The sequence below is a fragment of the Corvus cornix genome, chromosome 4A, assembly GCF_000738735.6.
Source record: "Corvus cornix cornix isolate S_Up_H32 chromosome 4A, ASM73873v5, whole genome shotgun sequence".
Classification (NCBI taxonomy): domain Eukaryota; kingdom Metazoa; phylum Chordata; class Aves; order Passeriformes; family Corvidae; genus Corvus; species Corvus cornix.
This window is the reverse complement of record NC_047058.1, coordinates 17,422,386-17,535,307: the sequence shown is the minus strand read 5'-3', so window position 1 is coordinate 17,535,307 and position 112,922 is coordinate 17,422,386. Positions and strand designations below refer to the sequence as shown.

Sequence of the window (112,922 nt, the reverse complement as noted above, 5' to 3'; positions counted from 1 at the left end):
AAGAATAAGGTATTTAATTAATGACATTGTACAAAGAGCTATTAATTTAAATGGTGCTTTTGTTCTCCTACCCCAGACCTGTCTAACCTTTCTTTTTGGCAAGCCTGCAGCAATGCTGATCATGTTGACTTTTGTACCTTGGGGGAGTGTGTGGAAGGGGAGGGGAAATGCTTTTCTCTTCAGACAAATAACGTTGCCCATAGTTAACTTCCTGCTTGGATACATACCTTGAATTTCCTTTATGCTGAATTTCTATGTGAAGGTCTCTTCAAAGGGACAGAACAAGCAGAGGTTATTCCAAAAGATCTCAACTGTATCATCTTGTAATATATTGCAGCTTTATGCCAATGATTCCTTGCTTACCTGTACACAGTCCATGCATGTTTTGAACTAATTTTGCATTCTCCATTTGTGGTGAGTTATTTAGCATTTTAACCACCTTTTGTGCCATTCAACTTGTACAGAAAACATTTTTATTGACGTTTTAAAGGGAGGGGGAAGAAAATAAAAAGACCCCTTCTGCTCCCTAGTTGTAGGTAGAACTCAGTTACTTAGCAAACAGATGTAGATGAGTGGTTGTAGTGTTAGAAATGTTGGCTTGCTCGTGAACAAGCTCTTGAGAGTAAATGCATGGTCCTGTACCTCTCTCTTCTTAATTAGCTCTTCCTTTCCTCCTGGAAAGATTCTCTCCCTCTCTCTTACTCTGTCTTTGTCTCTCTCTCTCTCTCGTGGTTGTAAAGTACAGATTTGGGCATAAATAAAGCGATAAACAACCAGGTTTGAAAAGCAGTTCTCAACAGGTTCTCTCGGGGAACGTATTTCTCGCAGTGCCTTGGCTTGGCACGTTGATCAGACTCCATCTTCCAGGATGAAGCAGGTGCAGATCAGTCCCCCGCTGCCTCTGCTCGGGCTGGGGAGCGAATCCAGCCTTTGGAAGTTTGGCTCTGGTGGAGGGTGAGGTGCTGCTGGGCCACCGCAGCTGAGGCAAGAGGCACGAGCGGCGTCGGCCGTGGCCTCCACTCCTGGTGGTGCTGGTTGTCCCTGGGACTCGTCCCACGGCCCCTGATTTGCGGAGTTTGCACACACTTTTGATTTTCCTGGATACGCAGCGAGGGGGTGGGGATGGGATAAGGGAATTATGTTGTTGGGGGGTCTGTAGACAACTCCTTCTCCACACTCCCGAGCTCTGAGTTGAGTACAAGGGGCTTCTTGTTTATTAGCTGTGGTTCTGTTGGCAGAAGATGGGAAAAAGTCTTGGAAAAGATGGGGTCACCCACAAAGATGCATTTTGTAAGAAATGGACTTAAAGAAACCCCAAAAAGCCGTGCCACAAAATCACAAAGTGTACCTAGATCCACACCTCTATTCCCTATGGCTCTTCTCCCTTAACAACATTTCCTTTTGTTAGAAGATTTGACTTTCTAGGAAAAAAAATTCCATTTTTGTGAGGTGTTGTGAACTGTTTTTACTACTTGTAATAACCATCCCGGGTCTGAGTATTCTTGTAATGCAATGCCATGCAGCAGAGAACCTGTCCACTTTATAGCTTTGCTCTCAATATTTGTTACTCATTGTTTTCTCATCTAAATGTACATTTGCAAGATGTGTGTAATGTCATTTTCAAAAAATAAAATTTGGTTTCAATATTTAGGCCGATAAAAACCTTTCTGAGGCTTTCATTTGTTGAGTGTGTGTTGACTGTGACTTGTGAATTATAGTAGCACTCTTTCATTTTGATACCTCAGCTTTCCCAGATCTGCCCCACTTGTGTAAATGCTGAGAAAAAGAGACTGGGGAGGGAACCTGATGTCCCTGAATTAATGAAGACCCACATCTGCCTGACTGAAGCAGCCCAATGTGTGCAGGACCCATCCTTTTGCCTAAAGGGCTGGGCTGTGGGTCCCACTTTGGGAGAAAAGGGGCAAATTAGGGCAGGTCTTTCCCCGTGTGAGCACTGCAGTGAAAACTGCTGATCCAAAGCAGCAAACGTGGGCCCCATCTGAACTCTGTCCTGGCACCCAGGGCCTGGGCAAGGCCTGTGTGGTCCCACGTGAGTTTTGGAAAGTTTGGTGAGATTTGAGAGCTGTGTTTGTCCTGCCTTCCCACACAGGCCTGAAAAAGCTCCGAGTTGTCTTTTCACAGCCTGTCTGTCAGAACCACAGTGAAGACAAAAGCTTTCTTCCCTGTGAGCCCTGAGAAATGATAATAAGGCTTAGACCTCCTCAGTGAACTGTCCAGCACCAGCCACTTTGCTGTTTGTTTCTGCTTCACATCTGCAGAAGTAAAAGTGAGTGTGGTGAGTCAGCTCTGGCCATCCCCGCTCCAGACTAGGTGCTCTGAAAGACCTTGGACTCTCCAGGGTGTTTCATGCTCACATGGAGCCCTTCCTCCCTTTTTCCCTGTGGCCAGCACACATCAGCCCAGGGAGGGTGTCCTCGTTGCCCTCTGGGCCAGAGCAGAGGCTGTGCCAGCTGGCAAACAGCACCAGGGCTACCAACAAGTCGTCTCTCTTGGCCAAGTGCTGGCACCCTCTTGGCTGATCACACCATGCCAGGACAGGCCAGAGCAGCACAGACAGTGCAGTTCTGTTTGCAAGGAAAGACCACATGGGAAAAAAATGCAGTTCTCATCATGAAACCAGGAGAAAATGGCTCTCAGGGCAGCCTTTGTCTGAATGTGCATGGGCTGAAAGTGAAGGAAATGTCAGAAAAGCAGAACGAATGCTTTTGAAAACTCTCTGCTTGTGTCCCTGTGCCCTGCAAGAGCCAACAAAGCACCCTGGTGTCTCTTGCAGAGGCTGTGTGTTGGATGAGGTCAGTAAAATCAAGGAAGTGCTCCTGCCCAGGCAAAATGTCCAGAAAATGGCAGATTTGAAACCTGCTGTGTGAATCTATCACAGCTATTCCAGGGACTCCGGACAGAGTTAAAAGGAAACCCAAATGCTGGTAGTGTGGCACCCCCAACCAGCACTGCAAGCCATTGGAGATGGTGCTGCTGTCTTAGCAGGAGTTCCTCTGGCACACAGAGAATCACTCCAGGTTTACTGTTGTGTCAGTGACAGTAAAATTCAGCTTCCACAGCCCAGCCTTCCTGCTGCATCAGCCTGGATCTAGACAGAAATGTACATCAGGGATGCCAGAATATGTTGGCAAATCAGAGCAGCAGAAGTGTTTGCTCCTGAGAAGTCTCAGTCTGAGTGTGTTGGCCTGTGTGGTGTCAATTGCTTGGACTGAAGTAAAAGTTCTGGCCTGGTTCAAAACCCCTTGGCTGCTGTCTTCTCCTCTTCCTGGTGTGTGAAGACAACACAGAGGAGGATTTTAGATCACTGGAAATGATGCTTGGCATCTGTGTTCAGATTTTGGGCTTCTTGAGCCCAGGGCATCAAATCTGGAGTTTGACTCCTCTCTCTGCTGCTCCTTTTCACTGTCTGCCATCAAATCTTGTGATTTAAAAACCTTTTTTCAGGTTGTCACCCCAGGCTGGCTGTGTGCTGCTCTCCAGAAAACACACCAGTGCTGGTCCACCTTCTAAAGCAGAGGTGTCCCAATGGATGGGAGTGTCCATAACCGTGGGGAGATTCTCCAGGGAGCTGTGAAAACCCCTGAGTGGGATAAACACCCTGGTGACACTGCTTTAATTGTATCAGTGCATTGTCAGCCTCATCAGGCTGACCTGCATCTCTAGCTGCCTTACAAGCTTATTAATAAACTTTTAATATTCATATCTTCTGGACATAAGAGACCTGACTAAGAGCTCCCTGTCCTGGTTTGGGCTGGGAGACAGTTAATTTTCTTCCCAGTAGCACCAGCTCCAGGTGTTGTGGTTTGGGGTCAGTGTGAGGATAACGTTGATAACACACTGTTGTTTTCAGTCACGGCCAAGCAGTGTTTGTGCTCAGACTTTTCAGCTTCTCATGCCCTGCCAGTGAGGAGACTGAGGGGCACAAGGAGCTGGGAGGGGTCACAGTCAGGACAGCTGACTCCAGCTGACCCAAGGGATATTCCAGACCATCTGGAGTCATGCTTAGCAAATAAGCTGGGGGAAAGTCATCCATGGGCTGGGCAACTGCACTGAGCATCACTCACTTTAGACATTGTAATACTTTTTTATTATCACCACCATGATTATTTTCTTCCCTTCTGACCCATTAAACTGTTGTTATCTCAACCCATGAGTTTTCTCAGTCTCACCATTTCCACTCGCTCCCCGTGCCCAGGAAGGCACTGAGTGGCTGTGTGGGGCTGAGCTGGTGGCTGGGGTTAAACCAGGCCACCCAAGAACATCCCCCAGTGTGACAGGGTGCAGGGGCTGAGCTGGGCAGCACTGGCAGGGTCCTGGAGGCAGCATGGCTCCCTCACTCTCTGATGTGGCCTCGGTGCCTTTGGGGACAGGGCAGGGTCACTGGGAGTGCCACAGCCTGTGGAAGAGAACACCAGAGAAAGCAGAAAGACCTTCCAGAGGCACCAGGGGCTGCTCAGGTCTTCAGGGTTGGTGGAACAGGAGAACTCAGTTGCTCTTTTTGGGGACAGAGAGGGGGTCAAAGATGCCACTCTCTGACATGGCCTCAGTTTTGCTGGAAAATAAGACACCAATGCTAACATAAGGTTGAATTAGCACAGAAGCCTGGCAGGAATAACCCACAGCCAAATCTGTCAGCAGCCTGTAAATGGTGATTCTTCCAGAGCTGCCTAGAAAGGTGACCAGCACCTAGAGCAGGGTGCAGCAATAAAACCCTCATTTCAAATTAACACATGGCCAGCCTGGCCTCTGCAGAGCGATGCATTTGTGCAACCAGGAAAGAAAATCTTTGGAAAATTCTGTTCTCTTACAAATTGTCCATGCTTTAATTAAGGAGTCCTCATCGGGGAGGAAGATAACTGTGAGATACATGAGAGGAGGAACACACTTGATCTATAATGAGATCAGCTCTCAAATGAGGTCGCCCACCCATGCACCGCTTGTGCACATGCAGTGGGAGCAGGAGCCAAGCACGGGGAGATGAGGCCAAGCTTTTGTAGCTCTGCAAATGAATGGGTCACGCTTTGGGTGGGGAGGGGACACGAGGGGGAGTGATGCAGTTATGTGCTGGAGAACTTGAGGACAAGGGCAAATGTGTCCTCCCGTGCTCTCCTCACTGCCCTCTTAAAGGACAATTCCCTTATCCCTGTGCCTTGTGACAAAGGACCCTGCAACAGGCTCCAGGCACACACAGGCCAGTGCAGCATCCCCTCATGGGATTAAAACAGAAACTGAAAAACACCTTTCTGTCCCCTTGACACAGATTTAGGTACATAAAACTGAGCCCACCCTTAATATCCTTAAATCTTTAAATGACTCAGGATACTCTGCTTTTCTGGTCAGAAAAGTAGATCAGCTGTGACTTTAAATGCCAGGCACCAGCTCTAGGAAAAGAGTATTTAAAGCAGTAGGCTACAACTCAGGAGACTTTCAGCTCCTGCTGTGGCCACAGATTTCTGTGTCACCTAGGGAATCACCTGGGGCCACAGACAAAACACAGCAAGTGCCCAAAGTGGGCTTAGAATTTCTTTGGACTCCAGGTGCCAGCAGGATGGATACTCACTACTTCAGACTCCATGTAAAGAGTTTCACCTGGGAAACTAAAACAGGTGCTGAGAGGTACCAGCACAAGAAACCACCAGCACTGTGAGAACAGTCCTGGCATCTGAAACTGCAGGAAGACAGATCTTCACTAAATAAAAAAATGTCATTGCATGATCAAGTGTCCAAGGTGAAACCTCCCAGGCTCCAAAGCAGACACGGACTGCAGTGAGCAGAAAAACCTAAAGCTTGGTGCAGTGGGGTTCTGTCTTGGAGTGCAGAGCTGCTGGGATAGGCTTGGACAATGTTCCTGCAGCAGCAGCATCCCACAGACCATGAATGACAGGGCAAACATGAGCCAAGCCCTGTCCAACTCCTGCCAACATTAAACAAGGCTTTGATTTCAGGCTGTGGGAGAGGGGCAGCACTCCTGGAGGCCTCAGCATCGCCGATGGAGAAGGGGAAAGCGCTAAGCCCGAGCACATTTCTCATGACCCTGAGACAGGAACAGCTTTATCCAAATCCCACTGAGAAACAAGAGTGCTACAGGCAATGTTTTAAATATTTAATGTTTACACAACACTCGGAATACAAATGGCAATTCAAAGAGAAGGGAACTCCTGTCTCTGTGAGCTCCTTGGGGAGTTTTCTCTTCATGTGTGGTTTTCAGCTTGATTGATGCCTGCCCACACAGCGAATGGCAGCAGGGGATGTGTCCCATGTGCCCCAAAAACACCCATCCTGCTGCCACTGCACTCCCTCACTGCCAGAGAACGGGGAGAAGCTGGGGAAGAACCGGCCTCAGCCATGGGCACACGGGGAAGCAGGATGGGCCCAGGGCCACAGATGGCTGAGGGAGAAGAGCCAGCCCCTTCCCTGGCCCCTTCCCCAGCCCTGTGCCCCTCTGCCCTCCCAACACCACGGTCACAACAGTCCCTATCCCAGCCCCTCAGTGATTTCAGCTCCTTTAGTCCCTATCCCAGCACCACCAGCTTTATTTCACTGCCAGCTCTGCCGATTCAGCTCGTTCCACATCTTCCCCCGGCCATCAGCTGAGGCTGCTCCAGGTTCTCATGGCAGGACCTTCGTTATGGCTCCAGCCGAGCCCCACAATGAGCTCCATCACTACAGCTGCTCCCCCATTCCAACAACTGCTATCCCAACCCCACAGTGATTTCAGCTCCAGCCCCACAAGCTTCATTTCATTGCCAGCTTGGCTGTTTCCACTCCAGCTCCACATCTCCCCGCTGCTGACAGGTGAAGCTGCTCCAGGTTCTCAGCAGGATCTTCATTTTAGTTCCAGCCCCCCAGTCCCTACCCTGTCGCTGCCCCACAGGAGTTTCACCCCCAGCCCTACCATGTTTATGTCTTGCCACCTCTGCTGTCTCAGCTCCTGCTCCTCAGCTTCCCTCTGCCTCCAGCTAAAAGCTGCTTCTGGTTCTCACTCCAGCCCAGGGCTGTTGACAAGGACATGAATCAGTCACTGTCATCACTTCAGTATCTCCATGAGCTGTCACACCCATCCCAACAGGGGCTAACGAGACCTGACCCCCAACACACCCCTTCCCACAATCCCACCCCAGCCGGCAATAAGGGCAAGGAACAGCTACTGAGCCCCAGGTTCCCCATCCCAAAAGGTGCCCTTGGGCTGGTTCTGAGTCCCAGGAACACCACAGAGATTCCACCCCCGGCTTGTGCTTGACACCACTGGCTGGGCTGGAAGCCCCTGGGTAGCTCCTGCAGCCCCTGAGCTGCAGCTCCATCCCTGTTTCTGTGGGATTTATTTCAGCTCCACATGGGTTTGGGTCCAGCTCCAGCCCCTGGGCTTTACATCCCCTGTGGCCCCAGTCCTACAATCTTTATTTAATAAACACTATTTATTTAATAAGAGAATAAAAAAATAGAATAAAAATACTCTAATACAAAATATTGATAGAACATAAAAGCAACACAATAATGGAATGAAACAACTTTATTGCCTTTACTTTTAATATTACTTCAAGCTCCAGATCCCCACAGTGCCTGCCTACCCCTCCCTTGCCTTTCCTTCCCCTCCCTTGCCATGCCTTGCCCTGCCTTCCCTACACCCCTCCTGCTTTGCCTTTCCTTTCCCACCCCGTCCTTACCTTTCTTACCCCATCCTTGCCTTTCCCACCCCGTCCTTACCTTTCTTACCCCATCCTTGCCTTTCCCACCCCATCCTTGCCTTTCCCACCCTGTCCTTGCCTTTCCCACCTCTCCCTTGCCTTTTCCCCCTCCGTCCTTGCCTTTCCCACCCCGTCCTTGCCTTTCCCACCCCGTCCTTGCCTTTCCCACCCCGTCCCTTGCCTTTCCCACCCCGTCCTTGCCTTTCCCACCCCATCCCTTGCCTTTCCCACCCCGTCCTTGCCTTTCCCACCCCTGTCCTTGCCTTTCCCACCCCATCCCTTGCCTTTCCCACCCCGTCCTTGCCTTTCCCACCCCTGTCCTTGCCTTTCCCACCCCTGTCCTTGCCTTTCCCACCCCATCCTTGCCTTTCCCACCCATCCTTGCCTTTCCCACCCCATCCTTGCCTTTCCCACCCCTGTCCCTCGCCTTTCCCACCTCACTCTTGCCTTTCCCACCCCGTCCTTGCCTTTCCCACCCCCGTCCTTGCCTTTCCCACCCCATCCCTTGCCTTTCCCACCCCATCCTTGCCTTTCCCACCCCATCCTTGCCTTTCCCACCCTATCCTTGCCTTTCCCACCTCACTCTTGCCTTTCCCACCCCTGTCCTTGCCTTTCCCACCCCATCCTTGCCTTTCCCACCCCATCCTTGCCTTTCCCACCCTATCCTTGCCTTTCCCACCTCACTCTTGCCTTTCCCACCCCTGTCCTTGCCTTTCCCACCCATCCCTTGCCTTTCCCACCCTCGCATCCCAGGGCGATGCCGCCACCTCGCGGCCCCCGGGCTCACAGAAGGGAGGGAGGGTGGATTCTGTGTGTGTCCTTCAGGGAAATAAATCCTGGGGCCGCTCCCTCGCAGGGGTGTTCCCGGGCTCCTCCTCAGGCTCCTTCCCCCCCGTGCCCAGCCTGCCTGAAAAATCACTCCAAACGCTGCTGCTCCGGGGAACCGCAGGGATGGATGGATGGATGGATGGATGGATGGATGGATGGATGGATGGATGGAGGGCAGTGCTGCCTGGTCTGTCCCCACAACAGATCATTGTTGTCTCTGAGATGCCTTTGATTTCTCAAGGTGTAGAAATTTTTGTTATGTTTGTGGTTAAGGTAGGCGGGGGATGGATCCTGTCCTGTACTCTTCAGCTTCTGTGACAGCTGTAGACAGGGGCAAAGCACAGCCCTTTCTGTGCCCTCTCTTTTAGGGGCTTTTTTAGCTCAGTGCTGTGCAGAGGGTTCAGTGCTAGTCTGGGACTGATCCCTTACTCCAACCCTTTCTGTCATTTATGCTTTGGGAGAAATATCAAAATTCCACAACGCAAAGGATGAGTGATCCAGGTTCAAAATGCTGTTGTTGAGCAAAATCAGACACAACTGGATACACAGCTCTGAAAGTTTTCAGTGAATCTTGGTTAGTTTTCAGATTCAGCCTCTTGGGCTCTTCTTTGTTCCAACTGTTTAAATTAAAAAGAGTAGAGTAAACATGTAGGATTTAAGTCGAATCTCTGCTGGAAACCACCCCATGTTTATTAATAAATTGCCCCATGAAATGAAGTGAATAATAGATGAACATAGCTCTGGTGGGACACAAGAACCTGGCACTGGAGTGTGTGTGCAAGGTGATGGGCAGGAATTTATCAAGGTACGAATGGGCTTTGAGCACAAGGTGCTGAAGGTGTAGAAGACCTTACACAGGAGCAAATTCTGTTGTTTACTTGTGCTGTGTGGTTTGTCTTTCCAAAAAAAAAAGGCTGGCTCTGGGCTCTGGTTTGCCTGCTGGGGGTGCAGGAGGAGTCAGGTTTGGACAGCAACAAATCTGGAGCAGGGGACGCTGCTCAGGGGGTGTTTGCAGGCTGTGCAGGAGAGCAGTGAGGAAACTGGGGACACCAGGAGATGCAGCACAACCGTGGATGGAAACCAGACCAGAGGAGTGGACACAGCCACCGAGGAAGCTGCAGGGATCATTCAAGGCTTTCAGGTATGATGTTGTAAGCTTCACTGGTTCACAGTAAGTGAGACCTCCTTTACAGGATTTTTTTTTTTCCATTGCTTGTCATCCGTGGGGCTCATCTTGCTGCCTGTCCAAAGGAATTTCTGTTTCTGACAAGACTTCCAGCAAGAGCTCCTCCTCAGCCCAGACAAATCCCACACAATTCTTGGATTATGCCACTCACATCAAAAAGTTCTCATGGTTTTGCTCTTCACTGGATCGAAGCAAAGGCTGCTACTGTGAGAACACATCTTATAAGCTGTGAATATTTATTATCAGCTCACAGAGTGGAATTTTGTTGTGCTCCTGTGGGGGTTTTTCATGTTCTTCCCTGAGCTGTGCAAATGAATCGCAGTGTGTGTGTAATATACAGGCATCAGCTTTTTGTTATGCTTTAAACTCTGGTTTAAACTCAGTCAGGAATTGGAAACACATGGCTTTAGTATGTAGAGCTTTTTTACTCCTGAAATGGTAGAACTCTAGTGGCAGCTTCCAGGGACATTCAGTCCAGATTTCAGCGTGCCTTCAAAAGGAGTTGGGGTAAAAGAGCAAATAATCCTGCAGCAAACCTTGCAGTACAGAAATTTGTGATACTTCTTAATCATCTTCAGAGTATTTTGTGGATGTAACTCATCCCCTGAAATCCAATCTCCTCTGGGAGATTTGCTCAATAATAATAATGTTTAGGAGAAGGAATGAACTTGTTTGTAAACTTAGACCAGTTGTGCTAAAATGAGGATTAAATGGGGGAAGAAAACTGGGGAGAATGATGAAATTTTCTAATGCATTTTGAAATGGTTCTTGTTCAAAAATTGGACTACATTTACTAAAATACAAGTAAAAGCCACATAAGGGCAAAGTAAAGGTGTTATAGTCCTCAAATGAGAAAAATTCAAGTCAAATTCACCCAGATGTTTAGGATTTACCCAAAAGGAAATTGAGGCTGAGCAAAGTATGGAGAGAAGCTTGTTCTGCCAAAACCATTTCTTGTCGAGAATTTCTTTGTGTCCTACTTTTTATTTTGCCACAGCACAGAGAAATGTATTATTTCCTGGGTTTTAAACTTTTCTAAACCCATAAAGTGATACCAATTCCTTTACTAGGACAGGGAGAGGAGAAGAATGAGTGCTGTGCAGCCTAATAAGGAATGTAACATTTTTTTTTCATGGTGCACATCAATCTGTTTTCCCTACAAAAACACCAAACCAATCCTGCAGCTCTTGCCAAACAGCCTGGCCTTATCTGCTTCTTCAGGAGTTCATTCACAGTTCCAGCCACAGCCACAGCTGACAGTTTGTGTGTCAGGAGTGCACGAGGCTCTGCACTTTCGGTCAGAGCGGAGCTTTCCTGCTTTCCCTGGGACATCCCTGGAGGAGTTATCCCAACACACACCCCCTTGGAGATGTGGCTGTGGTACAGCCCACAGAATTCCAGGTTAAGAAGCCGAGGGATCAGTGTTTGCAGGAGCCACTTTGGAGCTGGATGTGCCCCGAGCAGCGTCTGACCTCAGCCAGGTGAGTGCCTGACTGGTGTTTACTGGGTTTTCACCTTTGTCACAGGGAGAAAACTCTCTGTGTGAACCATAGTGAGCACTTCAGCCAGCACAGAAGAAAATGCTTTGGATTACTTGTGTTTGTTTAATATTTAGTTCTCTCAGAAAGTCACAGCTCTGTGCTAACTCTGAGCCAAACTTTATTGCAGGATTTATTGCCACAGCATGGGTGCTCTCCTTTCTTCTGGGATAACCAGTTTCATTCTACTCTTCTCTCTACAGGCACCCTTTACAGGGGCCAGATTGATAAAGTGTCATTTGATCTCTGCTTGTGTAATTCCATTTGCCATCCTGTCTCTGATCTTCCAAAATATTGTCAGTTCTCACCGTGGATTCTCTCACTGTGAAATTCAAGGGGGTGTTTTACTTTTTTTCGTTGTTATGGTTCTTGTGAAGGAGACATTTTTGTACTGTATCTAAAATAATTGATCAGTGGATAGATAAAATAATGGAGTGGCCTGATAAGGAATTTCTGATTTGCAATCTCTTTTTTTTTAAGCTAACTTTTATGAAAAGGCAGAATGGAGAGGTACTGGAATTCTGAAGAAAGCTGTTTCCTGTGGTTTCAGCACAAAACCTTGGCTTGAATGAATCAAGTGGCAATGCTGTTTGCATTTTCTTCAGAGCTTTTAATAGATCACTTGACTGGATTAATCTTAATTGTAACAATTGGCATCTAGCGTACTAAATTACTTTTAAAAAAAAATCTAACTGGAATTGTACCTCTCTAATGTTAACTGAAAATGTGACTGATCTTGAGGCTGTACTGGGAGCCACTGATGGACAAGGTTTTTTGAAACATGGAGACACCTGTGCACTTTGGGAAATCCTGAAAGGAGCCACGGGCTTTTGTCTCTGCTTGCAATGGTCTTTAAGAATTTCAGCATTTCATTTCACCTGGAAACCAATCAGCTGGAGGCAAAAGTCTCCTCTGCTGCTAGCCCCATTGCTTTTTTAATCTTTGCCTTTGCCTGAGGGGAGAGAGAAAATGGTTAAAAGTGTTTCACAGGCTGGGATAAACTCCCATGGGAAAGGCAAGGAGGGGAGGGAGGGAGTCCAGCCAGAGTTATCCTCCCTGAATGTGTTCTGCCAGGACTTGGAGTAGTTTTGACTATGAAATCAGCATTGCACTGCTGAACAATCATATATTGATTTGTATTGATTTCAGTCAGTTCTCAAGCTGAGAAGATCCCGCACACCTCTGACCATCATCCCTACAAATTTGGGGTGCTGCTCATGCCAGATGCAGTTGTTCCCCCTTGGGCACAGTCACCTGCAAGGGCAGCTTTTCTCAGCAGCTGTTTGCTTCTGTGCTCCCATCCTGAAGGGTCAGAAGGGGTTTACTCTTTATCTCACCAGTTCCTGGTAGATAAGAGGTAGAGAGGTAGGAGAGAGAACAAGCTGTGAAAATCAGTGCCAGGTTCTTGGCACGGTTCCTGCTGCACTCCTGGGCTTAGGGAATGTCAGGCTTGGTCCTGAAGCAGCACCCACCCTCTGCAGTGCAATCTAAATCCCAACTCCCAGCTGAAATGCCACAGAACCTCCCCAGTCCAGTGAGACCTGGAAGAAAAGCCTGGTTAAGCACTGTGCTGTTGCAATACAAGTGTTGTAATGAATTTTGTGGTAGAAAAGCTTTGGTTATTATAGCCTGAGGATTCTGCCAGGCCTTGATGCCGTCCATGAAAGCAAACAGGTTGTGGCCAGTCCTGTTCCTGATGTCCAATTACTCTCCCCCACATTCCTGCTCAGAGGCGATAGGATATGGGCAGATACTCCCAGATGAAAATACGTGTTTTCCTCTCTCAATTTTAAGTGTGGCAAAACTGCACAGCAGAACAAGGTTGGCACCATCCTGTTTCTGTGAGAAGGCAGACGCTTGTATCTCCTTCCTGTAGCTAATTCTTGAGCTGAACTAATGGAGAAATCTTTATATGCCTATAAAAGTACTGAGTTACAGAGGCCATAAAATAGTCAAACTAATCTTATTTTGTTGGAAAATCCAAATACTGGATGAAAGAAGGGCTAATGCTGCACAGCCATGGTATCCCCAGAGCCCAGAGCACACAGTAAACTTGGTGTTTCACCCAGTCATGGAGAGCATTGCCATCCAAAACTACTGAGAAGCCCTGGCTCACGGTCATTAATACTGGACAGGGTGCTATTAAATTATCCTGTGCAGCAAATTTGATCAAAATTGAATATATTCATACTAATGCACATCCACACGACACAGATTTAACATTGACTTTATACTTCTATATTGGCTTATGCCGAGGAAGAGAGGATATCCAGTCCAGCATAAAGTTAGTGTATTGAGTTGTTTAGAGAATTTGAATGAGTAAGTTTCTCCAGAAGAGGTGCTTCTGCTGCAGCAGTAGCAGCGGAACAGCCAAGGTCATGACACCACAGTGTTTATGAAGTGGAAGCTTTTCAACTGCTTTAAGTTCCCCTGCACCCTTAATACAGATTTGCAAAGTCATTGCATCGTAAGGACCTGTGATCACTCTGCACAGCAAGAGAGAGCAATAACCTTTTCCAGCTGGAGCTCTGGAAGTTCCTTTAATTAGTTTTACAGAAAACCAGTTCAGAGTCATTTAAAGCTTTTGGCTGCAGGGCTGCTTTTTTGGAGGCACTCACGGGTTTGATTGTTCTGAAGCAAACTATGGAGACAGAGATGTTTGGGAAAATACGAAACTATGTCTGCAAACAGTGAAATACTTGAGTCCCTGTTTTGCTGTCATAGTCCAAACAGTGGCTTTGAGGTTTGGTGAGGAGTCCGTATTGAAGGAGCAGAGTTCAGAGCTGGGAGGTTTTTGTGTGTTGTCAAGACAGGCCCACAACTGCAGGTACAAAAGAGAAACCTGACAACCAGGTGTGGGTGGCTGTTGTTCCTGCTAAGGTGACAACTTGATACGTGCAAATGGACAATAAGCTTAAAACTGGGTTCCTACAATAGCAGAATGGTTTGGGTTGGAAGGGGCCTTAAAGCTCATCTCATTCCACCACCCTGGGCAGGGACACCTTCCACTATTCCAGGTTGCTCAAAGTCCAATCCAACCTGGCCTTGAACACTTCTCTGGGCAACCTGTGCCAGTTCTCAGGAAATCATTTCTTCCTGGAATCCAATCTAAACCTCCTCTATTTCAATTTAAAACAACTTCCCCTTGTCCTATCAGTGTCTGCCCATGTAAAAAGTTGCTCTCCCTCTTTTTTATAAGCTCCCTTTAGGAGCTGAAAGGCTGCTCTAAGGTTTCCCTGGAGCTTTCTCTTGTCCAGGCTGGACCACCTCAGCTCTCTCAGCCTGGGAGGCTACCCCAGAGCATGGAATACGCTGTGTGCATCATTTCTGGCATCCCTCCATGGTCTTCCCAGATGGGGGCTCCTGAGCCAGCAGGAATGTGGGCCTGAGGCTGGGGTGGGCCTGATCTCAGGATCCACTTCTGGAAGAAGCAGTTTCATTTTCAAAGCTGTGTCCATCTGTGGCCTTAAATCCCGCCTGGAAATGCACTTTGCGCATGGAAATTCCTCAGAGTCCTGCAGCTGGAACAGCAAAGTGGGGTGTGTGATGGAATTTATGTTACAACACACCAAGCTCCTCCTTGCAGAGGAGTTTCATCTGGCACTGGGGGCCCTCTGCAGCTGCTTGACCTCTGGGGCTGCAAGGGCTGGCTTTGGTTAAGAAAAACCCAGCCCTGCTGTGCCTGCACCCCTCAGGCCGGGGTGGGAGTGGGAGGGATGGCTTGGCTTGACAGCTGCAAGAACTGCTCTGCCTGAGTTTTTACCCTGCATGTCACTTGGTTACACAGAGTAACAAAACTGGGCTGAGAAGAGGTGGCTTCTGTTCAGGTTTGTGTATTTATTGCATGAATTCAAGGGTAAGGAGGGTGTAGTTATCCCTCACACTCCTGCCTGGACACTCAGTGCTGGTTTTGGTGGATCTCCGGTCTAGCAGCTGGAGGAGAGAAAGGTTAAGACAGGGAAATGTGAGTGTAAAGAAACACTGTTGGATAGTTTAGCACTTGAAGCTTATTTTAATGCCCTGGTAAAGACCTGGATATCAAGTGAATGTCCCTTTAATTTATGGCTCTCCTAAGGCCAGGAGGTGGTATTTGCCCAGTGTTGAATGTGATTTAGCCGTGCTCCCGGCAGAGGAATCATCTCTGAGTATAAACTGTAAGTAAAACTGACATCGTTCCGTGGTCAGGCTGAGGAGGGGACTCTGCACTAGCTCAGCTTCACTCTTCTGCTGAAACCCTTTTTCTAAAAGAATAGGAAACTCTCTGAGAAAACAGAGCAGCAGAGAAAGACTTAAAAAGCTCAGAGGTTGGAAGCTCAGTGACATGAGACCTGCTGTACTTCTGCTGAGACCACGGGGGATTGGGTGACCTGTAGAGCTCGTCAGGGCTTTTCCCCCCTTCCTTTCTCCCCTGGAGTGGTCCCTTCTCTCTGCACAGTGGCAGAGTGTCTGTGAGCTGGGGTGCAGTATTTTTAGGACTGTGTTTCTTTGTCCACAGTGCACAGCTCATTCTGTTTCACACGGCAGAGCAGGGAGCCCTGGCAGGGCAGCTGCCAAGCCCTGCACAGTGTTTCCTCAGCACTGCAAGGTTGGAGTGCCAGCTGAACCGGGGTAAAGTTGTGGGTTTGGAGCAGGGGATGCTCTGCTGCTGCATGTCCCGACTGGAGGAAGGAGTGTGGTTCTTAGTTTGGGCACTTCAGTCATCAACTGAGGGTCAAAAACCAGGAGCTGCTTCAAAAATAAACCTTGCAATGGGAGCCAGGTCTGCCTCAGGCCATGTCCTGGTAGGTGAACACCCCAGGAGAGAAGGGCTCAGCTGTGCTCCTCCATCCACAGCTCTCAAACCAGCAGGCTGTTGTGTAGAAACTGCGCTGACATTCTCGATGCAGGGCTTTCCAATGAAAAAGAGATACTTTTGATGTGTTTAAAATGGGCAGTTTTGGGTTCCTGTGAATGTGGGTTCCTCCTGATTCTCCAGATGGTGGTTAGACTTCAGTTCAGTGCCTCCTGGGTGGGAGTGAAACATCCAGCAGCCACGATGAGCAGCCCTGGGAGCCTGAAACCCCTAAAACACACTCCAGATGTCACAGGGAGCCTTGAGAGGGGCAGGATAAGAGAGCTGCAGGAGAAGCCTCCTCTTTGTTGGTGTTCCCCTCGTTGAGCACTGCTGTGCAGCCCAGGGTGAGGCAGGCACTGTTTTATCACCTGTGCGTTGCCACAGAACATTCCAGGCTGTTGTGGAATGGAGTGTTAATCCTGGAAGGACTCACGTTCCTGTCTGGCAGATAGAAAGGGAGAAAGGGCAGGGGAATGAGGTCATGAAAGACCTATCTCAATGAATTAGGCAGTGACAAAACCCTCATCACCCAGGGGCTATTTTAAAAACAAACAGACTCAGTTTAGAATGTTAGATAGCTCATGGGGAATTTTTAATGATCAAGAATGCCAGTTATCATGAAATAATCTATATCCCACCCAAATTAGTCAAACTATTTTGTTGTGGTCCCTGAGGTACCCCTGTAAAATTGGCAAGTTGTTCTGCACTTGAATTTGAAGAACTGGTTTGTGGGGGGAAGCAAATCTATTTGCCCTGTGTTGGGAGGCCACCTGCCAAGTGAGAGGCCTTGTGACTCTTTTTTGAGGGAGATAAGTAACCAGAAAGTAACAGAATCCCAGAATGGCTTTGGTGGGGAGGGACCTTAAAGCCCATCCAGTCCCACCCCCTGCCATGGGCAGGGACACCTTCCACTATCCCAGGTTGCTCCAGGTTCCATCCAACCTGGCCTTGGACACTTCCAGGGAGGGGGCATCCACAAACAGTTTTCACTCACAAGAACAAAGACCATGATAAATTTGATGTTTCCAAGTGTTCCTCATTACTCTTCAGTTTTTCTCTCGCTGTGCTCACTTGCACACCTGCAAAAGCTTGGTTTAGCTTCCTGCAGATTGGTGGAATCTCATCCAATTCATGCTGCAGGTGGCTTAAGGAGCACCAGCTGAGCTCACTGCAGCTGGACACAGCAAGTGGCTGCCAGGACAATGTGGTGCCATGCTCCAGAGCAGGATGTTGGTTAATTCAACTTGCATTTGTCTTTATTGCTGTAGGCAAGGAAGGGGAGATCCATCGTTAACTTTAACCTGTGTCCAGAAGGAAGAGGAGAGGAACTGACACACAAGAACTTTCCAAACAGAGTAAGTTCAGATGCTCTCACCACTCCCTCTCTTGAAGCAGATGTAGCATCCCTCATGTCCTCCAAATTTCAAACTGTCCTGAGTGATTTCTGTAATTGATTTCTCATTCGTAAAATGTTTTAGAGCAATTTATTTGAGCTCAGTGGGTGCGACCCACAGTCTGATAGCCAGGATTCTGGGAGTTAAGGTCTGAGAACACATTGTTTGGGTTTTTTGTTGTTGTTGTTGTGCTTTTTAAAATGCTTTTCATTCTCATCAATTATTTGCAAATATTTTCTCCTTCTGGGAATTCAGTTTCCTGAAATGTACCATAAAGTTCAAAGACAATAGTACAAGCCAAAGTACTGTCACTTAAATTAAGATGGAGAAATGTGGAAATCTGGTTTTGGTTTTTTTAGGCATAAGATTTGGAGTGGATAGTTCAAGCTTTAGTGGCCAGAAGAAGAATGTAGGACAGAAAGATGGCCCAGCCCTTCACATGTGGTGCAGACTGAGAGCCAAGCCTCACTCTGCTACCTTTCCAATCAATTAGACAAAGCAAAATGTTGGGTTTGTGCCTGGTCTGGGCTTTTTCCTGGTAAGAATTCTGTTCAGACAAAAATATGATCCTTATATATAAGATCTTTCTGGGTTTTATACTTTCCTAGTCTTTAACATGATCTAATTTATAATCTGGGTTGTTTTGCTTTATTTTAAATAAATCAGTAATCTCGTTTAGAACAAGTTATATGCTCCCTTGTTAAAGACCAGGGAGTGGTATCAGCCATGGACTTTCAAGAACCTTCATAGCTTGTCCAATATTGATCCTATCTAGACAGGAAGATGTCTTCATCAGTGCAGCTCTTCCGAGATCAGAAGTACCACGAGCTGAAGGGGCAGTGCATCCAGCAGGGCCGGCTCTTTGAGGATCCCGAGTTCCCAGCCTCGGATGAATCCCTTTACTATGACTCAGCAGCAAGAGGGAAAGTGGAGTGGAAGCGGCCAAAGGTAATGGATGAACTCCTGCTGTCTCTTCCAGCAGAGACACTTCCACCAAGAGGTGTCACAGCAAACCTCTGTTCTGTTGTGAATTGCCACCCTCTCCCTCAGCTGTTTCAGTTTGTTTTGCTGAAGCCTTAGCCCCAGGTTCTACCCAGAGAGAGTGGAGAGTTTTCTTTCATTGGCTGATGCCATCTCTGGTCTCTGCATGGCTATGCTGAATTCACAGTGGATTTTGCCTCTGACTTGTGTAAAACCTCAATTACCCACCAGTGATTTTCTGTGCCAAAAGAACAGCTATTATCTGTAAGCAACCAAGAATGCTGGTGTCTATTTGCCACTTTTACTGGCATCTTAACAGGAAAACAAGTATGTCATTTGCTTTGAATTGTGACTAACGTAGTAGGCATTTCAAATCATTGATACTACCTATAGATGGGGTCTGTTAGTTGATTTGCTCTGAGGTTTTATGCTTCACATGTATTTTAAAATCAGTTCACAGCCATAAGAAAACAATTCAGAAGAACACAAACCCATTCCCAGTCCGGCTTTCTATCAGTGTCATCTGTTCTCTTACTCTCACAAGTGTAATGGAGAGGACAGTGGAAGCCCCTAGCCAGATGCATGCAGTATTTTTTCCCTTAAGCATGATGACTTTCTCCTTTACTTCACTCATGTCTACTTTTGGGATTAGAGTTAATCTTCTGGAAGGACAAACTTGGGTGTCTTTCTTTAGAAAACATGATGCCAATGTGATGTCCTTCATATGCAGCTGGTGCTGTTCTCTGTCCTCTGTGACAGGGACAACAGATGAGGCTGACCATGGCTGGACTGTGTTTGCCAGGATGGCCTGAGACTGCTTCTCTCTTTTGCTGCTTCTTGTTCTTTCCTGATGGTGCTCATTCCTCACAGCAGCTTCTCTACTGGAATTTTAATGAGCAGTCCAAGGGTTGCTTTCCTGCTTCCCATTTCAGTTTTCCAAGTAAGACATGAGACCGAAGAATGGGGAGAATGAATTTAGGAAAGAAAAAGAAGACATTCCAGAGTCTGTGGGTTTATTTTCATTTCTGAGCGCTTTCCTGTTTATTGGAGTCTTTCATCCCCTCCTAGAAGGGGAAATGCTGTGCAACCAGTCACGGTGAGGTCAGGAAGAGTGTTTGTTCTTTGTAAGAGATGTGAAGCAAGAGCTAAACTCTAGCCAAGGATGCCATTTTGGGCCATTCTTGTGTGTATGAGTTTGTTCAAGGTGGTGGTCAGTGGTTTGAAGTCTAACTATAGGTCAGTGATGAGCATTGCATTCAGTTATTACCCACATTAAAGATGATGTTAATGTAGGAAACCTCTCATATTAATTAATGTTCTCTTCACATTAATTTCATTCTCATTCATCATGAAACCATGCACAGATTCACCTGACATGCCTGAGATGTTGAACCATATCCCACCAGTGCCTGGCCTCTGCTATTGAGAAGTTCAGAGGGTGAGTTCAGGTGTTGATGCAGGAGGGGCAGCGGCATCCTGCTGGAGATGATGCAGTTGCAATTAATTTCAACCTTCTAGGTTGAAAAAGGCTTCTAAGGTCATTGAGTCCAACTCTTACCCTGACACTGCTGAGACCACTACTAAACTATGTCCCTAGCACCAGATCTACACATCTTCTGAATATCTTCAGGTATTTAAAGCCACTTCCCTGGGCAGCCTGTTCTAGTGCTTGAAAACCCTTTTGGTAAAGAAATTTTTCCTTATATCTAATCTAAACCTTCCCTGATAGGTGTTTTTGCTGGTCTTTCTGAACATTGGGCTCTGCTAATACTCCAGTTCCTCTGAGATAAACCTGTACAATAACAACTGGGCTCAGCACCACCTTTTCAAAGGTGCAGCACCTTCCAGAGTCCTTCAGCTCATGCAGGAAGCCTCCTGGGGAGGTTTTCTGTGGGGAAAAACCTTCTGGTTTGTTGGAAAAAGAGTAGAAAGGTTCCCTCCTGTTAGTGGACATTCTTTCTGCCCACTGATATTAGCATCAGAGCCCATCCTGCTCTTTTCCTGTGATTTCCCTGGAGCTTGCCCCCTCTGCCAGGCTGAAGTGGGGCTGGGGGCAGCTGTGTCCTGCCAAGAGGCAGGAGAAGCCTCTGGCCTGGCTCTATCTGGGATGTCCTGGGCCACCTGTCCTGCTTAACTCCTTTCCGAGGCAAACACTGCCTCTCTGTGGTGGTCCTGCTCAGCATGGGCTGAAAACACCCAGGAACGACCGTCACTGCTGAATGGATACTTTGTCTTATTTTTAACTAAACCTCGGGTTTGTGTGAACGTTTTCACTGACCTCACAAAAAGGATGGAATCTCAAGGACATCTTTGTCAGTGTTAAACAAACAGCAGAGGTCCCCCAAGCAGGGCAGGCAGGCATGTGAGGAAAGAGTGGGTAAGCTTGCTTCAGAGATAAACAGCATTCTTTAGTTCTTCATCAAGGAAAATAGTCTGATCCGACAGAACGAGGCTCTTATCATGTGCTTTCCTGGTTTCCCCGCTTGACCCTGGGTTTTATGAGCCCTGATTCTGCTTTGATCTGCATCTTCTCCTTATGAAAGGGCTGTGATTGCACCCTTATGTTCTGGGAAGACAGAGCTGCTTTGTGTTCAGGAAGACACCATGAGACAGGGCTGCTGAACTGCTTCCCAAGAAACCCCTCCTGTGTCCCAGCCCACAGGAGGGACACTGCTCTGCTCGATTAAATTCCCATTAACTCCAAAGGTCAGATACCTGGCTGAAGGTGGAGAGTTGCATGTGCACAGCCCAGTGCCCTTTTTCCTAGAAACACTGCATGCCATGGGCCCCATTCTCCACCCTTCTCACCAGTTTTCCAGCATTTTCAGGGCTGGAAAATTTCATGCAGTTGAAAAGTCCAGGAAATGAGGCACTGTTGTGTTCTGGGATGATACAGTCCTAGGAATAAACAGGACAAGTGTCTCCCCACTTCCCAAACTGGGGAGTGTGGGATGAGCCGGTTGGTGATTTATCCAGGACCGAGGTGCCAGAGAATTCAGGAGTTCTGACTTCTGCACCTTCACGTGTTTACTGGAGGCAGCACCAGCTTTTGTTTGCTTCTAACTGGTGGAAAACGATTTGCTGTCTCGGGAGCTGAAACATCTTCCCATTTAAAAGTGCTGATTTGAACCCTAAACCCTCCCCTACCTTGCTACCTGTTTAAAATTTTGCTCTCATTTGGAAGGCAGAGGAAGCTTGGGGCAAGTTCCTGCGTGGGCACTTATTCTGGTTGAGCTTTAGAGATTTTGCATTAATGTTCTTTATTCACCAGTGGCAGGACTTGTGGTCTCGGTGTCCTCCAGAATATTTAACAGTAACCCAGTTTTCATAAATTTCATGGAATGAGGGTCATGAAAGACTTGGCTGTAAGCACGCTTGGGTTAAACGTCCCTCAGATGCAATGCTGTTCATCAGTTAATTCCTCTGTCTCCTCTGTAGCTGTGTCACTGCAGTCTAACCCTGTTTTCCAGTCTGAACAAGACCAGAGACATCTGCTTATGTTTGGGACTCGTGTGGAGCCCAGTGGTGCCTGCAGGAGAGGGAGGTGTCCTGGCACTGCGTCAGGCTTTGAGCAGTTGCACTACCACTGCAAGAGCGGTTTTGGGGCATGGAGTGGAGTGACAGCTTATCACACCCTGGGATATCTGCCAGGATGGGGCCTGGGGGGAATCCAGAGCTGCAGGAGAGTGCACATTAAAGGGGAATACCATCAGCTGGCACGGCAGCGATGTGCACTCAGTGTAGCTGCACTGCTGCCTTCAGTGTGGCGAAGCGATGGGATTGCAGCAGCCCCTGTGAACAGTAACACTTGCCTGGTTTGCCAGATCCCCTCTCCATGCTCCCAGCTCCCTGCTGGAGTGTGGCTCTTGGTTCAGTGATCACTTTTTCAGATCTGAATGTGCCTTTTTAATTCCTTCAGCCAGTTTTTTCCAGTTAAAAATATGGGGTGACAGCCATGTTCTTGCTCAGTCAGAAGAGGGGTCCCTCCCCACATCCCCTCGTCACCCCTCAAACTTTGCAGGATTTAATTATTGTTTTCTTGAAAAAAATACTTATTCTGCAAAGGCTAAATGTACTGAAACAGCTGAAGTTTAGGCTTGATTTCCTGCCTATCCCAGAATTGTTCACATTTCTCTGCTGTTGGTGGTTATTGACTCTTGTTCAAGCGTAGGTAAACACAAGTTGCAAAGCTCTGTGTGCTGTGACATTTGTGTTTGCACTGAAAATAATGGCACATATGGCATCTGGGAGGTGAGGAAATGTGTTTCAAAGAGTGGTGCTGAGCTTGGAAGGAGCTCACAAATCCTTTTATGTGCCTCAAGCAAAGCTGGGGACACAAAGGTGGTTTCAGGTTGTAGGCTGTGTGAGCCAATGTCTTGCAGTTTGTTTGTTTGCTGTGCTTCTCTGGGCCCTGTTGGTAGCAGAAAAGGGCTGTGAAAGACTCAGCCTTGCACTAAGAGGAAATCAGTCCTAAGTGGCTTTTTTTCCTTATGTGTTTGTCCCATCCTGGATCTCAACACCATGGATGTTGTCCTCCACATGCTCCAACATCCTTCAGTGGGTGACTTTCAGACATTCACTCCATGAGTGCAGCTCTACAGGGCTACTGGAGGATTTTAGGACTTCCTAGATGACACTGGTGATCATTTTAACAGGCCCTTTTGTATGCTGTAATTAGCTGTGATTACACGAGTGCAGTGGCAGGGAGGCTGTTTGCCATTGTTGCAAATAGTTCTTCTCCTTGCCGTTAAAAGCAGATTTAGCTTGTGACCTTCAGCTACAGCTCATTACCTGTGGCAAAGTTTTGAGTCAGATATTTCTTTGTTAACTGCATGTGTGTGTATATAAAGAGAATGATTGCAGTGCACCTTAATTTTTATAGAAGGGCTTAAGCCTTGCAGGCTCAAACGTGCTATAAAAGGTCATAGGCAAAGTAGGCTCTGACCTAAGTTTAAACCCTTCATCTTAAAGAAATAGGAGAGCTATTAAGAGCTAACCTCTGGGAAGCAGTCTGCCCTGGAAGATAATCAGAGAGATTGATGGGGAGGTTTCTGTACACATTATTCGTGGTTTTAAGGTTAAAATTGTGGAGGCAGGGACCGTGGAGGCAGGGACCATGTAGCCCTCCAGCCGTGATGTTAGCGTGGAGAGGGTGGGTGAGGGGACAACAACAGGCAGCTGGGAAACCACCAGAAGAAGAAAACTCGTAAATGATGGTGAAGGATCTTTTCTTTCCTCGTTAAGGACGAACCGTGTACCCCAAACCTCCTGCAAATGGAGCCTGGCACTGCTGCACGTTTGAGGGGAGCTGTTCCAGCACCCTGCGTGCTCGGTGCTGTCGAGCTGAGCTGCAGCCATCTGTCCCTCTCGTGCAGGTGCCGATCTGCAGAGCAGGAGGAGCAGCTTGCCAAGGGCTGGCTGCTCCCTGCGATGGGAGGAAGGACACGCGGCTCCCGGGGAGGAAGGCGTTAAATCCATCCCAGCTGCGGGAGCTGCGATGTTGGCACGGCTCCCGAGGATGCAAGTGGCAGCACAAAAGCATGCTCCTCACACGCGTTGCCCTGGCAACTGCACATTCAAACGGCAGGAGGGGCAGCGGCATCCTGCAGGAGATGATGCAGTTGCAATTAAGTGGAATTGTCTTCACGTTGTTGGAATTAATTTTGAGCCGGGAGGGTGATGGGTGCACGTTATGGGTAGAACAATGAGCTGCCCCCCGTCTGAGATGCCGGGGTAGGTAGGGTTTCATCGTGCTCTGTGTTTCTTTAAGGGTAAAATTAGTGCTGGCACTTGGCTTCTGGACCTTGGGTTTTTGGGTTTTTTTTGTTGTTGGAGAGACTAAAAATCTGCCTCGAGAGCTTTGTTTGTTTAATGAGGGTAGGTTTAGTGGAGTGAGTGATCGTCTGTACAGCTATTGCTGTTCTTGCATCCTGGTGATCCACAGGCTGGAAATGTAGGCTTTACAAAGATCCCAGGGACGTGTCCAAAAGTAGAGGGTAAGGTCTTTCAAATCCAGGTCAAAACAAGCCTTACCTTTCCTGCGTAGCTGTAATTCTGGATCAGCTGGATTCAGAGTCTGCTTTCTTGTTGTCTTATTTGGTGAAATCGGCTGATTTGGATCATTTTCTCCAGCAGCTGGAAATGTAATGTCATTTTCAAGGGAAGTGGTGGCCACCTGGTTTTCCCTGGTGTGATGAGACAGAGGAGGTCAGCTGTGATTTGGTGCATGAGACACATGGGAATTCATTAAAATTCAAAACTTTCTAAAGCACTTAGCTGCCAGGATTTTGGAGGGGATGTTGAAATCTAAATGTAATCTAAATAAGAGTGCTAATAACTCAACTAGATGTGCTGATCAGAGATCAAAAAGGTAACTGGAAACCCATTGGAACTGGAATTCTCATTTTGCCAACCAGGAATGGAAGTTCTCATAGAAGGCATCACGATAGAATAACACTGTCACTTTTACTGCTACCCTAATATGATCCTGTAATCATTTGGAAATTAATAATAGTCCTGGCTGTTCTAAGCAATTGGTCTTTTTGAGGAGTGCACACATTTTGTAAAAACGGAGGGGAGGAATGACAGCTTTTTTTGCAGGGGGTAACTACTGGGTTAAAATACTTTTTGGCTTTAATTTTAATGTTGCAACTTTTCCCCAAATATGCTAATAAAGCTGAAATATTTCTTGGAGGCAAGGAAACATTTTTCAGCTCTAAAGAGCCTTCCCTTGTTGGTCTTTTAAGGTACTTGGAACAGCATGTTCTGATGGTGTCCAGCCAAACACTTCACTGAAAACATTGTGGGCTTTGTTTTGTTGTTTTCCTTCTCCCATTATTATTTTCTCCTAAGGTTTTGAGGTTGGGTTGTTTTATTTTTTTTCGCTGAACGTATTCTGAAAAGAGAATGTGACACCTTCTAGCACCCTGGCAGGTGAAGGTAGGGAGCTCCAGACAGCTGTTTTCATCCAGTCCCTTGCCCTTGCTTGGCCAAGAAGTAGCAAAGGTGGGGTTTTTGGAGTGTGTGTTTGTGTGTTTCACAACTGGGAGGTTCATTTGGGCTTTTTTTTCACAGCTGGCTGGAAAAGGAAGAACCAAACAGGAGGATTTTTGTTACATTAGGCATGTAAAACGTGCTTGACAGCTCACAACATCTGAGAGCAGCCTCCTGAGGAACCACAGAGACTCCAAAGGAGTCTCCTGAGTTCCAGCATAACATTGTTACTCGTGTGTTCTTGTTAGCTAATCTCTTACAGAGCCAACACCTGTAGTGCAAAGGGAAGGGCCTTTATTGCCACAGCAGAAGAGACAGCTGCCACAAGACATACCTTGTTGAACATAATAAAAATATATAATAATCCCTTGAGGAAATGTTATGTTGGTGCCAGGAAAAGGGGATGGGAGGGTTTAAATGCCCAGAGCATGGCCACTGTGCTAATTCATGTTCAATATGACACTGATCCTTTCCCAGTGGCAGTGACATCTCTGCTGCAAGCCCTGCCTCAGCTCCTGCAGGTGTTCTGCTATCACCAGACAAACTGGAAAATGTGTGTTGACTTTGTCTGCAGGTTTGGCTTATTCATATTCTCAAGCAACCTTTGTCACCAAAGCCTCAAAGTAGTAATTAACAGGCTTGTCTCTGGAAATTTGCTGTGCATTGGACCCTGAGAGAATCCTGTTAACAGCAAATATTTCATATTGGATTGCATTTTGCCCAAAGAGAATTTTAAATTGAACAATATAAACTTCACATACAGTGATCAATTTCTCCAATGTAAACCCCCAGCAAGCTGAAATCTTGACTCATTTGCAACAGCATTTCTGTCTGTGATGAGACCAACCCAATTTCTAACACAAATGTAAAGCCTGTATGATGGGCTGTGAGGGCATGAACCCAGAGCAGGCAGGCAAGGATGTGTTTAAATGCATATATGCACATGGATGTGTGCCCATGACATGGGGCAGGGACTTGGGAAGCAGGATGCTGCAGTGGCAAGAAGGGTGAAGCAGCACTTTGGACTTGCATTGTCACCCCAGGGCAACTCTGTGGCGTTTGGAAGGCAGGCAGAGACCCAGAATCTGTGCTGTAGGATTTGAGTGGTGGTAGCTCTATAAGGGGAATTTAAAAATTCTTTCTGTGCTAAGAGTAGTGATGGGAAAGAGGGTGGGTCCAAGGAAAAGTCACTGGACAGAGCAGTTACCAGACAAAGAGGGTTGGTGCAGATGTGTTGTTAAGCACTTCCTTTCCCAGCTGTTTTGTTCCTGGAGCCAGGAAGTGGAGCAGAGCTGTGTGTGGTGCCCCAGGACTCCTCTCACACAGCCAAACAAACAGGGAAGGATCTCTTAATTCCCTGAATCCCTCCCAGCAGTTATTGCTGGCAGGGGCTGGGATTCCACTCTGGGGGGGTCATGTCCAGCTGTGTGACCCTTGTCCATGTCCCATATTCCTGGGCCACAGTCTGCAGGCCACATCCAGGCTGAGGTGAGCACAGTGTGCTGTGGCTCTAAACAAGAAGCTCCAAGAAGCTGATGAGATTTCATCCAGATGGGCTCTGTTTCTGTGCCTGTGAAGGTCCTACAGAAACAGGATCAGGAGTTCCATGTTGTTCTAGGATTTTGTGTCTCTCCTCACCTTTCTGCAGGTGATGCCCAGCTCTGACCGAGTGCTTCACCCTGCAGAGACCTTGTGTGTTCATTTGGAAAAGGAAAATGTGGGAGAACACAGTGCTCCAGGACTTGGGAGGGCCTCACTTTTTTTGAGATGGGTGTGTAATTTATGAAGCTCTATTGAGACTGAAACAGATACTGTTTTGTTCTCTTGAGGATGTTATTTTAAGAAAGCATCCTTTACTGAACAATAGACACTTATAAACATAGTTTAACTCACTTTTATTCCCACCAGTGGTATAAACTGGTACACCTCAATATTAATATCAGGGGTTTTGGTCCCTGGCCCCTTTCAAAGTTTTGGGAATGTCACTGTGCTCTGTTTGTCACCTTGTCTGTCCCCCAACAGGCTGAGTATGGGAGGCATCATGAAAACATCGCTTGGCACGTTTCCATCTTGGTTTCTGACTGGATAAAACATTCCTCCCATAATATTTTGTCCTTAATGATTTCAGCTGGGGAAGTTGTGACATGTTTCTTCTTGGAATTGCCAAAATGTTCCCAGAATCGAGCTGTTGCTCACCCTTATTCTGTGAATTCCATTATTTTATTTTTATTTTGCCTGGAAGGTCTTGCTAAGATGGGGCTTGGCCAGAAGAAGAGATGAGCAAGGAGCTATAAAGCCTTCAGGTCTGACCTCTCCAGTACAGTCTGGTGACTGAGTGGGCCCCGTATGACATCAATTTGATGGCTCAATCCTGTTTCTGGGGTCACCTCAGAAAATTCTTTGGTTTTAGTTGTGCCTTTCTTTGCTGGCTGTGTCATGACAGGAAGCAAAACCCCACAGTGGCTCCTGGCAGCATCCCTGGCCTCCCCACTCCAGCAGCTTTCAGAGGAGCTGGGGGTGCAGTGGATATCCTGGCACACAGCTGCATCCTTCCCCCCTCATCTGGCAGGTACCAGGGCAGTGTGAGGCACGAGTTCCCATTTTTTGTGGTGATACCCTTGGATACACTCACCCTTCCATGAGGGCTGCGTTTATTTCCATAGGATGAAGTGGCAGGGTTTGGAAAGTGGCAACTTGCTCAGTGGTATTATTCACCCAAGTCTTCCAGGAATGTAATTAAAGGCAAACATTTGTAAATGACATGCATGCTTGCCAAGCACACAGCTCTCCAGATGCTGGTATTTTGTTATCATCTCTCTTGGCACTTTTTCCAGTTGATATTTCCCTCCCTCAGATAGGATGAAGGCTTTCTTATGTTGTTGTGGTTGTTTCCTGTAAAGAAAAGGAATATTAAACGACCTCAATGTCATTTCTAGAATATAAACATTACAATTCCAAGGCTCTGAATGTTTCTTTAAGGTTTAAAATGTCAGGTTTTATTTATCTGGTTCAGTTGTCATTAGATGAAAATTGGTTTCTCAAACAGCTTCTGTTTGTCCTGAGGCGATGTGGTGATGGTAAGAATGACATGGTAAAATTTATTTTGAGACTGTAAAACAAAAAGCCTGAGGATCATATCCCCAGCCAGCATAAGTCTCCTTACAGTAATTGTTAGTTCATTGATGTAGTCTTCCAAGAGAATTAAATGTCTGACTTCTCTGAAGGAAAAATTACAGCCTAAACGTGCCAGTTGCAAAGGAAATTGAGGTATTGTTCTGTCAACACTCTTCAGCTAGAGTGGAAAGCATCCACATCCAAAAAATGCTTTCTGTGTGAAGAGCTTCGTGCTTTTCTCATATTATTTCCATATTTAAAAGGGTATTTGGGATGAGCAGAGTCCTGGAATTTGAGGTTTAGTAAGCCATTCTGTCTTAGATTTGCAGAGTAATTTGTTTGAATTTCATGCTGTGTCCCTGTGATCTAAATGCATGTTTCCTTCAAGATTAATTCCGTTTAAAGATTAAATAAATATGTATGTTTTCTTGGCTGAAAAGAAGCTTTTAAAAATCCTTCACAGCTGAAAGAACCTTTTAGAATTGTCTTGCCTGTATGTGGCATTGTTTCTAACTTAATCACAAAGGCTAAAACATTTTGAATTTACATCTTTTCCAGCTTTCAGGAAATAAAATGTCCTTCCTCAGGAGAAATACACATTTTGTTAAGAGCAAGTGTTACCTTCTGGTTTTCATGCACTGAACTTTGGCCAGTGCTGCAGGTGGCAGAGGCCACCTTGACCTTCTCCTGAGCATCAGGAAATGGGATCTGTGTCTGGAGCTGTCCAGAAGCCATCTGGGCACTGCCTGCTCCAGTGACCCTTCCTGAGCTTGGGAGGTGGACAAGTGGCTCCCTGAGATCTGGTTAATAAAATGTCTGTGCTGTATAAAGCTCATTGAGGTCTGAGTTTTGCCTGGAGACAGCACTTTCTAGTCTGATACAGTGAATAATTATCAAAATAGGGTTGGTTTTTTTCCTAAGCCTGTACTAAATCTCCAGTCCTGTGATGATGAGCAAGAAATTAAATCTCATTTAGCAATGATCTATCTGTGGGCTGAGCTTTGGTCTGCAAGTTTGGAGTTTTATTGCTGCTGTGAGTTTACTGCTGGTGGAAGCACTTGCAGAACTGATAAAAGGCAAAAATTCAGGGATTTGCTCTCCCTGGGTCAGTAGGATAACCCTATAGATAATCCATTTGCAAAGATTTTGTGCAGAGCTGCATTTGCTGTGCATGGTCACTGCTGCCTGTTTCCTCCTCCCCCCCAGATAAAGGGCATTTAAGCCTTGGACATCTGATTTTCCTCCCTAAATGGAGATGTGAATGCAGTACCTCATCCTCTGGCCTCTCCTCCCTCATCCTTCACTCACTGACTGCTCTCCACGAATAAAACTCCTCAGAAGTGATAGCTGCCTAAAAGCTGCTTTTCACATTTGGGCACATGATCTAACTGGTAAAACAGCTGGTGTCTGGACTGTAAGAGGAGTAACTCAAATGTAATCCAGATATTTCAGATGTAATCCAGCCATGGCATTTCTCATTCCTGGTCTTAACGAGCACATTCATTTCCCTAAAAGCATGATCAACGTCTCGTGAGCCAAACCAAAGCTGCATCAGCCTGTGGACAGAGGTGGATTGAGGGGACTTGCACCTCTGCTTGTTTAAAGCAACATCAGCCCTTGCTTTAGCTGAAGTGATGATGATTTACAGCTGAGCATCTGTCCTGCAGCTCTGCATGTGGATGGAGTGAAATCTGTAGCACTCGGGGGGGGGAGGCTGTGCTTGGAAGACACAGGGAGAGCAGGTTAAGCTGCTTCGGCAGACATTCCAAAATGTGCAAAAAATTAAGAATGAACATCCCTCTGATGAGCATAATGGCTGAACTGTAAATGCTTGTGTTGTAAGACAGGGGAAAAGCAGCACTGGCAAACCTCAACATTATTAGAAACAGGCCCTTCTCCTTGAGGAGAAGTCTTTCGAGAGTTAAGAAATGTTTCTCTATGTTTTTCACTGACTTGACTTTAGCTGTTAGTCCCTGATTAAATAAAGATGATGAAGTTCTCACAGCAATTCCTAAATATTCATAGAGCACCTTCATCTTTAAAGGAAATTTTGTGGTGATTTGAAAGCATAACAGGAACTGGAGGTCTGAATCCCTTTTGTTTTACCCAGAGTGTAGCTTCAAACCTGTAACTCCAAATCAAACATTTTGTGTTATCTGGGAAGTGTTGTGAGACTGGTATGAGATCTCATACAGGGTTTTCTGAAAAGAGGAATGGAAAAATCTTTTAGTGACCGTACCATTAGTTTAGGATTGTCCTAATTTCATTGTGAAGTCTTCAGTTGGACACAGAAGCTCTTCTACACTTCAATTTTTCATTAAGGCTATTTTTGTTAGTTCCATCTTGTGACTGGTGGTGCATATTTGCATTTACAATACACATTTAGGGAAGATGGACTTTCTCGTTAAGTCATTTAAAAATATTCTATATATGAATCAAAATCTATGTATCTAATATTTTTTTCAATGGGGAAATTATTCCATTAACTACTGATAAAGGGATTAATGTTGTTAAATCATCTGTGCTTTTTTTTTAAAATTATGTTTGTATTTCTTTGTGTGGCACTTCTGTGGCTCTGCTATGATTACTACAAGCCATGAAGTCTGCTTTTAGCATCTGGCAACAGTTTGGGGTTTTTGAGCATGGAAGATAACAGGGTGAATATTCCTGTGGCTGCCAGTAGTCATTGCAAAAGATAACAGGGAGATTATTTGGATTCCCCAGATTTCTAAGCTGGTAAATCAGAAGGGTAATTTCTCAGTGATGGCACTGATGTTAGTGTTTAACAAAGGAATTTGTCTGAAATGAAGTGGTGAATTCAAATCAGAGTATTTAGATCATATTGGGAAAATCAAAAATAAGCTCAAGAGCTACAGAAAGAAACAGCATGGTATAGATAAGAAAAAAAGTTTCTTACTGTGTCTTTGCAAGCAAGGAGTCTCTTAAATGTCTGAACAATTTAATCACGAAGTTGAAACTCACTGTGCTTCAACTGGGATAAAATCATGACCAAGTAAATATTCTGACTACAGCCTAACAGGCTGAGTCCTCCCAGGCAGCCAAAGGCTCTTGCCCATGGATGTGTCTGACTGAATCTGCTCTAGTCTTTGTTTTGGGTTGAAGCAGAAGAGAATCCAAAATTAATGATCACTAATGGTGCTAGGAAACGCATTGAATATCCAAACAGTGGTAGAGCTCCACATTTTCACAAGGCCTTAAGTGGTTAAAGCAGCCAGGTTCCTCTGACTTTTCAATGGTTTGGGCATTTAAGTTGCACAATAATAACAATATCCAAAGTGACATGCAAAGGTTGTAAAAACATTAAAGCATATTCAGACTGGTTTATCCTGGAAATTCTCTTGAGGCTGGAAAGAAGAAATCCTCAAGATCACTTTGTATAATAGCACCTTATCCAAACATATTTAATTCATTTTAGTCCTCTAACAGCCATCTGTGCAAGACAAAAGAACCTACATGGAGGGAGAAGCATGTGCTTGAGTGCCTGGCAGATACAACAACGGTGATTTTGCTTAATAATCTTACTTTGGAAGTCACTGGTGTGGGTTTTTCAGTGTCACCACTCGACACTGAAGAGAGATGCTGATAGCTTTATTGCTAAATGAAAATCTTCCCAAGGCAAGGTCTAAGAAGATGTTTTAGAGATAGAAGCTGCTGTTTGTTTTCAAGATGTGTAAATAAAACCCTTCCTGGTGGTTACTGTGAAGATGACACACTGGTTTGGCTGAGTCAAAAAAGTGCTTTCAGTATTCAGGAGTAAAATGAATGCTGCTGTGGCACTTTTGAGGCAGTATTTTTATAGCTTAGAATTGGAACTCCCTGTGTTCCTGAAAGACAAATCCTCTGGTTTACATCTAAGGCTGATCTTTGCCAGAAAGGATGTCCAGAGTAGAATTTTAAGTCTGATATGTGTCATATTGGGACAGAGACCCTCCCATAGACTCTGACCTTCATAGGCTCAGCAAAACTGTGTTGTGCTGGCTAGAATAAAATTTCTATTAAAAACCAATTCAAAATGCAAAATTTGATATAGCTCAACTCATCTAACAGTCCAGGAAGCTTGTGTCTTATGTTCAGGGCTTTATGTCATTTTACAGTTCCTCTTTTTATGTTAAGAAGCAAACATCTAGTCCAGAATGGTGTGGGCTGGATCACAACCCCAAAAGTGTGTCTGGAAGGTGTCACTGGCTACACCTTGAACTGTTATCCAAGGCATTAACATCTTTTTGCTTGAAGCAGATAAGTGGGAGAACACCTCAAGGTGCTGTCTGAAAGAGATGAGGAGTCTGGGAGAAGAGGATAAAGGATTTTTATCCTCAAGAAAGTGTCTGAGAGAAAATCCATGATTAGTAGGTACTGGAACCTAGGCTGAAAGCAAACCCTGCTGGAAAAGGGATGTGGAAAGGAGGAACTTGTTGCTAAAGGGGTTTATTCTCTTTAATGTGGTGTTTAGACTTATGCTTTTTGACCTTTAAAGTCTGTGCGTTGCCACTGGGCAAGGGACAAATATCTCCTTTGCAGGAAAAACAAATCATCTCCCAGACTAATCTGAATTTTCACTCCAGACAACGTTTGGATGACTTGACTTTAGTTTTGCCACAAAATATTCAATGTAATAAAGAAAATAAATGTGACTTTGCTGAAATCTGCCTGATACTCTTTTGTAAACAGCAAATTCCCTTCCTTATAATGGAGTGATGGAGAATTCCAGCTGCATCACTGCCAGCCCCCTGAGACACAGCAGAAGGTCAGACTGGACAAGATCATGGCCCCTGAGCCAAAATGATGCTCATTATCAGGCAAAGGAAATATTTGCCTCATCCACCAGAGCTGGACAGTCAGGAGTACTGACCTGGGAATAGTTTGTTCCACACTGGTCCAGTCCTGAATAGTTCAGTGCTGTGAAAAAGTGTGTGTGACTTTTTCCAACCTCCTTTTCTTACTGTTTTTATTCCCCATCTGAGAGAACTCATCCAAGAATTTGATAGACAAACATGTTTTGAGGAAGCAATAAAAAGATGTAGCTAAACAGTGGGTGGCCTTTGAGTCTGATGAACTGTGAGTGGCCTTACAGCCCCTGTCTGACCTTGGCCACGTTAGGGTGTGCCTGGATGTCAGGGACTTGCTCTAAGGACTGGCTTTGTCCTTGACCATCCTGTTTTACTGCATTTAATGCAATAAAAGACATTTCCCCTGCTTTGGTGCATGGCTTCATTCAGGTTTTCTTTAAAATGCTGTTACTACATTTACCTGTTTTTCATCACCACCTCAAAATCAGAGTAAATTCTCGTAATAGCATTTTCCAAGAAAACTTCAGATTAGTGACCCCAAAATGGTGCCTTTAGGATGGAAAACTCTCACTCTTTCCAAGAAATTTAAATATATACATTTTTAACCAACTAAATTGGGACTTCCATTAATTTTTTTTCTCCCCACATTATGTCACAGTTGCTGTAGCTTTGGAACAGCTGAAAATCAAGTTTCATAGGGGTTGGAATTGCTCTGAATTAATTGGTTTACATGATCAGGAGAGACACAGGCCTCTCTCCAGTGTCACAGCACCATGGCAGTGGCAGGGTAAAGTCTGTGCACTGCTTCCAGGGGAGTTTGGACATCTTGCTGAGAGAATTTGATGTTGCCTGAGGTGAATCCTGTCCTAAGAATGGCATCTCTGATTGCTGCTTATGAGGAAAAATCACACAAATTGTGGGAATAGGTACAAGGGGAAGAAGGCAGGAGGCAAAGTTTTCTGGTAAATTCAGTGAGAAACGAAGTGTTATTCTCAAACAAGGCAGCTTTTCTCCAGAATTGTCATGGATGTGCTGCAGTTCTGTAGCATCACGAACTCAGGTAGTGCAGCAAGAGGTGGCTTGAGGTGGTTGGTTCCTGTATGAGGGTTCTGGGAGAACAGCAGATCTTTCATTGCAGTCTGGAGTGGATTTTGGGCTGCAGTGGCAGAGGACTGGCAGGGCTTCAGCAAACACTTTGTTAGGAGGTTCAGAAAAAGGTCAGCCCTAGGGCCCATCACTGAGCCCTTCCCAGCCCTGTCAGCTTTCTGGAGAGAGCAGCTGTAGTGCTCCAGGGGTCAGGTGAAACCTAGAGGCAGCCAAGATACACACCATGTTGCCCAATTGCAATTTTTTGGGGTTTTTCTTCCAAAACACTGGTTCAGATCCTCCCCAAATAAATGTGTCCCATAGGCAGGGCAAGGCTGGAACTCCTGGACTGAGTGTTAGTCACCACTAACCCAAACTGAAAATGGAAAAAAAAGAACACTATAAAAATGTCTGTGATGCATTTGATTTTGTAACAGGATTTAGTGGAGAAGGAGGAGGGGGAGGAAGCATTTCTCAATCCCCAGAGAGCTGAGTTTTCTTTTACACAAGGCTGGAGTTCTTCCCCTTGCTTATGTGTAGCTCAGTTTCTGTTGGAGCAGCCCTGGGTATCATCTTGCTCTCAGGAGCTGATGCTGCTGGATGATGGGCATGAAGTTTCCAGAGGAATTGCACATCCCGAGCTCAGGGTGTACAGACACAAAGCTGGGGCTAAACCTGCCTTTTGTGGGTTTACATGGTGTAACAGCACTGACAAAAGTCCTTCCTGATCTCAGCAAGGGCTTTTTCAGTCAGGTCACATCTGACCCCAGGTTTCTTTGGATGGAGATTTCTCTAAGAACTGTCCCCTGAGGGGTGACTTCTCTTTTTTCACTCTGCAGGCAGGCTCTTTTTCAGCCATAACAAGGTTGTAAAAGACTTTTTGCATGCACTGGAGTATCCAGCGCAGTTGGGCTTGGTTGTTTTGCTTCTTGGGGCTAACTGCAAATGCCTTGGCACACAGCCTGGTCTGGGGAGCGTTTCTGTGACCATGCCAGCACAGCTGGGCTTTATTATAGGATGGACAATCCCATTTACCTCTTCAGCTCCACAACCACAGGGTGCTGTCTTTGCTGCCTTCCTTTAGATGAGGTTGGCTCAGTGTCAGCTGCAGCCAAAGCTGAATTTTTGCATCCATGTTCAGAAAGAATTGCCTTTCCCCCTGCTTCCCCACACTGTCTCTACAGGAGCTGACTCAGGATGATATGAGGGTGGGAGAAGAGAAGAAAATGGGAACGATTCTCAGCTCTGACAGAATTCAAACTGCTTTTAAAAAATTTAAAGGAATGGTTACTGGGCTTAAGTAGATCAGTCTGATAGTGCCTGCCTCTGTAGGTCTTATGTGCAAGCAAAGGTGGGTTGGATTATTTTTCATGCTAGGGCTGAGTTCTTTAAAGGGTGCTGGAGAAAGTAAGCTTGGGTGCTTAGGCAGCAAGCGAGAGAAGGGATCAGGACTTCTGAAGTGCCTGGATCACGTCTCATGTCAGTGTCCTCTGATAGTATCTGGCTGGGTCCTCAACTATCCTAAATTATCTCTGCTGGGAGCATTGTAGAGGAAAGTGATTTTTTTTAATTTCTATTTTTTTACATGCTTGGAGCAACCAGAAACGCTTAAAGATCCTCACAAGGACTGCAGAATAATATATTGAAATAGCGCATTTCTAACTTGTGTTGGGGGAATTGTGGCTTAGATAGATAAAAGTATTCCTTAGAATTTGCTATATGGCACAAGTGGTGAAGACCACAAAGCTCAGAAGAGGGCAAAGAGCTGCAATGAGCTCTAGGTTGTGCCTCAGTGTTATTGTGTCTCATCTGAGCCACGCAGTGACAGTGACCATAAAAGCTTTTGTAATGACAAGAGAATTCATGACAAAAGAGACAGAATTGGTGGCATTTTTACGCTGTTCTTTAGCCCCAGAAGTCCAGGACTCTGAGGTGGTTTAATCAGAAAGGGTTTATCAAGCAGGATCCTGGAGAATTTGGTGACTGGTGGAAGGAGGGAGGTGCTGTTTCTGAGCTCTGCTGTTCCTTGCTTGCTTTGGGCCCCGGCAGTCAGCAAATGCTGATCTCATCCATAAATGTTGGCACTTGGCACATGCTGCTCTGTTTTGCCTTTGAGGACTTCGTGAGATGCGAGACACACTTCAATTAAAAAATGGCAGTTTAATGTCGTTATTTTTATCAAAACAAACCAAACAAGATATTTGTAATACACAGCAGTGCTTAATTTCTTTCTAAAATTAATTAAAGTTTTGGCTTCCACCAGTGACAGAAAAGTTTGGACACTTTTAACCCCGATGGCTCCGTTTATCCCTCATTTATTATTCTAACAAAATAACATTTTGAAAGGAAAAACAAACTAGAAATTACTAATGCCAGAGATGCCAGGAAATGGGATATGAAACTGGAATCTAGCCCACGTGGATGTGGGATGTGTGCTACCACCATGAAGGCCAAGTAGCCAAGTGATGTCAACCCCTGCAAGTGGGTGGATTTACATCATCTGAAGTGCCAGCCTGGAGGTCCTGCTGCCATTCCATATCAGAGCATCCAGGGAGGCTGAATGGACCTGTCCATGATGCTGATGAGCATCTTGTACATGGCCAGTTTTCCTCCTGGGCACCGTTTTGTTATCCAGGTTTTTGTTAAGGTCTCTTAATAAGCTTTGAATTTTCCCTAAGTGCAGACACACGTGAGAATTCCTGACAGAAGATCAGTGTCACGTAATGATCAGTTGCTTGTTTCCCAAAAGGCATTTAAAATGTCAGCTGTTATTTAATGAGAGAAGTCTCATGCCAAAAATATAATTTTCTTAAGGAAAACGGCTGCAGCTCCATGAATTCCATGCTGTGAGCTGACTTCAGGTGCCATTGGCTAAACCAGCCCAGAAAAACCATCAGCTGAGCACTGAGGTGGTTCTTTGCTCTGGAAATGTGGTCACCTGGCACTGATTTGTCAGAGCCACATCAGAGAGATGCGTCTCTAGTCTGTAGCCAGGCTTGGGTTGCACCCCTGCTATTTTGGGATCATCATCTTTAATTACCAAAGGGCAGAGGGAATCCATAGGTACGGAGCACAGCTCCTTCCTCTGCTGCTGATGGCAAACAGGACGGACTGCAGGAAATCTGGGGTCTCCTGCCATTTTGAGGTGAGAGGGAGTTAGTTATTCTGCATTTCTAATGCTTGGACATAGGATCATTTCCACAGGGTTGAAATTTTGGGTGATTAAACTGTGAAAGAGCAGAATTTCCTACCACTGCCTGCTTTGCCATCCTCTCAGCCAGTGAGGAAGGGCAGTGACTGACAGGAGAGTGTCAGGAGCAGTCACTGGGTTGAACCCAGCAGGTTCCACACCAGTTAGGGATGGTCCCATTACCTGTTTGCTGAAGTGTTTGTGGGAGGTTCCCTCTCCATTCAGCAGAACACCTCTGCCAAGGATTTCTTGGGAACAAACACATCACTGCTGCAAAATGCACCCGTGTGGCTTCCCCAGGGTCTGTGGAACTGGAGGTGCTCCCTTTAGTGCAAGGGGAAAGCCAGGGAGGAGCAAGGAGACATCCCAGGAAGATCCAGCCATGCTCTCTGGGAATCTGCACGTGAATAGAGATGGAGCCAGGAAAGGAGGAACAAAATGTTCTAACAGGAGCCCGATCCATGAGAATTATGAGACCCAGAGAATAAAAGGTGCTTCACAAAGAGGTATTCTCTTCCTCCTGTGGGGTTGGGGTCATTGCAGTAACTCAGGCTGTTGCTGAAGGAGGGTTTCCAGTGTGGCAGTGAAGAAAGGAGAAGCTCAGAGCTCAGGTGTCAGCAGCATCATTTCCTGCTGCTTTTCTTGACTGGAAGGATGGTGTGATCATTTCTGGGGTGGAGTCTCCAGTAATCTCTGGTTTGCTTTGCCAGGACCTCTGTGAAGACCCCCACCTATTTGTGAATGGAATGAGCTCCCATGACTTCCACCAGGGCAGGCTGGGGAACTGCTGGTTTGTGGCTGCGTGCTCCTGCCTGGCTCTGAGGAAAAGCCTCTGGCAGCAGGTGGGTGACTGATGTGTGTGGTGCAGGAAATAAAGCAAATAAAGCAAGCTAACCTTGGTTGTTTCCCTGCCTATCAGCCAGTGTTTTCCTCTCTAGGATTAATAAGGGGTGAGTTTTGGTGGATTCAAATCTTCCCTTTCTTTAACAGTTTATTTTTCATGTTATGAGACCTCCTCACTCCACACTGAGCACCCAAGAACAGACAGAACAAAGCCGGAGAGCACAGCGGGTTCTTTTTATCTCTCTCTGCGGATCAGTATGAATTTCACTTTCCTGAAATATTCTTTGAAGTGGGGCTGTGTTTCACTGTGTACCAAACTCACTCTCTCTTTTCACTGCTTCATCTGTGTAGGGTCAGCTGCTCATGGAGCTGAATGCCAGCACGGCCCATGTTCCAGAGCAGTCTGCCCCGGGAATAAACTCCACACAGGGCACTTGCTGAACCTCCCCTTCCACGCTTTCTCAGGTGATTCCAGACTATAACGAGCAGGAATGGGACGCTAAAAACCCAGGGAAATACGCTGGGATTTTCCGTTTCCGCTTCTGGCGCTTTGGAGAGTGGACAGAGGTGGTGGTTGATGATCTGCTGCCAACTCAGAACGGGGAGCTGATCTACTGCCGTTCCAACGTGAGAAACGAGCTCTGGAGCGCTCTGCTGGAGAAAGCTTATGCTAAGTATGAGCTGGTTCGTTGTCCTTGTAGTCCTCAGTGTTGTCCCTGTTCGTTTTGTCTTTCAGTTCTATCGGACTTTCCATAGTTTTTAGTTTTGCTGCTGGTAGAGAACCTTAAAAAGACTGAAAACTCTTTTCTTTAGTCTCTGTTAAGGATGTAAACCATAAAGGAGTGCCACTCAGTCTACTTCAGCAGTATCCTTAAGGATCCTAGAGACCAGGAAAGATTTGTCTGCAATCTGCTTGGGCTTTTTTTTGTTCTGTTTTGTTTTTCCCTTGGTGAGACACAAACATCTTCCCTACATTCAAGCCAAATTAGAGCACTCATCCCAGCCCCCTGTAAACTGAGAATGTTCTGTGTTGCCTCCAGGCTGGCTGGATCCTACCAAGCCCTGGATGGAGGCTGTGCTGCAGAAGCCCTGGTGGATTTCACTGGAGCAGTGGCAGAATCCATTAATTTGGCAGAGGGCAAATACGGTGAGGTTATTTCTGAGCAGATGAAGCTGTTTGAAGACCTGATGAAAGTGCATAAAAGAGGAGGGTTCATCAGCTGCTCCATTTCGGTGAGTACAGAGAGCTGGATTTCAAGGGTTTATGTCAATGAAAATATTCTGGAAGAAATACCATTATTGGTACATTGAGTATGTCCTTCCTTTGCATGTTTGGAAAAGCTTTGTGTGGAGAAATCTAGCAAGTGCTTCCAGCCCAGTACAGCTCCAGGAGCCACTAAATACAATCACAACTGCTTGTGCTGCCACTTCACTGTGTGTCTGAATTGCTGTTCTTTCTGAATGGTCACAGTTGTGAGTTGACCTGAGATAAATCCATCCTAATTTACAGAGCAGATGGCTGCATTCAATTGCTTTATTTCTTAGAGAAATCTCTTTAGAGAAAACAGTTCTGGCACTGAGCTGCTGAGACTTCTTGACTTTGATTGTGCCAGTGCAGTCAGGATATCAGTGGAGCTGAGCTGCAAGGCTGAGCTCACCTGGTCGTTCAGGTGATGCTGTTTGACAATAATTAACCTGTAGAACTTGCCTGTGAGGCAGGTAACTCAGTGCCCACATTAGCAGGCCATGGCCCTGAGGTTCCCATAGTCAGTAGACAGGGGCAAAACAGTGACAAACTGGGCTGAACTCCCCTTCTGTATAATGTCAGGCCCTGATGGGGTAGTGCTGAAATTCTCCCCTTGTCCAAAGCTGTTCTCACGTGTGAAGGGCTGACAAACTGCCACGGCACCTGAATATTTCCTAAAAGATTGCTTTAAAATGATTTTTCAAATCATTTATCATGGACCATTAACCCAGCAGCCCACAGAAAAGGGATCATTTTCTGGGATTTGCAGGGTTGGCACTAAGTGCACTTCAGCATCTTCCTCCCATGGGCCCTGCTTCAGTTTAAGACCTTAGCTGAGGCTGATCTTAGTTAAATCACTTAAACGTTTTGCTTTCATTTCCCCATCTGTGAAACGAAGATGATTCATTCAGAAATTCTTGTGAGTATCAGGAGAGTTGTGGAGTTGTTAAGAACAACAGAAAATCAGCTGTGTTTGGAGGTTCCTGACAATGTTACCTGTTTAGCTGGCCCTGGCCATGCACTGTCCTGGCACCTTCTGGGACACAAACTTTAACCTAATCTGGGACTAACCTGGGACAGAGCAGGACTCCTGAACTGTCCCTTGCAGCAACATCAGGAAACAGCTCAGAAACAAAATCGTCAAGGTCTTTGAGTTTTGTTTTACCTTTCTTTTGTAAGGCCTGAATTTTTATTTGGAAGAATTCTGTCTGATTTGCTCAGACCAGGCTGGCAGAGCAGACTTCCTGGTGTGAATTGTTACTACAGATGTTGTTTCTGGAATGATAGGTTGCTCCCAAATGCTAAGGCACTTCTGTTTCTTAACATGGATCTGGTGAGGGGATAGACTCAGTACAGGGAGCTGTATTTTAAAAAGCAATTAATTAGGCAGTTGTAATGCTTTCACTGATGCCTGGCATTATGTTTCTGCCTGCCAAATTAAACACAAATGCTTCTAAACATTGATTACAGAGAGGCCATTCCTAAGTTTGCCTGCATTTGTCATTTTTTGATGTATTATACACACAGTGGAGCTTGCTAGGTGTGGAATATTTAATACTCAAGTGGCTTCATTGCTGCCTTACGAACATGTCATCATTTTCCTTGGATTACAAAATGGCCCTGAGCATCACCATGTGGAAATGGGAACAGACAGGAGATGTTTAAATATCTCATTTGAATAGATAAATAAATAAATATTTTTGGAATGAGGTGGGAAAGGCCAGCAGTGAGAAAAGCCTGGGGGATAACAAAGGCAGCAGGAGAAGTTACAGACTCCCGTGCTGTCAAGGATTCCTTGTTTGCTTTTAGTTGTGAAGAATGCGAGTGAAAGTGTGACACTGGAGGGAGCCCAGAGCCAGTGGGAATGTCAGCCAGTCTGGGTGGAACACTTGAGCTGATTCTTTGGGAGCTGCTGTCAGCGAGAGGCACAGAGGGCTGGGTGAGACTCTCACAGTTGCCAGACCATCTGTCAGTTCCAATTTGACAGAAATTTCTCTTTTCCCCTCTCTCTTTTTTTTTTTAATGTGATTTCCTACCTTTGGGGACTGGGCACTGTTATATCAGTGCAACATTTGCCTTAGGACAAGGACCTTGTCTGTTTAGACCAGTTAGATTTTGAAAGGGGTAAAAATATCTGAGGAAGTACTATGTGCATTTCATAACTCTGCTAAGTCCTCATTTATATTTAAATATTCGTATGTTTATACTACTATATTAATGCATAATGATAAATTATAAATAATATATTTGTATTTAAATATTTGCATTAGTAACACCAAGAGACCATACCTCTTGCTCTCTCCACCACAGCCAAGGCTTGATTGAGCATTAATTAGGTAATTACAAGGATCTGCACTGAGTCAAATCTTCTTTCCTTGATGTCCAAGGGAATGAGTGTCTCCAGGCCCTATGGGTGATAGCCCAATATAGACAAGACAGACTCAAGGATGGCTTGGCTGGATTCAGTGAAGGTGTGGAGAATCTGGATCCAGGACCATCAAAACAACTCCAGCATCTTTGTATGATGCTGTTTTTCTGGGTTTAGATCAGGAGATTTGGATGCATTAAATGAAATTGTGCTCTTTTTCAGAGCTTGGCTACTTTTATGTATTCTTAGATCAGCATTTGATCAGGCCTACATCATCCAACAGGACAGTTTAGGATTAGTTTAGGGACAGTTTAGGGTTAGTTTAGGGACAGTTTAGGGCCAGCCTGTCCACTGCTGCAAACTGGGATTCTTATGTGGAGTTTATGATGGGCAAACCCAGTTCCTAAAGCACCCTACAGATCTTCCCTTTGCCACATAAGAGAGCCCTGCCAGGACTGAGTGAGCTACAGGACAGGCTCCACAAATGGCTTGGAAGTTTTTTTGCTTTTGCCTGTGCTCTCCCATTTTTACCCACTGCCAGTAGTTCTTCCTGGGTGTCAAATTTATTCCAACACAAGAGCAACCATTGGACTCACCAGCTAAATTCCTGAGTGTCCAGGTGAGGACACCCCCAGAGAGCCTGGGCATCAGCATCCAGAAAAGCCATTTTTTAAAAAGGACAAGATTTTGAAAGGGCTGGTAAAGGTTGTCCATCAGCCCTGTCTCCAACTCTGAGGCCAGGACAAGACAGACTGGCTGCAGCAGGCAGGATTCCCCTGTGCTCTGGAATTGTCTGGCACTATCCTGCCCAACCCCAGCCTAGTGAGCCCCTCGTTCTGATTCTGCTATTTTCAAATCACTCAGGAAGGAAAACAAGCTCTCCTTGTCCTTCCCCTTGAACTTGGAGCTGCCAGGTTCCTCAGAGATGTGAGTTCTTTTTGTTCAATTGTCATTCTTTGTGCCCAAGGAGTCCCCTGGCCGTCCCAGTGAAGCAGAGACAGAGATGGGGCTTATTGTGGGCCATGCCTACTCCGTGACTGCCATCAGGAAGCTGCGTCTGGGGGAGAGGCTCATGTTCTCCTTCAAGGCAGAAAAGCTGTTCATGATCAGGCTGAGGAATCCCTGGGGGAAAAAAGAATGGCACGGTGCTTGGAGCGACAGGTAAGAGCTGCAAACCCAGTGGCAAAGGGGTGAAGCTGTGCTGGGGCCACTGGAATTTGTGGATAAACACTGGTGAGACCCCCCTGTACTCAGGGAGACTCAACCTCTGTGCCATCTCTGCCCATTTTCCTCTGAGAAAATGAGCACGTCCTGGAGGAGTTTATGGCTCCCTGGACCTTATTTACTGTTTACATCATTCTTCTGGCACACTGGGAGAAAAACAGCTCATGAGTCAAGAACATGAGGCTCGTTCCCAGCTTCACCAGACTGTGTCTGTGACTCAGTTTCTCATCTGTCATTTCCAGCTGCTGGGGATGGTAAAATTGGATTTTAGATAATTTAAGTGGTGGGTGAAAAATGCTGTAAAAGTGCCATATTTGTGATTTCTTTCTAATTTCTTTCTAATTCATTTTCTAATGAATTTTCATGTGGGCCTTGGGTTTAGCAGGCACGTCCACAGCACCAGAAGTGATTGCAGGGGGGGAGGTATTCCATCATGGGTGATTTATACATGAAAACGTGTGACAGTTCAGCACTGGGCTCACCAGCCAGGATTTAGTATTTAACAATGCAGTGTTCTCAACAACAGCATATTAATTTCTTCTAATCCATGCTTTAGCTAGCAAAAATCTGCTACTTTCAGAGAGATTGGTCTGGGTGAAGTGCAAAGAATGCACAAAAGAGCTACTGTGTCCTGTTGAAGCTGAGCCCTTGGAGTTCTCCACTAGACTCTGTCTGACACAGCTGCCACTCCTGCCAGCACTGAGGCCTCTGACCATGGCCCATGGCTTTTGGTCTAACAGAACTAAATCGACAATTTCCAAATAGTTAAAGAAAATGTCTGTTATGGTGGGCAGCCTCCCTTCCCTCCTGCCAGCCACCTTCAGCTTCAGCCTCCAAGTGCTTTTGGAGAGGCAGTGAGGAGTCGTGGCTCTGTCTGTCTGGTGTAACCCATCAGGGATGGGATCTGTGGTTGGGTTTCAGCAGGAGGCTGCTGGAATTTTGGGGGTGTGCTCCCCTGCAGCAGCCGGTGCCTGCAGGGGCTGTGGAGGCACTGAAGGGGCTGTGCACTGTAATGTTCCTCTGGAAACTGGACACTGTGCTCAGGCTCCAGCAGTTTGTTCTCAAAGGCTCCCTGGGGAAATCTCTGACCTCAGGCCTGTTTTATTTAGGTGATTAAAAGACAAAGAGAATACTCTGCTCTAAGTGAAGCATTCAATAATCTCCGGAGGAGGAAAAGCAGGTTTCATTTGAGGGGCCTTCAGGGAACTGAGTCAATCTCCTGTGACCTTGGAAACCAGCTGTTTAAGTGTTTAAGAGTCCTAATGGAGGGTGTGACAAAGAAAATCAATAAGATTCTGCTCTAGTTGTGCCCATTTCCTATTCATCTCTTTCTTTGTTAGTAGCTTTCAAATCAATTAATGTTTTAAAACTCCTCCTGAAAGCCTCACATTTTCTTCATGAATATCACCTGCCCTTTCTGTACTCTGATATTCCTTTTAAAACCATGGGCCAGAAGAGATTTTTACTTCCAATTTTTTTCCAGGTGAGAGCTTTTAATTTAAGTTAGTAATCATCTTTGTTATTGTTTTTTTCTTTTTCTTTTTTTTTTTCTTCTTTTAGTTCTGAAGAGTGGAAGAAAGTCAGCGATTCTGAGTGCAAGAACTTGGGGCTCACTGTTAAGAATGATGGAGAGTTCTGGTGAGTGGGAATGATGTGAAGGCTTTGGAGACACTGGCTACCCTGAGTAACTGTCATTAATCTGCCATTTAACAGCTCCAAAAACAGATGGGGATAAAATTATCCCAAGGTCTGTTTCTTTCAAATTCCCAAGGGATGACAGGGAAGAATAATAAAAATGGATTTAAAACTAGTAGAACAAAATTAGTGGCTCTCAATATTGTCTATATTTAGGACAATCTCTCAGAAACCAGGAGAACACCTGCTGGTTTACATGACACAATGCCAAATATTGAACACACTGACAGCCCTGTTTATTGCCTGCTGTGCCTGTCTGTAGGTCAGCCACGGCTGAGGCATCTATAAATAGAGTTGCAGCCAGTGAATTTTGATATTTGTTGATGTTTTCCAGCATGGGAATGAGAAGTGTTCATTCTCTATACAATCTCTAGAGCTCTAGTAATTTTAACCTTGCTTAAAGCTTAGATCCTTAGCCCAGCAGCTTCTCCAGCAGACGATCAATATTGCATCAAGTGAGCTGGCACGGCTCAGTGTGAAAAGAATTCTGTTGGCTTTGTCAGGACTGGCAGCTGCAGGGTTTGGCTCTGGGCCATTAATAAGCCAGGCCATGATGGTAATTCAGAGACCCAAGCAGTTTTTCAGTTGCTCTGCAGTCCAGCCTGTTCCTTTAGTAGGCACAGATGAGATGGGGTTGAATAAAAGCTCTGTCCAGAGTGCAGAGGTTTGAGTCGTGCTCAGGGGCAGATGTGACAGTAAGGACTCTAATAATGAGGCGTGGATCCTGCTTTAATTGCAGGTGATCTCTTTGGCCTTTATAAAATGTGTTATCAAATCCAGCCTGGGAGCTTCAACCTGTCCTTTAGGCTTAGGAGATGCAACAGAACAGATCCAGATGTGACCAAACCCCCTGAGTGATACTGCTCTGAATTAAGCTCTAAGACTCTGTGATTGTGGCTTCACGAGTATTTCCACATGGAAAGCTTTCCAGTGAATCAGTTTGTCCCGTGGACAGCTGAGCAATGCCTCCTCATCAAATTACTGGAAGATTTTGTGTGTTGTTTTGGCTCTTTGCATGAGTATCACTGTTGATTTTTAAACAAACCATTACTTCCCTGGCGTTCCTTGGAGCAGGATGACGTTTGAGGACTGGTGTAAGAATTTCACGGATGTGGACATCTGCCGGACCGTGAACACCTCCTACTTCAGCCTCCACAAGACCTGGGAGAAGGAAATTATCTATGGGGCTTGGGCAAAGCATCCAGAGCCCCTGCTGAACCGCTCTGGAGGCTGCTTTGATAACAGAGAGACCTTCCTTCAGAACCCCCAGGTGTGTTTTGTGAGGTATTTGATAACAGATAAACCTTCCTTCAGAACCCCCAGTGGGAATCCCTGTGTTTTGTGAGGTATTTGATAACAGATAAACCTTCCTTCAGAACCCCCAGTGGGAATCCCTGTGTTTTGTGAGGTATTGAAGTGTAGCCACTTTAGCTGGGGCTCCTGAAGTATCCACCCTGTTCAGGAGTTGGCAGTGAGTGCTAGACAAAAATCTCATTGCCCTGGGAGTGTGCTGGGTACTGCATGTTTCAGTGATTTTGGTGCAATTTCTCAGAAGGGTTTAGATATTTATTTAGGACTGATCATGTTTGGGGCTGGTGAGTCACACACACAATGGAATTACTGATGTCCTGCCTGGACTTCTTTCAGTTTCCCAGTCTTTGAAAGGCAACAAGTCTGATTTTCTAATGACAGAACTCACTTAACACCCTTAAACAGCCCGGGGATTTGATCCACTGTATTTAGTTAGTATCCCTTGGAATGAATGTAAGATTCTGGAAGTACCTGGTCTCTTCCCCAGGCTCAGCCTCTCATCAGCATTACAGAATTTTCCTTCCTGGTCATTTCAAGCTATTCAGTTTAGCTGTTCATCCACTCCTACTCCCTTTCCCACCTTCCTGCCCTTCTCCTTGGGGTGTGTTTTCATCCCAGCACATGCAAATTCAGGCATAAAATTTCAGTTACTGTCCATGGGATCTGGCCACTTACTCTGTTAGTACTTTGAAAATTCCCCTTTCTGTCCAGATTATCTAGAGATGGTTTTGGATCTGCTTCTCTGCACTTAAGGGAGGTTTCTGCCTGCACCCTCTGTTTTCAGAGCAGGGTGCTGGAGCAGTGCAGCCTCTGCTGCTCAGATCACATCTCAGATTCCCAGCTCACCCTGCAGTTCTTCACTGCTCTGCCTTCTGTCAGTGCCTCATTTCCAGAGGGTGATTTAATTCAGGTATTGCCCTGTAAGAGTCTGGATGTTTTCCAACTGCTTGTCTGGTCTCATTTGTAAGTGTTTAGCTGTCACAGAGAACAAAATACTCAGTTCCAGCTGAGTGCAGTGCTTGATGCAATGGAAGGCCTCTGTATCCCAGTGTTATCTCTGGGCCAGTTGATTAAAAGGCTCTTAGCAGCAGTGCTGGAAGGCATTTATGTTATCTTAGAGCCATTACAGATTACTCTGGCACACACCACCATAATCTAGAGATAATCTCTCTGTTGTCCCAGCACTGAGGCCTCCTTCGAGGTTTATCTGTGCAGAGAGGGATTGTGACACTTCCAGTCCCTTTTGATAAGGCAATTTAAGCCAACTCTATGTGTGTTCTACAGTCACCTGCTGACTTCTAGATCATTACCCATTAAGACAGCTGAAGTGTCATCAGAAGAAGGTCACAGCTGCAGAGCTGTCATCAGACCAGGAGAGCTTTCCTGGTTCCACTTGTTCTCCTCCCACCCCTCCATGGCCTTGGAACACGCTGAGGGGGTCACCCTGCATATGGTTCAACAGGGACAAGAATTAAAATGTGCCTTAGAGGGTGTTGCTGCACGTTCATATCTCACTTTTTAGGTTCTCTCTGCAGAGGCTCCTTACAACCCCATGGACTCTCCAGGGCCCTGTGCTTTCTCTGCTGCAATAGGTGACACAGAACTCAAATAAGAGCTTGGGACGGGGCCTTGTTCAGCAAAGCTCTAAGGCAGAGGGATGTGGATGGGTCTGTAACCAAGGCAAGCTCAGTATCTACCTCAGAGCAAAGCTCAATAATTTGCTTTTTAGCAGCAATCGAAGGAGAAGGGAGGAGGGAACTGAACCAATGATGATATTCCTCTCCGTGCTGCAGGGAATTCCAGCTTAAATCTGAACATGTGGTGCATGTGGTACCCATCTGTGCACTGCTGCAGGTTTATGTTTCTATTTATTTTCTTCACATTTAAATGTCTTTGAGGATGGAAGAGTACAGCATCTGTCTAAACTTGGGGTAAATAATGTCCTCTTCCCCCCACTGACAACTCAGGTTTGCCCTCTGCATACACGAAGCAAAATTTAAAGGAGTCTCTAATAATGAACAAATTAATTTAATTCCTTGTCATATAAAGAAACACCTGTCTGACCTTCTTTCATTCATACTTACTTATGAACTGGTCTGGTAGTGATTTTTAGTAATATCTGATTTAGTAAGATGGGAACTGCTGCTTAAACTTGAGATAAATTTCTTTGATTTGTCTTAAACCCAAGTTGACTCAAGTTTCCTGTGAACAGTTTGGATAAAATATTTGCATGTTAAAGGTGCAGGAGTCTTTCTTAGCTGTTTTTTACTGGGTATTCAGGAAAACTGAGAAGTCCAAAATTAGCATTCCTGTCATTCTTACATTAAATAGGAACGGTAGATGCAGAACAAAGTGCCTTTTAAACTATGATTTGAAAGATTCCTTCATTTGCAGGCCCTATATAAAGATGTTTGAAATTTACAGGCACTGTTGAGGTAAAAGAAGAATCAAAAATTATCTAAGACCCCATGTGGAGTCTGTTAGTTTATTTTTTAAATCTCACTCCTGATTTATAGCTAAATAAATTTAATCTTTTGTCTTTTGCTTTCAAATGAGGTATTCTCTGCTGACTCCAGTTATTTCATAGCTTCATCCCAGGCTGTCCTTTATGTGAATCAGATTCACTGAATGGTTTTGGTTGGGAGGGACCTTAAAGCTCATCCCATTCCACCCCCTGCCATGGGCAGGGACACCTTCCACTATCCCAGGGTGCTCCAAGCTCCATCCAACCTGGCTTTGGACACTTCCAGGGATCCAGGAATGGCCACAGCTTCTCTGGGCACCCTGTGCCAGGGCCTCAGCACCCTCACAGGGAAGAATTTCTTCCTAATACCTACTCTAAACCCACCTTCCTTCAGCTTAAGGCCATTCCCCCATGTCCTATCACTAGGATTACCATTTTCACCAATACCTTTTATTTGCCTGATACTTTTGGTTTTAAGATCCTTATTATTAGCATTAATTTTCCACCTGTGAATTGCTGGCAATATCTGTTACGTGGAGAACTCTCCTTCCTCCCCCAGATATATTTCCATTTGCCCCCTTTGTATGCACATATTTCCCTGGTGATGGCTTTACCCTCAGTCTCCTGAGGCAATTCCAACAGCTCTTCTCTCTCCTCTCTCCTCCCAGTACATCTTTGATGTTAAGAAGGCCGAGGACAAAGTGTTGGTCTCCTTACAGCAGGAGGATCGCCGCAAGTACAAGAAAGAAGGGAAAGGAGACAACATCACAATTGGCTTTGAAATACTCAAGGTAGGCAGCCAAACTCCTGGTGCAGAGTTTGTTCAGTTTGTTTAACACTGCTTTATCCTGACAGTGAGATCTCTGGCAGACAGAGCCAGGATTATCCTGGGGTCTGGCTCTGCCTGTGGGCACTGCACAGAGCTGGCATTGCACAGGCCATGGGAACTAAACTGAATTTAGTTCAATTCAAACTCTATTTGATTAAATTTCATTTATTTGAAATAAGTCGGTTTTGCCCCTTGCAAAAGAATTTTAAGTGCTTCTCCTACCCCCAAGCTTTCTAGAGAAAGGCAAAATAATATTGATGCCTAAAACGTGGAAGGTTTTTTCTCCTCACTGGAGGCTTCTGCCTCCATTTCATCAGCAAATACAGCCAGGTGAATGAGGTTGAAAAGTCTGCAGTTTTTCTGTTGCCACTTAGAAAAAAAGAGTGTTTTCAAAAGCTGGAGTAGTGAGCAGGAAATGAATATATGGGAAAAGGAGCCACAGGGCTCCCAAAAGGTAATTTAATTGCACTCTCAGGGCCAATTGAGTAAAATGAAAACCCCCAGACGCAGAGAAGGAGGGAAGTGAAGAAACAGCAATTTTTCTGCTCTTTCACTGAGGATTGGGGTAATCCTGTCATCTGTTGCTACAGCTCCTGGGACTACATTAAATCTGTGTCCCTGCCCTGTTGGTTAGACATGCTGACATCTGCATCACACCTACTCATTTGCCAATCACGTGTTAACCACATATATTGAAAAGTGTCATTGCAGAAAGCAGAATATTTACCTTGTCTTGTTCATGCCTGCAATTTGGAAAGGCTTGAAAGAGAAAATCACACCTTCATAAAAGTTTCAGGGCTCTATTTTTATTTCTGATCAATAATTTTTCTATTTTAGACACATTCTAACACACCAGGCTCATTACATGACTAAAGGCCTTTGGAAGAGAAGTGCCAGAAAAGAATGAAGGGCTGCCTTTGCCCCAAGAGCTGCTCGAGAGAAGGGTTTAGGTTTTAACTGTGCTCTGGCAAATACCAGTCCCCTGGAGAGGATGTTAAGAGTTAAGCACAACTTGAAGGCTTAGAACAAAACATGAATGGTTATTCTGTGGCTTTTGCATTCAGGAAAGGGCAAGGAAAATACAGCTGTGTGCATCTGGATTGGGAGCCTGCTGTGAAAGGCTGGAGTGCTCTCTCCACGCTAGAGAAAGGAGGCAGAGTGATCTCAGCCTTGTCTGAGCAGGTGCAGTCCTCAGGGTGTGTGTCCATCTCTGGAAGTGTTCCAAGCTCTGCAGTAGCATCCCACCTCTTTTAGTGGGTTCCTGTCTTTGCCAGCCCCAAACTTTGACCTGCCACGGCTTAAACGGATGAGAAAACACTTGCCGAATGATTTGTCTTTACTGCACGTTGTGTTTCATGGCCATGAAAAGCTGTGTGGTGCTCAGGGAGAATCCTGCCTGTTCGCCCTGCTATCCCTGCTGGCATTAGTCCCTCTCCTGCTGCAGGTGGAGGATAACAGAAGGTACAGGCTGCACAAGCTCACGGTGCAGGAGAGAGTGGCCACGTCTCCCTACTCCAACACACGCAGCGTGTTCCTGAGGAGGACCCTCCAGCAAGGCCGCTACGTGCTCATCCCAACCACCTACATCCCAGGGGTCCCTACAAGGTTTATCCTGAGGCTCTACACAGATGTGCCCTCAAAACTCAGGTGGGTGGCACTCACAGCCCACAGGCTGCAGCTCCGTGGAAGGGGTTGCCTGGTTGTCCTCCAACACCTCCGACTCGCTGGCTCATGTGGCTCCAGAAATGGCCCTGGAGACATCAGGGGCACCTCTGAGAATCTCCAGGTTTGTGCATGGTCAGGTGACACTTTACTATGTCGTAAATCGAGTCTCTCCTGATGGGAGAGAATTTGCTGAAAGTCCTTGCAAGGAGTTTAAAAGATAAAGCGAGGCGTCTTCTGTAGTTTCAATGCTTCCAGATCGTTGTTTATTAAGTTTTATCAGAGGAACTGAGCCACTAGCATGACCCAGGTACAGCATGGAAGGAGGAAAAGTAGGAGTGAGAGCCAATTATCAAGATTTACACAGCCTTTTAAAGATATTTTAACCAATAGTTACTAAAAATGTACATTATTTTCAGGTTCTTACCAATTATTCAGTAACACGACTAGGAACTGCAGAATTCTCTATCCAATCATTCCAAACTACTTCTACTGCAGAACATGGAGTAGTAGAAGAAGGAGAAGAAGGTCTAGAGAACAACAACAATCCTCCATTTTGATATTTTTAACTCTTATCTATTTACTACAAAGAGAAGCCCAAAACCTCTGAATTTTTCACCCTGTGACAATCTTACATAGTAGTCTATCACCTAATTCACACCACTGTATTTTCTAGTTCTTGTCTGACTGTTGGTAATTTTTTCCAAGGTTTGAAGCTAAAACAATGTTGTTCAGGGGGGTAAGAACCCTTAAAAACAGGCAGAGAAATGTTCTTGGTACTCTGGGTTCCTACAATCAGGAGATGTTTAGTTAGGGACCTCATGGACAATTAATTTAGGGTCTTTTGGCTTTTTTGTTTGGCTCTTGTAGTGGCCAGGTCAGGACACCGAGCACTGGTGCTTGTGGTTACAGCTGATACTTGTTGTTTCTGTGACCATCTCCTCTGAAACCAGTGGCTGCTGCAAAAGTAGAACCAGTGCTTCATGAATCAGACCCACTGAATTTATTTCTTGATTTGATAGTATTTTCCCTTATTTAAAACTGGGGTTTTTTCACCACTTTTGCTCCCACGCCAAAGATAACACAAATCTGTTTTACTTTGCTTTGCTCTATTTTTATTTCTTAAATCTGTCATTTTTGCACCACAGAATTCAAAAATGGCAGATGAGGAAAAACTGCAAATCTCATGTCCTAAAAACACCAGATTTCCACAACCATTGATTGTTTGCTTGACATTCTTTGCTTTGGTTGCCTTTTCCATGATTTTTCAGGGAGCTGAAGGCAGATAGGCCTAAAATGACGTGTTGGAGTCTTCTTTGTGGCTACCCACGCAGAGTCACCCAAATCAAAGTCCACTCTGCAGAGGGTTTGCAGAAGCAAGACAGATCAGGAGGTAAGTGGAAAAAGAGTCTGGAAGAGTGGAATTGGCTTTTCAGTCCTCTAAAGACGATTTGGGTTGATATGTAAGCAGTCAGAAATTATCCAAGCAGAGGATTTATGAGTGGAGAGATCAGATGAATATGCGGATGCAAGCAGCAAGTTCTGGGCAGGTGCATAACTGGGCAGGAGTAGCCAGACCCTCCTGAAGAGCTAATTGTGGAGATTAGTAAGGTTCTTCTGTCAGGATTACGTGTTTTCTAAATGCTTCATTCTGGAGCTTCTGAGGACTGAGACTGGCAAACTGCCCTGAAAACATCAGGATGTCTCTAGACCCTGACACTGGGGCTATGCAGGTGCAGAAAGTAAGGGCAGCCTGAACAGAGATACCTTTTTTGTATCACTGGAGCTCAGGGATTTGAGACTGGAGTGCACTGATCTTCACAAAAGCCCATCGCTGTCATCTCAGAGTTGTGCTCAGTACAAATTTCTGAGTAACTGCATAAACAAAACTGAAGGAGAATGAGGATTGCATAGCTCAGTGCTGCTTGTCGTCAGAGCCCTGCTCCTGGCCAGAGGAAGTTTATTTAATCTTTATTTTAAATGTTTATTGGAGAACTCCCCGTGGTGCTGTCTTTGATCCATTGCCCTGTCTGGACAAAATAATGGATGGTTTGCTGTTGTCAGGAATAACGGCCCAGACTCAGTCCTGGATGCTCCTTGTGGAAGTACCTCTCTCCAAGTTAGTGTTCTGAAGTGGATCCAGCTGTCTGGGAGTCAAGCACGGGGGCAGGTCTGCAGGATGATGAGGAAGCTCTTTGTGCTTGAGGATTTTTCATCTCTCATTCCCAAGCCTTTAAATGTTTCAAAAATTGCTCTCACTACTGTCTGTCAGGCCTTTTTCCCGAGTTTCTCTTTGAGAACACATCAGCTTTTGCACCTTTAAATCTTCCTACTGACATTCCATGTTGGATTTGCATACTTAATTGTCTTTCACCACTTATATTCTAAGCTGAGTGTTGAGGCCCGTGGTGTGTGACAGCCCTGGAAGCAGAGAATCTTTAGTGGAAGCTGCCTTGGGAGCAGCCTGAGAAGCAGAAGGAAGGAGAAGCAGAGATTCACCTGTAAGAGGCAAAACAACTTGCTGTGATTGCCAGGGCAGTGCTTTTGTCTCAGCACTGTGTCTGCTGTTTGTCCCGTGCCCTTTTCCAGCGGCTGAGGGTGTCAGAGCTCTCTGGGTGCTGGTAAGAGCAGTAGAGAGGAGAGGGAATGCATCTGGGAACATACCCTCAAGAATGTTTTCCATTTCCTTTTGCTTTGGTACAGTGCTGAAGGATGTGGGTGTTAGATCCTCAGTGCAGTTCTCAAAAACCCAAAAAGTAAGCCTTAGACTACTGATCACAGATTTCTTTAAGCCTTAGAAATGTCATTACTGTTCAGGTGTTTCTGGCTTTTACAGATTCACACATTTCCTATGTACTGTTCTTTTTTACAACTTCCCAAAGCAGCAGCATGGCCAGGACTGAGGTAAGAGAGCTCTTGTGGGGTTCAGGGCAGAGCTGGAGCCATTTATGTGCCCCAGAGCTGAACCCAGCCCTCCTTCCACTGCCAGAGCCCTTTCCTGAGTAGCAGCTCCAGTTTCATCTCATGGCCAATACCAGGACATTGCTTTTCCACTCTAGCAGACCTTTCTGTTTTTCATTTGTCCTGTAAATAAACCAGGCACGGAACTGGGCCATGCATAGCTGAGAACATCTGATCCCCCCTGTGCTCTCCCATTTCTTCCTTTTGTTCTGGAATTGGAGCCAGTTTTCCTAAAACAACTGACCCATCCAGCACTGCCATCATGGGGTCGTGCAGTGCAGGAACATTTTGTGTCCGTTTTCTACCTCCCTCTTTTTCTCGAGGTCTTGCTGAGAATTTGAATGTTTCCTTCAAATATTCTCTTTCCTGCCACTTGGGAGTCCCCTCGTTAACTGCTCCCTCATCCCTCCAGCAGATGTGCCTGTCACCTCTTTAAGCTCTGTGTCCTTTCCCCACCCCTCTTTATGCTCGCTATCTCTTAATTACTGTTAATGATCGGGTGTTGCTCTGCTCTTTGCCCTCGGACAAAGCTGTTAACACCATTGGGGTGCCAGGCAAGACCCCGTTTTAATCAGATCCATTTTCCAAATCGCTTTGCAAAGAGGGCAGCTTTTCCACCCCTGATCAGGCAGTGCGGTGCCACCCCATGCCCCAGAGCTGAATTCGCACGTTCAGTGACACGGAAGGCAATTGCCCATCAGCAAAGGCAATATCCTGCTACCTGCCATGGAACTGTGAGGGGTTCTCAGGGAAACGGCCCTCGGCAGCTCTGGCCAGGTGTAACCACGGAGCAGCAGAAGGAAAAATCTCTGTCTGCCTTGTACGTGGTTGCGTCTGGTTTGGATGCAGCTGTTTTGTGGTTTGTTCGTGTGAGATGTTGATACCTGATCTTGTAAATGAGGGATGTGTTGGAGAGAAATCATCTGGGTAGGGATTGTTAAAAAGCTGAAGTTGCCTAAAGTTGTGCTGCCTTCTGGCTGTGGTGGCATTATTGAGTAGATGGTTAAAAAATGTGTGTTAGAAACTATCACGAGCCTGACTTAGACTTATAGATGCTCAAGGTTTATTTAAAATCTGTATCTGAGAGGTAACAAGGTGTGGAAAAAAACCTGATATTCTGTCATTAACAACAGAAATGGACAGAGATAGTTGTGTTGAAATACAAAACTTTTTAAACTTTGTTTAATTAAAAGTTAATTAGAAAGTGGAATGGCCCATTCTATTTGAATTTAAAGACAGGTGTTTCCAAATCGGTTCTTGCTCCTTATTGGAAAGGAAAGAAAATATCAACTTTAATAAGAGATAAACATGTTCAGTGTAAAACCAACAAAGAATTCCTAAAATGTTGAACAATTGCAAGGGGTCATGTATGAGGTTTAGATGGGATATTAGGGAGAAATTGTTCCCTGTGAGGCCCTGGCACAGGGTGCCCAGAGAAGCTGTGGCTGCCCCTGGATCCCTGCAAGTGTCCGAGGCCAGGTTGGACAGGGCTTGGAGCAGCCTGGGACAGTGGAAGGTGTCCCTGCCCACGGCAGGGAGTGGAACTGGATGGTCTTTAAGGTCCCTCCCAACCCAAATCATGCCACGATTCTGTGTTTTCACCTGGACAGGGAGCAGTGGCTGTGACTTGCTCTGGTGCCCTGTCCTGTGCTCAGTGGCAGCGCTGCTGCCAGGCACAGGAGGGGATTGTCTCAGCTGCCATCCTGTGTCCCCAGAGCTGTGCTGCTGATTGTGTTCCAGGAGCAGATCCCTATGTGCTCATCAAGTGTGACAACCAAAGCAGGCGCTCCCCGGTGCAGCACAACACCACCAACCCCGTCTTCAACACCCAGGTGATCTTCTACAGGAAGGACATCGACAGTCCTGTCACCATCCAGGTGAGACAGCCACGCAGGGCAGCTGCTGAGGGCAGGGAGGGCAGCACAGCAGCATCCCTGGGCTTCACTGGGCCAGCTTTTCCTTCGTGTGACTGATACCCAGGAGAGTGAGAAGCTCTGCTCCCTCTTGCTGGGCCCTGCCTGGAGCTGTGCTGCTGCTTCTCCTCCATAAACACCGGCTGATGGCACTATAGAGATCAGAAGGCATGTTTCATTCCAAGGCATGTTTCATTCCAAGGCATGTTTCATTCCAAGGCTTTGAAAGAATTTGCAGAATTCCCTTTTGCCCCATGTGGTACCTGATGAAACAGAGAAAAGCCAAGTGTTGTCCAGAGTCAGTGTTCGGAACAAAACCAAAGCTAATCCTATTATTAAGACGTTTTCTACCCTGAATTCTAGTCCTATGAGAACTAGACCTCCCTGTTTACCTCAGCACTCAGCTGGAGAAATGGAGCTTGGTGTTGAGATGATGCAGCCTAGGAAAACTTTGTCTTCAGGCTAGGCTGTGGGCCAGGCTCTATCACAGGCAGAGGTGGAGCACTGAGGAGGTGCAGAGGTGAGCACAGGCAGGCAGAGCAGCACAGAGGAGCTATTGTAGGTAGGTTTTACTGCTGATGAGCTAAAAAAGGTCATTTTTATTCCTCTCCTAGGCAGGCTTTGACCTAGAAAGCAAAAAAGCTGCATTTCGCTCCTTATTTGCATAGTCTATGTAAATGAGCATGCAAATCCAGACTCTCCCTCACACTCTCTAGACAATTAGCTAAATTTAGATGCACGCTCCCTCCTCGCTGCTTTTCCAAGGGGTTCACGGGGGTGACCCTTCTCGAGCACAGCCCTTTCCGGCCGAGTGTGACAGCAGCGCTGCCTCAGCCGGCTTTCTTTGTGTCCCCTCGTCCCCAGGTCTGGAACAGCAACCTCCTGAGTGACCAGTTCCTGGGGCAGGCGGTGCTGGCAGCCTCCCCCGGTGAGCCCCGCGAGCAGCAGACGCTGCGGCTGCGGGGCAGAGGCGGCCGGGAAGCAGCCGAGGTGCCGGGTCACATCACCGTCAAGGTTTTCTCCAGCGATGACCTCGCCGAGCTCTGAGCGCCGCAGCCCCGCAGAGCCAGACGGAGCTGTCACCTCGCAGCAGCCGCGCCGGGGACTCGGGAGCACAGGGTGCACATCAGCATAATCGCTTTAAAGGGGGGGAAAAAAAAGCCCTCCAACTCTCCACATGATCATTGGTAATGGGGAGAGAGGCTTTGGGAGAGGGGGAAATGCAGATTTATACGTATCTATGCTCGTAATACAGCACATGCAGTAGCAGAGGGGCCAAACGGAATGCTGGCGGATAAGTTCATTAGGATGTGAGCATCTTCCCAGCAGCATCGTTGAGGGTGCAGGCAGGAATGGCTGCAGCTCTCTCTCTCAGGCACCCACCAGCAGCTCGAGGGAGTGGCAAGCACGAGGTGGATTCCTATCATTCTGCCCTTGTTCACTGCCAGGCTGGCTTTGGGAGGGGGGTATTTTTCCCTCTAGAGGGATATAAATGTCTTGATGAAATTTCACTTCCTTGGTGAAAATGTCACTACTCAAGGAGTTCAGTCATAGCTCGTGGCCTGATGACCAGTCTTGCCAGGACAACATTAAAATAAGGGGGCAGATCTTGCAGTGCCTGTTTGAACACCCAGCAAGTAAGAGCTTTGTCCACCTGAAGGCTCTCAGATTGACTTTCTGATTCTTCTCTTCTCCACCTCAAGCTGGTGACTCACAGTTTGGTATTCCTGTATCCCTGTCCAAAGGCAGGAAGGGCACCTCACAGTTCAGCTGTTTGCCCAGAGCACAGATGCAATAATGGGAGCCTCCTTGCTTTGTTTAATCTACTTAACGCTAAAAATGGAGTAACGACCCTCTTGTTTTGGTAGATGTAGCACCAGCCTGAAAGAGGAGAAAATGAGCTCATGAGGAGGGTGGGTTTGTAAAAGCAAGGTGCTGTGCCCTGGCAGGTGTCAGGTCTCACACTCAAAACTTTGCAGTCATTTATTGCTGGCACGTCTGATGTTCGCAGAAGTTTCACTTGGGTACCGAGGAGAATAGGTGATATTTCACATTTCCATCACAACAGGGGTCTAGGTAGCAACTCTTGCCTTCCCCTGCAGCCCATGGCCCTGCAGCCCATGGCAGGGTTCCCTCAGCAGCTGTTTGGGTGGCCATGCTGGGCAGTTGTTGCAGTGCAGGTGGCACTGGCCACAGCAGCAGAGCATTCAGAGGACTGGCAGCCAGGCCACCAGAACACAGAGGTCTGATTGTCACCCCGTGGTTACGATGAGTTCCCATGTTCCTAGTGGTTCTTAGTTTACATGTTCTAAGTTTATTGATGCAGGAGTTCTCCACCCAGCTTTATGTATAAGTTCATGTTTATGTATTTCCCCTAGTTGCTTATGTATTAGTTCTGGAAAATTCTCCCTTCTTCGACGCCTCATTGGTCTACTCATATAATTCCCTCTCTTAAGTTATCCCTATTGGATATTGTGCTGCCTCGGGCAGCCCCAAAGATGTCAGGCAGTGACCCTGACAGTGCACGAGGCTCTCTGTGCTGGACACTCAGAAATGGGTTTTCTGCAGATTCTGGTTGGTAAAGTGAAGCTGAAGGACTCTTCTGCCCTTTTTACAGCCAGGAAATTTGGATTTCTGTGTGCTTCGTAGCCACTTCAGCCACACTGTGCGATTTTTGTAATTTATGAAATGGCTCTCGACAAGAGTTAATGTTTTCACAAAAGGTTTTGAACTCTCCTCAGGGCTCCAAAAGGATCTGTGCTGTGGTAGGAAAATGCTTTCTCTGGCATGCCAGAGATGGACTGTGGGGCTCTGAATGATGCTGCAGTGCCATCAGCTTAGCTGCATGTACCAAGGACCTCAATCCAGCTCTTTCCAGACAGTTTGGGCTCGGGCCACTTGGCACAGCAGAGCACTTGTCAAGAGGTGTGAACTAGAAGCCCCACAGGCAAGTGACACTCTCTGTAAACTCATGGCTTCGGGGCTGCTTACTCTCAGAACTGTTTGTAAACTGAGATTTATCCTTTTAAAACGCGTGAACTGTCTTATACAGACCCAGAGCTTGGACGAGAGGGAACTGCAAATGTCAGGGCTGCCCTAGTCGTGCACTGAGACCTCTTTGCTTTGCTGTTCCTCACACACTGTTCCAGGCTGTGGGAGCTGCTTCCTGCAGTGTTCCCTATGGGATGGGTGCCATTCCCAGGGCTTGGCTTGGCCAGCTGGTTGGCCTGGGTCAGTGTTTGCCCTGAAAAAGGTTCCCCTCTGAGATGGCACTGGAGGTTTGTGCCTCCCTGCCCCACGATTTGGCTGAGAAAGCTCCTGAGCCTGCTGAGGGCACAAAGCCAGCTCAGCTCCAAGGTGGAGGGGAGTCCCTCGGCTCTTTCCTTGGAGCTCCACAGCTCTGACCCCCAATCCCAGCACTACCACCCCATTCCAGCCTCTATAATGGGCTGTCCCCAGCATCAGTGGGACACAGGGAGCATCACCAGCAGTTCTTGGGCACCTACAGCCTGGCACAGGGGGAAGTCAGGGTAGGGAGCATAGACATGGTGATTTTTAGACCTTGATAATGATGCCAGCTCCAGACATTCCCCCAGTTTGTCCCGGTGGCATGGGGACAGGCAGCCCTGGAACACCACTGCTGGGCACTGCTGCCCTGAGGGGCTGGCAGTGCTGGGAGCTGCGGGAGGCTCAGCCGTGCTGGCGCCAAGCAGGATGTCTGGACCTCTGCATTTATTATTTTTGGGGAGTATTTGGTTTTGCCATCAGGAGGAGCTGATCCAGCCTGGGAACACAACTGGCTCTGCTGGTTTCCAGAGGCTTCTGTCTTCCCAGGTGAACCCCAGGTGAAGCAAGGCAAGGGCAGGTTGACAGGGGCTTGTGCTGCTGCCTGCTTCTAACGTTGTTAGTTAAAATTGTAATTTTTTAACAATATCAACATGTGGGAAGGTATGTTTGGGCTGGTTTTTTGGGATGGTGGGAGGGCTGCATTTATGTACACGCTCAAGCCACCGTCAACCCCTCAAAAATGAAAACAGGTGGAAGTGGGTGTAAAATGTTTCATTGCAACCTTTTGTAACTTTTCAATACGAAGTGACCTAAATAAAATTTTACCAAAAATTTACAATTTTAGCGATTTCTGCGCCGGCAGCGGCCGCGAGAGGGCGCTCGGTGTCCACCAACACAGGTGTGACCACGGCCAGGTACCGACACCTGAACGCGGCCGGGTGCAACACACCCGGATAAAAACGGGGTTTCATTTACAGAGGATACCACATATCTATATTATATATGTATACATACACATATATATGTGTACAAAGTACAAATATAAAGTACAAAGTACATGTATGTCCATAGCTCTGTAAGACACTATACATATCGTTATAATCCTATAAAATATATCTTATACTATGTATTATAATATATAGTCTAGCTAGATCTATACATACAATAATTCTACAGTACATTATGTGTCTATGTACATTTGCATGCCCCCCATTTATGTTACATACATTTCTTTCTCTATAATCTCTATATATTTTATATCTTTCGTGTCATCGTGTTCTGCCAGGTGGGGGGAGGACAGGGAATTCTCCAAACACTCCACAGTCCCAGCTGGCTGCCTGTATCCAACAGGATGTTTTGGCTGCCCTACTCTTCACCCATTTTTGGCTGGAAATGCAATTGCACTTTCTTCCTCATCCAGAAGTACCACAACTGGGAAAATCCCAGCCCGTGGGCTGCATTCCAGAGGCAGTGTGCCCTAGAGTTGATGGATGAATGAAGGAAACCCTTCCCCATTTCCAAACCACACCAAAACCCCCATAAATGGGACTTCGCATCTTTAAGACACAACCAGCAATTCAGAAATGAATGTAACCATTGGGTGAGAAGGGAGCAAATCTCCCAAAGGAGTGAAAATCTTATTCCTGATTTTCCTTTGAGCTGGTACTGCTGCCATGAAGTGTTTCCATGGCTTCACAGACTTTCCTGGCTATACGGATCATTTCAGGCAGGACGGAGAGACTCACGGCTGTTTGTAAAAATGGATGCTGCCCAAAGGGAAAAAAAAAAAAAGAAAGAAAGGAACCATTACTTTCCAAACCCAGTTTCTCACAAGATGAAGCAGGATTCCTCTGGTTACCAGAAATACACGTAAGTAGGACTATGGGGACCATCTACACCTCAGTCTTAACATTCAGAGGCAAGTAATCCCATTAATCCCATTAATCAATTTATCAAGGTGTCTTCATCTTGCTGGGATTTTTGCTCTGCCAGCACTCTGGGAATGCCACTTGCTGTCTCAGGGCTTTTTTCATTTCAGGAGACTCAAAGGACTCACTTAGGTTCCTTTTTTCTAAAGGTAGGGGCTACTTCAGTTGTCAGAAAAGAGAAGCGCGAGCTGTTCCTCGGGGAACTCCAGCACCTCCAAGAAATGTTGATCCCAGTAGGATTTAGGTCTGTGCTGTTCTGAAGAACACTGAGGTGCAGGTTTTCAGCACCAAGACAAGAACAGCCAAATCTCTTGACTGCTTGGCTGGGACTGGGTTCCTCTTCCACCACCACCATTTTTGGCCTCTGTACCTGGCACCATTCTACTGCAGTTCTCTTGCCACCAGCTAAAACTGAATGCACTCCCAAAGTACAACACAGAAATGATCAGAGGGTGCATGGAACACTTTCCTCTGAGGAAAGGCCAAGAGAACTGGGATGGTTCAGCCTGGAGAAGAGAAGGTCCCAGGGATACCTTTTTGCAGCCTTTCAAAACTTCAAGGAGACCCATTTTTAGTAGGGCCTGTTGCAAAGGGACAAAGGGTAATGGTTTTAAGCTAAAAGAGGAGAGATTCAGGTTAGATCTAAGGAAGAAATTGTTTATGCTGATTGTGGTGAAACACTGGCACAGGTTGCCCAGAAAGGTGGTGGATACCTGAAAACATCCAGAGTCAGGTCAGACAGAGCTCTGAGCAACCTGAGTGAGTTGAAGATATCCCCACTCCCACTCATGGCAGGGAGGTTGGACCAGATGGCATTTAAAGGTCCGTTCCAAGCCAAAATCTTCTATGATTCTACTTTGAAAAGCACCAAGACTGGGGATTAACAGGAGAGGAGGACACTCGGTGCCTCTGAGATGAGCTGAGGAGAATTTCCCCTGCAGCCTTTGGCCCTTTACCTCCAGGAGCTCCCTGGCTGTCCAGCGAATGTTGGGGTTGGTGTCCAGGCAGGAGTGCAGGAAGGCGTGGAACAGAACTGACATCTCGCTGGGCATCCTCAGGGGCGGGTACCTGTTCTGGGTTATCAGGTCCTGAGCCTGGGGACAGAGGGAACACGGGACAGCCACTCAGCATCCCTGAGGTGACAGCTCCCCTGCAGGCCCCTCCCGGCTTTCTGATAGCTCCTGAGGCTTCTCAAGGGGCCCTGATCAACACTGGAGGGTCAGGAAGCAGGGAATTTTCAGCCTCCAGAGCAGTGGTGATAATGACCCTGAGAGCAGCTCAGCTGGTCAGAGCATGGTGCTGATAACAACAATCCCCAGATGGACCATTCACTTTAGAGTTGGACTTGGTGATCCCCGTGGTCCCTCCCAACTCAGAATATTCTGGGATCTGGAAATAATTCTCAGTAGTTTGCTGCCTTATACAAGGCAAAGGCAATCCAAACGTGGTCTTCCAAGAAAAGTAAAGAAACTTTTTCAAAAAGAGTGGAAGACTGAAATCTTCAAAATTCTTTCCTTCCTCAGGAATTAGCTGTGCAGCATTTAACTTGGTTTCAGCTAATAGTCATGAGATTTTACCCTGGCATACATTCCTCCACTGTTCCTTGTTCATTTGGTATAAGACCTGATCATTTCATTTTAAGGAATTAGGATCAAAAACTGAAAACTTCAAACTATGTTTACTACAAGTAGCTTTGCTAATAAACACTTGTAGAATTTTTTTTTGGGGGGTGTAATAGATAATTATGGCATTACTTAAACCAGTGACCCTCCCTGAAAGGCACTGGTCAGAGCTGAAAAAGACTTCTAGGCCTGCAGATACACTTGAAATGCTTTTCCATAATAATTTCCTAATTGGAGAAACTTGCTGATGTCATCCAGAGCTACAGCTCAGAGAGAGATCAAACAGAGCAGGAGGAATTCAAGCAGTACTGGAGGCCAAAATGGCACATTTTTGCACTGGCACGTGTCACTTCTCCTCTGATGAGATGTTCTGCAGGATCATTTCTAGAAGTGGGCCTTGCTGGAACTATTTCAGGCTGATTGGAGTGGGATTTTGGCTCATGGGAGACGAAACATGGCACAGACTGGCAAGGCAGTGGTGTCTGACGTATCTGCACCTTACCTGGACAGGGCTTTCTTGAAAGTACGGAGGTTCTCCCTCCAGCATTTCAATGGCCACGATCCCAAGTGCCCAGATGTCCACTTGGGTGTCATATTCCTTTCTTTTCAGAATTTCTGGTGCTAACCAGTAAGGAGAGCCGAGCACTGTGCACCGAGTGCGCCGCTCCGGGGTCAGCTGAGCGCACAGGCCAAAATCAGCTGAGGAGGAAAACAAAAATACTGGCAAAACCAGCTTCAACTGTGAAACCAAGCACAAGAAATTCCCCACTCTGAGAACACAGGGATGCTGTGCTGACCAAGAATACCTACTCAGTTTCACGGATCCATCCATCCCGAGAAGAATATTGTCACTTTTGACATCTCTGTGGATCACATTCTTTGAATGAAGGAAATCCAGGGCTTTGAGGCACTGAGACAAAAAGCCCATGAGGATAAAACTTAATTAACCTCATTTCATCACATAAGAAAAGGAAATGGCTCTAAAAGATTGAATTTCTAGGTGAAACACCAATTGTTGATACAGACTGTCCCCTCCAAACCCAGCCAGAATGGCTGCAGTGGCTGTGCTCTCTCCTTCCAGGTGACAAAGGAGGGTTTGTCAAAAAGGAAAACACCTCTCCCTTCATTATGAAGTGGATCAGTTTTGTCTGGGAGGCTGCATGACAAAGGTTTTATGTTGGCCTCAACAGCAGACTTGGAAGCAGCACATCAGTCACTTTTCAGAAGCAAACACCAGTTGGGGTGCAATGCTCTCCTTTTAAGCTGAGGGCTGTGAGAAACAAGGCTCTATTTTAATCTATTTTCTGCCACCAGCATGTTTGCTTTTACAGGCAAAGAATGCAGTGCAGACATGCTCCAGTGTAAAGAGGCAAAGTTTAGAATGTTAAATAAAATAAAGTTAAATTAAAAAAGAGAGTACGACGGCAGTGTGAGTGTAATAACAGAGTATAAGAAATGCAGCTGTACTGGCAGGCAGCTCACTTAGATGCCCTTTTATTTTACATATCATAACAGCAGCACTGAAACAAAGCCCTCAACATGAAGCTACTCCTGTCCCACCTTGTCCAAGCCACTGGAAGCACAAGCAGAGTCCCTTACCTCCCTGCTGATAGCAGCTATCACTCTTTCCTCCATAAAGATTTGGGTAAGAACGCTGGTTAAAGTGCCTCCATCCACATATTCCATCACGAGCCACAGGTCTTCATCAACCAGGTAGCTGAGAGAAGAAAACAAAGGCATGGAGATGAATGTGCACAGCTAAATTACCTTGTGGAAAGGATTGCAGGGGAGTTTTGTCTCCAGGTCACTTGTAAATGGAGGCAGAATAAAATGGAGACATTCCTTGTAGGCCTTGCAATATTTGGAATCTGTGCAGTCTAAATGAGAAAGACAAATCCATGAAAAAGGAGATGCCTTAGATGGCAAACAAGAGAAAAATGCAGTTTAGTAACAGCAGACATCAGTCTGGAAGCAGGACACTTGCCATCAACTGATTCATTATCTTATCAGTTCCACCATTCACTCCAGGAACAAGGCAACACAACTCCCAGAGTTATCCATGGGAGGAGGCTGTGCTCCACTGAGGACAGATGTTGGCCAACCATTTGGAAAACATTGCATAAAATACAGTCAGAAACAGGAAAATCTATCCAAAACTGGCAAATTATGTGGTTCTGCAAGTGAGAATTTAGTCTTTCTGGCTTCCACAGCAATGGAAAATGGTGGGAGCAGCCTAAGGGAGATAATTTCTATGATGGTTTATCAGCACTTGTCATTAAGGCATAGAAAATACAATCAACTTGAAAAAACCAAACCCCAAAACAACACAGAGGTAATGAGCTGACAGACTGTTGTTTTAGTAAGACCAGGTTTTTGAAAAGGCATTTCCAACTACATATGCCAGAAAAGATTAATGGAGACCATCCCCTCCCATCCACTGGAGATAACAAAGAAATAAGAAAGAGCTCCATGTTCTGCCAGTGCCCAAAGGGGTTTTTTAACCTTTGGCTTGCAGTGTGTGAATGAACATTCCCATGAAAACACCAGAACCACTCACCTGTCTATATAATTGACAATATTGGGGTGCCTGCTCTCCTTCATGATCTGGATCTCACTGACAACGAGTTCCTTTCTGCTCCGTTTGCAGAGAGGCATCTTCTTTAAGGCCACCTAAAATGAAATTGGAGACCGTGGGCTCGAGAAGTTCTGCTGCAGGGGACCACAACGAACAGGGAGCGAGTGTTTTTGGAATGATGAGGCTGGGCTGTGCCAAACTGCCCCGTGACCTTGTGATCAGACACCAGAGCACAGGAAGCAACAGGAAAGAGCTGATTTCTCCACTTGCTTGGGTGCTACTTAGAGGACATTTGCCAGAGATATTTTGCCTTGTAAACTTGGGACAAATTGTCCCTAAACTATCAACCACAGATCTCTGACAACACCCTGCACCCACGTGCTTCCCCCATGGCCTCAGTTTATCACCTCTGTTATTATTCACACAGGTTTTGCAAGCAGGATTTTGTGACTGTGAAAATATATCAAAACAGCTGGGAATCCTTTAGCAATTCTATGGGGTTTGGCCATTATTTCAACAGCTGCTGCTGGCCTTGGTTGCATAACAAAGCAAACACGTTCAGTACATGATGGATAAAATCCCACCCTAAAAGATCGTAACAGTTACACACAAAAAAAAAAAAAAAAAAAAAAAAAACAAACCACAATCCCCGAATTTTCTAACTTCTTGAACTTTGATTTTGCTACTCCAATGAGAATTCTGTACCACAGTTTAGATTTGCAATTATTTTCTGGGTTTCTAAAGAAATAACCCATTCTCTGGTATTTTAAGCCTTCATTATGTCCTTCTCTGTAGGATACCACTGCCCCTCTTGTGTTTTTCTGGTACTGAGTAGGAACAAAGTCTCTCCAAAATGTGTTTTGCAGGCTCACATTGGTCTGTGAGGAGCAGCCTGTGCAGGAAAGCTCAACTGGCCACCCAAAGGTGCAGCAGAGCTCCCAGCAGAAGGGAAACCCTGAAAAGCTGCACAATGTGCTTGGGGGTGCTGGGACTCACCACTTCTCCTGTGGTTGGGTCGATGGCTTTGTAAACAGTCCCGAAACCCCTGGAAACAAAAGCAGAAGGAGAAGAAAGGAGAAGCAGTTTAGGTGCTGGGAATGAAAGCCAGCCCAGACAGGAGATCTGTGCTGCCTGGAGTGTTTTAAAACACCTCGGTTCATCTATTCTTCAAAAAGCTGCACAGCAGCCCAGCAGCCCTCTGCCATGCAGGGTGTCCAGGAGAAAACTGAGGCTCGACTTGAACAAAAAGAGCTGGTGCACAGATCTTCAAAACCTAAGGGCAGGGGAAGGGTGTGCCTACAAAACCGGGAAAATAATATATTTAATTATTTTTCATTTTGCTTTGTTGTGTTGGGGTTTTTTTCCTTCTTTTGTGTGTGTGTATTTTTTTTCCCAGGGAATGCATGCTGCAGACTACACAGGGTGGGGTTTTGTGTGACAGAGTGAGAGTTTATTATTTCATCTCTGGTTTCATTTGCTAAACTATGTGGTTATAATCTGGATTACCGAATAGTTTTTAAGCAAAATATTTGAAGTAAATGTTATTGAGAACTGTTACCTGACAGCTGTGAGGTGGTAAGGTGCTCTTTTAGGCAAAAAAGTTTGAGGGATGGGAGATCTTTTGGGTGCTGCAGGTGAGAGACTGCCAGCATCAAGTTTTCTTTGACAACACCTTCTGACCACAGTTATTAATTCTGATCTGTACTGAGAGATGGGAGGATCTAAACCCAGTGGCTGATGATGTTTGGAGCTCGCCTGGCTTCATACTTGATATTACAGCAGCAAAATGCCTGGTCCATGACTTTGTAGAAGTAACTGCGATTGGACTTACCCTTGGGCAACCTTAACAAATTCAGTGTATCTCGTCACAGGGTCCCCCTCGGTCACAATGCTCCCTGAAAGAAACGAAATCACTTCAAACAGAGACACCACCTTCCAGCAGATCTGAAATGCAGCCCCACTGTGAGCCCTTTGTGAGCAACAACGACAGAGGCAGCTCCAAAGCACAAATGGCTCCACAGATTTTCTGATTTTCTACAGCCCTCTGAAGAGTTACCCCGACAGGAAACCAAGCACGTGGAGAAATATCCACAGGAGACAGAAATCAGAAAAGAACAGGTACCAAAGCAAGAGTTTGATTTCTACAAACATTTAAGAGAGCTGGAACAACATGACAACAGAGCCTTTATTTGGGAATAAAGACTTTGTGTGATTTAACAAAAGGTTTAATATTTCTGAAGATTAAATGTATCTTGGGTTCTGGGATTAATTTTTAAGAACAGGTGAACAGTGTTGCCAGGAGAGGAAGGGATCTTCCCAACTGTCAGCGGTTTCCAGAAGATTGCCTTTATGATTTTAAAGAACAGCATCTCATGTTATAATCAGTAATGATGGGGCTTTAAGATTCAAGACCCTCATCACTGATTACCAGGCTGAGTTCTGATGATGACCTTGCCTGTGCCACTTGAAGAACCACACTGCTTGTCTTCAATCTAATAGATTGCTGTGATGCATTTTTGCTCCGATGACTTATCAGGAGACTAAAGAGAATTTAGGAACCCAAATATTCTGCTTGATTTGGTCATCAGCACCCAGCAGTTCAGTAGTTCATTCACTAGGTCAAAGCACCTTCTTCTGAACCAGAAACAATCTCTGCTTTTGCCTTCAGCACAGATGGAAGCGCAGGGAAACCAAACCCAGTCAGAGCTGCCCTCAGGGACTCCTGAGAGCTCCTGCTTCCTCTGTCCCTTGGGCACAGCTGAAGCTGAGGGACACACACCCACACTGCTCTCTGCCAGACAAGAGGCACACCACACGTACTCAGTCGCTCCAGCACTTCCTCTGTGAGCTGTGATTTCTCCCATGGCTGGACCCTGGGTTCGTTCCGAGCTCTTGTGCTGGAGGTGTCACGCAGGAGAAATGTGTCTTCTTCAGCTCCTGCATCTCCCAGCAGAGAGCTCGTGTGGATCTGTGAGGAGAAATATGTCAGGAAGGGAGCTTGCAGGGATCCCCTGAGCTCACATTTCAAGTGCAAACCCTCAGGAAGATGCTGTTGGCCACATCCAGTGCTCTTAAACTGTTTTTTGCTGTCCACGTCACAAACTGAATGAACGAAAACAGAAGGCTGGTTTTACACAAGTTCACGGCCAGTTCCATGTTCAATTTTCATGGATTTTCTCAAACAGTCTGTGCAGAGGGGCAGGTATGCCCAGGAGACAGTTTCTCCTGTATCCTGCAAGGGAAACTGATGACTAAAAGGAGAAGTTCAAAACCAATTTTCCAGGTGCCAGTGGCTGGGGTGAAGCACTGTGGCAGGACTTGAGCCCTCAGCATCTCCAGCTCCTCTCTGACCAGAAGCTTGCTGCTCTGAATTGCACCAGTGGTAACCAAAGCTGGCACTTACTGATGCCATTTCTTCTTCTGCAGCTGCAGGTTCCTTGTCCACCTCCTCCTCCTTATCCTCTTCTCCAGGAAGGGAAGGAGCCAGCAGAGGTTCTGGTGGCAGTATTGTGGCCTGGGGACAGTCAGTAACATGAGTGAGAGTCTTCATTCTGGCACTTGGGAGGTTTGATAGTTACACACAGCTTTGAGTTGCTTCGACATCAGAAACTGATCTAGACATGCACATGCTCCTACAGCCTCAGTTCCCTGTGACACGTGTCACAGTAAAACTTAAATATCTATAAATTATGGGAGGTTGAAACAGCCCCAGCTGCTGCTCTGCAGAGGCAGAGCATTGCATCAAGTTGCCCCAAATTTGCTGTGTTTCCCAACTGCTCTAAAGCTGGGGCCACTTAGAGAACTGAAGCAAATCAAAGGCACCATTCTACACCTTCATGCTCTATTTAGAATGTCATCCCTTGGCTCCAGTAGAAATCCCAGTGAGGGACATCTCACAGCAAAGAGAGACCTGAGCTGGTAACGTGGGGACATCCTGACTGTCTCACCACTGCTGTGTCTGCCAAACACCACAGCATCTGCCGAGGTGTCCCTACCCCTGGCAGAGCTGTTGGGAAGTCTTACTCTGCTCTGGTGAACCTCAAGCTTCCTCTGAAAAGTGTGTTTTATTAAAGACAAGGAAAGTGGCATCAAGTGAAAATCTGAAGTGTGAATGTTCAAAGGATTTTAAGTTTATTATCCACACACTCTGCTGTGTACTCACAAACCCAGCATGAAGCTGCTCTAGCCCTTGAAAAAAAGGTGAAAGCCCTGTTCAGTCATTTGCTATTTATTGCACTAATATTAACCCTAATAAATTTGGTCAATATTAACGTGGATGTCATTCCTCTCTCTAAGATTGCTACTGCAACCCAACATTTATTAGCATGCATAGTTATTTAAAACCTCCTTTCAATGGTTCCAGTGAGTTCCATTATCAATTATAACCTTATTTATATTCAGCTATATATCCAGCTGCACTAAAGATAAATCAAGAAACTTGATAGAAATGGGATTCTAAGTTGTTAAAACTAAATTGAAGTGGGCTAATTAGACAGTATTGAAAATTGCTCTGAACGAGATATTCCACCATGGCTAAAATCAGCAATCCTCTGCCTGCAAAACCAGACTTTCATCTGTTTAAAATCTTTGAACAGAAAATGAGGAAACAGCCAGGGATCCCTTTGCTGCTGCTGCAAAACCAGACATGGACATTTTTAAGGCTGGCACACTGCTGCAGCAGGCAAAGCTCACAGCTTGCTCCACAGTTCTTAAACTCTAGAAATGTCAAAGGTTCTTTTCCCACTCACCAAAGGATGGGCTGCCCTGTATCTACCTCTGTTTAATTGGGTGATCCGATCTGCAGTGGGCAAGAGAAGATGAACCAGATGCTGTTAGAAAACTGCCTCTTGTGGGGAATCCTCCGTGGAACAAGTCAGCCCCAAGAGGAGAGCATTTTTCTTTCACAACATCCCTCCAGGAACAACGGTTCTTTTCCACAGTAAGCAGCAGAACAGGACAAAATACCAGATTAATCTTTTTCTACGGTTTTCTGTCTATTTTTTTGGTGCTGTTTCATCAGTAAATAAAATAAATAGAAACTTGGTCAAGAAAATGCAAATTGTTCTTTAATAGTCAATGATTCTGCTCTGCCCAAGAGCTAAAGCAGTTTTCTTTTCTTTTTTTTCTTTTTTTTTTTGTTTGTTTTGGGTGGTTTTTTTTGTTGTTTTTCTGTTATTAAATTGCATATGTTGGTTCTCTTTAGCTTGCTGAAAATGTTTCCCTAGAAAAGCTTTCCCAAAATCCCCCTTAGCCACGCGAGTTCTATTCTGACACAGCACAGGAACAGCTCCTGGGTTCAGGAGTTACACTTGGGAAGTTGTATTTCCGCATGAAGGGGTCATGGCTATTTTAGCACACATTGTCATTAGTGAAATCTTTTAATTATGGGGGAAAAAAAAGATGTTTTCCCTCAGTCCTGAAGATAATTGCACATTTTTTAGAAGCAGTTCTGAGAAGCTCTTCCAGTCTGCATTTTGGAAGTTGGCTGAAGCAGCAAAGTGAGGGAATTAGACTCCCCACACTGTCCTGTGTAGGGAATGGAATCCCCTCAGGGTTCCCCACATTCCAAATGCTGCCCACATTGAGACACTCCTTTCAGCAGAAGGTGTTGGCAGGAGCTCTACCAAACCAATGGCATCTTACTGGCATTTTTGTTCCAAAATCAGCTCAGTTCCTAAGGAAGAGCATAAAGAACACAGCGACCCCAGAGCCAGATATGCTGCACCTAGGGAAAGCACTACTTACTCCCTAGATGAGCTGTCACCAGCCAGGGTTTATCTGGATAAAAACACATTGCAGTTGTGACAGACAGAAAATCACCCGCTGCAGCACAGATTTTCCGGATCATTTCTGCAGAGCTGTGCTACAGCTTGCAGACCAGCATAACCCAAAAGCCAGATAAAACCCCCTGCTGGTTTGCAGGCAGCCCACTGAGAAATCCTGGAGGAGAAGGATCCTCGTGGAATGACAGCAGAAGGGAAGCATTGAGGAGTTCTGGATTGCAGGAATGGCAGTGTCCTGTTGGCACTGTGGGGACTTGTCAGCCTTTCACTGACACCCCAATGGGCCCTTGACATCACAGTGGCAGCTGTTGTAGGTTCACACTCTGTGGAACAGCTCCAGGCTGATTCTTGACCAGCTGGATGTTCAATTTTGCTCTCATTTTGGAGCCTGACATCCCTTTAAGGCAGTGAGATGTCAACCTTCCTCCTGATGTAAAGCTTGTATTTCTGCATGAAGCTCATCTGGAAATCAACTCTGCGCTTCCATGGAGTAATGATGAAAGGCTCAGCTCGTTTTCCTGGTGATTCTTTGACTCCATAACAAGACTCCTCTCTATTGGTAGACAAAACAGTGCCTTTAGGAGCTTTGCACAGGACTTTTGATGCTCAGTAACACAAACACCTTGCTGAAATGATCTCTGCTCTCTGATTAAAGGGTAAAACCCCACCCTGATGCAATTCATTTTCAGCACACCAGGGAACACTGTGGGGGAAAGACTCTGCCTCTCAGCTCTCACAATCCTACCACTGAGCTGTAGCACTGCTGCTGAGGATTCCCCTGGTCGAGCTCCTGTAGCTCTGCAGGTTCTCTGCTGTCAATGTACACAAAGCAGCTGGAAAACGCCTGATGCCCCTGCAAAAGCATATTCCCTCGGATTTGTGGGAAAGCTGCAGGATCGGCTCCCTCAGTGGATGTACAGCTCTTCAATCCTCCTCCTATCCAATTTCTGTGTGCACAGAAGATGCACTCAGGCTCTGAATAGCTTTTCTCTCTGCAACAATGGAATATCAGGGCCCTTTCAGAACATAATTTCATCCATTTCGCTCCCTTCCACCCTCTCATGAATTACTAATTTAAAGTGACTTAATATCTATTCTCTATTCCCCGTCGGCTTTGCATATTTTAATTATGGCTTTTCCTAATCCTCATTTTCCCAGAACAGACTTAAATAACCCAAATTACCCCATCAGTAACTGTCTTTGATAGCTCAGTTACTGTAGCTAGTTTGTCACTTTTGCCAAATACGCTATTTTTGAAGTTTTTTTATAATACCAAGTGATCACACACTCTGTTCCACTAGCTTTTAACTACAAACCAAAAGTGATCTGCTGCATGAAATGCCATCTCCATCAAAATCTGCCTTTTTATTAATGCTAAATCACTTCCTTGAAGATTTTAGTGACATTTTGCAGCAATGTCTTTGCAGTCTTATCTTGGAGTGCCAACGGCATGTGAGGACAGTGGGGTTGTTGGGAGAAATCCTGCTTGTCTCTGCTCTGCCTGAGGATTGTTCCAGTTCAAAACAGAATGAGATGATAAATGTCCTTTTCAAAGTGATTTTTCTGTCAAGACACACAGGCTTTTGTCAAAATGTTTATCAAGAGAGGAGCATTCACACAGCTATTTCTGCAGGGTGAGGGCATCTTTTGCCAAGACACTAAGTAACTACTGGTCCCAGAGAGCTGCTGCCCACAGGCTCTCAGGAGTGGCTGCAGCCATGTGCTTGTGCAGCACAAGAAAAAGAGTACCAGGTAAGTGAGGAAGCACCTGAAAAGAAAACAAGCTCACACTCAATAATGCAGAAATTGGATCTGTCGTATTATTTTAGGAGGCACGGAAAATGTGACCTTTGCATTTTTATTAAGCTTTTCCTCTGTCACTCTGAAGCAAACTTTTGGAGGGTGAAATTGCATTTATTTTCAGGAAATAGAGACTCCAGGGGGAGGGGATAGGCAGAGAGGGAGGGGCTGCAGGAGCAGACTGTGCCCCAGCAGCTGTGACCAAGGCAGGCTGCCAGGCAGTGGGCACAGTCTCAGCGCCTGTCTCATCAAGGTCATTGTGTTTTCCCAGTTTGGAAGGAAGCTCCTTGCAATCCTGTCTTTCTCTGCTCCAGGTAGGGCCCAGCCCCAACTCACTGAGTGTCCTCAGCAAGAGCTGGAGTAAGGAATGGCATTTGAACACAAGGCATGAAGTAAAACCGAACTGTCCAGACAAGAAATGCCAGCAGTGAAGGTGGAGCAGGATTCTGAGCTGCCCCAGGGCTCTTGGACCACACTTGGGTGTAAAATGTGGCACTGAGGTCATCAAAACAAAGAGAGCAAAGCCCAAAAGTGCCATGAGTCTCTGAGGAGTGGGGAGCACTGCCTGGGGATTAACCACAGCAACCACCAGAACTGCTCCAGGCCTGGGTTTCACTTTCCACCTGCTGAGACAGGGAGCTTCATCCAGCTTCAAGCATGAAAGAGCACGTCATGTTTGCAGTGTGCCTTGCTTCAACAGTGATCTTCTCATCCCTGGTGGTTTTCCTTCTCCACGAGCATCCATCTGTTGGGAAATATATTCAGGAAAAAAAAAAATTACTTAGATAATTAGCACTCAGGAACGATTCCTTTTCCAGAATTTCATTTAGTGTTATGTGAAGAGCTCTTTCCTCGCATGTTACCAAGAAATGCGCTCAATTGGGCTTTCCCACTAGCAGAGTGATCTGCACGGGGTGGCTTTACTTGACCCTGCTTGTGCAGCTGTCCAGGGTTTACTTTTACCATCTGCCACGCTCACACATCCCTCGCATCCGCACTTGCAACCATGTTCCTGCTGAGCTGAGACGAGGACGGGCCGGGACAGCGCAGCTTCACTGCAAGGGATCCCACACCCTGAAGGTCCAACCCGACCACGCTCGGAGCTCTGATTCCCCCGAGCGCCAACTCAGGAGCTCCCCTCACGCTGCACACCCCACTCCGGGCACAACTCCCAGTCCCCATCCTTACCCACGGATAAAAGGGAGCCCCTGGACTCCCTGCCTGCAGGGAAAGCCCCCCAAACACGGAGCCCTCCGCGCTGTCCCGCACTGCCCTCGCACAGCGGGGCCCCGCTCCTCACCCAGAGCTGCCGATCCCGTGTCATCCCTCCCCTGCCACCACAGGGCCGCCTCCGCTGCGTCCCCTCACGGCCCCCGCGCCGCCCGTCCCCAGCGCCCGCCACAGCCGGGCCCGCAGCCCCGTCCCGTCACTGCGGGAGCCCCTCACCTGTTGCCATGGTGTCGCCTCTGGGGTCGTCGCGCAGCTTCCTCCCGCTGAGGCAGAGGATGCCCAAGCTGCCCGCCTCCTCCAAAGCTCGGACGGAGAGGGCGAGGTGCGCGGGACCCCCAGCCCCGCCGCTGCGGTCCCGGTCCTGGTTCTGGTTCTGGTTCTGGTTCTGGTCCTGGTCCCGCTCCCAGCCCCTGCCCCCTGCCCGGCCGCCATCTTGGCGCGACCCCAACCAGCCCCTCACCGACCACCGAGGGGGCGTGGCCTCCTCCCGCCCCTCGGCGGCTCCCACCAATCAGCGGCGGGGGCGGGGCCAAGGGGGCGGGGCCAGGGGGCGGGGAGCGGGCGGCTGTGAGCCGCGAGCCGCCAGGGGGCGCTGCTGGGCCGGGACTGGGACTGGGGGAACTGGACTGGGGGAGACTGGGATTGGGGGAGACTGGGATTGCGGGAAACTGGGACTGGGGGAAACTGGGACTGGGGGGAACTGGGATTGGGGGGAAACTGGGACTGGGGGAAACTGGGACTGGGGGAGACTGGGATTGGGGGGAACTGGGATTGGGGAGAAACTGGGACTGGGGGAAACTGGGACTGGGGGAGACTGGGATTGGGGGAAACTGGGATTGGGGAGAAACTGGGACTGGGGGGAGACTGGGACTGGGGGAAACTGGGACTGGGGGAAACTGGGATTGGGGGAAACTGGGATTGGGGAGAAACTGGGACTGGGGGGAGACTGGGACTGGGGGAAACTGGATTGGGGGAGACTGGGATTGGGGGGGACTGGGGGAAACTGGGACTGGGGGGAGACTGGGACTGGGGGAAACTGGGACTGGGGGAGACTGGGATTGGGGGAAACTGGGATTGGGGAGAAACTGGGACTGGGGGGAACTGGGACTGGGGGAAACTGGGATTGGGGGAGACTGGGATTGGGGGGGACTGGGGAAACTGGGACTGGGGGGAGACTGGGACTGGGGGAAACTGGGACTGGGGGAGACTGGGATTGGGGGAGACTGGGATTGCGGGAAACTGGGACTGGGGGAAACTGGGACTGGGGGGAACTGGGATTGGGGGAAACTGGGACTGGGGGAGACTGGGATTGGGGAAACTGGGACTGGGGGGAACTGGGATTGGGGGAGACTGGGATTGGGGGAAACTCGGACTGGGGGGAACTGGGATTGGGGGAAACTGGGACTGGGGGAAACTGGGACTGGGGGAGACTGGGATTGGGGAGACTGGGATTGGGGGAAACTGGGACTGGGGGGAACTGGGACTGGGGGAAACTGGGACTGGGGGGAGACTGGGATTGGGGAAACTGGGATTGGGGAGACTGGGATTGGGGGGAAATTGGGGATTGGGGGAGACTGGGATTGGGGGAAACTGGGATTGGGGGGAAATTGGGATTGGGGGAAAACTGGGATTGGGGAAAGATCGGACTGGGGGGAAACTGGGATTGGGGGAAAACTCGGACTGGGGGGAAACTGGGATTGGGGGGAAATTGGGATTGGGGGAAACTGGGATTGGGGGAAATTGGGATTGGGGGAAAACTGGGATTGGGGGAAAGCTTGGACTGGGGGGAAACTGGGATTGGGGGAAAACTCGGACTGGGGGGAAACTGGGATTGGGGGGAAATTGGAATTGGGGGGCGACTGGGATAGGGGGGAGACTGTGACTAGGGGAGACTGGGATGGGGGGGGAGAGCCCGGGATTGGCAGGAGGCTGGGAGTGGGGGGTCCTGGGATCGGGAGGAATCCGGGAGTGGGGGGCCCTGGGATCGGGGGACCCTACAGCCAGGCGGGGAGCGGGATCGGAGGGAGGCCGGGATCGGGGGGATCCCTGGAATGATGGGAGCCGGGCCGGGAACGGGGGGCTCCCGCAGCCGGGGTTCGCTGTTGGCTCTGTGGCAGCACAGGACATCGAGCGCTCCTCGGGCTCCAGCTGTGCCAGCTGCAGCAGAGAGAGCATCGCCTGCCTGGGAAACAGGGAAAAAAAAGCCAAGCGAAGTATCTTCATGGCTGAACAAAGGGAATAGCGCCTGGAAGAACAGTTTTGTTCTCTTCCGTTTTCTCAAGAAAACACTTTTGAAGTAACTGTTAATAGGATGTGTTCACATGTAACAATAAATCATAAGCTCTTGGTGGGGGAGCACCCCTAAGGAGCTGTGCTGGTACCAGTGAGGAGCTGGGAATGATGCTCCTGTGGTTCCCATCCGTTAAAAGGCACAAACATCCCCCTTGTGAGCAAAATGCGGAGTACCACGAAAGTCGTGGGATTTTTGGCAATTGAGCAATTCTGGTGTCGGGTGGAGATCCTCTACACCCTCTGATACAAATGTGTGCATGAGAGGTGAAACGTTTCTTGGCATGTATTTCTACGGCTGCCCTGGCTTGGTCCTCAAGAAAAAACCAACTTTGCAATCACATAATGTAGTTTTGGGTCCATTTCACTGGAAGTGAACAGTCTCATATTCTGCAATTATGTATTAAAAAACTGTGATATGAGGTTCTTTATTTTTGCTATTTAAAACAAAAGAGAAACTACTGAGGAAAACAGAATTATGGAATCATTAAGGTTGGAAAAGACCTCTAGGATCACCAGCCATCAACACTGTCACAATGATCACCACTAAACCATGTCCTCATCTGCCATATCCACACGTTTTTTGAACGCTTGCAGGGACAGTGACTTCACCACTTTCCTGGGCAGCCTGTTCCAGGGCTTGACAACTCTTTCCATGAAGACATGTGTGACAGAATCCTGCTAAGTTTAAAGACAGAGAAAGGAAATCGTTCCAAAATTATTGGCATTATTCAAAACAGGTTTTGTTTTTGATAGGAACATTAGATTTCATAAATGGTTCTTACAAACGCACCTTTCCCATCCCAGCGATTGCAGTTTGATTTTTCCCTCGCTGCAGTTGTGAGGGTACGAGGTGTTTAATGCAATCCTAACTTGCCATCTCGTGGCATTTTTGTGAATTGCCACGGTTCAGTTTCTTTAAGTCAGTTATGGATTACGTTCATTTCCTTAGGAGGGGGTTCCTGTTTGCCCATTCACCCTCCCACCCAGGGGAAAGCCAGCTGGAGGCTGTTCTGCAGCCTGGAGTCATAGAGAGGTCACAGATGGTTGAACCAGGTGCTGTGTGGCTGCTGAAATTGTGGTGGACCAGAGGAAATGTGACACATGCCAGTAGACAAAGCAGGGATACCAGACACAGCAGCATCTATTAATTTTTAATTAATTATTTTCACTTAGTAATTGTGTGGAATATTCCTTTGCTTTTAGAGTAATGCCTTTGTTTTCATGCTGGGAAATGCTGGATTGCCTTGCTTTATCTTTGCAGGTGGCAGGAACATGAAATTGCAGGGAAGAAAAACCCCGTGGGATCACCTACAGTTCTCCTTGTTCCTGCTTAGCATCAAAGTGCACATTTAAAGCTTCTTAGCAAATACATGTAGCTCAACAGAATTTTGTTTTCTCAGTAATCTTCCAATTGCTGTTATTGTTTTATTTATTTGTTTTAATAACAGAACTATGCTGATTTCTTTCAGCTCTTTACTAACATGTTTGGGTTTGGTTTTCTTTGTGAGAAAGCCGACAGTATGCCAGGGTGAGTTTCTAAACCCTTTTTTTCCCCACTTGAATATACAGATCAAATTTTTTTCAGATAATCTTTCACTAGCACAGAAAATTAAGAGCTTGTAGAGCTTCCAGGGAGAATGATTGCTTAGAACAGCTTCTTTCCTGTGGAGGGGCCTAAGTGCTGATGCATCAGTGCTGAAAGTTATCTGGATCATCATTCTTTTATTTCTATCTTCGTCCTCTCCCCTTTCCCCTTCAAAACAAAGCACTGACCCTCTCAAGCTTTGTTTCAAGAGATTAACACGTTCAAGCACAATATTAATGCTGGTGATAGGTAAATAATTAATGCTCTGTGTTTGCCTGTCTGCTGGGGTGAAGACTGCCATGTAAATGAGTTGACACAGCAGAACTCCAGTCAGACTGCTGGAATCAGTGGACAGATCCCTGTTGGATTCTCTGCTCTCCAGATGAGACCCGGGGCACAGTAATTACACACCACATCACTGATTGCCTTTTCTCCTGCTGCTAATTGTTACTTCTTGGTTAGCTGAATACTTAATAGAGAAGAAGTAGAACATCATGTTGTATTGGATCCCTTTCAGTTTTATTTTTTTTTGGGGGTAATTTTTGTTCTTTTCCCTTTTGGAAAAGAAAGGGCTGGCTGCTGGCAGTGAGAGCCCCTTTCTTTTTAGTGTTGAACTGTTTAAGTGAATTTAAACGTAATTGTTAAGAATTTATAATTTATATTCCAGTCTTATGATGCAGAAATGATACTGGTTTTTTTTTTTTAAGGTTAGGGGGAGCATTCCAGGGATTTCCTGGCTGCCATAGAATACAGGATCATGGAATATCCTGGGTTGGAAGGGATCCATAAGGATCATCGATGTCCAACTCCCGGCTGGTTTTAGAGTTTTCCTGTAACCACAGAATGGGACCACAAGAGGTCAACAGCGACCTATAATGGCTAGTACCCCTTCTTTCCATCTACGAAATATATTATAATAAAAACACCTCATCAGACTAGATTTTCTGGTTATTTTAGAGAAGATTTTCTATTGTTTATGGAAATAATGATAAGATTGTTAAAAAAATCTCTTTTTCTAAACACATTTGAAGGGTGATGACCTAGCAGTCATTGTTCACTGTTTGCTTTTAAACAGAAAGAGAGTTATCAAAAACTAAGTAAATTGTCTAGCAATGTATGTTTTCCAGAGATCATGATTGGTTTTGTTCATATAATAATAAAATAAGCCTACATTCACTGTGCGAAATTTGTCACCATGGCCATTAATGTGCAAATTTATTCCTATATCTATATACGTATAAAAAAAATACTTCACTGACATGTTAAAGTGGAACATTGACTTCTTTCTTAAAAACTGTATTTGTTGTGTAGGGCTGAGACTGGCTGATCACCCTCTGACAGCTTTTATTGTAGCTGTTTGTGTTGATAGAAAGGAAGCATTTACACCTCCCCATCATTTACTTTACTGGCACCTAAACTTCAGTCTGGGCAGCTTGAAACTGCATTTTTTCCTCACAACTCCTTTTTTTATCATTTAATGTCTCATAATTGCTTCTTCCTTAAACAAGTAGATGAAGACCTCAGAATTAGCTGTTCTCCAGGGTGAAAAGGCTGAATGAGGGTAACACTCCAAGCTTTTTAATGGGCACCAGTTGTGTTTCTTCTTCATAGAATCAGAGAATGGTTGGAAGGGACATTAAAGCTCATCCAGTTCCACCTTCCACTGTCCCAGATTGCTCCAAGCCCCGTCCAACCCAGCCTTGGACAATTCCAGGGATGGGCAGCCGCAGCTTCTGTGGAAAACATTGTAATAGCAAATACAAAATAAAAAATGTCTTGCAATACTTTCCACGTGAATGACACAAGTATGATATAATAATAATGAATAACTGATGCAACAAGGAATTGCTGTTGCATATTTGCTCCTTTTGCATCCACAGGTAATACAGCGAGTTGCCCTTAAGTTCTGAAAAGGAAAACATTTTCATGTATGTGCTTTCAGAAGCTTTAAAAACAGGGGATGCCTTGAATAGAGAGAGTTCAATTAAAGGCGGTAATTTCAGAATATAATTGATAATTTTTAAGTAAATGTGGCCTTGTAACAGAATGCAGATGGCAAACCCAGTCTCCAGCCGACCCCGGGGTGTGATGGAGAAACAAGCAGGAGGTGCAATACATTCTATTAATTATTTTCACTGCTACAGTTGTTTGCTATATAATACAGGTCAACAGGGGTTAGCCTGAAGCTTCTCCTAATATATTAGTAAATAAATTTGAACAGATTTTAATTTGCTAATGGAAAGGTCTGAGCCAGTTGCAAATAAGACTGGAGCGACTTTGTCTTGCTCATTGCTATGCAACATGGCTGCTGCCAGCCATTCATACAAAATGTTACATTTCCATAAAGCACAATGTAATTTGTCACAGGGAGAGGGGGAAAAAACCCCACCAAAAATAACAACAACAACAAAAACCCCAACTCTGTATTAAAGATAAATGTGTATCATGGAGCAATCATCCTTACGGAGCCCGTAGAGTGTTGAACACCCGCCCCTGCAGGCTTGCAAAAATATCCAGCATGGAATCTTTGTGATACTTATATGTTTCGGGGAGAAATAAAAATAAGATGTGCTATTTCCAGGGGATATAAACAAGAGTGAGCCCTTTCCCACATCTCCTAATGATTTCTCACCCCCGTTCCAATTCACACAGCTTTCAGTGCTGCACATTCACACAACTGTTAACACAGCACCAGCTGCATGAACTGCTCGCTTCTCACTCTCTTTCTGCTCATGATAACAATCCTTAGGGTGGGGTTTTTTTCCCTTTGTAAGTATTTATAAACACTCTCGTTTTAGAGATGCAGGAACACAGAGGCGTCTGGGTCTGTGTCTTGCCCAGATCTAGACTGAAATTGGGAAGAGAGGCTGTTTCCAAGCCTGGTGGCGCTGCTTGGTTTTTCTGCCTCCTTTACTTTTCTTCGGGCAGGACTGCTGCGAGCAGAGATCATGAACACCTTTAAGCAATGCCAGCTGATCGCCAGGTACAGCCAGTGAACTGCTGGCAGGTGTTTTAGCCCAGCAATGCCACCCCATTGCTTCCTTTCGCTGGTTGTGCACCCGTCTTGAGCCTCAACATTCCTTCAATTAGACCACGAAGCTTCCCTCATGTGCATCAATAGTTTAATTACTTTAACATCTCCCTCTCTGGTAAGTTTTAAAACTTAGGTTGCACAACTCACTCTTTGCGTGATAAACAATAAATATAAACGCTATAAATGATTAGAAAAACTGCTGTCACTGATGTGTTCTTCAAACAGGCTTCAGTGGGGAGAAGGGGACGGTTGATGCAAACAAGCATTTGAGGGTTCATGCAAAGAGGGTTTACAAGTTAAAATGTGTGTCCTTAAACTGTATTTTCCTTATCTGCACACATCATATTTCTCACCATCAGCGCTTGTCTCCAGGTTTAAAATCTCCCTTGGTTTTTTTGTGGGGTGGGGTTCTGTGCTCGGTTTTAAATATCCTACCTGTTTGTGTTGCTCAGATGCATGAGGTGACAGGAAAGGCTGTTAATGTTTAAACCTTTGTCATTTTCACCTCTTCTTCTCTCTTTTGTGATGAAAGAAGTGGCACTCGATTTTAAAACGGACACAAATTAAGAAGCATCTAAGGATTAGTCCCTTAATTACAATAATCCTTAAAGGATTATTCAGAGATTGGCCCTTACTAAAGTTTTAAACTTAGCCATGCATTTTAAATCAGGAGCGGACTGATCTGTGGCCCGGCAACAAAAGAGAGGGTTCAGCCTTGAGCATGTTTGCATAAATATATTTAGGTTGAGAAAATAGTCTACAATACAACTACTGATGCAGGTCCTGTTTGTTACTGCTCAGCTGCTTGCCCAGTGAATCTCACGGCATTTCACCACTTTTCAGTAATTCAGTGTCCTATTCCTGCAAAGAAACAACCAGAAAGGGGAGCTCCCTGACAGGTGTGAGTTTTCAGGTAAATTCCTGTCTCTACCGTCCCTCAGCCTTGAGTGGGAGAAGTGGGTAAAATGCTCGGCTTTTTTCTGGCCATGTGGATTCCTACATCCAGGTGTTTCAGCTGCTTCTTTCTGTAAACCAAAAGTTAAAATAAAACATCTCGAAAACCTTCTAAATGGCAGTGATAATTTCACTGGCTGTCCCTGCAAGAAACATTTCTAGAACTTTCGCAAGCAATGTACTTAATTAATTAAGATTACAGAAGCTCAACTCACTATGAATCTTTCAGTATTTTGGCCTGAAATTGTAAACAACTCTAATTTGACTGTTTCAGGGAGAGAGGGAGGGAGGAAGGGAAGGAAAGAAAGAACGGCAGAAGGTAAATTATCTTCTACTCTTTTCCTAAATTGTTGCTGTAACCCTCAGCGTTTACCTTGACTCCTTCCAGAAGCAGCCAGAACTACTGTCAAGTAGCTGAGAGGATAAATCAAATGAAGAATGTCAATACATAATTCCACCCATTTTGGCCCAATGAATGAATAGTAAATATTAGCAGTATTTAGTTCTGCTGCATCTTTGTCCTAAACAACTTTATTCTCATCTACACCTTTTATTTTGTCCAAATCTCATCTGAATTACTCATTGTTTGCCAGTTCATTTCCTTTGTTACATTTCATAGGAAATCTTTTTCCCACATTAAAAAATAAAATCATTATGTCAAGTTGGGGCTCAAGGGGGTCAGAGGGGAACACTTCTCCTACAAGCAAGGGTTGAAAGAGCTGGGGTTGTCCAGACTGGAGAGGAGAAGGCTCTGGGGGGACCCTTAATAAATCCTTTAATAAATACCCCTTTAGGAATACTTTAATAAGAAAGGTGGGGACAGACTTTTTAGTTGGTCCTGTTTCAACAGAACAGGGGGTAGCAGTTTTAATCTAAACCAGGGTAGATTTAGTCTGGATCTAAGCTATAAATTTTTTGTGATGAGAGTGGTGAAACACTGGCACAGGTTGCCCAGAGAGGTGGTGGCTGCCCCATCCCTGGAAATATTCAAGGTCAGGTTGGACAGGGCTCTGAGCAACCTGATGGAGTTGAAGGTGTCCCTGCTCATGGAAGGGGGGTTGGACCAGATGGACTTTAAAGGTCCCTTCCAACCCAACCCATTCCGTGGTTCCATGAAAACAGCTCAGTCTTCCACATTGTCCTTCACAAAATGCTGTTCCCAGACAAAATGAGGGAACAGATAATAATAGTAAATAGCCCCAAGTATTGAAACTAATTTTCCTGTTCAGATTCATGTTCTGCTGGGATTCTCTTTGTAGTCTGCCCTGTGTTACACCCGAGAATTTTCCTGCGCTCGTTTCCACCCAGGAATGTCTTTGCCTCCCAAAGAAATTATACTGTGCCTTTGTAGCTGCTGAGTACAGCTACTGTTATTATAGAGCAGCTTAACCTGAGCACTGTGTATCTGCAATTTTAATAACTTCATTGTTCAGGAGCAGTTTGTATTTTAGAGGACTTCCTATTTCCATTTCTCTGCAGCATTTTTGGGCAAACCAGTGCAGAGAAAGCCACCTTAAAGTTCCTAAAGTGTCTTTGTTTTAGCTCAGCTCAATAAAACACTCCTGTGAAAATTAAACACCAACAGGTATTGAGGGGAGGAAAATTAATTTCAAAACTATGTGAAACATTATAAATTACGGTGTTAAAAATGATCCTGAGAGCTGTATCTCCCATGGAAACAAATCCTTGCATGATCAGAAGTTTTTAATCACTGGCTTGTTAAATTCTAAACACTGTGCCCCTGCTCTCGTTCTGCTGCAATCTTGATTCGTTCCCTTCTGCTTTGATTTTCTCCTTTGAAAGCCTGCATGGAGAGGTTAGAAGCCAAGGATAGCAATAAAAATTAAACCACACAAAATCTACGCAGCCCAAACTCAAGAATTTTGGTTTTTAACTGTGTTAATATTTTATTGCATCTTAGACAGTGGCTGAATATTTTGAGAATAGGAATGGTTCATTTGAGTACATCTGATGGCAAATGCAACTCGCTGAAAACTTTTCCCTACATTATTCCACCATAAATACTGACCAGAGATAAAGTGATAAAACAGTGAAGTAATTTCTGTAAATATATTAGAATTTACTCTTTTTTTTGGCTAGTACACACCGTAATAAAGGATTTTATGCAGGGTGATAAAGGAATTACCTTTACTTATATTGCCCAAATCTGAAGAATGAAAGCAATTGCTTTGGTAATAAGCTTAAAGAAAGTTCTTTTGAAAATTAGTTACACATGTCAGCTCCTTATTTAGGATAAGATTCCACTCATTGATACTTGAGATTAAGGAAGAATAATCCACACATCCACCAGGAAATCTGCATTCTAGGGAGCATTTCCCCTACACGCTGCAGGAATTTGGAGGAAGTATGTGGGAAAGGCAGTAAGCTCTCAAAAGCAAAACTGATGTTAAATGTCTTTGAAAGCAAAACAATACAATTCCTAAGGCTTTTAATGCACTTTTGTATGCATGTAAAAAATTAGTTCCATTTATCTTTTCCTTATATAATTGAACAAAAGTACAATCTTAAGGCAAGCTCGCATTGCTTTCGAAATCAGATCGTGATAATGTCTCTTACTGTGGAAATGCTTTGCTTTCTAAAGCCACCAGACAGGTATTCAAATCAAGTCAAAATATATTTACTATGATTTTTTTTTTTTTAAATTATTACTTGAAACACTTTTTTTTTCTTTTTTTTCCTTGTTCACCTAAAATATATGTTACATCATTTTAAGTAAAAGATATTGTGGGGTCGACATTTAAAACAATTAAATTGTCCTTTTGGGTTTTTTTTTTTAATCAAGCCATTTTATATAAGAGGTGTTTTTGCATTAAAAATCTATTTATGGGTATAACTTTGCAAGCTTTACTTCACCACCCAGTTGTTAACAGCAGGTTTGGGTTTGTCTGTCCATCAATTTTCTACATAAAGGTTTTCAGAAGCAGAGCAGAGCCAGCAGTGCTCTGGGAGCATATCCCACAGTGAGTAGTGTGGAACAGCAGGATTTAGGTTTTTGGGAACAGCAGGATTTAGGTTTTGGGGATTTGATTTTAGGATTTGCCACCATTCCTCTGCATCTGTTTAGAAGAATATTGGTAACTGCAGCTGATGCTCCCCAACCATCCCCTCCTGGATTAAATGGAGAATTGTGTTTAAGGCTTATTTGTGAGCTGTACATCAGCTGTTTCTGTGCACAGGTTGCAATAATTATTATGAACAAGGGGTTCCAATAGAGGTAGGAAGTCTACTCACATTTCCAGTGTGACACGTGGGAAATCCTGGATGTCTGTAAAAGGTGGAAGCGATGGTGGGAAGTGGACATGATGGCTGGGCTCTCGGAGGGGAAGAAGGTGTGGGCTTTTTACACGGATTCTTCTCATCAGTGAAAGTCTAGAAATGTGGAACATCAGAGAGTTCTGCCACTGTGTGGGATTTGCCTGAGCTTTGGGAGCAGGGAGTGAACTGAGTGCTTTTCCCTGGCCTTTTCCACCTCCCCAGGCAGCACAGAACCCCGAACAGCAGGGGTTGGAAGGGACCCCTGGAGATGGTCCAGACTGACCCCCCCAGCACGGCAGGGTGGCACAGGGGCACATCCAGGTGGGTTTGGGATGAATCCAGAGATTCCCCAGCTCCCTGGGCAGCTGTTCCAGTGCTCTGTCACCCTCCACGGAAAGAGGTTCTTCCTCATGATGAGGTGGAGCTCCTTGTGTTTTAGTTTATCACCTTACACCTTGTTCTGTTGCTGGGCACCACTGAAAACAGTCTGACACCTTCACCTGGCACTTCTTGGAGATATTTACGTGTATTAATGAGATCCTTTCACAATCTTCCTTTGTCTAAATATCTCCCTCAGCACACTTTAGATTTATTTCTTGAGGAACACAGGCTAAACCCAAGACAGCAGGAAGTGGATAAGATTACGAATTTCCATTTTCCAAACAACTGAAGAAATGTGTGTTATCAGACAACCATTTCGACACATCAGGGGAGCAATATTTAGTGGCTCTGTTAAGGGCCTGTGTCTTTCCTGGGTATGGCAGTGCTTTGGGAAATGGAGAAAAGTTTAATTTCCTGCTTTGCCACATAGCTCCTGACAAACCACATCCCCTCCTCTTGCCAGTGCTCCTACTTTTTGTTTGTGTCCCCTAGTCTTCACAACAGAAACTTTCTCCTACTGCTTGGTTGTGCAGCATTCATCAAAACAGGATTTTGATTTTGGCAGGAAAATCTTTCAAAAATATAATGTCATACTAGTAATAAACAGAACTAATACGGAATACATCACTCCCCAGGAGTGGAATAAGAGGTTACTACAAATTCACTGCATTCAGTTATGCATGTCCTTTGTAAATTGACAGAACACAAATAACGTTTTCCCTGCACTGCCTGACCTATTTTCTAATCTGCTTCTGCTTTCAGAAAAGACATAATAACTGTCTTATTTTTACTCACCTTTCTGACCTTGATTCATCCGTGCTATTCCTTTTGTGCTCATGAAATCAGCTTTAGCATTGAGAACGACTCTTTAAAGAGAGGACATGTCCTGCATGTGTTGCTTTTTCATTCCAGGCTCTGTGTATGTGTGTCTTCATCACCTTATTTAGTATAACAATTAATTACTTTGTTTTTGTCAGCTGACAGCAGAAATATCCATGTCAGTATTCATAGGACTGATATCCTTTAATGCCTCTCTTAATTTTCACTCTGGCTGTTAAATGTCAGCAGAGTACTCAGCTCTTTGTAGGAAGAGCATTTACTCTGATGAACACTTCATTATTTCCCAGCACCATCCTAAAAATTCTGTGTCATTTTATTCTAAAATGATCCAGGAATGCCCATAAAATGCCTAGGACATTAAGGGGGAAAAAATGCCATGAGACCATTCCTCGGATGAGCACCAGTGGCAAGAGTTGGACTGGGTTTGTGCAATGGGAAGATGAACATTTTATTTCAGTATTCAAATCCTGAGTTTTATGCTCTGATAAATACTTATATTTTCTTGGCTTTCTGTCCCACCATTTATTGGGATTTTTTGGTTTGGTTTGGGATTGGTTGGTTGGTTTGTTTTTGTGGGTTTTTTAAAATTTAAATACTTTAAAATTTATTCAATGAAACTGAACAGAAACCTGGAATGATGCCTCAGTGCGACCTCAAGGCAAAAGACTGAAGAGAAACAAGACTTAATACCTATTCTTGTGGCATTCAGAGCAGGCTGGACATATTTCAAAGCCATTTTTACGTGGCTGTCACAGTTTTTAAGGGATTCCCACTCACTCCCATCTTTTGAAACCTCAGCTAAGAGAGCAAGTGGACCTAGTGCATGATTTTCACTATTTGAATGTTTAGGTACAGGTGTTGTTGCAGACTGAAAACACTGAGGAATAACCAAGAGGAGATTTCCTGGTTTTCAAAGGACTGTTGAGAAAATTGAAGAAATATCACCAAACACCAACCCCGTCAGCTGTGATGCCGTATCTCACACTTGGGTGAGGCACTTCGATGCAGGGGGCACTTGAAATTATCTCTGTGAGCAAAAATTTGGGGGTTTTGGTGCTGGCTTGCCTCCCTCTGCTCAGTCTTTATTAGACCTGCTGCTGCCTGTGTTACCTTCAAGTGGAAAGTTAAACGGGACTAATGCATAACCCATGAAACCTCTGCACACCATTTCAGAAGGTAGGGCCATCAAAAAGTTCATGCTAAGTAGACTGCTCCATTCAACCACAAAGTGACATAAAGCACCCACTGTTCATTCAATAGAACACTCAAGACAGGGGGCAAAAGTGCTCCAGAAAAGCAGGTTTGCTGCAGCAGCTATAGACACGTTTTTCATTTCATCTTTCACCCAAACCTCTATCACCTTCATTCAACTGTTAGAGGAGATTGGCTCTCTCCTGATAATGTTTTTTCAGCCTGTTTGCTGATGTCAAGAACACTGAGCTGCTGGATGTCTATTGCACCTTTACAGAGGTGAAAAGCAATAAAGGCTTGGAGTCAGCCCTTTCTGATAAAAAAAAAAAAAAAAACAACCAAACCAAAACATACACATTTAAAGAACCTTTTATTTTAAAGTGAACTGTGCTATATTAGTCAGTGTAGATGCACCAACTTAACTTTTCCCCTATTTAAAGTGGGATTTTTATTTGACTTGCCTCTGCTGAATCAAGTAAAGGCAAGAACTTACAAAAGGCTCAGGGTTTCAGGGAGTTTCTGCTTCTAGATTGGTAATGGTTATCCTCACCAGGGAATAGAAGCTGCATCAAAGTAGAATTACAAGAACTTATCTGGCATGTCATTACGTGCATCCAATAGCTTAGGATCTGTGAATGGTTTTGGCAAAACCAGTATTGCACCCTCTGCCCTCAAACAATCCATAAAACAAGCAGAAGGCAGTTTTGGACCTTTGGGGGGTTTTGTTCAACAGCAGACCCTTCCCACTGCTCCGTTTCTCAAATGGACATGGACAGCCTTTCTCCGTGGCGGAGGGAAACGGGGGCTATGCCAACACTCCTCCAGGTTTATATCAGCCTTAGCACGAGTTGCTTTGCTGAAATAGTTATTGGCTTTCTCTGGTTTTGCCCTGAGCCTCCCATGTTCTCTTAAAAGAGGACAACAGCCATGAAAGAATTCCCATTTCAAAAGCAGAAGCCAAGAATGATGGTTCTGGAAAAGGAGTCGTCGAAGCAGCTGGATGGACATGCTATTTTAAAAACCCCTGTTTTTTTACATTTTCTCCCTTAAAAAAAACCAGTTGGGTGAGACCCAGTGCAATCCTTGAGCTGCCTTCCCTGTCCATATTCCCTCAGCCCTGGCCCTGGGTCAGCAGTGCTGGAAAAACCCTTCCCTCGTTAGAGGCTGGAGCCGTGCCCCGAGTGAGAAAAGCCGGCGCTCCGCGTTCAGCTCCTAATGGACAGGTGTTCGCGGCACAAAACCCTCCCTCACAATCGGCCCTAATTAGCACCTTTATCAGCAGCCTCCCCAGAGAGCCCGGAGAATGAGCAGGCTCGAGAGTGAGCCCCCAGCCCGGCTCATCGCTGGAGGTGAGCCCTGCAGGTCAAGGTTGAGGGGCAGCCTGAGGAAGCTTTGCCTGGGCTCTGCCTGCTCCATGAATAGAGGACTTCAGTCCCCGGGATTGTCAATCTGGCACCTTTCAAAAGCACTAAATTCACTTAATTAACAGGCAGGGGGGAAAAAAAAAAAAATAGCCTTCCCTAGCAACTCTTGCATCAAATGGCACTTATGTTACCTTATATTCTGAGCACCTAACCCTATTAGCATGGCATTGTGTGCTCCTCTTGGAGTGCCTTTATGGGCACACCAATCTTAACATCCACACTAATGTAATACCGGGAGATTTAGCAGCATTTTCAATTAAACTGACATTAACGAGTAGAATTTATGGCTTTTAACAAAATTTATTTTCTGTTATCTGCTGTACACCCTTAATATTACAGAAAAGCTTTATTCCCCGTATGAATATTCCTTTCTTTTTCTGTGCAATTAAATCACTTTCTCCATTGAATTTCATGCTTTGCCTGGTCATTTTGTCCTTTTCCTTCTTCTTTTTTCTTCCTTTTTTTTCTTTTTTTCTGTTGGCACAAGGCAACACTTTGCATTGCTGTGTTCTCATGAGAGATCAGTTTATTGTCTGCTGGGTCTACAACACAGCACAAAAACATAGGCCTCATTTTCTTTCCAAAGGGATGCAGGATATACTAATTTGTACAACAACATAATATACAGACAGTAATTACCTATTTTTGCCCTGTTCTGAGTGTGATTATTCATAGTTGTGTAATTCTTAGGGCTACAGGCACGAAGGGGTCTGCACTTCACAAATTTGTTTTTAACAGTAGATAAGTGGAGTTTTCCTGGTATAAAACTCAGATTTCTGAGAAACCTCTTAATAGAGTCTCTTAATACTGTTGTAAGTACCCATATTTATTCCAGTAGGTAATGTTTTCCAATAATAATGTGTTTACTCTTCAGGTTGGAGTAGATGATTATGTTCTAAATTAGCTCTCAGTGAATAACCAAGTTATACTTGGCAACTTTGATTTATTTTTTTTTTGGTCCTAAAACATCCTTTTGCATCTCCATTTTTCTTCTCCTGCCCAGAGCTCTCTCTGTTCCCTGTTTCTTTCTGTAGAATCTGAGAAGGACATTCTCAGCTCTAAAAGTTTTAGGTGAAAACTACTCTGAATATAAAAAGTGTTGTCACATGGTGCTTTCTGAGCAATGGCAGCTGGGAGAGGTTTTCCCTCAAGAAAACAAAGTGATCTTCCAGATATCTGATGAATTATCTTAAAGATAACGGGGCAATACCTTTCTTGGTGGACCTGCTTGCTGTTGTGGCCCAAAAAGCAACCCATTTTTTGCATTATCCTTATTAATAAGGCTTTAAGGTAATAAGGTGTTGTTCAGAGTGGGTGCTGCCTCACAGTAGCTAACACACATCAGATAAAATCACAATCAATACAAAATACATTGATTTTACTTATAATAAACCTAAGTATGGCAGCATTGACTCTCAGTGAGTCAACTTCAAACTAGCTCCTGATCTTTTTTATTAACTGTCTTTATTTCCCACCCCCCCACCCCCCCGAAAATCTGTTTTACATTAATGAATCTGGTATAAAATTTCAGTTCATTTTTAAGCAATGAAGAATGCTGTCAAACCATAGGAATAGATTAATTTCAACACCAGAGGGGTGACAATACAAAGTACAAAATTCTGTTGTAAATGACGTTGTGAAATACTTTCTAAGTGAATTTTAGTCAGTGAATCATTCCTGGTCCAGGATTACAAGGCTGCTTTTAGCTGGTATTTCGTCTCTATGGTTCAGTAAATGATCATCAAGGGTTCTTTCTGGAATTTGGCTTGGCTGCCCACTTTTGCAGCAGTGTATCACCAATATGTCTTTTGTCACAAGGAACGTGGGAGAGCGGGTTTCCTTGACTCCTTTATGTTTGATAATCCATCAGGAAAGACCAGTTCCTTGTGCCTGAGCAGCCTCAGCGATCCCACTGAACTGGGGCTGGCAGGACTGACCCGTTCAGGGTCGCACCCAGGTTCCCACTCCTGTGGTACCGGTTTGGTCGGGTCTGTTATCCTCCATCACAACATTTACATTTGTGAGGGGATGGCCAGTGAACTCTGAGCAGGTCTCCAGGATTCCCTGGAATCAGGGCACATTTCCAGGGCAGGCAGGAGTCTCCCTGTCGTGCCCAGCACGAGGGAGGCATGCATACCCTGAGGCAGGAGCAGATTTCCTGCTCACACCCTTCCAGGCACAGCAGGATTCCCACCTTAAGGTTACAGGCAGGACTTCAGTGGAAAGTAAATCTTTCTCTTCTAAGATCAGTCTTTTTTCAACAAGCCCTTTTTACCTTATCTGCAGTTTCTCAGAGACTTTTCCTCTCAGTCCTCCTTGCTTCTTTTCCTCATTGTCTATGTTGTATTCAAAGTTGACCTGGTCCAAACCTCCACCCTTACTTCCAGTTATCTTTGGCATCCCTCTGCTTTCTCCTCTCTTCAGTTCATCCTAGTGGGTAAAAGCACCATGATTTCAAAAAATAAAATACAGTGTTCAGTCAAAAACATCCCGATGGTGCCCTGAAGAATACAGTGATCCTAAACCAGAGCAAAATTCACTGAGCATCGGATGGAATATCACCAAAAGTCTCCAAATGTGTAATTAGGCAAAGAATAGGGAAAAAAAAGAGAAAAAAGCACTTTGGTGAGATGTATGGAGACAAATTAATGAACAAAACCAAGCAAAGTGGGTAATGATGAAATTTTCTGTCAAATAGCTGGACTAAAAGTGTGTTGGTAGAAAAGCTGGGGATTTTCTGGTCAATATCTCAAAACACATCACCTACTGCTAAGCATCTGTAACGAACCAAGATGTGCACTGCAACTACAGTAGAGATATTCCATATCTCTTGTTTTAGGCTGTTTTCTAAATTGTGTTTCTATGAGACTGAGAGCAATCTAGACTCAGTACCATCAATTATTTTAAGCACTTTAATTTTGGTTAATATTTTCCTTTTGTGCTTGCTGTAATCCTGGGACTCCAAAAGATAAATAATGTAATAATTAAACAATGATGCACAGGTAATTCTTTTATTCCTTAACATGAAACTCTTGTGACTGATACGATTTTAGGAGATTGATCTCTTGGATAAAACTGGGTATTGTGAGAAAACCCTTCTAGAAAGGAGCATTGCAGGCCTGTTTTATCTTCTTTTACTGCCAAGGACAGACTTCCCCATTTCTCTGTTGGTCCATTCATTCCAGCACTGCAGCTTGGAGTAAATTGGAATAAAATTGGATGTGAACATGTTAGATCACATCTGTCTGCTACAACTGATGGGAAAGGGGGTCCTGATTTGTCTCCAGGAGAAGGATTAGCAGAACTCAGCTTGTGCATGTGGCTTTCAAATGTGATTTTCTTTTTCTTTATGGCAGTGAATGCAGTAACTGAGTTGGGCAGCTCTGGATATTATTAGAACTTTCTTTAAAGCAGCAAAGTCTAAGAGCATCCAATAAAAGATTTTGGGAAGGGTCTGATCACCTGAAATTGCACACAACATTGGTACTGTAGATTCCCAAGAAATGAGATTTTTATGCCTACTATGGGCTTCTCCTGGGCTGAAATTGGGTGCATTCTTTGATAAATGGGCCCCCAAAGAAGAAATATGTACACAGTTGTGATAAACCAGCTTATTTTTAAGTCAGATTTGTGAATTTGAATCCACAACTGAAAACAAGGCCATGCTGTGGGAATGAAGACGAATATTTAGCACAAAGTCAGAAATGGGTTTCTGAAAATAAGAGATTGTTAAAGTTGTGGTGAACATGTACAAATTGCAAAATATCAGCAAGTCTTCTCTGCTGCAAACTGATCTAAAGCAGCTTTCCTGTTTCCCCAGCAACCTTGAGCAATGCCAGCTTGTTTCTTTGGAAGTAAATTAAATGTGACTTTCAAGTAGTTCATTATTTCAGTGGCCACAATGCCTTTTGGAAGCAAGGACTTTTGATAAATCATATTAGGATTTGCTGCACTTCTGAAGGGAGGCAGATAAAGGATTGCTGCAGAAATAGTTTTCAAATCTAGTACTTTTTTTTTTGTAGAAATAACAAAAAATATGTTTCTATTGATAAAGGGGAAAAAAAAAGAATAAACTGTATTTGCTGGATGTAAAGAAAGGTTAAATATTATTTGGTGCTGGAGGTAGATGTGAACAGCCCTCAGACACAGCTCCACCGCAACTGTGGGGCTGAAACATCTGGAAATGCTGGAAGAGAATGTCCACACTCAGCCCAGCCCATCCAGTGTTCAGGACTTGGTATCCTGAGAAATCCTCCAGCCTCTTCCATGACCCAACCTCTGTGTGTGTATCCAAATTCCAACGTCTCCAGAGGGTCTGTAGGATGCGCAAAAATGGGCTGTGCAGGGTTTTTGTACTGATTTTTGGCTTGCTTTTGGTGGCAGAGCTAGAAGAAAAATACAGTGGAAATAGGAGGTGTGCAGGTGGAGCTACCCCTCCGTGCTGCCTCTACAACAGGCAGGCATTTCCCTCTCAGGGGAAAAGACAAAAAACTTTCAATTCCGTGACTACACATTTCTTAACCTGGGTTTCAGCCTTATGCTGTGAGAATCTGTTGCTTTGCCTGCCCACCTGAGTTCCCTCACGAATTTCCACTGATTTGTACCTGCTTGAACACGAATCCTTTCAGATTTGGTGCGGGCTGAAGTTGTTTTGGTTAAGTTCTGGTAGGAGTTCAACAGAACTTCAGGTCAGTCAGTGCAGATTTAGTTTTATGTTGGGATGAAACCCTCTCATCTTTAGTACTTTCCAGGCTGGGAGAGAAGCATTCAGCTTTGGTGCTTTATTTAGTGGAATAAAATTAGGAAAGAAAGCTTATATGGGAGGTCGGGTTTTGGTTGGTTTGGATTTTTTTTTCCCCCAAAATATATGGGTTTGCTGGAAAGAGCGTATGGTAAATATTTTTATTTTTAATGAAAGCAAAAATCTGTCATAGAAAAAAAAATGGGTTTTTTTTAAACCAACAGAAGTCTGTGTAAAAAGAAACCCATTTTTCACTTAAAAGCAGTGTCAAGGAAGTGAGATTATTGTCAAAGCAGTGTGGATCATGACTGGTCCTGGCTGAGCTGATCACATTACACAAGTTATTTCAGTGCATAATATTGCTACTCAAAGGGACTTTGAATGGAAAGAACCACAGCAGAGAATGGAGCAGCCATTAACCGTGACATGGAATACTGCATCTCCCACCACCATAATTCATTACTTTTTTGAAGAGTTTACTGGGCCGGAGTCTTGTTTGGTGTGGTCAGAAGAGCTGCTTCAGTAAGAGCCATAATCATCAGTTTATTTCCCCAAATGTGATTTGTCTGAGAAGACATCCATTTGTAAAAGCAGGAAGTGAGAGTGCCTCACATGTATGAATTTAGTTAAGAAATGTCACGGTTATAAACACCACATTTTCTTTTCATAATAACTTTTCCTTCTCAAGAAATAATTTCTTTAAAAATATTGAGAAATGCTAACCAAAAAGAAAATAAATATCAGAACATTTGACTGACAAACTGCTTATTTTTCAGATTATTGGTGTGGGAAATATTTACAAATGTCAGTTTTTCCATCGCATTTGGGAAGAAAATGTTGAAATAAACTGAAAAATGAGAGCAATGCCATTCCCCTCTTGAAAACCTTGACCTAAAGATTGTCTGATTCTCTAATAAAGGGCAGCCCTTCAGGTGTGGAGAGAATTCTTCCCCCGAAGGAAGCCACTGCTGTGCACCTGGACCTTCACAAATATCTGAGCTTTGCCTTGGTTGCACAGATGTGGGGCTGAATCTCACCCTGACACGTGGCAGCTGAAATGGCCATGGAATCATGGAACCATTTGGGTTGGAGGGGACCTTAGAGATCATCCAGTCCCTGCCTGGTGGACATGATGCCTTCCACCAGGAGCACGTGATGCCAAAAACTCTTCACTGGTAAAACTCAGCCCTGGGGTCAGCCCCTGTCCCCAAATGACAGCCTTGGGTCTATGGTCTTGTCACCCTCACCCAGAACCCCCAAGTCTGGCTCAGTGTCCCTGAATGTGAATATTTCTTTTGTAAGTGATTGCTTGTGGCGTCTTATACCCTTATCTCGGCTGGTGCAGCCCCCTCATGAATATTCTGCCCATATGGAGGACTTTTCTCTATCATTGCCCATTAACAAGGAGGATAATCACTCATCCGGTTATCGGGAAGTCAGGGAAGGCCTTTCCTTGAGCCCTCAGTGTGGAGAATCATGGGACACCAAGGGAGGTTAAATGTGCCTGACATTATCATCATTACTTTTTTTTTCCCCCCTGTGTAATTACTGTATTATAATAAAGTTGATCTGAGTTAAAGAAATGAGGTATTAAATTCTGTTAGGGCTAAAAGATCATATTAGTGACTCTTCTACCTTTTTTTAGTCATGGGACAAAATGCATTTTTGGGCTGATATGTACAAGTGAGCATTGTGTCACCAGACCCCCAGGAAGGTCACAACTGTGCACAGAAATGATGTTTTATTACACAATTTCTCTGAAGAGAAGTTGCTCCAGTGTGAAAGCAAAAAGGGGAGGGAAAGGTGTAATGATGCATCATTACCAGCAGCAAAACCACTGAATTTCAGGTTCAGGCTGAAAAGTCTTAACCTCTAGAAAATTTGAACAGTTTAATAATATTAATGAGCTTTTCCGGCCTTTTCTCAGCTGCTCCATCACAATTTAGTCAAGTTTTGAAAAGTCAGTGCACTAAATGCGTTCTTGTACATTAACAGACCTCAGTATTTTTGCAAAATACCCTGTGCAATTGGTATAAATGCAACACAAAACTGGCTCAGTTACTCTTCTCCTGGCTGTTCTGGATCTTGCCAACACTGCTGCAGAGCCAGTGAAACCAGCTTGCTTCCACTTAGGATTTCAACACAAAATCAAGTTTTCTTTAAATTACATTGCTCATGTCAAAAAAAACCCAACCAAAACCAAAACCCTAAAAAAACACCACCAACAAAAACAATCAAACAAACAAAACCAAACCAAAAAACCCAAGAAGCAAACAAAAAAACCCCATATAACCCCCCCTCCACCCCCCTAATAATATTCAGTTGCACAAACATCATTATTGCTGTAGCTTTTCCTGCTGGAACTTTGAGAAAGGGCCATCCAAAAAATGAGAAACATACTGTTTCTGACACAAGGCAATATCCTTTAGCCAAAGTGGGAAATACCTCTTGCTCCAGAACCTGCAGTTTTCAGTTCACTCTGGGGCCTTTCCAAGTTGCCCTGTTTTGTATTTGCTTGGAAAGTTTCAGTCGTGTGCCTGGTTTTCGATCTTATTTTCTTGCAAGTGATGATTTGGGTAGAACCTCGTGTTTTGAAATTCAAAACTTGGTTTCACTGTGCAATATTTCCCTATTTCACAGGCTTTAAGAAACTGTCACAGGATTTTATTTCTTATTTGTCTCTTACAACGAACATTTTTCAGTTCATTTCAGGAAATAATAGGCTGCTGATTTCTTGAGTCACCTGATGCAGTTGTCCACTGCTCAGTGTTGCTGTCTTTAAGAGCATTCTCTGGGGCACAGAGGTGACACCTAATTACTGATGCACAGCTCCTGCCAGCAGCAATTTTCAGCCTGTAAAATCTGCTCATAATTGAGGGAGAGAAACATGTAAGGTATTGGTAAAGTCATACTCGACTAGGAAAGCTTTCAGGAGGAACAGAGTAAAAAAAAAAAGGGTATAATTCCTGGTAAATATGATATTGTGTCTTAGGGATTAATGGGATATGGGAGCTCGGGTGCCATGATATCAGAAACAACTCTAATAAAGCCTGAGAAAATGACAGTGAGTGGCAAACATAGGACAGAGACAGCCTGAAGTTGCCCACGTTGACTTCAAGCTCCTTTCCAGCCCTAAGTATTCTGTGATTCTGTGATGTTATGACTGCTTAATTTGTAGTAACTTGGAACAATATCCATATTAATTGACTGCACCTCTAGATGCAGAGAAGCCTCATCGGAGAGAAATTATGTTATTTATGTGTTATCTTCATCTGCAGAAATAAAAAAGGGAAATATCAATTAATTGTAAGTAATTATGAAGTGGCTAAGATTGCAGACTGGAAAACAAATCCACTTTGTTTTCCACTTGACCACCCAATTCCATGTAATGCCATAAAGAATAATCACTTTCCCAACCAATCTTACTGTAATAGCAACAAGAAAAATCCAGATGTTCCCTTGGCCCTACAGCTTTTACAAGACCTCTACCACAGCGCTACCATCAAACAAGTGAAACGCAGGAGCTGCATCAGATTTCCTTCAGATTGCCCCTTTCCTTTTTTAAATTCAGCTTTCAGGATTAAACTACATCTCCCACCAAGCGGGGCAGGCTCCTCCCTGCCATCGAGAAGGGTGCAGGACAGCAGTCACAGCGAAGACTTTTCTCAGTTCCTCTTTTGTCAGTGTTTGGAATTCGTCTCACAGACTCTTTTCGGGTTTAGAAATGTATTTTTCGAGTTCCTCTCTCTTTTATGGATTTTCTGTAGCATATCTGGGGCAGCTACACGTGAGCATTTATTAAATTTGGCGAGCTGGGCAAGGAAACAAAATTGTATGTGGCTAATGAACTCTGCCTTAGGTGTTAATACTGAGACCGATGGGGTGTTTTGTAGGAAGATGGGCTGGGAAGCATCGTGCAAAAATGGATCAAAGGCCTTTTGTGTGCTGGGAGCTGGTTAGGAGCTCTCCTTCCTTGTGAATTTTAGTCAAGTATGTTCTTGCCACACGTTTAAAACTCAACACAGCTTCACACAGTCAAGCAAAATTGTGATGCTAAGACAGTCCCAGACATTTGGGCAGCTGGAGAAGTTTAGAAATCCTTGTTCCTGTGGGTTTATACCTCATAATAACCTCTGGAAAAGAAGAAAAGGATATAAAGGTGTTGGTAAGGTTCAGCCCAATGATTTCTTGAGAACCCCTTTATTTCCTCGAGCCTTTTCTGCAGCACCAACCCCTGCAATGCTGAAGTACATTTTAGTTTAATTTGAAGCATTTATGTAAATAATCCCAGTTAGGGGTGGGCTTTTGGCTTTGGTTTGGTTTTTAATCCTTTTGTACTTCTGATGGGGACCTTTTGTCTCTGACTTTTCAACCTGCAAGCTGAGGAATACATCCAGCATTGTCCTGCTCTTCATGCCTCAGCACACATATTCACCCTCTGGAGCAGGCATTAACTTTGGGGACAGTTCCACTTTTTAAAGTCATCGGTCAGTGGGACTGTACTCATAAGGATTCCATGGAAGCAAGACAATCTGATGGAGTGCTCTTCAAATTCTACTTTTGAAATGCTAAAAGTTAAGAAATATAATTAAACTGCAACTGCATTAACGTTTATATAAAATATAAACCAAATGCTTATCCTGATTCACCAAACAAATTACAGTTTGAACATTATTAAAAAAAAAAAATCCCAGCTACTTATCAACAGCACCATTTGAAATTATTGCCAGTACTACAACTCTAAATGCATAAGATGCCTTAAATACAAACCCTGAACATTTACATACTGATTCCATGAGCAAAGCAAAAGGTATTTGCCAGTAACAGTACAGGACTCAGCATTTTTATTGTCTGAGTAATCCTGGTTCGCTCTGATATGAAAATTCAATTATTTTAGAACTGGTTGTCTCATTAAATTTTGACAAGGAGCACAAGCTCAGTACCAGCTCCAGCTCTAAGAGGCTGTGGGAGCCTGACAGCTCCACGGTGAATTTTAAAATGTAGTATTTTTACAGGACAAGATTATCTGACAATTTTATATTAAAAAAGAAAAAATTAATCAAATACATTGTAATATCCAACAGTGCTAACTTGGCCTTTTTGTAGATATTTTTATGAAAATTCATTGTAAAAAAAGGAGCCCACTGTTTATTGCGTCTTTTCCCCCAAGCCCACCTCCATGTCTTATGCTCCACAATTGCACTAGGAAAAAATAAGTGTGTCTTTATGCAAGCAGCAAGTGTTTAGCCACTCATTGTTAGCACTTCTTCCTTTCCTCAATGGAAACGTGCTTGCAATCATTTGTACAAATATTATTTCCAGCAGTGGCAAATCTTTTATTTCACCCCTGTGTTTACCATCAGTGCTATCAAGGGATGTTTAGACAAAAGGGGTTTTTGTCAGAAAATGTCAGTTCATTGAAACTTAAACTTTTTACTCTGCTAAGACTTTCACTGGAAAAGGCTTCTCAAGTTTAAGGTGACTTTCCATGAACACCAGAGTGTTGGAGCATTTTGATTTACAACCTGACCCTCTTGTAGCACTGACCTTCCTCCACGTGGACCATCACAACCTGACCATGAAGCTGTTGCTGGTTGTGTCATAAATTTCCCTCATCCAACCCTGCTGGGGGTGTGAAGCACTTTATAATCCACATAAATTACACAGCTCTGGGTGGACAACGTGGAAAGAACCCAGATGAGAATGAGATTTGGGAGAGTACAAGGAGCTCCATGGCCTCTTGCCATGCTTGGATCATTCTCTTGAGCTGTAGCAGACCTCGGTGTGTTCTGGATCCCGTGGAAAGAATATTTAATTAATTTGCAAAGTAGAACAGCTCCAATAAAAAATAGTAGAGTATTCCAGCTCTTAAACTGCTTGGTGCTTATGCCAAAATATGGTGGAACAGACTAGGAAAGCAAGGGCTTGTATTAGATCTTCTATACCATAGCTAGGTGCTTTTGCCATGGGATTCACAGTTCTGAGATTGGGGGGTGGAGGAGGAAATTGAAGTTTTTTCCACCCCAACCTAGAATGTGAAATCTGAGGCAATACTGGAAACACTTTGTAGAGCACAGAACATGGTTTCCCTGCTCAGGTCTCACATATCCTTGTATCACAGAGGTCTGTGAGTTTTCAAGTAACTTATTTCAGCTGTTGAGCAGGTAGCAAGCTGTGAGTGTAAAGAAAGTGATTTGCTTCAAATTCAAAAAGCCACTGCAAGCCAACATTGATTTATTAAGCTTCTTCATGACCATTGCTCAAATATTAGTTGAGTTCATTACCATGAAAACATGGAGTTTTCAGACTGATATTTCATCAAGGAAATAAAATTTATTTGTGTATTATGTTATTTCTAACACGTTGTCCTCGCTGCTGTTAAAGAATTCAGAGAATCTGTACACTTGTCACTGCAATATTTACTGCAAATTTAAGATAATGATATTAAGGAAAGAAATCATTACACAGTAACTACAATTATCTTCAAGGTCTTTTCCAACCTAAAAATTTCTATGATTCTATTGCAAGGTCAACACAAATGCTCCATTTAAGATCTACCCCAGGATTTCTTGAGGACAGACTGAATGTTCAAAGCCTAAATGTTACCTGTGGACCAGCAAAAGAGGATTTCTGTTAAACATGTAAATATCAGAGTGCCAGAGGCGTCCTCCCTGTGACAATCTCTAGAGGGAAGTTGTTCAAGGGGACCTTGTATGGGAAATAGGAGACATGCTGGACTACCCCATATATTGCTTAGGGCCAGGGACATTTGAAATACACACTTCCTAGAAAAAAAAAAGCCGTTGGAATTTTTTTCTCCATATTTTAATTAACTTGTGTGAAGGTCACACATATCTCTATCTCTGCAATGCACAGCATGTCAGTCATTTTAAAAATCTGGATATTTAGCATTATCTTGCCATTATAGTCCAACTTTTTTTTTTTTTTAATCCAAAATTCCACTTTAGTGATCAAATTAAAGAGATGACAAGCTCCCTATCCTTACAAGCTAAGCATTTTGTGTTTTATACTCAGATATACTCTGTGTGATATAAGATGAGACTTCATAATGGGATTCAGTGCAGTTGAGTGCTAAATTATAGCAGGCTTATATCACAGAACATTATAACAATGAGAGGAGAATTCCTATCATGGCTTTAGGAAGAGAGGAAAATTAGGACTTTGCAATTAAAGTAGTAACCTAAAACTTTAAAATAATTTAAACGGTTTCTGAATACATGTAATGTTCTGTACTTATCTGGAAGCAGGATTGGCAGTTGTTTGAAAGGATCCAAGTGAAATGTGGACAAGGTGTATGTTATGTCCTCAGAACACAGATCTGTCATTTTCTGCATTGTTCACGGATACATTGGTATTGAATATCTCTTTCCCACAAATTCACAGGCTCCATGCAAGGCTGGAGAGAAAACCAGTGTAATGTTATCGTTAAATTGATGTTGCATACAACTTTATGATGGTCCTGACAACTGCAGTTTGTGAATTTGCCAGGGGCAGCCTAATAAGTGATTTTCAGAGACGAACGTGGAGCTATGTAGTAAAATAATCCTTTCCTTCAGAAGGACAGAACTGCAATTTTCTTGTAGACATAATTTACAGAATTATTACTGACAATTTTAGAATTCCACTGGGTGAAACACAGAGGGCTTGAGAAGAGAATTTCTTATCCTTTTAAGAACAGGCAAATTTTAAACAGACAGTGTGTCTATAGCATCTGTGTAATAACACAGGAGGAACCTGACCCAGAAAACCAGTGGTGGATTCCTTTCCTTATTTAAATTTCTGCCTGTTTGAAAGCTGAGGTGCTCTGTGATTCACAGCTTTGGGTAAGAGTTAAAGGAGCTCAGGTTCACATTCTGATTTCTTCTCACGTAGCTTTGGAGTACAGTCAATAATGCACTTAGAAACAGGTTTTTCCTATGAGCACTGCTGCATAAAAAGATCTTGCACAGCTATTTGGGAGATTTCCCACCCTGATGAAACCCAGAAGTTTATGTAATTGTTTAGATTGCAAATCATAGTGAAAATGATTCCATTTAAGCATCAAGAAGGAAGAAAGGCATAAAAAGGTGTTGCAAATTACACTGATAGTTGATGTTTAGATTTCTTGTGGAAAGTTGTTTTATAATCTCATAGGAACAAGAGAAAAGGGAATAGTGTTCAATATAAATGTCACATCTCTAGCTGGTTTAGACCAAATCCTCTGGCACATGAAAATGTCCACCAACATCAGTGAGCTAATTGAAAATCAATGCAATTAATTTCAATTAAAGAGCTGGAGGTATCATTGTATGACTTAGACTCGAAGGCCAGCTCAAAGCAAAATGCCCTGTGCTTGCTTGATTTCTTCCTGGTATGAATGGAGGCACCAAACTTGCTTCTTTTTTAGCTTGGAAAATATCTTTCACGATGGGCTGGACAACTTACAGGGTTTGACTGTTCTGGTAAGAGTCAGTGTTAAAATATCAGTGCAATTCTATCTGTTTTGTGTAAATTCCAACATCCCAGGGCATGGATGAGCTGCTGTGAGACACTTCCAGCTGCAGTGATGTAAGGACAGTAGTTTTCCTTCCAGCTCTCCTGGCTTGAGTGATTTGAACACTTCTGTTCACACCTTCTGTTCACAAGGTCAGAGAAAAACGGGTTTGTGGTGAGGCCTCATGATGGACCCTGGACCAAAGTGGCTTAAATTCAATCTATTTCCACTCTGCTGTCTGAGGGTGACTTCTAGCCTAAGTCAGGATTGGCAAATACAACTGAAATGAGGAATGTCCTCCCAGGACTGTCCTAGAGGGGCCTCTGAACATGGAAATGGAAATGGAAATGGAAATGGAAATGGAAATGGAAATGGAAATGGAGATGGAGATGGAAATGGAAAGGGAAATGGAGATGGAGATGGAAATGGAAATGGAGATGGAAGTGGAGATGGAGATGGAAATGGAAATGGAAATGGAAAGGGAAATGGAAATGGAAATGGAGATGGAGATGGAAATGGATATGGAAATGGAAATGGAGATGGAGATGGAGATGGAAATGAATGGAAATGGAAATGGAAATGGAAATGAAATGGAAATGGAAGGAATGGAATGGAAATGGAAATGGAAATGGAAATGGAAAATGGAGATGGAAATGGAGATGGAGATGGAGATGGAGATGGAGATGGAGATGGAGATGGAGATGGAAATGGAAGTGGAGGTGGAAATGGAGATGGAAATGGAAATGGAAGTGGAGATGGAAATGGATATGGAAATGGAAATAGAAATGGAAATGGAGATGGAGATGGAAATGGAAATGGAGATGGAGATGGAAATGGAGATGGAAATGGAAATAGAAATGGAAATGGAGATGGAAATGGTTGCAGCCATTGTGCTTTGCAGCAGTGCAAAGGATTCCTCAGCTGGTTTCAATCCTTCCCTTTAGGGGAAACATTTTTAGGGGGACCCAGGTAACAGCCATTGAGGAGGATGTAATCAAGGCCACCCTTCCCTGCTCAGAATTCCCTTCCTGGCACTCATCTCTTGATCAATTCTTGTGCTCATCACATCACTGGCAAATCTGGTTTTGACAAAAATATCCGTGCTCAGTGCCAGGTTTTGGACTTCCAGATATTTACTGGAAGAGCAGCACATATGGACCATAGACAAACCAAGCAGTGTCCTGTCTTCAAGGAAGGCTAAATAATGTAGGTGGTGTCTGAATCCTAATAAGATTGAAAACAAGAGGGGAAAATGCTCTAAGAATTCAGTTTCATTCCACATTCTAAACTCAGCAGCAGAATTAGTGGATGATAAAACAGGGTTAACAAACAAGCAAAATCTACCATGCTAAATTACTCTACCAACATTCATCATAAACTGCTTGGTCTGGCTTGAAATAACCTGACAGTCCTCCTATAAAAAAAATTAAAAATTAAAAAATTGGAGAAAGCAATACCTGAATCTATCCTGCATGGGTGAAGCAGCACACAGTGAAAACCAAGGCAGAGCTGGAGAAATAACACAGTTCTGAGCAAGAGTAAAGTAGGAAGTTTTGCTGCCATATCTGGATTATCAAGAAATAAAATTGTTTAAACACATCCTCTGCTAGCTGGTAACCGTACTGGTTTTAGTATGGTCTACACAAGGTGTTTCAGGAGTGCCAGTAGAAAAAAATGAGACATGTTTGCACTGATGCAGATTTTCAGTGCTGGACAAGGTGGGATTTTCCCCTGTTGGCACTGAAATTCTAGGCAAAACAAACCCAATTCAAACAGTTGTTAAAATAAGCCATCATCTGCCATGTGCAGGATCTCTGAAATGTTGTGCAGTTCTCCAAGACTGGATACAGTGGTCTGATATCTTTTAACTGAGGAAATAGGGAATTCAGACCCAGTAAAATATGAATACTGGATTTTTCACAGTTTAAAAAGGTATTTTACAGGAATCCTTTTTCTGACTGAAATATATGATCTCCTCAGGCTGGGCAGATGGGAGGATCTTTCAGTGATTTTGCAAAGTCCTTAATTTACATGAGATGGTGGTGAATGTGAACCCAAAAACATTTGTCTCTCTCAGTGCCAGTATTTCAAACTGCACCTAGACTTAAATAGATGAAATAAAAAATTACAGTTCATATTTTATTCTCCCTTTAAAACTGGCAGAATTTCAGCACAGTAAAGATCAGTTAATTGACACATACAGGGCAAAAATGAGAATCACATATTTATTGTCCAGTTTTAATGTTTTTTTTTTCCCCTTTCTGAACCCAGACTCCAGGCCAGCCTCCTATCCAAGTTTTCCTTCATGCCTTATTGTCTATTCTGTTCAGCTATTTAAAAAATGTTGAATATCAACAATGGCTTTCAGTAGTGTATTGTCAACTTTTGTATGAAGCAATCTTGGTTGAATGAGAAGATCCCAGAGCTTATAGTTCTATCTACTGTGCTGCACTGGGTTTCTGCTTGAATGTGTGTGACTGATAACAGGACAAATTTCTACCTTCGTTATTACATTTCAGCTACATAATTCATTTGCCAAAATCTTTTAGGAAATATCTTTATAACACATTGCACGAGACATCAGGTAAGTGCTTGTAACGTAAATATAAGTACAGATCCAGCAACTGCCTTGTCAAATTTTGTTTGTTAATTGTAGATCTGCTTCTGCCAGGTTGTTCTGCAGACTTTCACAATTTCGTGGGGAGCTGTGTGCCATGGCACATCTCTAGCAGAACATCTTTGCTCACACAAAGAAATTTGTACTGGATCTGCACTGCTGTTAAAATCTAAAGGCAATATTTGGAAATATCTTGTGGGGGGAAATGTTGCAAATGTGTGCACAGCTTATGGGTTTTTCAAGTAACAGATTTTGCCAATGTTATTGTCAATGTTCAAGCTTGTTTCTGTCTAGAATTTGTGCTACTAACACTATTTAAAGCTTTTTTATTTTTTAAACTGCTTCTTAGCCGTCCCAGGCTGATGTATTTTTATTTTGCATAGAGGATAATTGTGATTTAACTTATGTAAATCAGTCACCAACGTGTCTTCGAATGGAAGCTGATTTTCTGGGCCCTCTTTTCAGGAAATCCAAGGATTCCCCAGCAGTGCTCAGTTTATTCATTCCTTTCAGTTAACAGGTGGCTAAACAGGTAAAACACAAGCATCTGTTTTCCTTTCATTCTCCACCTCCTTTGTCGATAGTTAATGTCACTTTGGAAAGAATTAATTTGAGAGGCCGTTTTTCTAAATTATTTGATTGCTACAATGGCATAAAGGAATACTGCTGCACAGAACTTGATCTAGTTAAGTAAATGAAGCAGAATTTCCATTGCTTGTGTTTTGCTTAGGTTAGCAGAGCAGGATCCAGCTCATCATCTTGTACCTAAAAAATTAATTAATACCTTCACCATATATCATATTTAATAGTATTTACTTAGATCCTTTAGGTTTTAACAGCATAAGAAAAGGTAAAAACAAATTCACAAAGGCAACAAATATCAGGAAGGGCTCCACCAGTTCTGACTCAGGTCATGAACAAGCTGATGCTACTGAGTATGAGCAAAGACCTTGAATATCTGACTGCAGGGACTGTGTGCTGCAGCAGGGCTGGAGTTACATCCCAAACCACCTAAAACTTGGCCGGGGAGTTCCCTGCTGGGTGGAATTTGTAGGTATTGAGCAGGGGCCTGTTTGACACCCTGTTATCAGTTTTCCATTAATTCATCTGCTTGTCCCTTTGTCCCAGAGCCTGGACTCCTTTCAGGGCTGGCTCTGCTTTGTCTGTGTCCTGTCTGCAGGCAGACAATGACCATCCAGGACCTCGCACTCTGTGTTTGTGTTTATTTTATGTGCCTCATCCAAGAAAGCAGCATAGGACACTGTTTTAAATTGCAGCAGATGTATAAAGTGCTCCTTATTTAGGGGTCTTTGCTCAGTTACATCCTTGTCAAATGCATGGAAGGTTTCTGTGTTTTGAAAAGTGCATCAAAAACATCTGAAAAGGAAATTTATTTCAGTGGAAATTCAAACTTTAGGGAAAAAATTGCGTTTTTATGTAGGTACTCTGGTACAAACAGTGGCAACAGAATATTTGGGGACAGCATATTAATAATAAAGGTCTGTTTGCTAAATTGCTCATTGGTAACTCATATATTTAAAGTTTTACTAGTTTTGAAACACTGTACACATGCTAATCCATGCTGTTGTTATACTGATTTCTGTAACAGTCAAAGTATGAGGATTTAATGACAAATTTCATAATAAAATTTTATTTTTGCCTGAAGGAGTTAAGGATTTTTGTGTAGGTAGGATTAAACAGATGGCACAAGCACTCAGGTAGGGTAAAATGTAGGATTATTTTACATCATAAATTAGGAACTGATGTCATGAAGAGTCTGCAGAGAAAAAGAACAAAACTTTATCTGCTTTTATCTTTTGAATTACTTGAAGAAAGCTTTCTTTAAAAACAAACAAAATTCCATTTCTCTTTAAAATCAGTCTTTCTTTATATTTCAGTCATCATCTTTAATGAGAGCAGATTCACAGCTGGAAAAGCCTGAGAGAAAAGTTTCCTGAACCTCTGGAGGAAGATGGGAAAGCAGCAGCAAACACAAAGGTATTTTGTGTTTTATATTTGTGCCCAGTGCAGCTGGAATGTTTTACATACCCAGTATAGAACACACCCAGAAGCGTCCAGCTGGCGAATCAATTGTTATAGTTATTGCAAAATCGTCTCTCTGTGTTTAATTAAGAGATTTTTACCAGTTACGGAGTCATTATCTTAGCATTCCCTTCACACTTTGAAATCATTCACACATCTCTTGTGAAATACAGGTATTTGTTAGGTGTCACAATGGTGACTGTGCCCTAAAACCCCAACACACCCTGCCAATGATAATTGTGTGAACTTCGCTGCTTTTAAGAATGTATTACTTTTCCACGGTGAAATAACAGGGCCTTCAGAGATCTTTTTATATCAGTGGATGCCTGAACTCGTAGAGGTTTATCAAGAGGGTAGGATGGGTGTTCCTTTGTGGAATCTGCTTTACTCTGTACAGTACAAGCTGTGGGAGCTTTCTAGTCTGTTGTTTTAATTTTTAAAAGTCTTTTGGGCTGTGTAGAGGCAATTTAATTCCCTTTCAAAAACAGAAGGCTCTCTGGAAATGGATATTTAGGGGGCACACAGGTTTTAATTACAAACTGATTCTCCTGTTCTCTTCACCCAGACCCCTCCATGTGAGCAGTGCTAATTGTCCAGGTGATATACTGCAATCTTTTCCTTAATTAGGCATCCCGTGTGGCAAGGATGATGTCTGGGCTGCCTGTATGACCCTTGATGGTTGCTGATCTCAAGGAAGGGTGGCTCTCACTGCAGCCATGAGGCTGCCTCTGGTTTTTAGAGCTCTTCAGGCCATTTTTTGCATTTCAGTAGTGTTGTTTTGTAGAGTTATCACAGGCATCAGGCAGGACTCATAATTATGAAGGAGTAAAGCTGTTCCTTTTCATTCTATGAGAGGAGAAATTGAAGTGTGAGGTTTATTTGTCTGAGATCAGCCAGCCAGCTTGGGTGAAGAGGAAGATTTAAATCCTGCCAGTGGAGTTGGGTTGTCAGAACCCAGTCACAGACCCATCCCTGTAGTGCCACAAAGTCTGTGTTCCCACTCATGGAATGGACAGGAAAATGCTCTTTTCCCTCAAAATTCCTTCACTGCGTCACTCCACACACAAATGCATATTTGTTACCTTTCCAATACTCTTTTTTTTCCCTGTGGATAATCCCACATGTATTCTGTGGCAGTTTTAACTAGGGGATGATGCTTCTTCACTCCTGCAATATTTCCCTCATCCTGAAAGTCCAGGGAAGCACTTTGCCAGCCCAGCTGCTCCAGTCATGCTTTCTTTATCCACCTATAACCACAGAGCTGGCACAGCCTCCTGTAGGCAAAGGAATCTCTAGCTGCTTACTCCATCATTGTGTCTTTGTAGAGGGGAAGAGAAGAAGGGTTTGGAACTTTGTGGGGGTGTGTGGTGGACAATGTAAACCCGGATTTTTGGGGGATCTGCTGGAGAAGTCCAACTTCGTGGTAAGGCAAAGACCTTCAACAAAATTTGAAAGAAAGGGTCAGGGATGACCCCCTCACGTGCTGTAACAGTTCACACAAGTTGAGAAAATGAGCCCAAAGCTTTCTTTTTCTGGATTCTGCACACTCTGAGCCAACCCAAGGCTCCTGCCCACGAGGGGTGGGGAGCAGGACACCCTGCTCCCCAAAGTGTCCTTCCCATGCAGCTGGTCAAGGTTACTGTTTTGCTCTTCTGACACGTTATCAATTACCCTGCCAACAGACTGATACTGGACCTGTGGTTTTCTTATAAAATAAAAAACTGAGTTTAATTAAATCATCAGTAACTTGGACCTAATTATTTCAGACAGTATTTAATTAATGTTTCATGGACACCTAATGTAATTAGGGTTCCTTTAATAAGACCTTCTATGACATTAAAATATATGACCTTTATCTTTCTTATCATCCGTAGTCTGACAACTCAGATTTGTCATTTTCACTAGAGGTATAGTTTGATTAAATAGAACAGAACATAAAATTAATCTGCCAAATTATACTTGTTTGTTTCTCTTTTTTTTTGCTACTTAAAGACTAATAAGTTAAGTCTTTTAATTAGCGGTGTCGGTACAAATGTTCATGCTGGCGTTTTACCTTTGTGTTTTTTCAGACTGTTTCTTTTGTATATCACTTTTATGACAAAAGTAGATAACAACCAGACTTTATTAATCATTGTGAAGGGTTCAATCTTTTAGATATGAAAAATAAGGAGCTATTCTTTACGGTAACAATGACTGGTAATTTTTTTTTTTTTACATTTAAGACAATCCTGCAAAGCACTTCACTTTTCTGGTCACAAACTTTCCAAACATAAAACTGTAGTTTAAATATGAATGAACATAAGTGAGATGATGAGGCTGGCCCATAGCTGCTTTTCAGGAGCTACAGGTTCTCTCTTCTTTGCTCTTGTTTGGGGCAGTTATCAAGATCCAGTGAAAGAGCATTTGTCATATGCAAAATGTAGAGAAAGAGAGTGATCAAAGGGATTTTGCAGCCTTCCTTGGAGCAACACTCATCTGATCTTGATTCCTCACTCACCAAAGAGCTTTTCTATCTCACTTTCAAAAGTAGAACTGGCCCAGTGCCTTCACTCCTGTTCAAGTTCCACTCACTGAGGTAAATTTGTATTTAGAAAGACACCACAAAGCTTAAAAAGTAGAAGTGAAGCACAGTGCACTTTTTTTTTTTTTTAATTAGACTAAAGAAGAAATTGAGGAGCAATTTCTGTTGTTTTCTGTTCTCCCACTCAATAAAAATGAGCAGGATGAAAGCCACCCTTGGCTCAGAACCTGTGCAGATGCTGAGGTGGGATATCTCTGCTTTGTTCCCAGTGGAGAATGTGGAGAAGGGAGCAATGCATTGACTCATGCTTTTATTCTCTTCGTAAGGGTTCTAACACCAGAGATGTTGTTGTGAGAAAGAACGTTCTAAACAAATTGTTGAACACTCCAGAGTAGATTTCAGGCACAGTCTTTGAGGAAGAGGGAAGTTTCATCTGCTCCCCTTCAGAAAAGAGCAGAAACTTATGAAATTCAAGCCTCTGAAGAATCCCATTTAAGCCTCTGAAGATATCCCCACAGCTAAAATTAAACATGACCTGAAGGGTTTTGTTCCACTGCCAAGGAACAGGCTTAGGGAACTACTTGGTCTACACAGGATTTGTTGATGTGATAAGGAAAAATGAGCAAGGAGCTGAAGTTGTGGTAATTAAGGGTGGGAAAAAAGCAGCCTAAAGCAATAAAGTGCCAAGTAAACCCTGAACAGCTCGTTGCCTTTGATTTATTCAATGTTCTGCCGTAGTTACATCGAATAGGTGGCAGTTTATTCCGTGTGTAACCCAAAATTTAACCTGAGGGTTGTACAGCACTACCACCCAGGTAACATCACCAACTGTGCACCTTCATTTCCTCCTGCTACCCTGAGCCTTTTCCTCTGACAGAACCAGGCACTGCTTCAGACCTGTTAATTCTCCAGAGATGACCTGTAACCTTCTGGTAAGCCCTGCTCACTGTAGAACTGTGGATTTGTAGCAGGGCTGTCACACTGTGAAATACATGATGACCAAAAGAGGAAGAAAAAAAATTCAAACAAAACAAACAAAAAACAACAAAAAAAACCCCATCAGATGCCAGAAAGAAACAGAGAAATGGTATCTGAAAAAGTGACACCAGCATCTTCTTATAAAAATTACAGAAATTCTTGCCTGGAGCCCTTCCCATGATCTTCTTCCCATTGCCATTAAAGCAGCCACATCCAACACACAGCAACCCCTGACTTCATATATTGGATAAAATTGTCATTTGAACTTAATAAGTCTTAATTAGTAGCTCTATGTTGTTTGCTGATTGCAGACTGTGATTAGTGTTGAGAATGCAGCCACTCAGCAGCACTGGCAGTATCCAATGCAGATTTAAAGATGTAATAAAGGCAGTGACCAAGATTCATCCCACTTGCACCAATTCCCAGGAGGGGAAGAGGATGTGAAGGGGTTAAGCCCAGGAAATTTATCACTGCACAAACAGGCAGCTGCACAGTTCCACCCCTGGTGCTGCCCTGAGTCTGTGCTGAGCAAAGTCTCCCACTGAAGAAAATTTTGGGGATAGGATTGTTTCACAGTTTGGTGGCAGTGACCTGATCATTCTCTCCTGGCAGACAGGTTTGTGATATTTTACCTCACACATCTTTATAGTCACCAGTTAGGTTTCATTAACACGGTGAAAATTGAATTACGGCGAGCCTCCGTCTGAATAGAAAACACCTAATCTACCCACAGATATTCAAGCAAATATGATTAATATAGAAAAATCTATCGGATAAAAAAATCTTGATCCAACCGTGTAAAAACAAATTAATCTGATTACCCAGATTACTGAGAACTTGGCTACATTAGGGCCTTTAAAAGCAAACACAAATCAGTGAATCATTTTAATCAAATTTAATTTAGATTATACACTTTCACATAAAATCTAATTTAGTTGGAATTACTCGGTCATGACTTGTCTGCTCCCCACAGGACAAGGTTAAAGAGTTACATTTGGGTCATGTCAGCAGCATCTGCTAGTTAGCTCCCTGAATGCTGATTTAATGAGAGAGGTTGTGCTTAGTCTCTTGGAAAGACTTCTGGTTTAGGCAGGTGCTTGAGAGATGTTATTAATTTAGTGTGATACAAAGAGTGATGTTCTCATGCTTGGAAAACTCTTGTATCATTATTTTTGTGTGTATAATAACCCTGGTGGGTTTGTTTACATTTGATGAGCAGCTTTTGAGGGTTTCCCTCTAATCTGTCCTTAATATACTCCTTTAGAGAGAGAGGAGATTCCTGTTAAAGAAAGAACAGCTTTTTTAATATAAACAATTACCTTGGGGCTTGTCTATAAGGGGCAGCAAGAGAGCATTAGGCTGCAATAAGAATTTAGAAGGTACCAAATCCACAACTAGGCAATGCCTTATTGTCACCTGGAAAATCTGCACCTCCAGTCAGCCCACACAGAGCACCTTGCTTGTAGCCCACCTGCTCTGCAAACAGACCCTTTAATTCTTTATATTCAGCTCTGCAGAGCCAGATTCTGTCCCCCTTTGACTCGTAGCACTGAGGTTTTGTGTTGAAATGAATGGGATGCATTGCAGTTGGTTACTAATTGATGAAAAAAGAGCCTCGGTGAGTTTAGCCTTTGCTATTGAGTGCAGTGAGGGCGAGCTCTGTGCTGGTGGAGCAAAACCAGAGGCAACAGTCACTGTTCCTACTCCTTCAGCCCTGTGGCAGAAGATTAGAAGGTCAAAATAATACTGAAAACCTGTTGTCCAATGCCTCAGTCTGAACCAGAAAATTCACAATGGCTTTATGAATCACCAGGGCTGCTAAAGATCTGTCCATGGTTCTCCAGGCAGGAATGAGTGCTCAGGTGATGCATCAGGTGCCTGCTGCCTCTCTCACCTGCTGCTGGATGCACAGAAATCAGAGACAAAAAGGTTGATCCCACAGATTCTCCCTGGGCAGGATTTCCACAAGGAGAGAAAGGGCAGACTGAGAAACTCTGCACATACCCAAACTTGACTGATTCCCTAACCAGCAGGTAAACTGGAGGCTTAAATGGACTTAACTCTCCTCAAATATGTCCCTGCCTATGCAGGAGCCTCTCATCCAATCTAGTTCTCTCCCACATCTAGAAGAGATTAGCCAGGAATTCATTC

At 44.6% G+C, this 112,922-nt stretch overlaps 2 protein-coding genes across 5 annotated transcripts; one reads left to right on the top strand and one right to left on the bottom strand.

Annotated features, from left to right (window-relative positions):
• The first annotated feature begins 9,538 nt into the window (after nt 1-9,538).
• On the top strand, nt 9,539-60,297 carry CAPN6 (calpain 6). 4 transcript variants are annotated; one of them, XM_020584811.2, is made up of 14 exons: nt 9,539-9,675; nt 17,361-17,447; nt 18,262-18,434; nt 38,369-38,500; nt 38,967-39,175; nt 39,542-39,734; nt 43,083-43,276; nt 44,900-44,977; nt 46,109-46,304; nt 49,478-49,600; nt 51,083-51,285; nt 52,572-52,693; nt 56,002-56,138; nt 57,039-60,297. In XM_020584811.2, exons 3-14 carry the CDS (start codon nt 18,270-18,272, stop codon nt 57,219-57,221), a joined length of 1,935 nt encoding a protein of 644 aa, XP_020440400.2. In that variant the 5' UTR covers nt 9,539-9,675; nt 17,361-17,447; nt 18,262-18,269; the 3' UTR covers nt 57,222-60,297. The 4 variants fall into 4 exon arrangements, with proteins under 4 accessions (XP_020440400.2, XP_019143697.3, XP_020440401.2 ...); XM_019288152.3 differs by lacking the exon at nt 9,539-9,675 and adding an exon at nt 10,915-11,201; XM_020584812.2 differs by lacking the exon at nt 9,539-9,675 and adding an exon at nt 15,001-15,085.
• An 80-nt stretch (nt 60,298-60,377) lies between these two features.
• LOC104691726 (serine/threonine-protein kinase PAK 3-like) lies at nt 60,378-74,796 on the bottom strand. Its single transcript, XM_039572118.1, has 13 exons — nt 74,617-74,796; nt 71,333-73,915; nt 70,336-70,385; nt 68,991-69,101; nt 68,408-68,555; nt 67,419-67,482; nt 66,584-66,632; nt 65,570-65,682; nt 64,612-64,729; nt 63,823-63,922; nt 63,515-63,711; nt 62,347-62,484; nt 60,378-61,228 (listed from the first exon to the last, which is right to left on the bottom strand). The coding sequence occupies exons 2-13, from the start codon at nt 71,433-71,435 to the stop codon at nt 61,100-61,102; spliced, it is 1,320 nt and encodes a 439-aa protein (XP_039428052.1). The 5' UTR covers nt 71,436-73,915; nt 74,617-74,796; the 3' UTR covers nt 60,378-61,099.
• Nucleotides 74,797-112,922: the final 38,126 nt, after the last annotated feature.

What these genes read in the sequence shown, in the direction of transcription:
- CAPN6 (XM_020584811.2), top strand. Translation starts at nt 18,270, where the DNA reads ATGTCTTCATCAGTGCAGCTCTTCCGAGATCAGAAGTACCACGAGCTG. An exon ending in CTGGAGAAAGCTTATGCTAA is followed by an intron (nt 39,176 to 39,541) that starts GTATGAGCTGGT and finishes TGTTGCCTCCAG; the next exon opens with GCTGGCTGGATCCTACCAAG. An exon ending in TCATCAGCTGCTCCATTTCG is followed by an intron (nt 39,735 to 43,082) that starts GTGAGTACAGAG and finishes TTTGTGCCCAAG; the next exon opens with GAGTCCCCTGGCCGTCCCAG.
- LOC104691726 (XM_039572118.1), bottom strand. Translation starts at nt 71,435, where the DNA reads ATGATCCGGAAAATCTGTGCTGCAGCGGGTGATTTTCTGTCTGTCACA. An exon ending in ACCCAACCACAGGAGAAGTG is followed by an intron (nt 65,683 to 66,583) that starts GTGAGTCCCAGC and finishes ATTTCATTTTAG; the next exon opens with GTGGCCTTAAAGAAGATGCC. An exon ending in CAGCCAGGGAGCTCCTGGAG is followed by an intron (nt 61,229 to 62,346) that starts GTAAAGGGCCAA and finishes CCCTTTGGGCAG; the next exon opens with CATCCATTTTTACAAACAGC.